General features: G+C 49.1%; 4 protein-coding genes across 10 annotated transcripts; 3 read left to right on the forward strand and 1 right to left on the reverse strand.

Moving 5' to 3' along the window:
* Positions 1 to 3,717: 3,717 nt before the first annotated feature.
* Positions 3,718 to 8,839, forward strand: PROCR (protein C receptor). Its single transcript, XM_048864983.2, is given in 6 exon segments — positions 3,718 to 3,981; positions 4,663 to 4,902; positions 6,798 to 7,079; positions 7,366 to 7,466; positions 7,468 to 7,511; positions 7,513 to 8,839. Coding segments are annotated over 6 exon segments (801 nt in total). The 5' UTR covers positions 3,718 to 3,926; the 3' UTR covers positions 7,592 to 8,839.
* An 11,353-nt stretch (positions 8,840 to 20,192) lies between these two features.
* DNAJB11 (DnaJ heat shock protein family (Hsp40) member B11) lies at positions 20,193 to 39,927 on the reverse strand. The gene is made up of 10 exons (XM_048862967.2): positions 39,678 to 39,927; positions 38,580 to 38,736; positions 33,066 to 33,163; positions 31,582 to 31,714; positions 29,709 to 29,851; positions 29,054 to 29,136; positions 27,114 to 27,171; positions 25,434 to 25,545; positions 24,877 to 25,036; positions 20,193 to 20,568 (listed from the first exon to the last, which is right to left on the reverse strand). The coding sequence occupies exons 1-10, from the start codon at positions 39,743 to 39,745 to the stop codon at positions 20,504 to 20,506; spliced, it is 1,077 nt and encodes a 358-aa protein (XP_048718924.1). The 5' UTR covers positions 39,746 to 39,927; the 3' UTR covers positions 20,193 to 20,503.
* A 311-nt stretch (positions 39,928 to 40,238) lies between these two features.
* On the forward strand, positions 40,239 to 67,144 carry TBCCD1 (TBCC domain containing 1). Of its 6 annotated transcripts, XR_012669921.1 has the most exons (9): positions 41,282 to 41,689; positions 43,983 to 44,138; positions 46,914 to 47,280; positions 48,517 to 48,703; positions 48,861 to 49,358; positions 52,922 to 53,082; positions 60,822 to 61,064; positions 64,170 to 64,891; positions 65,232 to 67,144. XR_012669921.1 is itself a non-coding variant. In XM_048862963.2 (8 exons), the coding sequence occupies exons 2-7, from the start codon at positions 41,354 to 41,356 to the stop codon at positions 53,049 to 53,051; spliced, it is 1,674 nt and encodes a 557-aa protein (XP_048718920.2). In that variant the 5' UTR covers positions 40,239 to 40,630; positions 41,300 to 41,353; the 3' UTR covers positions 53,052 to 53,082; positions 60,822 to 61,439. The 6 variants fall into 6 exon arrangements, 3 of the variants coding, with proteins under 3 accessions (XP_048718920.2, XP_048718922.2, XP_048718921.2); XM_048862963.2 differs by lacking the exons at positions 64,170 to 64,891; positions 65,232 to 67,144 and adding an exon at positions 40,239 to 40,630 and having other exon boundaries at positions 41,300 to 41,689; positions 60,822 to 61,439; XM_048862965.2 differs by lacking the exons at positions 64,170 to 64,891; positions 65,232 to 67,144 and adding an exon at positions 40,239 to 40,516 and having other exon boundaries at positions 41,300 to 41,689; positions 60,822 to 61,439.
* Positions 60,915 to 72,709, forward strand: CRYGS (crystallin gamma S). Of its 2 annotated transcripts, none has more exons than XM_075132292.1 (3): positions 60,915 to 61,064; positions 67,734 to 67,976; positions 72,346 to 72,709. In XM_075132292.1, the coding sequence occupies exons 1-3, from the start codon at positions 60,915 to 60,917 to the stop codon at positions 72,616 to 72,618; spliced, it is 666 nt and encodes a 221-aa protein (XP_074988393.1). In that variant the 3' UTR covers positions 72,619 to 72,709. The 2 variants fall into 2 exon arrangements, with proteins under 2 accessions (XP_074988393.1, XP_048718925.1); XM_048862968.2 differs by lacking the exon at positions 60,915 to 61,064 and adding an exon at positions 64,808 to 64,891.
* The last annotated feature ends 69,325 nt before the right edge of the window (positions 72,710 to 142,034 follow it).

Consider the following 142,034-nt stretch of genomic DNA (forward strand, 5'->3'; position numbering starts at 1 on the left):
GCGGGCCATGAATGCTCACAAAATTGGGGGTTGGCGTGCAGGGACTGAGGGGTCCAGCTGGGGGTGCAGGCTCTGGGGGGGGCAGGAATAAGGAGTTCAGGATGTGGGAGGGGGTTCCGGGCTGGGGTAAGGGGTTGGGGTGTGTGTGAGGCGGTGTGGGCTCTGGGGTGTGGGCTGGGGATGAGGGGTTTGGGGTGCAAGAAGGTGCTCTGGACTGGGACCGAGGGGTTCGGAGGCTGGGAGGGGGATCAGGGATGGGGCAGGGGACTGGGGTTCAGGAGGGGTTGAGGGCTCTGGCTGGGGTTGCAGGCTCTGTGCTGGGGCTGGGAATGAGGGGTTTAGGGTGCAGGAGGCTGCTCCAAGCTGGGGCAGGGGATTGGGGCATGGTGTGGGACTCAGGGGTACAGGCTCCGGGTGGCACTTACCTCAAGCAGCTCCCAGAAGCAGGAGCATGTCCCCACTCCGGCTCCTATGCGGAGGCGCCGCCAGGTGACTTTGTGTGCTGCCCCGTCCACAGGCGCCGCCCCTGCAGCTCCCATTGGCCATGGTTCCCGGCCAATGGGAGCTGTGGGGGCGGCATTTGGGGCTGGGGAAGTGTGAGGAGCCTCCTGGCTGCCTCTACGTGTAGGAGCCAGAGGGGGGGCATGCCAGTGCTTCCTGGAGCCACGTGGAAAGCCCCCAACCCCGCTGTCTGGCGGGAGCTCTTGGGCTGGATTAAAAGGTCTGATGGCCTGGATGTGGCCCGCAGCCCCTAGTTTGCCCACGTCTGCTTTAGTGGCTGGAACAGTCTGGGGTCTCCTGGTTTTTGAATGTTTGGGGTTGGTCATACTGCACCTACATGTCTGTCTGTTAGGGGTTCCCTTTGGTTGCTTTGTTTTGCCAGGATTCCTTCATACAGCTCTTCCTGCTGGGGCTCAGCACTGCTACATGGGGCTGGACCTGGTCTGAAAAAAGTGGAGGCGACTGCCATTTTCTACAGATATGAAAGAGGCAAAGAGTCCTGTGGCACCTTATAGACTAACAGACGAATTGGAGCATAAGCTTATGTGGGTGAATACCCATTTCGTCAGATGCATCCGACGAAGTGGGTATTCACCTACATAAGCTTATGCTCCATCTGTTAGTCTATAAGGTGCCACAGGACTCTTTGCCGCTTTTACAGATCCAGACTAACACGGTGACCCCTCTGATACTTGAGATATGAAAGAGACAGCACAGCTGTTCTGCCCCCACCCCCAGATCCCTGTCAGTTCTATACCCTCATCTGTCCTGCCCCCAGCTGCCTGTCAGTTCTGCACCCACATCTGTTCTGTCCCCCACCCCAGCAGTTTTGCACCCACATCTATTCTGCCCCCAACTCCCTGTCAGTTCTTCACCCACATCTGTGCCCCCCAGCCCCCCATCAATTCTGCACCCACATCTGTCCTACCTCCAGCTCCCTGTCAGTACTACACCCACATATGTCCTGCCCCTAGCTCCCTGTCAGTTCTACACCCACATCTGTCCTGCCCCAGTTCCCCATCAGTTCTGCTCCCACATCTGTCCTGCCTCCCAGCTCCATCAGTTCCACACCCACATCCATTCTGCCACCCAGCTCCCCATCAGTTCTGCTCCCATATCTGTCCTGCTCCAAGCTCCCCATCAATTCCGCACCCCCTGGCATCACCTCTACTCCTCCTGCCACTCCTGGCATTCTTCACCCCCCCACCTTGCAGGCCTGGGGGGTGGGTCTGTGGCAGGGTTTCCTCCCCCTTCCAGGTTGTGGGGGGGAGTGGGGAAAGCAGCCACTCAGAGGGTTGAAATGTGGCCCCTCAGCCGGCTGGAGTCGTTATTTGCAGGGTCTGTGTCCCCTGGGAGCCCAGAGAGTTTGAAGCCCCCTCGCAGAGGTAGTAGAACCTGTCCCAGACTCCCCCGTTCCCCAGCAGTGGAGACAGCTCTATTGCTAATCCCAGACGTTCCCAAAGCATGAGTCAGGCTTCAAAAATCATGAGACTGGCTTCAAAATAATACACGTTGTGTCCTTTCCCTTCGCCTTCTGGCTGCTGTCGAGGGGTGCGCAGGTCACATGCTCAGGCTCTTCTCCCAACTATGAGGGCGAGAAACTTAGCTTTTGTAACTGAAAGCTGAGGCTGGTTCCCCCTGACCTGCCAGTGCTGGGAGGTCTAGCCCCAGGCAAGGAAGGGGCTGCTGGAGTGGTGGGGCAGGCGGGGGGATCCCCATGGAGGTCACAGCTGAGTGGGAGCCAGGGAGAGCGAGGCCAGAAAACCAGTCATGCTGCAGGCCCAGCTGCAATGACACATCTCCGCAGAGCTGTGAGCAGGTGCTGCCAATGGCACGGCAGAGGGCAATGGGCCAGCCAGCAGCAGGGTCACCAGGGAGAGAGGCGAGCCCAGGGCAGAGCCCAGTCCTCACAGATCGCTCCCCTTCTTGAAGCCCACTGGGAGTGACGGGGCCCCTTGGAGAGGAGCAGGCCTGGGCTGTGGAGCAGTAGGGGTTAAAGACCTGTGGCCAGCAGCTGAGAGCAGTTTCCACAGCATCCTGCACTACAGCCTCAGCTCCCCTTGTATTGGGGGGCAGAGTGATCATGTGGGGAAGATCCCAATTGTCCCAGGCCAGGCAGGCCAGGGGGAGCCGGTGTCCACGCCCAGGGCTCAGCATAAATGACCCGGCTTGCTGTGCCTCAGTTTGTCTGGTCACCCCCCATGTGTGGCTAACTGTACGTGCCCAGGGCGGGAGTCAGTAGCCCCAGCCCTGCCCCTTGGGAACAGGACCACATCTGTTTGCTCTGCCCCCACAGGAGGGGCTGTGTTGTCCCTTCCGTGCCAGAGGGGCGAGCAGTGTAACGCCCAGCCCAGGCCAGAGAGGAGAGGGGGGCCTGCAGGGAGCTGAGCAGCTGTGCTGAGGGCCAGCCATTTCCTGACACAGGCAGGGAGGGGCTGGGCTGCTCCAGGGGGTGACTCCCGAGCCAGCCAGCTCCGTGGTGCGCCGCACAGAGCCAGAGCATGGCCAGGATTCAAGCACGGAGCAGGCTTCTCTGTCCTCTCTGGAGTAGGCCATCCAGGGATCACTGTGCAGTTCATAGCCAGCCTGCGCGTCCACCCCTGTGCCTCACGTCCCCTTGGAGGGTCCATAGCCATTCTACAAAGGAGAAAACTGAGGCACAGAGGTGAGTGACTTGCCCAAGATCACACAAGGAGTCCGTAGCAGTGGTAGGCATAGAACACAGGAGTCCTGCCTGCCAATCCCCCTGCTCTAACCCATTAGTCCACACTCCCCACCACAGCTTGGAGCAGAACCCAGGAGTCCTGCCTCTGTCCATCACTCCAACACTCCTCATGTGAGCCTGGGAGTGGAATCCAGGAGTCCTGACTCCCACCCCACTGTTCAGCCCATCAGAGCTCGGCCTGGCAGCTGGGGTTAACAAACACTCCCCCCTGGGGGGAAGTGCTGGGTGCGGGCCCTGGTACATCATGTTTGCTGGGGCCCCATTTCACGCATTATATATATTCAGGGGGGTCTCCAGAGCTCAGGGCCCCAGAATACTTCCTCCCCTCCTGCCATCAGCCCTGGGTGTGTGAGCTCCAGGGCCCAGCCCAGCTGCATTGTGGGGACAGCAGAGGGGAGCCAGGCCCTGGGCTGGCAGAGAAGGGGTGTCAGCAGCTGCGGAAATGGAACAGAGCTGCAATAACAGAGCTGGACTAACATTCCCGCCCTCTTCATCCCTGCCAGCCCCAGCTCCCTCCCACGGCCCTGATTGCTCCACAGCACTGCCCCTGCATTTATATCCTCTGCACAGCTCGGCACAGAGGCATGGGGCACGGGGTCCCTGCCATTGCTCTGCCGGGCTCCGGGACCTCCCACCTCCTCCACCAAGGGCACCAGGCTAGAACTGAGCAGTGACTGGGCCCCCCAGCCAGCCCGCGGGGATGCTGCTACTTCTGCTCCTTGTCGGTGCTCTCTGCCACCAGGGAGATGGGGCAGGTAAGAGGGGTCCCCAGCACCCCTAGTCAGGGCCCCATGCGGCTCTGATGGCTTGGCCATGGAGACAACCCCTCGCTCTGATCAGCCTAGCTGAGAGAGAGTGAGATTCCCAACGATGTGGCCGAGGGATGGGATGGGGGGTCTCAGGCCAGGCTTCCCCTGCAGACACTGTAACAGCCCCCATCCCCCTCCAGCCCCTGTGACAAGAGGAAGTGGCAGGGCATGTCCCAGCTTAAATGCTTTTCCTGCACTCAAAGCACCACAGGAAAGGCTGGGGCCAGCCAGTCTGAAACGGCTCCCGCAATGAGATACCAGCGGTGCTAGCATGACTGAGAGACTGGCAGTGCTGGGCCAGGGAGGGAACAGGATCCCTGAGAGGGGAGGTGGGCAGGGAGGCCCCACAATGAGTGAAGCAAGGCAGGGAAATCCCAGCATCTGCTGAGCCCTCCTGCAGGAATTCTGTGTGGGCTTCTTTTCCCATGCATGGCTGAGTGTGGGTGAGCCCGAGCAGCTGGCCAGTGCGCCAGCAGGGGAGGCTGGGGCCTTGTTGCAGTGATGGAGGAAGGCCCCCTGGGAGGGAGGGCTTTGTATGGCAGGAAGCCCAAAGTCAGCTGTTGGGGGGGATGTGCGTGGCCCAGCGCCTTCTGGCTCTCTGATTATCTGGGTGTCTGTTCCTCCCAGCCCTGCACACCTTCACCATGATTCAGCTCACCCACCTCCCAAACAGCAGCGCCATTGAATTTTGGGGGAACGCCACTCTGAACGGGGTACTGACCCACAGCCTGCAGGGCTTCAATGCCAGCCAGCTGCTCCCGCTGGAGCCCCTGCCGCAGTGGCAGGAGAGGGAGAACAGCCTGCAGACTTACTTACACTCCTTCCATGCCTTCGTGCAGGTGATCACCAAGGAGAGGGAGGTGCAGTGTAAGTACCAGAGCGGGAGTGGCGCTGGGGGCCATGGGCCCCTGTGACACCTGGAGCTGGTGATATGGCCGGGGGGGCGCAGCAAAGTGGACGAAACAGAGTTCGCATCAGCCAGATGGCACAGCGGGGGCATGTGTGGAGTTTGTCACCCATAGATGGGTCAGCCAGGCAGGGTGCTGCGCTGTTGTGTCTCCCCCCCCCCCGCACTGTGTGTATCGTGTGGGCAGGGAGGCACAGTGGGGGCATGGGTGTTATTCTTTCCCAGGATTCCCAGGTGAATGTTTTTCAAAGTAATTGGTTTTGGTTGAAAAATGCATTTTTGTGTCCAAAACCCAGGGCCGGCTCCAGGATTTTTGCCGCCCCAAGCAAAAAAACATTTTGGCCACCCCCACGTTTTTTCGTGCCCCCTGCCTCTGGCTCCACCCCTTCCCCAAATCCCGGCCTGCCTCCTCCCCCGAGCGTACTGCATTCCCCCTCCATTGCTTCCTGTGGCTCCCCGCTCCTGCAACAGCTCCCCTCCGCTCCGCCTGCTCCCCGAACACTCTGCTGCTCCACTTCTCCCGCCTCCCTCTCAGGCGAGGGAGAGGCAGCGCATTCAGGGGAGCAGGCGGAGCGGAGGGGAGCGCGGGAAGTAAATGGGGAGGGGGATAGAGGAACCACTTCCTGCCCCAGCTCGCCTCCGCTCCATCACCGCTGCCGCACGGCTTCTCCTCCCTCGCTCCCACGCTTGCCGCGCCAAACAGTGGTTTGGTGCGGGGCAAGCCTGGGAGGGAGGATGGGACGGGGGAGGAGTGGTGGTGGCAGGGTGCTCAGGGGAGCAGGCGGAGGCGAGCTGGGGCGGCGGGGGCACATTTCTAGGGGCGGCATGGCCGGCGCCGGAATGCCGCCCCTAGAAATGTGCAGCCCCAAGCACCTGCTTGTTTTGCTGGTGCCTAGAGCTGCCCCTGCCAAAACCTCAAATAATTTCGGCTTGAAATTTTGTGTTTCGTTCAGACTGAAATGTTACATCACCACTTTTCTACTCCCAACACCGTTTTGAGTTTAAATGTGGCCCGTTCAAAAAAAACAACCCCAAAACAAGGGTGAGAAACACTTGAACTGGCTGGCTCAAAACAAAACATTTGGGGGAAAATGGGTTTTGAGCCAACTCGATCCCTTTGAAACAACCTTTTCCCCTGCGTTGTTTGATTCCAGGAGCAAATTGGTTTTGGTTCAGATCCAACCGGATTTTTTGTCACATTTTTCAGTTTGGCCCCATTCCCTGCTCGGCCCCAAGAGCTGCCATAGCCTATCAACAGCAGTGACTTAGATCTTGGCCGAAAGGAAACAGCCAGGTGGCCAGAGTCACGTCTCTGTGAGCAAGCACTGTGTGAGTGTCTCCTGGCTCCAGGCTGCGCCCACCCGGTGAACAAAATGGCAGCTGCCACCCAGCTTTCCCGGGACTCTGAGCATGCCACGAAAGGGGAACAGAGACACATCAGTTACCTGGCAGTGTGTGGCACCCAGTGGGCTGGGCAGCATGCTGGAGATGGGGAAGCAGAGAAAGAAGGTGTGGGGGAGTGGGGGATGGCAAGGGAAGGAGGAGGGTAGAGGGATCAGGCCAAGGGAGAGAAAAGGGGTAAAGGAAAGCAAGTGGGGGATAGATCTGGGGAGCGCAAAAGGAGTGGGGGTGGGATCGGGGGAAAGAAGTGAGGGGACAGGGAGATGGGGCTGAGCCCAGGGAGCAGATAGCAGTGGGGAGGGTGCTGCTGAATGCCCCCAATCTGCCCGAGGGTTGCTCTGGCAAAACAAGGAGGCGTTGGGGTGCTCCCCCATGTCCCTTCCTTCTATGTGCCCTCCTGACCCCTGCATCTGGGCCATGCCAGCCTGACCCCTCTGGCTCTGCCCCCTCACAGACCCCCTGCACTTGCGCTGCAAGCTGGGCTGCCAGCTCTCCCCTGATGGCGCCTCCCACAGCTTCTACGAGGTGGCACTCAATGGAGACGATTTCCTGAGCTTCCGGGCGGCCAATGCCAGCTGGGCACTATTGGGGCACAAGGAGGGGGACAAGCTGGCCACATTCGCCCATGCCCAGGTGAGCCGGTACCCACAGACCACCTCCGAGCTGCAGTCCTTCCTGGAGACGACGTGTGTGGAGTTCATGAGGCAGCACAGCAAAATGGATGATGCCAGGACCGGTATGTGAAGGGTGGGACTGCTGGGCATGGTTTCCCAGGGGTTCTGCATAGGGAGGGTATTGCAGCCCAGCAATCCCTGCGGCAGCCCATGCCCTCTGCCCAACAGCAGGAATACGAACCCCCTATCACACTGGCAGTGGCTCCCTTCGGGCCCCCAGCCCAGGGGAAGTAGAGGAAACATGGGAATGGAACCTGGATCAGTCCCTTGCACCAGGCCCGGCCCCCACTGTGCGCAGCCCTTGAGAGCGAAGCCCAGCTCTGAGCCCATTCCTCTTGTGTCTTGCAGAAGGACAGCAGAGGCGTTCGCACGCCCCTCTGGTGCTGGGCATCACCTTGGGAGCCTTTGCCCTGGCAGCCTTGGCCGTAGGAGTCTTCCTCTGCACGGGAGGGCGAAGATAGCGGCACCAGAGGAGGCCACCCCCCACCCAGCCCTCGCGGTGCAGCGTGGCGGGGACTCGGCAGCTGTCGCCCCCAGCGAGGGGAAGGGAACGCTGCTCAGTCCCCACCGCTGATCAGCTCTGCGTGTGGATCACCTCCCCTAAAGTACTTGCTCCCCAGCTATGCACCTGGCTGGCACCTGACCAGATATGGGGCAGTACCCGTCCACTGCTCCCACGGCACCCTGTTCTTGTAGCCACCCCCGGCCCCCTGCCAGTAGCCATCCGGCTGCCCTCTCCCATTCCTCGCCTGTCCCTATGCGGAGCCCAGGGTCTCAAGCAGTGACTCAGACACCAAGTAGCCCTCCTGGAGCCACGGCAGGATTGGGCCCTTTGTCCGTCCTTGGGGAGCTTTGCCCAGCCCTGGTTTGGAGTACTCCCAGCAAGGGCCTCGGCCCTGCTGGGGTGGGTGATGTGGTTGGAGACGTGGCCAGGACCTTTGCATGGTCCGGGGTGAGGGTGGTTACATTGACACAGATTTCTGTGTGGGACGGGGCTGGGCCAGAAACTGGGAGGGTGGCGTGGCGTGGGGGCGTGTCAGCACCCAGGCTAGCTGACACTGATCTGCGAAGAAGCACGTCTGACCACGCCAGAGAGGAAGCCAACACACCCCCGGGGGCAAACCTGGCATCACCCAGCCAGGAGGGGCAAGCTCAGGCACTAGCGCTGGGCAAGGAGGGGGCAGCTGGACCACCAGCCAGCTCCTCCCCTTTGGTAGCGGTGGAGAGCCATGCCTGACTCATAGGCAAGGCCTCACAGACGCTCCCAGTGCTTCTCCTTTGACTGAGCGAGGGCACTGGTGGTTGTAACCAGTGGCACCGGGCGTGGCCATCTGGGTGCCTGGCACCGTTTACGCTCAGCCGGGTCAGGGATGGTTCAGTCTGTGCTCTATTAGCCTAAATCCGGTGTTGTACATCCAGAGTGGACTGTGTGAACAGCCAACAATTTCTTGGCACTGCCTCGGGGTGGCCCTGAATCAGCTCAGGAGCCACCTGCCTCCTTGCCAACCAGAGAGGGGCTCTGCAGTACAAAGAGAGGATTCAATCGTTTGGAGGAACGAGGTTGAGGCCATGCAGCTCAGTGAACCTGCTGGATGAAGACATGCAGGATCCCACACCCCCAGGGGTCAAAAAACAGTGTTGCCAACCCTTCAGGATTGGCCTGGACTCTCCAGGAGTGAAAAATTAATCTAATTAAAGATTACGTCATGTGAAGAAACATCCAAGAATACCTCCAACCAAAATTGGCAACCCTAAAAAGCATGAGTCAGGCTGCAAAAAAGGCACAGGATTTAAAACTCTAATAAATGCTGGGTTCGTTTGACTTGTCTCGTTTCTCTAAGGGGTGCATGCGGGGTCATGTTTTCAAGTGGGTCCCTGCAACCATGTGATCTTGAAACTTCCGTTTTTCAAATGAAAACTGGGTTCTCCCACAATCTCCGGATTCCAGGAGTGAAGAGGGTGGTTAGGAAAAACACCAGGTCTTGTGAGGCTACCGATAAAACCATAAAACTTGGCAACACAGGGGTTGTATGTTTGTTACACTGCAGTTACTTTAACTGTGATTCTAAAGGAGAGAGGAGTGACTCCTTTGGGAAATGTAAATATGCTGGCCAAGATTTAAAATACAATAGGAGCACCATGTCCCAGTTTGTTCTCAATTCATTGCCATTTGGATAATTCAGTTTCATGGGACTTGTTCATTCTTTCCACCTGCTTGAGGGTGGAAGGGGATGTGTAACGGTAGGGGAACACTGGCCCATGTACCCACTTTGGTACACCTGACCGATGAAAGCTGGTCCATTATCAGAGTCAATAGTGTGTGATAAACCCCATTTAGGAAAGATTTCTATTAACACTTTTGCAGCTGCCAGACTACTCTCTTTCCACCCATTTGCTGAAGCTGTCACAATTACAAACATAAATCTATTCTTCCTAGGTGTGGTGGGCAAGGGTCCCACAAAATCCATCTGCAAGCGCTGCAAGGGACCCTTTAAAGCCTGATGCATTAATTCTCCACACCTTTTCCTTCTAGCAGGGTCTTGTTTTGCACATGTTAAACAACTATCAATATGCACATCCAAATCCTCTTTCATTCCAGGCCACCAGCCCATCTTTTTAAGTTTTTCCAATGCCTCTTCTAATTTTGGGTGTCCCCCCACAACAGAACCATGTATCCACCCCAAAGGGAGGTGTTGCATTTGCTAAGACTGCTAAAACCCATTCATTGTCTGGTTTTGCCATAATTAAGCTTCGTTCTTTTTTCAATGGAATGCCCTGCCACTTTGAATGGCATTCTACAATCCATTGCTGAACCAACACAATTTTTGCCCGAAGGTCCTGTAATAATAGCAACCCTTCCTGGTTGTTTTCATCATTTTTTTGTTCTGGTTTTGCTTGTGCCCAGGTGGTTACTGTCACGAGCACAGCTTCCAATATTGTACCAGTGATTGCCACTTCATTTACAAGCTTATCTGCCTGTTCATTTCCCCATTGTAATGGACCTTTTGCTTTGTGTGATCTTATTTTAACCAGTCTGAACTTATTAAAATTGGCTGCCAATTCTTCCATTCGGTGCCAAAGGATCTTGTGATTAATTTCAGGTGCATCAGTTCCTGTAAAAGTCATAGTTTTCCACCATGGAAGATAAATGGTGGTATCTTTATAAACATAACCCAAATCAGTTCCAATAATTATTTCAGTTTGTTTTTCATTCTCTCCAAAACTTCTACAACTGCTGACACATCTGCAGACTGTGTTCCTCCTGTCTCTAGCTTGTATTGAAAGGATTTGCCTATTTCCTGTCACTGAATCCTGTAATTCACTTTCCTTCTTTATAATATAAGCTACCATCCACAAGCCAGATTGTTTTCCCAATTACCTGTTCAACCAGAGTTGTCATAAAGACAGGGTGTGCTTTAGATTCCTCCTGGGGCTCACAAACATATTTCTGACCAGTTAGGGTCAGACTCCATACAGATCAGGTTCTTTCAGGGTGAGCAACTGGACATTTTCTGTCCTGAGAGCAAAGACCCATTATATAGCCTTATCCACTCTCAAATGGATAAATTTTCCTGACTTAGGATAAATTTGGATACATTTTCCTGACTTAGTAGTTTTCCCAGAGCATGATGGCTTTTAACAATTACTTTACTTGCTCTGATAATTCCCTGGGCTTTCCGTAGTGTCCAGTAAGCAGCAAGAGCAGTTTGCTCACAGATTCCCAGTTTGCTTTCTGGAACCGTTAGTGCTCTGCTATAGAAAGCAACCAGTCTTTGTTGGGGGCAGCCAAAGCAGATGCTTCCATTAACCCCCTTTTCAAGCTTTCCCATGCACTAGTTGCTTCTTCTGTCCAGATCCATTGCAGCCTTTTAAGCACCTCATACAAGGGTCCTGCCTTTTCTGTATATCTCACCATAAATTCTCAGCAAAAGTTAGTGAGCCCCAAAAAAGACTGCAAGGATATAGTATCCACTAGCATCAGAAGGTTACACTTCACTCTGTCCTTATCTACTGATCTTCCCCCTGTGTGCAGAGTCTAATTCCCAGATACTGCACTTCTCTCTGTTTGATCTGGGATTTAGAAGGGTTACGTTTCAAGGTGTGTGCTTGGCAGCAACCCAGTAACTGGTGCACTAACCCTTCATGCTCTTTTTCTGTTTCACTTTCTACCAAGATATCATCCACCTACTGAACTATCTTTCCCCTTTGCAACAACCCTCCTTTTCCCCAATATATTCCTCTTAGCAGCATGGAATATCGTGGGTGCATCGCAGTATGTCATAGGCAAAACATTTCAGCAATACAGTATTGAGTACCCTGGAACACAATGTTGCACTGGGTGGGTAGCACTGGTGGCAGCAGAGGTGAAAGTAAGCCGGTACGCCCCAGCACTGGCAAGAGCCGGTGCACCGTACTGGGGCAGCCTGGCTTCCCCAGGGGGCAATTCAAAGGGCCTGGGGCTCCCAGCAGTGGCTGGAGCCCCAGGCTCTTTAAATTGCCTCCAGAGCCCCGCTGCTGAAGCCCTGGGGTAGCGGCTGCAGGGCTCCAGGGGCTATTTAAAGGGCTGGGGCAGTAGAAGCAGGGGAGCCCTGGGCCCTTTAAACAGCCCCCAGAGCCCTAGGGTAGGGTGTGGGGCTCCAGGGGCTAGTTAAAGGGCTGGGGCTCCAGCTGCCTCTACTGCTCTGGTCCTTTAAATAGCCGCTGGAGCCCCGCTGCTTCTCCAGGGCTCCGGGGGCTATTTAAACAGCCCGTGGCTCCCCTGCTTCTACCTGGGGAAGCGGCGGGGCTCCAGCGGCTATTTAAAGGACCGGAGCTGCAGAGGCAGCTGGAGCCCCCGCTACTCCAGGGGCTATTTAAAGGGCCAGGGCGGTAGAAGAGGGGAGCCCCGGGCCCTTTAAATAGCCCCTGGAGCCCCGGGCTGCTGCTGCTGCTACCCAGGTGGGGGCTTGGGGGGGTGCTTACATTTCAGGGTGGGCTGGGGCTGGCTCTGACCCCCTCAACCCTGCCCCTTCTGCCTTAGGCCCCACCCCTTCCAGGGGCCAGAGCTGGCCCCAGCGTACCAGTAAGTCACCCGACTTACTTTCACCCCCGGGTGGCAGAGATAAATTGCACATGGAAACAGGCTTCCCTGTAGGACAGTGAAAAATCCTGAGCTGAAATCTCTGTCAGAAATGGGTCTTATGTACTGTCCCTGACCCTGGGCAAAACCTGTCTGTCTTGAATGAGCAACCCTCACCATCCTCCAGGAAGAGGGATAACCGTTTCTGGCGAAATGAGGTTTGCACTGCCTGAGTCCAGTGGAAGGAGGGGCACCAGGATAGATGAAAGAGGGGGACTTAAATTTGTGGGAAGATTAACTCAGATCATGTTGCGAGCCCATTGTCTGATGTGGTATTTTTTTTAATATGGTTTGCCGCTTCCAGTGGAGGGGTTACACAGGAGAATTAGCGAGGTTGACAGGTCTCTGCATAGCTCCACCATTTGTCACTATATTGTGCACTGGACCACAGAGTGTGGCCAGCAACTCTTGCTGATGGCCACACTGACCCTTTTTCCTAAAATACTTAATTAACTTTAGGAAAACCAAATAAATATGCTCTTATACACATCCACAGCATTGTAATTATTTATGTAGTTTTTTTTTTTTGCAGACTCAATAATAAAAAATAATGCTCTGAAAAGGTGTATGTTCATTAATATCACTTTTCACAGCACACTTAGCCCTGGTCTACGCTAGGAGTTGAGGTCGAATTTAGCAGCGTTAAATCGATTTAACCCCACACGATGAAGCCCTTTTTTTCGACTTAAAGGGCTCTTAAAATCGATTTCCGTACTCCACCCCCGACAAGGGGATTAGCGCTTAAATTGGCCTTGCTGGGTCGAATTTGGGGTACTGTGGATGCAATTAGACGGTATTGGCCGGGAGCTATCCCAGAGTGCTCCATTGTGACTGCTCTGGACAGCACTCTCAACTCAGATGCACTGGCCAGGTAGACAGGAAAAGGCCCGCAAACTTTTGAATTTCAATTTCCTGTTTGCATGGTCACCTGCAGCTTGCCACGCTGGCCAGAGCTCATCAGCAGAGGTGACCATGATGGAGTCCCAGAATCGCAAAAGAGCTCCAGCATGGACCGAACGGGAGGTACGGGCTCTGATCGCTGTATGGGGAGAGGAATCCGTGCTATCAGAACTCGTTCCAGTTTTTGAAACGCCAAAACATTTGTCAAAATCTCCCAGGGCATGAAGGACAGAGGCCATAACAGGGACCCGAAGCAGTGCCACGTGAAACTTAAGGAGCTGAGGCAAGCCTACCAGAAAACCAGAGAGGCAAACGGCCGCTCTGGGTCAGAGCCCCAAACATGCCGCTTCTATGATGAGCTGCATGCCATTTTAGGGGGTTCAGCCACCACTACCCCAGCCGTGTTGTTTGACTCCTTCAATGGAGATGGAGGCAACACAGAAGCAGGTTTGGGGGATGAGGAAGATGATGATGATGAAGTTGTAGATAGCTCACAGCAAGCAAGCGGAGAAACTGGTTTTCCCTACAGCCAGGAACTGTTTCTCACCCTGGGACCTGGAGCCAGTACCCTCCGAACCCACCCAAGGCTGCCTCCTGGACACGCCAGGCAGAGAAGGGACCTCTGGTGAGTGTACCTTTTAAAATATTATACATGGTTTAAAAGCAAGCATGTTTAATGATTAATTTGCCCTGGCATTTGCGGCTCTCCTGGATGTACTCCCAAAGCCTTTGCAAAAGGTTTCTGGGGAGGGCAGCCTTATTCCGTCCAACATTCAGAGGTGCCTGTTCCTGCTGGGCTGTTTGCCTATGGCTGAACAGAAATGTTCCCTGCTGTTAGCCATGGGGAGGGGCTAGCTACGTGGTGAGGGGAGGCAAAATGCGACATTGGAATGAAAGCACATGTGCTGTGTATGTAATGTTAACAGCAAGGTTTACCGTGAAAGAGTGTAGCCATTGTTTTAGAAAATGTGTCTTTTTAAATACCACTGTCTCTTTTTTTTTTTTCCTTCACCAGCTGCATGTGTTTCAAGGATCACAGGATCTTCTCCTTCCCAGAGGCTAGTGAAGATTAGAAGGCAATAAAACCACACTTGTGATTAAATGTTCTCTGAGCTCAAGGAAAGGCAGCTGGAGCACAGACCGCCGCTACAGCCCTTCTGTAACCAACCACCCTCCTCCCCAAGTTCCATAGCCTCTTCACCCAGGCACCCAAGAACGCAGTGGGGGGACCTCTGGCCACCCAGCCACTCCACCCCAGAGGATTGCCCAAGCAACAGAAGGCTGGCATTCAATAAGTTTTAAAATTGTAAACTTTTAAAATGCTGTGTGGCCTTGTCCTTCCCTCCTCCACCACCCCTCCTGGTGCTTCTCTCCTCCACCACCCCCACCTGGGCTACCCTGGTAGTTATCCCCCTATTTGTGTGATGAATGAATAAAGAATACATAAATGTGAAGCAACAATGACTTTATTGCCTCTGCAAGTGGTGACTGAAGAGAGGTGGGGAGGGTGGTTAGCTTACAGGGAAGTAGTGTGAACCAAAGGGCAGGGGGTTTCATCAAGGAGAAACAAACAGAACTTTCATACTGTAGCCTGTCCAGTCATGAAAGTGGTTTTCAAAGCTTCTCTGATGCGCACTGCGCCCTCCTGTGCTCTTCTAACCGCCCTGGTGTCTGGCTGTGCAAAACCAGCAGCCAGGCTATTTGCCTCAACCTCCCACCCCACCATAAACGTCTCCCCCTTACTCTCACAGATATTGTGGAGCGCACAGCAAGCAGTAATAACAGTGGGAATAGTGGTTTCGCTGAGGTCTAACCAAGCCAGTAAACTGCGCCAGCGCGCTTTTAAACATCCAAATGCACATTCTACCACCAATCTGCACTTGCTCAGCCTGTAGTTGAACAGCTCCTGACTACTGTCCAGGCTGCCTGTGTATGGCTTCATGAGCCATGGCATTAAGGGGTAGGCTGGGTCCCCAAGGATAACTATAGGCATTTCAACATCCCCAACAGTTATTTTCTGGTCTGGGAATAAAGTTCCTTCCTGCAGCTTTTGAAACAGACCAGAGTTTCTGAAGATGCGAGCGTCATGTACCTTTCCCGGCCATCCCACGTTGATGTTGGTGAAACGTCCCTTGTGATCCACCAGTGCTTGCAGCACCATTGGAAAGTACCCCTTGCGGTTTATGTACTCGCCGGCTTGGTGCTCCGGTGCCAAGATAGGGATATGAGTTCCGTCTATGGCCCCACCACAGTTAGGGAATCCCATTGCAGCAAAGCCATCCACTATGACCTGCACATTTCCCAGGGTCACTACCTTTGACATCAGCAGATCTTTGATTGCGTTGGGTACTTGCATCACAGCAGCCCCCACAGCAGATTTGCCCACTCCAAATTGATTCCTGACTGACCAGTAGCTGTCTGGCGTTGCAAGCTTCCACAGGGCTATCGCCACTCGCTTCTCAACTGTGAGGGCTGCTCTCATCTTGGTATTCATGCGCTTCAGGGCAGGGGAAAGCAAGTCACAAAGTTCCATGAAAGTGCCCTTACGCATGTGAAAGTTTCGCAGCCACTGGGAATCGTCCCAGACCTGCAACACTATGCGGTCCCACCAGTCTGTGCTTGTTTCCCAGGCCCAGAATCGGCGTTCCATGGCATGAACCTGTCCCATTAGCACCCTGATGCCCACAATGGCAAGGCCCATGCTTTGAGAGAAGTCTGTGTCCATGTCCTCATCACTCACGTCACCGCGCTGACGTCGTCTCCTCGCCCGGTACCGCTTTGCCAGGTTCTGGTCCTGCATATACTGCTGGATAATGCGTGTGGTGTTTAATGTGCTCCTAATTGCCAAAGTGAGCTGAGCGGGCTCCATGCTTGCCATGGTATGGCATCCGCACAGAAAAAAGGCGCAGAACGATTGTCTACTCTTGCTCTCATGGAGGGAGGGGCGACTGACGACATGGCTTACAGGGTTGGCTTACAGGGAATTAAAATCAACAAAGGGGGTGGCTTTACATCAAGGAGTATTTCAGGCAGGACTTCACGGAGGGAGAGAGGGAGGGGGGAGCAAATGAGTACAAAACAAATCTGGTCTATTGCTTGTTTTGATCCACTCCATCTATCTTTTAGATCTTTGGCTGGCAGCAGACAGTGCAGAAGGACTGCAAGCCATACACATCTCTTGGCTGCTTGGCACAAGATGGTACAATAGGACTGCTAGCCATCCTCATCTCCTGCTTGCCTGGCAAAAGATGGTACAATAGGACTGCCTGCAGGACTAAAGAGAGTGACCTAGTCGACTCACTCTTAATGTAGTCCCTGCATCCATGTCTGCCCAGGCGCTCCTGGCTGACACAGCCAGGAGCACCTCGGACATGACGATGATGGCTACCAGTTCTATTGTACTGTCTGCTGCTACAAGGCAATGGGTTGCTACTGCTGTGTAGCAATGCAGTACCGCGTCTGCCAGCACCCAGGAGACATACGGTGACAGTGAGCTGAGCGCACTCCATGCTTGCCGTGGTATGGCGTCTGCACAGGTAACTCAGGAAAAAAGGCGCGAAACGATTGTCTGCCATTGCTTTCACAGAGGGAGGGAGGGAAGGAGGGCCTGATGACATGTATCCAGAACCACCCACAACAATGTTTTTTGTCCCATCAGGCATTGGGATCTCAACCCAGAATTCCAATGGGCAGCAGAGACTAAGGGAACTGTGGGATAGCTACCCACAGTGCAACACTCTGGAAGTCGACGCTAGCCTCGGTACTGTGGAAGCACTCCGCCGAGTTAATGCACTTAGAGCATTTTGTGTGGGGGGACACACAATCGACTATTTAAAAAGGATTTCTAAAAAACTGACTTCTATAAATTCGACCTAATTTTGTAGCGTAGACATACCCTTAGTAGCTAGCTGGGAGGCTGTGATAAGTGATACTAACAAACATACACATATCACTTATTACAGCTTCCCAGCCAGCTTGTAAGTCTGCTGGAAAAAGTGATACTTGTATGCTTGTTAATATCACTTTTCTCAGCGAGCCCCAGGACAAATTAAGCCCTGAAGGGGGGAGGGGGGGGAGAGGAGAAGGCAGTGGGAGCCCAGGACGATGTGAGGTGGGGTGGAGAACCTGCACGGCCAGCGCATGCTACTGTGTGGTCAGAGCCAGGGGCTGTGTAGCAGAAGTCAGGTGTTGGGAGCCCGCTGCTGCACAGCCAGCACCAGGGGTCGGCACCCAGGGCTGGCTCCCGTCACATAGCGGCAGGAGCCTGGGACCAGTGGACAGACCAAGGGGCCAGAGGGTGCCTGAAGTCCCACAGCCTGGCTCCCAAAGTCCCGCCGGTGGAGCTTGCCACCCAACCACCCCAGTGCTGAAGCCCAAGCCCCCCACCTCCAAGGTAGATTAGGGCGACCAGATTGCAAGAGTGAAATATCAGGACACATTGGGCGAGCGGCGCCGGGTGGGGGGGGGTGGGGGGGGATGAGAGGGGCGGTAAGAGACGGACACAGGTGCACAGCCCCGACCGGAGCCAGAGGCACATTGGTCCGCCTGGCCTTGTGCTACCAGCATGCCCCTTCCTGTTGGGGGTGGGCCCATGCTGCACCACACAGCTCCCCTGCCCAGCACCCCCTGGATCCACTATGCCCAGGGCCCCCCCTACAACCCTTACATCACAAATGCACAGTGCTGTGCACACACACACACACACCACCCAGCGCCCCCCTGCCAACAAACCCACCATAGCTGTCCAGCTCCCCACACAGAACCCCCCCACTCACTAGTTTCCCAATACACACAGATTTCCCCTCCCTCCCTCCCAGTGCCCTTCCCCACAGCCCCACCACAACTAAACAATGCCCCACACAGACCCCCACTGCCCTGACACACACATCTCCCCCACTTTCCAGCACCCCCCCAACAGGCCCCCACTGTCTAGCACCCCAAAACACACAAACCTCCCCCACTGCCTAACTCCCTCCACACACCTTCCAGACACTCATCATCAGACCCTGCCCCCTTCCTTGGCCGCACTCACCAGCCCTCCTGGGAGGTCTCTGGCTCCTAGGGTCAGAGCAGCTAGGGGAGACTCCAGACTCTCCACGTGCTGCGCCCGCCTCAACCATGAGCTCTCTGGCTCCCATTGGCTGGGAAAAGCACCGATGGGAGCTGCCGGAGCCACAGAGTGGGACTTGCAGGCGCTGGCATCATGGAGAGCCCCCCCCCACCCTAAGAGCCAGAGGGACCTGCCAGGGGGCGAGGTGGGGAGTCCTGGCGGTGCTTACCTGGGGCAGCTCCTGTCCCAGGAAGCATCTGGCTGGCAGGTCCCTCTGGCTCCTAGGGTCGGGTCGAGTGGGGGGTGCGGAGGGCTCTCTGCCTGCTCCCGGCGCCTGCAAGCTGTGGCCCTGCAGCATGCGGCAATCCTGCCGGCGGGCGGGTGCCAGGAGCTGCCCCAGGAAGTGGTGAGCAGTCCGGTCCGGAGGGTCCCGATATCGGAACAAAGGGTGTCCCGACTGATGAAGGTCGGGACATGGGACAAGTCCCCTAAAATCGGGACATTCCCAATAAAATCAGGACGTCTAGTCACCCTAAGGTAGATTGAGAGCTCACCTTGCTCCTGCAACATTGTGCTGCACCAGTCTCTAGAGTCACTGCAGGGCAGCGCATCCAGGAGCAATAGGGAGGGAGGAGGAGAGGCAGATACTTTGTCCCTGTTTCCCCCCCCATTACCGCCCAGGAAGCTGTTGTGGCCAAACAAAAAGCCTCTCGTGGCCGCATTTGAGAAATGCTGCACTAGAGAGAGCAAAAACAGAGGCGCCTCTATGATTGGAAGATAGTGAGGAAAAACCTAGTTGCAACAGATCCCAGAGCAGCAGATGGGAGAAACAGCATTTCCCCCTGCCATTGTCTAACACCACAGGGGATTGGGGAGCAGTAGGCCAGGGGAGAGAGGCACTGAGCTGTTCCCAAGCGCTTTATGTTTGTGCTACTCAGGATATATTTAAGAAAACTAAACTTGAATCTCAGCTCTTCTGCCTCGAGTAAAAAGGCCCCAAAGTCTCTCTTACAGGGCTACAGTGCAGAGAGAGGGGTGGAGAGTGTTGGCTTTTCAGGGGAGAGGAAAGCAGCACTGCAGAAGGGAGCATGTACATTCTACTCTGTGAGGGTCAGCACTAGCCCCGAGCAGAGCAGAGGAAAGGAGGTGGGATTAGCTGGCTGCCATTTCTCACCCTTTACCCGCATGGAATGAAGTGCCACACAGCCAGTTTCTCCATCTGTATGTGCTTCAAGGCTTTTTCAGCTATGGCTTCCCAGCATGCTGGAACACACAATGGCACACCGCCATGGGCAGCCAAACTAAGTGAGCAGAGCCTACTCTCCCTCACAAAGGACACCAGAAAGGGCCAGAGAAAACTCTCCCAACCCAGCAGCACAGCCCTCCTCTCCAGCTAAGAGGCTGCAGAGCTGTTGCATTTATTATCAATCAAACGTAGCACAGCTTGTAGGTCACACACCTATTTTCATTAGGGCAGAGCCTTCTTCAGAGACCAAATGCCTGCTGCTACAATAGAGCCAGTTCTACTTAGATGCATAGCTAGTCAATTGCCATTAAACTTTGAGCAGTTTTATTACAGTGCTCCCTGTTGCACCTGTTCTCTTGGAGGACTAAGTGCAGGGGATACCAAACTATTCCAACCAAGCCTTTGTGTGCAAGGAGATGGGGGAGTGGGAAGAATTCCTAACAGAGTTATAGTCTGGGCACAGGAAGAGACGGGTTTTTTTTTTTTTTTTTTAGAGCTCTATAAAGCAAAGAAAGGGCAAGGTGATTGCTGATATTTTCAAAGACCAGACTCAGTTCTGGCTTGAAACTTTGTGTGAATTTTGCAGGCAAGAGACTATTTTTGGCATTAAGAGAGTCAGAAGAGGACTGAAGAGGCCATCTTCACCACTGCCTTCAGAACTCCATCCAATGCCTCTGTAGCCGCTCCCAAGGCCCTCACTCAGTTCACTTCTAATAGAAACTGACCTCTTTCAGTGGAGTTGTGTGTTCTGAAAGAATACAGACCATTAGGCTCTGTGGGGAGGGACTGAGAGGAAATGTTAGGGGAAGATCAACATGAGAGACAAAGAGAAACGAGGAAAATACATTGAGAGGGTCAAGAAAAGTAACATCAAAATATATTTAAAAACCAGAATTTCCAATTTGCACTGAGTTTAACACCCCCCTGCCCCCATTTTCTTTGCTTAGGGGCTTTGCTCACTGCTCCAATACCGGGAACTCTATAGGCAGCACCAGTTATGCCCTGAAAAAGGAAATATTTTCCTTAAGCCATCTGACAACCTTCACCATTTGCAAAAATCTGCTTGAACCATCGCTCCATTTCCCTCCTTTTTGTTCTACAATGGGCAGAAGACTGCAAATAAATATCACTGATTTCACTTTTCATTTGCAATCAAGTCCAATTTGTTGTGTTAGTATCCCTGCAGTCCATTGTACACCTTCTGCACAGATGCTTGTTTCAACAGCTGTTTGAGACCTGCCATAGAAAAGGAACAGTTACCACACAGCATGAAAAACCCCGACAATATTTACATATCTGACTTGACACAGAAGCCACTTGGGCATCCCAGCTGGCACATCTAAGCAATGGAATACAAACATCTGGCAGTCCAACTATCTCACTGGACAGTTAAACAGAAGGGCAGTACAAGTCCATTCTCATAAGGAGAGGTGGCGCTAAGTGGATAATGCTGTTATATTAAAGCCTTCTTACACGTCCTCCCACAACACAGAATAGGCTGAAACACAAAAGGGCTGGGACCCAATGAGACAGTCACCTCTGCTACAAACTAAGCAAGGCAGCAGATGGGGGTGGGGTGGAGACAAAAGAGGCTGGAGGAGATGCTCAAGATTCTCACACACATACTAACACACCACCCCGAGATCCCAGCGGCATGGGAGAAAAGTCGAGCCCAGGATACATTCTCTGGCCTCCTGTGTTGCTAGAACAATCCACTTACCCAGTGAAATACTAGACTGTTTTCTTTACATATTAATATGGATACCACACTTAGTAAAGTCATGTTTAAGACTATTTCAATGGATTATTTTGAAGTTGTATTCTGATGTCCTGTCTATATCCACGTCTTGTCTGAAAGTGAGGGCTGGGATCTGATTGGCTGGCATGGGGTGTCAGATGCACTGGTTAGCACTCGCAACACAATATCCCACCTATGTGGGTCACTGTATTAAGGGAAAGACAGACAGACCTGCATCTCCTCCACCTAGTGGCCTAGACTGCAAGACATGGGTGGGAGCAGGGGAGATAGGAAAGAGTGTGTACAGCTCTGCTGGTCTGACGCTCTCTCTCCTGGATCTCAGCTTCCTGACATGAAAGCAGCAGAAATCCTACTTCACTTAGACTTTTAACCCTGTGGAGTGCTGCACGTTGCTTGCTCCCCTCTGAACAGTCCAGCCTGCTCCTTCAGCTGCACAGACGTTAAAGCTCCAAAAGAGTAATAAAGCCAATTCAAAGAGAAGCAATATAAGTATAGAGCTCAGGTGTAAGCATAGGAACCCTCTAGGAAGTAATCTCTGGCTGGCAGGTGGCAGAGAATCTGGTCAAAGGGACACCAGAGAAGCAGAATAAGGAGATAGTTTTCCCATCTTTAGGAGATGCCCTCCGGCAGGATTCTCACTGCTGGAGCAAAAGAAGCTCATGAGACGCCTCAAAAGAAGGTGCACTTAACATTACAAACAGAAGGGCCAGTGGCCAAGAATGAGAAAAGGAAGGAATTTTTCCCCTCGCTAGATAAACAGAAAAGTACAGGACTAAGTATTTCTTGAATATTTAGGCGCACAGCTGCCATTCAGACAGACAGTCAAGTTATGTTGTCGATCCCCTAATGCCTCCAGTAGCCCAGGGGAGACGTGGGTTGATCTTCTGACATCCTCCAGAGTGGTGTTCATCGTCAGTCAGCTGAGAACACATGAAGGCCCAGCCAGTGCAGTTACGCTTCAGCTACCTCCACATATCTTGCTCAACCCTGGAGCACTGACACCGGCCCAAGAGACACAACATTGGCAGCGCTGCTCCCTGCAACAAAGTATCCTCGAGAACTCTAGGGAAGTATCCTAGAGTTCCTATGAACAGAGAGATCCAGCCTGCACAGTCACCCACCCTCCCTGAAGGACAGGAGGAGTGCCACTGAGTGCTCTGTAGCAGCCTTGCATAGGACAGTGTCCAGGCAAGATTGCCAAGCACAGCTGGTAACCAAAAAGCACCATCACTCCCTCTGCTTCCAGTGCACTAATACAGGAGAGGGAAATCCAGGGCTCTTGATGGAGACCTAATGGCCCCTCCTGCCTTCGTTTCTTTAGTGAAGGCTCCACCTCCTTAGATGGGCTGGAATGCAATGCCACTGCCTTCAAGTGCTATACGTGAGATGGGGCTGACACTTGGAGGAGCTCTTTGCTTTGGGGGAGATGTGCCATGAATTCTAGATGGGAAACTACCCAACAAGACTTCGTGGCAGGCAACAGAGTGTGCACTAGTACCAAGTCTCAGTACACAGACTTCATTGACTCAGGATTTATTCTGCAGGGCATTTTGCACTAGCCTTGTGCCAAACCGACAGAATCTCTCTCTCCGGCATGGGTTGAATGGAATTCCCATCCCCATGCTTTTTAAGTGCGGAGTGACATTTGCAAGCATTCTTCATGCCCCTGCGCATTGTGACCCAATCCTAGTCAGGGACATCGCTCTGCTATGCTGGCAGAGCAGCCTTTCTTCCTCCTCTGACATATATGCCAAAGAGAAAGAGGGGCTCTGAAAGCCCAGCACAGATCAGAGCAAGCAACAATGCACTGGAGACAAGGCTCCTGGGGAAAACAGAAAAACACCTGGGAAGAGAGCCAAAGCTGCAGCACCCATCCAAAAAAGTGATGGAGAGCATGAGGCAGAGACCTCACACTTTTAAAATCAGCCACAGAATCAACAGGAGCAGGGAAAGGACTGAAAGGATGCTGGTGCTGCAGCTGTCAGGAGCTCCCTCACTGACTAGTCAAGAAGGAAGCGACTGGAATATTCTCAAGGCAGCATTTCTACACTCTGATGGTGGCACACGACACCACTAAGGGGCTGGCTTCCACTCTACAAACTCTGGGAGATGTAGTTCTGCCATTCTCACACTAGGAGGCAGATGCCCAGGAGGGAGACTCCTGGCAGACAGTATCTTCAGAAAAATGCGTGTGGTGGCCCTGAGCAAGCCCAAAGGTAGTCCAGATGCTTCCCTCTAAGCTGCTTTGGAAGTGGGAGAAAAGAGTCTCTCTTGGAGCATCCATACTTAACTGTGCAAGGATCCAATTCCTTCCCCTATTAGTGGCAGAACATGGTTTCCATCATCCCCACTGGAGGGATATGTGGAAGAGGAACTCCTCTCTGCTACTGCCTGGAGTACAGGAGCAACGCCTGCTGCAGGTGCGGGGATGGGGTGTGGGGAGAAGAAGGTTCTTCTAGCAGTATGACAGGTTTCAGAGTAGCAGCCATGTTAGTCTAAGCTTATGCTCAAATACATTTGTTAGTCTCTAAGGTGCCACAAGTACTCCTTTTCTTTCTGATAGCAGTGTTTCAGAAGCTGTGAAGAAGTGGGGGCTAAAGATGATCCTTCTCTGTCCTGCCCCCAACTTTATGAGAGCTACCTGGCCTGCCAATCTTCACCCTCAATTTAGCTCAGACATTCATCCTCTAAAGAGGATTAAGTTGCAGCAAACTAAGTCCACTTTACTCCTGTGTGAGAGCATCAGAGGGGTGGGGGTTAACAGGTTATAATTTATGCATGTCGATTTCATAGCGATAGCTGATTTTCCTCAGCATTCCTGCATAGACTTGGCCTATGTGCTTAGGGTAAAAAGAGGTGGGGAAAAAGCATTTATTTCCTGATGCAGCACAGCAGCTTCCACCTTAACGTCAGAGCAATACCCAACGCCAAAGAGAAGTGGAGGGAGATGCTGGGAAACTGTGCTGTTAAGTCTGAGATACCATTCTAACAAGGGTGAAGCCAGTGCAGGGCTAGGTCCAGTTCTAACCCATCTCCAACAAGGGTGCAATCTGTCCCTTGGATGGGAGCTTTGAAGCGGCTCCAGACTTGTCAATGCTATACAAATATCAGACCAGTGGTCCATCTAACCTAATCTGGTAGGCATCCAAGTACAGCAACTGAAACCAGATGCTTCAGAGGAAAGAAGAAATTGCCCACAGTGCACCTAGCCAATTACATTGTGCCAGGGTGGCCAACCTGAGCCTGAGAAGGAGCCAGAATTTACCAATGTACATTGCCAAAGAGCCACAGTAATACTTCAGCAGCCCCCACATCATCAGCTCCCCCTGTCCCAGTGCCTCCCACACACTGGCAGCCCCACTGATCAGCACCTCCCCCTCCCTTCCCGCACCTCCTGATCAGCTGTTTTGTGGCATGCAGGAGACTCTGGGGATAGGAGGAGGAGCGACGGCATGGCAGGATCAGGGGAGGGGGGTGGGAAGGGGTACAAGTGGGGGCAAAGCCAGGGGGTTGAACAGTGAACATCCCCTTGCCCATTGGAAAGCTGGCACCTGTAGCTCCAGCCCCGGAGTTGGTGCCTATACAAGGAGCTGCATATTAACTCTGAAGAGCCGCATGTGGCTCCGGAGTCGCAGGTTGGCCATCCCTGTATTATGCTGTATGCAGGGGTGGGGGGAGAGAATTCCTTCCTGATCCCTACAGGCGGTTATCTTAAATCGCATGACAAAGCTCTATCATTGTTCAGAAAATTCTGAGATGATGTGGTAGGTTTTTAAAGCACAAACCTTCCCGCTGTTCATCTGTCAGCTGCTCTTTGGGGAAATCCACATCAAAAGTAATTATCAGTGAGCCTTTGATGTTGTTGTTATCAAAGTTTGGAAGACCTTCTCCTTTTTTCCACAGTTTGGCCCCAGGTTTTGTGATTTTATCCCGGGCAACATGAACCTACAAAGCAAGGGAAAATTGAGAACAGTGTTAGTATCCGGTTATCCTAAATTTCCTTTATGGCAATATTAGACAGGCATGCTCAATACTGAATATGCCACAAAGCCAGTAATATTCAGTACCAGGACACGTAAGAGCACTGACACAGAGCTTAGGACAACATATGCCAGCACATGCCCTCTAGCCTGGAGGCTAACCAATGACTGTGCCCTCACTTGTAGCTTCTGGAGCAGACTCCAGATAGTCAAAATGGGTCTTTTTAAAATCTCTGGATGAGACAAGATTGTCTAGGGTCAACAGCTGCAACTAGAAGTGGACAAGTCCCTGTGGGGAACAGGGAATTCATTACTGAAATAATTTTGCTTGTAGAGAACATGAAAGAAAACTCTTGCCTCACCTTGTGCCCATCTAAATGGGCAATATCCATTTCAAAGCCTATCAGTGCCTCGACCAGCGAGATAGTGACGTTTGTATACAAATCATCCCCTCTTCTTTCAAAGACAGGGTGCCTGTGAACAGAGCATAGGAACTTGAACCGTTGACCTCTCACCTCACCTCTTCTGCAAAAGTCAGGACTAGAGCTGAGCGAAATTGTTTTGGGAAATAGTAAAGTCACAGAAATATGCATTTTTCATGGCACTGAAACAAAGAATGAGTTCAGGTTGAATTCAACGAACTGTTTTGGCTGAAAAAGAACGGAGAATAAAAGTGTCAAAGATGTTGTTTCAATTTGACATTTGAAATGTTTCATTTCAACCTGAACAAAGCTTTTCAATTTTTCATTTTGGCGAGAAAAATTCAGAATCGGTTCAAAAGGAACTGATTTTTTTTTTTTTTTTTTAAATATTTCCATTCAGGCACAGAACTGAAAAGTCAATTATTCAGGACCTCTAGGTTACTTGCTTCCCTCCATTTATGAAAAGGCTTGAAGAGTTCACATAAATCTCAGAAGAGTGGAGAAGACATTCATAAGCCTGATTCAGCTTCCTTTTCCTGTGCTAGGGGATGTGCATTACTAAGAATCTTGCCCTGTGAACTGAAAGGAGGGGAGAGGTGTGATAGGCACACTCTAGCCCCCGCATCCTCCAAGTGTCCCCCTGCAGTTTCCAGCCCCATCTCCATTGGACACTCACAGATTTACCAGGCCTGCTGGTCCCAAAGGAACAGTTCTGTGTTGCACCTTAGAACACAGCTCTGTGTAACATAAAACAGAGAAAGCAAGTGTAACCAAGGCTGGCGGAAGTCACAGTGGGGCTGTAGACAGGCTGCTGGGGTCAGAGCTGCTAACCCAGGGATGTCCAGCACATAGAAACTCAGGATGCGACCTGCATGCAAGTAGCTGCTTGTGAGCATCCCAGGCTGGAAGCTACAGCGGTAAAGCATTGTAAGGCAGCCATGGTTGCAGGGCAAGTGGTGACAAAACTCCTCACTGGTCTGGACTGCACTGCACACCATCACATACAGACCTCACTTCTCACATTTTCCATACATACATCTCACAATGGTTATAATGACCAGTGTGACACAGACTTTCATTAGAGACCTTCCATTACATTCTCTAGTGAACTACTATGTAGATCACAGATGAGAGGATCCCTGTAACCCTTATGCACCCCTGTAACCTTTGACAGCTGGCACAAAGAGGGACCTGGGACACGAGAGCTTTGTCAGGCAGTCCCACATGACTCATCCAGCAGCTTCCTTTTTCCTGTTCTAGCGACGTGTTCCATTTCCTGTTCCATTCACAGGGCAAGAAGTGGAGAGGAGTGTCAAAATACCATGTGATTCATCCAGGAGCTACCATCTAATCTTAGATTTTGGGCCAAACAAAACAAAAATCCTGTGAACAGCTGGCAATAATCTCAAAGTATTCTAACACCCTTAACATATGACACTCTCTGCAGAGTCCTGCCTCCAGCCCTCCATTAAAACCATCAGAGGATTGGCTTTCTTGCCTCACTGATGCTGCTGCTGGGTAACAGGTGCCATTTGAACTGCAAAACTGATACAAAAGACACTGGTAAGTTTTCTGTCTCGTAGCCAGGAGAGAAGTGGGTTAGCTAGGCAGGTTACTTACTTGAGAACTTTTATTCGGAAGCGTAAGTCACCTGGCTCCCCATCTACATGGGGTTCACCTGTGGAAGTAAGTTAGAAATGGTGTGTTACACTAAGTCATCAACTGGGGCTTCACCAGCAATTAGCCAGCTTGTCTGACATCAGAGAGACTCGGCTCACTAGATGGCTTGGTCTCGTATTCTTCTTCTAACCTGAAAAAACCCACACCATTTTTATGAAAGACTCCCTACCTACATGCAGCATTCTTAGATGGAAGACCCCAGACTTTTGGAGTCATGTCTCAATGAACACTGGAGCATGAAATTAGTGCAGAAGAGTCACCTACAGACTGTGTGCGTGACAGATATGGCAGTGTCCTGCCACACCCTTGGGATACTTTATTGAATAAAGTTTAAGTATCTTTGAGACCCATTGTGTTAAATGAATGGTTTATGTATTATTGTGGTTGTCAGTTGCAATTATATGTAACCTCTCTGGATGGAGGGGATGGGGGAAGAGAGCGGACAGATGTGAGACTTTGAAGTTCAAAGGACTATATTAAAAATGTGCCAGATGAATGGATTTGGAGGGACAATTAATATTAAGGGGATTTCCAGGGGAATACCTAGGGAGAGGTTGATGCAAATTCTTCCCCTCTGGCTATGTGAAAACCCAGCCTTCTGAAGCTACGCCCTGAGGAGCAGATCATTGTCTTCCGATTACCTGTTCCCAGAGATGAGATCAAAGGCCTGAACTGTACAAAACCAGCTGAACTGCTCAGCCTGGGTTCTGGTTCTGAATCTGAGAGTTATGAACTTGTAACCACAGAGAAAACCTAGTTGTGGGTATTGAAGGACTAACACCTACCAGAGCCAGACTCCTGGTAAGCTTTTTAGCATCTGGGTAGGTTCTTTTATTTTTTTTTTTTAATATGTTTTCTCTGTAATACTTTCACCTTAACAATAAATATGCTTGCTAAGAAAGAGCTATGTGGTAACTTATAACCGTGGGGAATAGACTAGTCATAACCTCTGGAGAGAAAGCAAAGCGCAGATCCTGGTCTTTTGGGCAGTCTGGCTTGCTGTTGACATCACAGTGTAGAACGGGAACTGCGCAGCCTTGAAGATCCCTCAGTCAGAACGGAGTGAGATGTGGGCCTCTGCCCTAGAGAGATGACTTTTTAGAAGCTGGAAACCTCTAAATGGGTGCTGTTGAGGGACCAAAGTGAAGGAGCACAGGAGCCACTGCCATGAACTGTGACAACGTGGATTATCCAAAACCTATACAGCTATAGTTGAGATACTGTGTAGCACTGCAGCTCACTTTGATGACTAAAGGCAACCAAGGGTTTATTGGGACATGAAGTCATATTAGTTAATTCTGTTAAATGGCTAGAAGAAAAATTTTTGCATAATGGAGACTTGCTGATAAAGCAGGTTCTAGGCAGAAACTGGGTCTGTTTCTGAAGCACGTACCTTTCAGCCCCCTTGGAACGTCAAGGGCGAGCTCAGGCATAGGGTGCAGTGATGTAGGATTTAGCATTCTGCTATGTTTTCCCTTTCGGCTTCCTGCTTTGACTCTGTCAGATCTGAACAAGTGATAATGGCGAAAGACTCCACATGCTTGGGCCAGGGGACTTGCATACACACTTCAAATAGAGCTGAGCATTATGGCAGACGTATGTCACAGGTCTTCTTTCTGATAGGAATGCTTTCCCTTCCTGTTTCCAGATGTCCAATATAAAAGCAAGGGGGCTGAACTCTTTGAGCAGAGCGTTACTAAAATTGACTGCAGGGTGCAGTCTCTAGATTGAGAGAATGCATAGGACAAACCAACGGCTTAAAAAGGGGCAAGTTCAAAACAATACCCCACAGCAAGCACTGAGATTCCTGAATGCTGCCCTCATCATAATCATCCTAGTGTTACCAGAGCTGATCTTTATGGCGGCAGCTAGTGCCATACCTTCCCCGATGAAGGGGTACTCCATGTCATCCCTCACGCCTGGCTCTATCTCTACCTCTAGTGTTCGCTCTTCATTCACAAGCCTGGGGAGATAAAGAGAAACAAAATAGAAGAGTGGATGCTGTGCTCAGCAAGAAGACAGGTTTTACTCATTTTATTGGACTAGCACAGGCTACTCCCACAGTGGCCTGCTGCTTCCATCATTTACTACCCACTACGCAGAGTGGAGGGCAAAAGGTGTCTCTTACTCTGTCTCCACTGGTCAACCATCAAAGACAGCAAAGAGCTAAGCTACTGAAACCATCCCATGATCCCATGTACACTACTACTTCAGCAGTCCCCACCTCCACATATCCCAATAGTACTCCTGTCCAACTTTAGCCTCTTTCACAGCAGTGCAGAATGGCCTCTTTAGATGGGTGTAAAGTCAAGGAGAGTGGAGCTAAAAAATGCAAATTAGAAAAATCATCTACCTAATCCGGTTTCTCATTCCTGCCACAACTGCAAAGTATACGATAAAACCAGCTGCTGTTTCCCAATAAGCCACCCCGCCACATGGGTCATACTGGTCACACATGCATGTCCTTCCCCCATCTAGTGGCCAGTTGTGATTAGCTATCCATATCACAGTATAGGGCAGAAACACAACACTCACTTGACATTGGGACACTCATCACAGACAACTTCTTGAGTCATCTGGAAACGCCCAGGGCCTAGCTGGGTGGTCCTCATCTCCTGCCGGCAGTTGCATTTCCGTTTGCCAGGAGCCTGCCTGGCCACTGGCTTGTTCCTAACAACCTGCAAGAAACACATACAGCAGTTTCATATCAAGCAGTCACACTGTATAATGATCTCGAGGCTTTGCAAATAGCTGAGTTCCTTCAAGCAACATTCTAGACAACAAGCCCCATGATATCTGTGCTGTACCCAAAACAATTGCCTTTGATCTTGGAAATGCCTTCCTGAATACAGTCTTCAGTTCACTACCTGAAAACCCACTGTGTCCCTGTTATAGTCATGTTCCTTTTAAGCCTGCTTCCCAATGCTTATCCACCTTTCTAAATAAAAATGGTAACAGACTGAAACATCTGATGCCTTCAATGAATTATTTTGGGAACCTGGCTAAAATTCCATTCATTTTACAGTGACTAGGAAAGTTTTTTCTGTAAAGATATTTTTAGAATTTTTTTTTTTCTTCCATATTCACATCTCTGAACAAGCTTGATTTAAATCCGGCTGAGGCACTTGTCACTGAAGACAACACCTGAAGACTGCAAGCTGTGCAAGTGCAGTACTTGATGATTCTTCTTTTTAACAGTATGCCACAGTGCTAAGCTCCTGGCTTTATTTCAAAGCATACCTTTATAACTGTTTTTTACTGGGTTTGAGGTCTAACAGGATTTCTATGTCCAGATGCAAGTACTTCTGATGTGCATGTGTGTCCATTTCCATATTATTTGGATGGGAAAACAAATAATTTTTTACATTGAAGAACCCAAGGAAATGAAACGTGAAAACTGTGTTAATCAATGTTGAGATTCAGGAAATTAAGTTATAGTTCCTAAATCTACCACGATTTGGTCATACTTTATATATTAAGGTATACAGTTCATATACAATATTGTATATTGCTGTTTACACACACTGGGCATATATACACTGCAGCTGGGAGGTGTGATCACAGCATGTGTAATCTAGGTAGATCAAAGGTAGCTCCAGTAACATTAGCAGTGAAGATAACCATATCCACCCAGGGCATACTTCAATGGCTAGCTTGTTGCAACATGTGATGCAATCACACCTGACTGCAGTGTAGATACACAAACCCCTTAAGTTAATGGTTAATTACCTTGGGAACCGTAATTTTGAGTTGCCTGATTTACATACTTGAACCCTCAACTCTAATGCTCGATTAATATAGCTTTTTTGCATTTAATTCTGTACTGGGGATTGCCAGCATCAGAGACATAACTAGTTAAATGAAAGAAAAGGAGTACCTGTGGCACCTTAGAGACAAACAAATTTAAATGAAATCATCGTATATTTGCTAACCACAGAATGTTAGATGTCTGTTGTGACAGAGATGCTTGGCCATGTAAAAATTAAGTTAGATTAATAGTGTGGCAACTACTTTGTTGAAAGAGGCAGGATTTGATATGAGAGGACCTGACTTCAAGAGACTAAATAAGCTTACATCTCGTTTAATGTTTCATCTCTTTGCTGCAGCTTTCCATTGGGTTTCAAAGTGACCTACCTGGGAACTTCCCTTTCCCCACAGTGCTTTTGGTTCCAAGAACAGTACCAGGTTACTTGGCAGCAACAGGAGGATGCAGAGCATAAGAAATCCCAGCATTGCCTCTCACCCATGTCTGTGTTGTACCTCACCTCTCCTCAGACACACTGTTAGGAAGTAACCCATTTCCATTTCTTTCTAAGAATGCACTATTCCCACCAACAGTTAAGCCAGCAGTCACCAGCAAGCTCAAGGGTTGAACGGGGAGGCCGCAGAAATAGACTGTTACACTTACTTCCACAAAGTTTCCTGAATACACTTCCTCCAGTGTAACTTCCAGGTCCACAATGATGTCACTTCCTCGTGGAATATTCCTGTCTTGCTGACGAGGACTTCCTCCAAACATGAAACCAAAGTCCCCAAAAAAGCTACAGAGTAATGGACATTCATTAATTCAGGAAGAAGTTTAAGTTCACTCCAGCTATGTGGCTTTACAAACAGGATCTCTGTTAGAACACAGAGATCAAATGCAGCAATAGGCTCCCTTGAAGACTTTTCTCACCACCACATAAGATGCACTGTTAAGCAAATTGACCATTGGCTGATATTCCTTCAAACACAAGTCGCGTGCTTTCAAAAACGAACAGAAATCAGTTATTTCAGAAGAGATTGCCTCAAAGTCATCACAGCTGGGAATAAATTTTTGGCACCACATCTAAGGTACTTATATGGCCCCAGTAACCCTAGTATCGGAGTGCTTCACAGTCTAACATATTTATCTCCTGTAAAGCAGGAAGTGCTATAAACCTCATATACAGATGGGGACTGAAGCACTGAGAGGCTAAGTGACTTGCATCCTCACAAAGAAAGCCTGAGGTGAAGTAGGAAATTGAACCCAGGTCTCCGAAATCCTAGGCTAGAGCCCTAACCACTGGGACATCCTTCTATGCAGTACCGAAGTTCAGACAAGGGCAATATTTGAGGGTGGACACTGAGGGGTCTTCAAAAGTGCATTAACTGCCTTTAGGGGAATCCAGCCCTAGCTGGCAGAGTGTTTAGTGGAGGAAGAGACAGAAACCAAGCATGGCCTTTCTTTTTATTCAGTCAAACTAGTCAATAGGGGCTGCTCTCATCCTTCAAGCAGACCACACCAGCAGATACTGGCACCCTAAAGGACAACTATAGCAAAGATATCTCTATTAGAAATGAATAATCCACAGGTTTACCCTGAAGCCAGAGGTGCTGTTGGAAGTGTGAGTGAATGAAGAGGTCAGATTTTGCTGTATTTAAACCAGTAAAAACCAGGAAAAGATGCTGTACAGTTTTCCTTAAAAACAACCAACCCCCCACCCATTATCTGTGCCAGTGTAATTAACTGCCAGAGGATACAAGAAAGATTCTGCATATTTAATACAATTACAAATCTATTATATCTCACTCACACTCGCAAATCTGCCAAGTGAGTAATGCTGGTTTGTGGGGGGAGAGAGAACAAACATGGTCTTCATGCTCATTACTCAGTGGAAGAAGGGGTGGCATGTGTGTGAAAGCAGCAGCTAGGATATGAGTGTTGAATACACCTCTCAGATTACCCTCTGTCATTAGCTGTCAGTGCTGATTCATTTATCTTTTGACCAGGGAAAAATGAGAAGATCCAGGCTACTAATAACAAAGCATCTGGTCAGTGCTGGAGTCTGTGAAGTAGTATTGGTGTCCTTATATTATGGACAAAATTAGTCTTCCCTGCCTGCAGAGCAGTTTGCCAGGATGAAAGCTTACTGTGAGAAGATGTCTCCATGGGAACCCTGGTGACCATCCTTCAGTCCCTCCTCGCCATATGTGTCGTACTGCTTTCTCTTCTCCTCGTCTGAGAGCACCTGGAAGGGCAGAGGATGTGGGACACTAAACATTAGTGCGTAAGCGAACTAGGTTATTTAGACAAGGCTTTTGAAATGAACCCTGCCGTTATTCCGAAATGAGGAACAAGACAGATTGTCATGACTCCATAATTACCTTTAAGGCAGAAGTTTTCAGTATAGCAAGAGCTATAAACCTTTATTTTGCATTCATCTAATTGAAACAGCAAAAACCAAGACACAATATAATTCAAAACTATTTCAATTTTTCATGGTGGTCCAATGGAAGACGAATTGGTAGAACAGTAAGAGTCCAAAAATACAGCCCTTTTGGCAGTCTTTCACAGAAGTGTGTCACCCTTCTTTGTAAACCACATTGCTGCTGCTCCTCCTGCTCCTTGCTCTAATATCAGTGATACAGAAGGAGCATTTGTCTCGAGAACATTTTATAAACTTTAGACAAAATCTCAAGTCTGAGCACTGATGTGAAGCCACTAAATATGACGATAAATCTGCCATGGCACAAACATTGGCACTCACTTCCGGGACAACATGGGGTGAGGGAGGGGAGGGAAGAGAGCAAGAGAGAACATGAAAGCAGTGACCTCAGCTGCATTAAGGTGGAATAACTTTCCAAATGCATGGAATGTGTGACAATCAGATGTACTGATCCATTGATCCAAAAGCATATGAGGAGGCTGTTAAAAGTTTTGCATCAGAGTGGGAGTTTGATGAAGCTGGGATACATACAGCTTTTGGATATCTGTTGGAGATGGAAGCAAAAGCCTTATGGAGTACTGGAGTGTGTTATTGACAGTGTTATAATCAATATTAAGGTGAAAAGGAAGGCACAAGTATTTCCTTTTAACTTCATATTTCCATGCTTTTCAGGTTTCAAGAGGGTAGCATACATCCTGATGCAACCTTAACTGCCACTAAATATAGCTTTTGTTTGCTAATTTATCTTGGTATTAGAAAAATTACCAGCAGCAATAGCTATAGCTAGGCTCTTAAACAGATAAATATTTACTACATCTGTTGGGGCACGTTCATAACTTTCCAAAATAACGAGGCGTCCGGTAGCACCTTAAAGACTAAGATTTATTTGGGCATAAGCTTTTGTGGGTAAAAAACCCCAATTCTTCAGAGGCATGGAATGAAAATTATAGATCCAGGCATAAATATACTGGTACATGAAGAGAAGGGAGTTACTTTACAAGTGGAGAACCATTGTTGACAAGGCCAATTCAGTCAGGGTGGATGTGGTCCACTCCCAATAATTGATGAAGAAGTGTCAATACCAAAAGAGGGAAAATTGTTTTTGTAGTGAGCCAGCCACTCCCACTCCCTATTCAAGCCCAAATTAACGGTGTTAAGTTTGCAAATGAATTGTAGCTCTGCAGTTTCTCTTTGAAGTCTGTTTTTGAAGTTTTTTTGTTGAAGGATGGCTACTTTTAAATCTGTTATTGAATGTCCAGGGAAATTGAAGCATTCTCCTATTGGCTTTTGTATGTTACCATTCCTGATATCTGATTTGTGTCCATTTATTCTTTTACATAGAGACTGTCCAGTTTGGCAAATGTACATGGCAGAGGGGCATTGCTGGCACTTGATGGCATAAATCACATTAGTTGATAAGCAGGTGAATGAGCCCAATGGTGTAGCTGATGTGGTTGGGTCCTCTGATGGTGTCGCCAGAGTAGATATGGGGACAGAGTAGACAATGGGGTTTGTTACAGGGATTGGCTCCTGGGTTAGTGTTTCTGTGGTGCGTAGTTGCTGGTTTCTGTGGTGCGTATTTGCTTCAGGTTGGGGGGATGTCTGTAAGTGAGGACTGGCTTCCCTCCCAAGGTCTGTGAGAGTGATGGATTGTTTTTGTGGATACAGACAAACATGGTTACCCCTCTGATACTTTCCAAAATAGAAACCTTCCATACTGGAGTGTTCCATGCTTGGTCTGCCCAGAGCTGAAGTGCTTTGTAAAGTTGGAATACTACTGGTTAAACGGTTTTAAATTAGGGGGAGGAGGCAAGAACCAGACCTTTCCTCCAATTTTATTTTTTTTAAGACCTCACTATAGTAAAAATGGCAGATACATGAAACGGCCATACTTTTCAATGAGGGCTACTGCTTTGTGTGATTTTGTTTTAATTAAACAGGAGATTTGCAGATGGTCCTTATTCTACATGTACAGTGAGGGAAGATGGGCCGTGCATACATGCACAGCTAACAAATATACACTGCTTGGTTGAAGGCACTTACAACAAGGTCCGATGTGAGTGAGTTTGTAAATTCTGTATGCCACTCAGACGTTCCCACATCACCTTTTGTAAACACACACAAGAAACACTGCATTGATGCAATACGAAGATTGCACAGTCAGGAAGTGCAAGAACTAAAGAGCCCAACAGCAACATTAAATCTGCTGCATTGCACATATCATATTTTCTAATTTTATTTCTGCAAAATATTTAAGAACACAATGGACATGTAAGAGTCAATATTGGTGATGTTACCTGAATTTTTATGTTTCCTTAATGGGATTTAGTTGTGCCACCATGGTGCCTTAAAGAGATTAAATTTCAAGTTGACCATGTCAACTTAAAAAAGAAATTAATGAGTTTAATGTTTCAAAGACTACACGTGCCCGAGTCTCCCTGCTGATTTTTGTGAATTTACAATCATACTTTTCCCATTTTTCTAAAGCTATTATTGTGTCTGAGACGCACAGAAAGATGGAAACCTGATTATACAGGGAAAACAGTAAAATTAACTGTACGAAATGGAGTCAAAAGTGTCAGGACCCACATGCTGCAAAGACTTACACATGCTAGTAGCCCCATTGATTTTAAATGGGACTAGTCATCAATGTAAAGCTAAGCATGTGTGTAATTCTTCAGAGATCTGGAACTTTAAGTTTGAAAGAAAATAGGTAAATATTTTTCACATTGAAGAAGTGGTGAATTTCATGATTTTCTGTTTGCAAGAGACACAGAAAAAAACCCACTTCCCAGGATAATTTAAGAATTTCCATTCAAAGTGACCAAATAGTTTGCTTTAAAAAGAGGTCAAACTCAGCAAGACCAGTAGAAAACTTCCCCATATTGTCTAACTGAAAACTAGATCTTCTCCTTTCATGCACTCATGACTATGTACCTGTGCAACAGTGCTTCTACAGTGAGGAAAGCACCAGATGTGCAATGGCTACAGTTGCGGATCTTAGTCAGTTGCACAGCATTAGGGCCACCATTAAACCACTGCAGAAGCATAAGCGTGATCCGTATCTGTTCTCCAGCACAGTATCTACTCCAGAAGTTTTACAGACATACATACACCAAATAAATAGATTCTTACACCTAAATAATGTGCTGGCCCAGGACAGCTGCTCACTCCTCCTCTACCTGAAAATTACTGTCAGTTCCTCCTCAGGGACCTCTCTCTGCTCCCTTGAGGCTTGAATGGAAAGGGATAGAGAAACAGCCCCAACCACAGGAGCACAGGAGGAAGAGGAAGGGCAGCAGCTGGTTAGTCACCTAAGATAGGAGGATCCAGCCTGCAATAATTTGAGGTGTGTCCAATATTAAACATGGGGGGTAGTATGAATATGAGGGTTGCATAAAGTGCATTTGGGATGGCAGGGCTCACCTCTCCTTCTGCCTGGCATTCCACAAAAAGCCCAGGCAGCTAGCACCTCACTAAATTCTTCAGTTGACTGGGTAGGGGCCCCCGACTTCAATTCCTTTTCCTGGGCCACAAACAGCCGAAAAGAGGAATACCTGTGCTGTTGCACCATAAGTGACAGACAATAGTTTTTAAGGATGTTCTCTCACTCTGTGAATTAAATACAGATTGCAAAATGGGTTTAATAGATGTGAAAGCCAGAAGGGACCATTACAATCATCTAGTCTGACCTCCTGCGTACCACAGGCCACAGAATTTCAGCCAGTAATTAAGCCTGAATCAAGCCCGTATCTTGTGGCTGAAGTGAAACACATTTTTAGAAGGACATTCAGTCAATGTAAAGGCTTTAAGTGAGAAAGCACCATATTTGTTGATAATTAACCATTGAAACATCTTGCCTTCACTATTAGTTTGATTCTATGTCTAACCTGAGTTAATCTAATTTTAAATTTCAGCCAGGGGATTTTGTCAATACCTTTGTCTCCCAGATCAGGGAGAGAAGATGTTTCTAACTAGGTACTTATATACACCACAATCAAATAATCTCTTAATTGATTTAAGAAGTATAAAGAGAACATTAACTCACATAGTGAGAACACCCTTAAACCAGCTTAAGACTGAAAACATTAATTGTGCCATAAGCAACAGACGATAAAAGCCAGGTATCACAGAGTTTGATCATTTGTCACATATTCTGACAATTTCCATTACACATTGACAGGTTTGAAGACTTAGAAGCATGCTTCAGCTCCAAACTTAAGGACAACCAGGAATCAAATTTCAAACCTGTATCCTAGTAGCCTAGAGACAAATGCTAGGGATGGAATAGGGCAGAGGAACTACAAATAATTTTAAATGATCTATTTCAGGTACAACTATGAAATCCCAGAATAGCATATCCTGTCTGAAGATTCCAAAAGAATGGATCGAGATGTCCATTTTATTAATCATGCACTAGTTTCCCTTCCTCAGCGAGAGAACTAACTTTACACCAAAGTTTTGGTGCTCTGAAAGAATAAGATATTGTTTTCTAGAGAAGAAAATTTAGCCACCTGTCCTCGTAAATCCTGAGCATCCACAGCAATCAAGCTGCCTTTGGTCCCAGAAAATCAACTACTGCAACATCTCCTGCAAAATGAAACAAGATGTCCAGATCCCTATATGGGAATTTGCAAACTCCTTCAAAGGAAACATTCCTTCTCTCCTACAACATGCAAGAGAGGATAACTTAACTCTGAAAATTAGAATCCAAAAGTTGGCCTCTGACCACTGCTAGAAATCTCAGCGACAGCAATCAGGTTAACACACACCAGGCTCTTTATGATTTTTCACCTCCACTGCAGTTTCTGGTCAATAAACCTGTCTTTTCACTTTTGTTGCAACAATTCGTTACCAATACTGCAATGTAATCATTGCTGACTCCTCCTGATTTGGGGGAGAGATAGCTCAGTGGTTTGAGTATTGACCTGCTAAACCCAGGGTTGTGAGTTCAATTCTTGAGGGGGCCATTTAGGGATGTGGGCCAAAAATTGGGGATTGGCCCTGCTTTGAGCAGGGGGTTGGACTAGATGACCTCCTGAGATCCCTTCCAACCCTGATATTCTATGATTCTATGAATGCCAGCTCCAAGGATGTCACTGGGAAAGAGCACTTGTTCCACTCTCCCGCAAACGATGAGATTGGCAGAGATGCCAACAATACAGGAAAACCATGTTTGTGTTAGTACTGGGAGCAGATACCTGATTAACTCACTGACCTCATAGGCAGCACCCAGATCCTGGAACTTTTCTTGTGCTCGTGGATCATCAGGGTTTCGGTCCGGATGAAGCTGCAAAGCCAGTTTCCGATAGGCCTTTTTAATGTCTTTTACTGATGCACTGCGGGACACTCCCAGAATCTTATAGAAATCCCTCCTGAGAAATACAGAGCAAAATAAGCATCTAGTTGTGGCCTCTGCCACATAGAACTATTCCATATGTGCAGCACATCTATCACTCATATAACACCACCACCACTGTAGCATCCAAACAACTCAACCAATAATGAATGCATCCTCCTGGCACACCTGGGAGTTTGAATCAGTGCTATTAGCACCCTTTTACAGAGGAGGAATTGAAGCACAGAGACATTCAGTGACTGGCTAAAGACAGAGCGTGTGTGTGTGCGGTGGCGACACTGACTGTGGGCGTAGGTGTGCGTGTGTAACGGGATAGTCAGAGGCTGTGTGTGGGGGATGGATGGTGTGCTGGGATTTTAAGGGGCTGTGTGTGGGGGATGGGCAGGGGCCAAGTTTGGAAGATGGGAGGACCAAGATAGTCAGAAGCTGTGTATGAAGAATGGACAGGGGCCAGGTGAGGGGTCGGGATTGTCAGGGACCGGGGGGGGGGGGGAGGGCTGGGTAGGGGCCAGGTGTGGGAGTGGGGGGCTGGGATTGTCAGGGGATGTGTGTAGGGGATGGATGGGGAACCAGGTGTGGGAGCAGGGGGCCAGAATAGTTGGGGGCTGGGGAGGGGCCAGGATAGTCGGGGCGGTGTTGGGGGGCAGGGAGATAGGCAGAGGCCAGGTGTAAGGAATGGGGGCCCGAGATAGTCGGGGGCTGTGGGGGGGAGGAGGGGATGGGTGGAGGTTGGTCGCTGCTTGGGGTGGGCGGGGCGAGAGTGGGAGGAGAAGGAGGGGAATGGTGTGGGCGGAGACCGGGGAGGCCCGCGAAGGGTGGGGGCTAGTCGGTGCCTGAAGGGCCGGAGGCGGGGGCTCGGAGTCGGCCTAAGGGATCGCGCCCCCTTACGAGGAGCGGACCTAGGCCCCCACAGGCCCCGCTCCCCCGGAATCCCCGCCCGCCCGCGGCCGCACTCACCCGGCGCTGGCCTCCCCGAGGAGGTAGAGCAGCAGCAGGCAGAGAAGGCCGAGGCAGCTGGGGGCCATGACGACGGCGAGGCCTCGCTCCCCGCCGAGGCTGCACGCGGCTCACTTCGTCTGGGGGTAGCGCGGGGGAATTCGGCCGGGTCCCGCAGCGGCGACGACGACTCAGTCACCGGTAACCATAGATATGAACCAGAACCCGGCGACGAGAGCGGTCCAATCAGACTGCGGCACAGACCGCGGCCCTAGTCACACCTTGCCAATCACAGTCGCACACTTCAACAATCGCCCGGCCGTACTGGCCAATAACATCAGTCTACGTCAGCAGTGAGCCTCCTGACCAATCGTGACTATTTGCGTCACCTACCCTAGTGTCCAATCAGAACGCCAGGAAGGACAGTGACATCACTATCAGAAACCAACTAAAAGTGACTGCTCAGAGAGTGCCGCTCCGGGTGATAGCCAATCACAGGCTGCCCGTGCCTCCCGGCCAATCACGGAGCGAACAATACTCTCGCCTCCACGCTCCTCAAACGCACCAATCAGAACCTCGCTACTCTGAAGGCTAGCGCAGGCGCTTAAGTTCCAGCAAAAGACCAGTCTGTGCTGCAGGCTATGTCCTGGGGAGCTTGTGTAAACCGCCCTCTCTTCCTCCCCCCGCAGTGCTCTGGTACTGGGGTCATGCCAATCACTGATAACGGTCATATGTAAATCAGGGGGCGGAGCAGCGCGAGAGGCCAGGCTGGCTGCAGCTCGGTCGGACGTTTATCGTACGGGGCCTCTGAGCCGTTACTTTGCCTGCAGCAGCGGCCAGCCCATGAGGAAGAATAGAAGGCACGTGCGGCTTAGGGGTCTATGGGATGGAGCCTGTCCTGCCGGTGGTCCGGAAGGGGCCTGGGCGGGGCACGTCTAGCCAATGGCTCGATGGTGTAGGTGGGATCTGCCTAGGTAACGTCTCGCTGGTCTGCCAACCGCGGCAGCTCAGTGCGCACGCGTGGTTGCTACGTGCGGCTGGGGCGGGAGCGGAGCACCCTGGCCCTGCTTAGGGGCAGGCGCGGCCCGCGCAGGTGAACGCGGGCTCGGGGCGCGGTGGCCGGGGTTGGTGTCGGCCCTGGGGCAGGCGGTCCTGGAGCTCGCCCGGCCAGCTACCGCCCCCAGTGCAGCCCCTCCTGGGGCTCGCAGGCCGGCCGCGCCCAGGCTTCCTGCCGCGGGGTGCAGGGAGCCTTCTCACCCGGGCCGGCTTCCCGGGGGGGCGGGGGACTCATTCTCGCCTCAGACCCGCCTCTGGGCGCCGGGGGCGGCCTGGCCTTCCTTTGTAGCGCTCATGGCTCCCCCCAGCAGGCCGGAGCTCCTGGGTCTGTAGGAGTGGGTTATGAAACACGTGCTATGTCGGGTTGCCCCTTGTAGCAGAGGCTTTCCAAGCATGGTTCCGCTGTTGGTCGTTTGTGGTCTGGTTGGGCTTGTGAGTCCCAAGCCTGGCCCAGGCCCCCTGCACTAGGTGCTGTACAAACCAGGGGCAAAATGCTGGCCCTTGCCCCAAAGAGCTCACTCTGGCCTTGGCGCAAATGAAGCTGAGTGTTTTCGGATCAATGTCTGGTGTTTTGTTTTGTTTGTCAGATCTGCAGGGAAGGCAGTTCAACCCTAGATGTGGAGTTCCCAGAGCTGGTTAAAATGGATCAGTCTATGGTGCACCTCTGGGTGAAAACAGAACCCTTCATAGTGGGGGCTTTGCAGATCCCCCCTCCATCCAAGTTCAGCATGCACTATCTCCGGAAGATGTCCACGTATGTCCGGACGCGGGCCAGTGAGGGCTGTTATCCACGCCTTTTCTGGCCTATGTGGCGGCACATTGCCTGTGGGAAGCTGCAGTTAGCCAAGGATTTGGCCTGGCTCTACTTTGAGATATTTGGCAGTCTAGTGGAACGGACTCCAGAGGAACATCTGGAATGGGCAGAGGTGGTGTCCAGCTGCAAGTCAGAAGAGGAATTAGAGAAGCAGAGGAATAAGGCATGAAATATAATGTTGTAATCTTTCTCTGGTGAACAGTTTTAGGCATTAGAGCATGGGCTGTGCCAGTCAAGGTTGTATGATTAGGTCCTTTTGCTACTCATGCACAGTCATTTGGGATCACGTCCAGCCTTTTGATCTAAAGTGTTGTACAACCACATTTCCAGCAGCCTTTTTCTCACACTCTTCATGGCAGTGAAGCCCTAATCATTCTGCTAACTGTGCCTGTGAATGCAGATCACGCTACCATTCAAGTTGTTAGTTGTTGTTTTCTGTTTGACTGGGGTAAATACCAGTAATCAGATCTGCCCTTCAGAGTCACATTGCTACTTTTCCACTTTAAAAGACAAGGTAGCATTACAGGTAGCATTAGGACCTGCTTTGAGCAGGGGCTTGAACTAGATGACCTCCTGAGGGCCCTTCCAACCCTGATATTCTATGATTCTATGATTACAGAACAAATGCTGTTCAGCAAGATTACATATGGTTGGTATAATCAATAGACACTTTTCTAAAGTAAAACATTTGACATAAAAAATAACAGGGTCTTGCTTAAACCCTCAAAAGCAGAGAAATCCCAAGTCTGGTTTGTTCCTAACATCCTACTGTTTTTCTACACAACATGGGAAGAGGTGCACAAAGGAGACTTCTGTAAAGGTGACCTGCAGACAATTTAAATTAGACTAGTCCTTTTTTGCTGGTTTATGATGTATAAAATAGATTTGAACATCTACATTTTTTTCTCTGTTTCACTTTATCAGGATTTTCAGCTATTTTTCCCCTGGTTTTGCTGGCTGACTTGTAGGGAAAAGGGGGAAGAAAAAAAAGGTCTCAGAATGTATGTTCCGCCACAAAGGGTGGGACCATTCAGAAAAGTTATCCTTTAACGTGTTAGTTGGTCATATCAGAAACGAGATTTAAACAGTCTAATTAAAAATCCACTCCTCTTTTTCTTGCCTCTTGCAATGTCATTTTGCTTATTCTCTAATCATTGTAATACTAGACAGGACCTGAATTTGTAATGGGGCATGGCGGAAAGCAGAAGAAAGCTTTTGTCCTCCTTTGGATACAAAAAGTTTGGGCTGTTTTTTCTTTTTTAAAGAAGGTCCCGTCCCCTCTCTCTCCCCATCCCCTGAGGCACAAGTCCAATAGTTTTCCTTTGCATGTCACTGTTAAATAACTCTTTCCACACTTTTTGATAAACTTTAAACACTTTCAGCATTTATTGATTGTGGCCCTGGTGGAAGGGTCTGGATCAAGGCTCGTTCTTGTGGGAGGAACCTGACCTCACTTCCTCTGGTCTGTACTGGAAAAGCCAGTGGTCTTCTGAAATTGAGTTTGTCAGAGAACAGCATTACGTGTGTGGTGCAAAGAGGCATGCTAAGGAGTGCACATATAAAAGATCCATGTGATAGTCCTGAAATCAATTGAGCTTAAACAGCAAGCTCCCTAGTCCATGAGTAGCTGTCCATTCATTATTTGCACTGGCCCTCTCCGTCTTGTGTTCATTCACAAAGTCTATGTGCTATTATCTAGTGGACCTTTGGTAGCACTTGCTGTAGTCAAGATTGCAAAACAGGTTTGTTATAACCATGTTTTTGCACACTGATCTTTGAAATGTACAGCATTTAGGGGGCACGATTTGAACACAGATCAGCCATTTGAGCTAGAGGGTGAAAAACTATATCCATTTGAAAACCATTCTAACACTCATTAAAGACTACACTTAATTGTGTGTGTGTGTGTTTTTTTTTTTAATTTGACACTTGATAATGGCCATTTTTTGTTGGAGGGCCTAGTGCTTTTGTTTGATGGTGTCCCAAACTATGCATATTGAGCCTAAGGAGAAGTGTTTTTAGGAAATTGTGGGAAAGTGGAAAAAAGGTTTGAGAATGAGGGTCTTCCCAAGGTTACCAATGGCATGTGCAGTGGCAAATATTGTGATGTAGACAGTGAGAGAGGCTGAGCTTTTTGCATTCCTGTAATGTGGTTAAGGAGGGGTGTATAATTAAAAACAAGGAAATGGAAACAGAAACCATGTAGAAACCAAGCAAGCACTTGTCAAGCCCATAAACCTAATTTCTGGGTGTGTCTGTAAACTACAGCTTTCTTGAGGATTGTTAATAGCTGATAGTAACAGCACATACCTATTTGTGAAGGGGAGCCACAATCAGTTATGATATTGTAGATACCCTGTTGTCTACGTTCTAAAAGAATAGGCTCTTTGGTTGAATTATTGCATGCATTGGTCATGTTCTGGTATGTGTTAATATTGTGTTCCCCTCTCGGCCAGCTGTCAGTAGACTCTCTGCAGTTCCTGCTGTTCTTGTACATTCAGCAGCTAAACAAGGTTTCCTTGCGGACATCTCTGATTGGAGAAGAGTGGCCAAGTCCCACGGACAAATCTCAGTCTGCCAACCTGACTGGAAAATCCACCTGTCAAAATAAGGTATTGTTTGTAACCCTGTCCCCACAGAGGTTACTGTGAGGGAGGGGCTGCAAAACCTTCACCTTAAAGTGGGGTGGGGAGCAGATCTGCTTTGTGGGGGAAGTGAACTCCTGCCCAAGACTTATGTATGCACCTAGGGTGCACTTAGTCAATTGAGCTAAGTAATGAATTAGATGGTCACTGTAACATTAATTTTGAAAAATCTAACTTGCCCATAAAAACTTGCAGCAGACTGAACTTTCACATCCAGTCTCAATCTGTGATATTTTTTAAAATTTCCCCCCAAAATCTTTGCCCTTTAAATTAGAGGAGTGTAACAAAGCAGAAAATGTTCATTTATTTCAGAGGCTGCTCCTCCATAATTACATGTTCAGGCTTCTAGGGTAACCATTCTTAGAGCAATTTCTGAATAAGTTACACAAAGCTGGGAGTCAGAGAAATAGATTAGTTAACCACCTACATTTGATTATATTTGACTAAGTCTTGTATCTCACATTCAGAAGTATCTGAAGTTAGCCAGGTAAGCCAGGCCTGCTGCACTACCATGTTCGAAAGTGAATTACAAACTGACAGCAGCACAATAGAGACACTGAGCTGACCCACACCTTGAAAAAAGGCCAGTTGCCAGGGTCAGCAGGATTTTGTCAGGGGTGTGACATCAATACCATGCATGTTGTAGTGTCACATGGAACAACAACTGTCTAGTTGGCAGCCGGTATCAAGTGGAGTGCCCCAAGGGTCGGTCCTGGGGCCGGTTTTGTTCAATATCTTCATAAATGATCTGGAGGATGGTGTGGATTGCACTCTCAGCAAATTTGTGGATGATACTAAACTGGGAGGAGTGGTAGATACGCTGGAGGGGAGGGATAGGATATAGAAGGACCTAGACAAATTGGAGGATTGGGCCAAAAGAAATCTGATGAGGTTCAATAAGGATAAGTGCAGGGTCCTGCACTTAGGATGGAAGAATCCAATGCACCGCTACAGACTAGGGACCGAATGGCTAGGCAGCAGTTCTGCGGAAAAGGACCTAGGGGTGACAGTGGACAAGAAGCTGGATATGAGTCAGCAGTGTGCCCTTGTTGCCAAGAAGGCCAATGGCAATTTGGGATGTATAAGTAGGGGCACAGCGAGCAGATCGAGGGACGTGATCGTTCCCCTCTATTCGACATTGGTGAGGCCTCATCTGGAGTACTGTGTCCAGTTTTGGGCTCCACACTACAAGAAGGATGTGGATAAATTGGAGAGAGTCCAGCGAAGGGCAACAAAAATGATTAGGGGTCTAGAACACATGACTTATGAGGAGAGGCTGAGGGAGCTGGGATTGTTTAGCCTGCAGAAGAGAAGAATGAGGGGGGATTTGATAGCTGCTTTCAACTACCTGAAAGGGGGTTCCAAAGAGGATGGCTCTAGACTGTTCTCAATGGTAGCAGATGACAGAACGAGGAGTAATGGTCTCAAGTTACAGTGGGGGAGGTTTAGATTGGATATTAGGAAAAACTTTTTCACTAAGAGGGTGGTGAAACACTGGAATGCGTTACCTAGGGAGGTGGTAGAATCTCCTTCCTTAGAGGTTTTTAAGGTCAGGCTTGACAAAGCCCTGGCTGGGATGATTTAACTGGGAATTGGTCCTGCTTCAAGCAGGGGGTTGGACTAGATGACCTTCTGGGGTCCCTTCCAACCCTGTTATTCTATGATTCTATAAGAACTGTTGAACTGCAACTTAAGAGCATCTGAAACTAAAAATAGGGGTTAGTGGACTTTAAACACAAAGACTTATAATAGACAAGAGGGGGAAGTGCTTATCCAGGGCTTTGTGCTGAATGCTTCTCTTTACACATACTGTTCAGGGCATTCAGCATCATTCTATAGCGGATGATTTTTGTTAACTGCAGTTCAAGTTCAAAACTAGACTGGCCCATCTTGTGTAACTTCATGAGTAGATAATGGATCTGCCATATCTATTTCAGAAGCTTCATTCCCCCGCAGGGTGGGGGATTATAGTCCTTGGGGTTATCCTTTTGTAAACCATTGAGGAAATGCACCTACTTGCCGCTAACTTTCTAGGTATCTGGAATGGGCACTCCAGGTGACTGTACCTCTTTGGTGTGGTCCAGTGAGGCCTGTCCAGCATAAGCTGATGTCTGTTAGAGTTTTCATCATTGGCTGTCTCATATTCTGGTCTTCCCTTGCTATGGAGACCATCAGCACTTGAACTATAATGATCCTTTGAGATGAATATTTAATGAGATTTTTCCTCATAATGGACTATCTGAGGTTTTTCCCACAACTCCTGAGTTAGTACTTGATTGCATCTATTCTGAGCATCCAGGTTCAATAGGAACCATAATTGCCTTCATGGAGGCTTAGACTGTCAGGTGTTTGTTACAGTTCATTCCAGCCCTCGTTTCCAAGCACCTATGTGCTGAACCTTTTCATGAAGAGTGGAGTGGGAATCCATTTCCTTCTCTCACTCTAACTAATACAGTGACAGGTTGGTCATGGCCACAGCAAGTAGAACTACTGAACCTCTTCCACTCTGAAGGTGGCTAGTGGATCCAATGTCCTTTATTTGCTGGGGGAGTCTGTTGTGGGGGTAAGAGAAGGCCTGCAGAATCAATGGGGTTTGGGGGAAGGAGTGTATTCTGCGTCTACTGCTTTCTCCTTTTAGAGCTGCTGTGGGTGGGATCTGAGCAGGATGCAATGGATAGTGCATTAGGAAAGTGTCTCAGCCTGGTAAGAGCTCCTCTGTTTGTTTTTGTTTTGATTTCTAAGAACTGGAATGATTACACCCACCAAGCGTTTGTGCAGAACCACCTGTTGGATCTGCTGGAACTGCTACTGGACCCGGACCAGCTCACGGCCTCTTCCCATTCCACTCACAGTAGCTTGGTCTCCCCTGAAGCTGTTCGAGCTCTCAGCTTTCTCATTGAGGGGACCGTGAACAAAACCAGGACTGTCCATCCTCTTCATGAGCTTGCTCTCTGGCAGCCCTTGCATGCGAAGAACGGCTACTCGAAGATTTCCAAAGCCTTCTCTTTCCCCAAGCTAGAGGCCTGGCTGAGGGCCTGCCTGACTGGGAGCCCATTTGGGACGTCTGCCTGCCTCAAGTCTGGGAAGAAACTTGCATGGGCGCAACAAGGTATTTGAAAGCCTTGGCTTTGCTCTTTAGTTTTAGGATCAACTTTCCACTCTCCTCTGTTCCGGTGGATCAGGAGTCTGGTTTGTGGGCATTGGTGCTCTTTTGCCTGTCCTCTTCTTTACAGGAGAGAAGGGGGAGTTCACAGCTGAAAGAGCTGTTCATGCAAAATGCCTTATCCTTCTGTTTCCAAACTCTCCTATTTAACACTCATTATTCCTTCTGTGTTCTCTAGCTTGCATGTGTCCCCCTTCCCCACTTCAAGTTGATATCCAGATCCTGTGTGGTGTATATTGGCTGTTGCTAGCAGGCTTTCTTATTCTTAAAGACTCATTTGTTTGGAAGGTGCATTCTCCTGCATAGTGAATGTTAATGCCCAAGAAAGCAAATGATTGATTGCACAGGCTAAACCCAGGGTTAGGTGGAATTGCTGTATCGGCTGCTCCATATAGCTCTGTCAATGTAATTCAGACCTGACTAGTGTTACTACTTTTCTGTTCCTAAGTGGGGATTAACAGATAAATGGGGTGGCTCTCTAGCTGTTCAGGTACTTCCATGGCCTCAGTCACTGTTGTATCTGAGTGCCTCACAAACATTAATGGATTTACTTTTAAACATCCCTCTGAGGTGGGTCAGTATTATTACTCCCATTTGACAGATGGGAATTGAGGCACAGTGTAGATTAAGTGACTTGCCCAAGGTCGCAGAAGGCAGTCTGTGGAAGTATTTGCACTGCAGCTGCAAGGTGTGACCGCAGCATATGTTGATGTACCTAAACTATCTATGAACTTCTGTCTGTGGGAGTCAGAATGAAGACTCCTGATCTCATTTAACATGCAATTATAGGTTTTCAGAGGGAGAGAAAACTAGTCTTAATCCATTCCATCAGTAAGAATGGAAGAACATCCTGTGGTAACAAGTGCCCTGAGGGCTGTATACCTACAGGGAGCACACCACTTGGTAAGAATACATTGGAACAGACATGCTCCTATTTCATCAGCACAGTGGTGAAAATCTGCAAACTGCTGTAAATCTCAGTTTGGCAGAAAGAGCCCTGATGTTCAGGAGGAATTTTACAAAGAGAGTTGGGATCTAAATCCCAAGCATCAGGATGACTTTGTTTTTTTGATAGGATATTTACTCTGTGGCTGCCTGGTGAAATGTGATGTCATGGTCCGCCTGCTTAGGAAATATGTTCAGACTTTTTTTGTGCTAATGTGTGTAACTTTTGCCTTGCAGTTGAAGGAACAACCAAGAGAGCAAAGATTGCGTGCAATGCCCATGTGGTCCCTGAGGTTCACCGCATGGTGGTAATGAGCCAAGTCTACAAACAGACGCTGGCCAAGAGCTCGGATACCCTGGTGGGTGCTCATGTGAAGATCCATCGCTGCAATGAGTCCTTCATATATCTGCTCTCTCCTTTACGGTGAGTTTACATTCTCCTGGAATTCAGTGAAACCTCTTCGGGTGGGTTGCATTGGTATTTCCTGGTTCCCATTAGACATGGCAACCCCACTTGAACAGTGTATGGCCTTGTCCTGTTCTTGGGGATCCTGGCTTACTGCAACCTTTCTCTCTTTCAGATCTGTGACCATTGAGAAGTGCAGGAATAGCACTTTTGTCCTGGGCCCTGTGCAGACAGCCATTCACCTCCACAGCTGTGATAATGTCAAAGTCATTGGCATCTGCCACCGTTTGTCTATCTCATCTACGACAGGCTGCACCTTCAACATTCTCACGCCTACACACCCTCTCATTCTCTTGGGTAACCAAGCAGTAACTTTTGCCCCTTATCACACCCATTACCCAATGCTTGAGGACCACATGGCCCGGATGGGCCTGGCTACAGTGCCTAACTACTGGGACAGTCCAATGCTGGTGTGCAAAGAGAACAGTGATGCCAGTGTCTTCCGACTCTTACCCCCCAATGAGTTTTATACATTTGTCATTCCTTTTGAGATGGAAGGAGACACGACAGAAACACCTGGGGGGCTGCCACATGCATACCAGAAGGCACTGAGTCAACGAGAGCAGAAGATACAGGTTTGGCAAAAAACTGTGAAAGAGGCAGGGCTAACAAAGTGAGTAATTGGCTTCCTCCAGAAGGGGAGGAATGTGTATTTAATGCTCTGAAACTCAACTTGTCCATACAAGTACAAATCTCTTTGACCTGACATCACTGAACAAAAATGCCCTTGCATGAGGTCTGTTTATCTAGTCCAGTGGTCTCCAACCTTTTTATACCCAAGATGACTTTTTGAATGTGAGGGCAACCCAGGATCTACCCTGCCCATTCCCTGAGTCCCTGCCCCTTTTCCAAAGCCTTGCCCTGCTCACTCCACCCTTTGATCGCTCTCCCCCACCCTCAGTCACTTTCACCAGGCTGGGTGGTTGGGGTTTGAGAGGGTGTGCGGGCTGGAGCCGAGGGGTTTGCAGTGTTGGAGGGGGCTCCAGGCTGAGCCTGGGGCAGGGGGTTGGGGTGCAGGAGGGGATGAGGGGTTCAAGCTATGGGAGGGAGTTTGGGTGTAGGAGGGTCCTCCGGCCTGGGGCAGAGTGTTGAGGGGCAGGAGTGGGTGTGGGGTGCTGGCTCTGGGAGGGGGGTTGGGATGTGGGCTCCCACCAGGCGGCACTCACCTCGGGCAGCTCCCGGTCTGCGGTGCAGTGGGCTAAGGCAGGCTCCCTGCCTGCCACGGTCCCATGCCGCTCCTGGAAGGGGCCAACGCGCCCCTGCGGCCCGGGATGTGGGGGAAGGGAGGGTCACGTGGCTCTGCACGCTGCCCCTCTCTGCCAGCACCTCCTCCTCCGATCCCATTGGCGGTAGTGCCCCATTACCGGCCATTGGGAGCTGTGGGGGCAGTGCTTGTGGGAGCAGCGTGCGGAGACTCCTGGGTGTGCTGACCTCTTCCGAGAGTGGTGTGGGGCCGGGGCAGGCAGGGGGCCTGCCTCAGTGGCAGCCCCACTACACCACCCGACTTCTAGCCATCGTGATATACTGGGAGAGTCTCCAGGATCGACTAGTCAATTGCAATCGACTGGGTGGTGACCACTGATCTAGTCTGTGCTTTATTCATGAGTGCACTGGGGGTTTGAGGAGCTGGCAGCATTTGGTATCCTGCTTTTGTATTGAAAACTCTAGCCACCTTATTCTGTTTGAAGGAAATCTGGTGTGTGTGTATGTGTGTGGGAGTTACAAGCTCATAAAATACAGGAAAAATGTGCAAAGATCTTATGAAATGAAAGCACATGTGTACTGTGTGTGTTAACTCCTCAAACACAAAATGAGAAGCTTGTAGGTAAAACATATTAACACACTCAAGTCTCCAGTCTACTAATTAGGCCTTACTTTGCTTTTGTAGCTTATCTTGCATAGTAATCTACCCTTTTAGCAATTTACTGCTTTTTCAGCACCTAGGCTGTTAAGAAGTTTTAAATAAGTTAAAACATGTTCTTTTGATGCCAATTGGCTGGATAGGAGTGCAGGACACCAGATATTGACAGTTCTGACTTTAGCTGGTCCTGTCTTCAGGATTTTACTCTTGGTATCATTTTGATGCAAACAAACTGTCTCCCAATGTTGATAAATGCAAAGTAAAGCACATTGGAAAACATAATCTCAACTATACATATAAAATGAGGTCTAAATTAGCTGTTTCCACTCAAGAAAGAGATCTTGGAGTCATTTTGGATAGTTCTCTGAAAACATCCACTCAATGTGCAGCGGCAGTCAAAAACAAACAGAACGTTGGGAATCATTAAGAAAGGGATAGATAATAAGACAAAAATATCATATTGCCTCTATATAAATCTGTGGTATGCTCACATCTTGAATACTGCATGCAGATATGGTTGCCCCATCTCGAAAAAGATGTATTGGACTTGGAAAAGGTTCAGAAAAGGACAACAAAAATGATTAAGGGTATAGAACAGCTTCCATATGAGGAGAGATTAATTATGAGACTGGGACTTTTCAGCTTGGGAAAGAGATAACTAAGGGAGGATATGATAGAAGTCTATAAAATCATGACTGGTGTGGAGAAAGTAAATAAGGAAGTGTTATTTACTCCTCATAATGCAAGAACTAGGGGCCACCAAATGAAATGAGTAGGCAGCAGGTTTAAAACAAACAAAAGGAAGTATTTCTTCACAGAGCATGCAGTCAACCTGTGGAACTCTTTTTGCCAGAGGATGTTGTGAAGGCGAAGACTATAAAAGGGTTTAAAAAAGAACTAGATAAGTTCAGGGAGGATAGGTCCAGCAATAGCTATTAGCCAGGATGGGCAGGGATGCAAAACCATACTGTGAAGTGTCCCTAGCCTCTGTTTGCAAGAAGCTGGGAATGAACAACAAGGGATGGATCACTTGATGATTACCTGTTCTGTTCATTCCCTCTGGGGCACCTGGCATAGGCCACTGTCAGAAGACAGGATACTGGGCTAGATGGACCTTTGGTCTGACCCAGTATGGCTGTTCTTATGTTATTACCTCCTTCACAAACCCACAGTGCGAGTAGAACTCTGGATCTTCAATTTTAAAGGCTAGAAGAGAAGGAAGCAACAATAGCTTGTGTTTCAGCTGGTTTTTGTTTCCCTGATCTGGGCTCAGCCTGTGGCTTCTAGATTTGGAGTCAGTAAGCCAAGTCATGGAGAGAGTCCCTAGCTTCTCTGAATTGTTTAATTTTGGATGGTCTCAGTCCTCAGTTTGGAACCCTGGCTTCATCTAACTAATGAAACTGAGTGGTATCATTGGTCTGTGATTTGTCAAGTCGTCCTTTTGTTTAGTGCATGAAGAGTCCCTTGTCATGAATACTACATTTGATCAAGGTGCTCTTTGCACTCGGTGCAGACTTCAAGACTTGCATAGATTGGAGAATAGCGTTGGTATCTGACAGTCTTTGATTCAGAGTTTATATTGCGCTACATTACATCTGTCTATTCTTGAATCCTGACTCCTCCAGTGCCTGTGTGTGTGTGTCTTGTTGAGTAAAGGCAGAACTTCAGACGTGAGTGATTTAATACCATTGACGTTAGGGGTTGGGTAAGTAGCATAGGGGTTAATGTGTCACTCACTTCTCTGGCAATACTATTTACATTTTGCCTGGGTTACAAATGGCAGACATGTATAGACTTAAGTTTTATGTGATGTAGGTATTTTTAGTAAAAGTCACAGGATGTGGGCAATGAATAGTAAATCACGGAAACCGGAGCTCCGCCACCTGGGGCTGAAATCGCAGAGGTCACACAAAATCACCGAATCCCTAACCTTTGTGACAGACTCATGGCCTTAGGTATAATTTCCTGTTTGTGCTCTGAGAATCCTAGGGCAGAAGTCCTACAGGTCAGAGGTACAGTAACAGCAGTGTGGGGAAGTCTGCGTGGCTTATTTCAACGCCAGCAGTCTCTCTTTCAGAGGTATTCTAACTTATAGTTTTTATTAGGTGAATTCAGTCTTCCCCAGGTGGGCAGTATGGGAAACAAATCCAATGGCTTTGTTAGGCGTGGTAAGTGTAGATCTGTTGCTTATTTTCAGTGAGGATGGAAAAGGCTACTCATTTGAGTACCCAAGGAGAGATGTTTGGAAGTGTGGTGTGAATGCTTACAAGACTGTACTTCGCTTGCTACGTTGCTGATGTTCTGGTGGGTTTCAGGGATCAGAGGAAGCAGTTCCAGGTGCTGGTGGAGAACAAATTCTATGAATGGCTAATTCACACAGGACATCGTCAGCAGCTGGACAGCCTCGTGCCTCCTGCAGCAGGCGCCAAGCAAGCGGCAGGATAGGATGCTCTCCTTTAACAGAAGGAAAGGAAGGGTGAGTACTGGGACAGTTTCTCTCCTGCTACATGATAGAGAAATTGTCATACTACTTTACATACATTTGTGTGCACATGGTATCCAGATGGGAACAATGAGTGTGAAATTGTCCGTGGGCCTCCTCCCAACAGCCTGAGATCTGGCTTTGGTTTTCAGTTAGGAGCCAAAACCTCCTCTGAGCTTCTATCTGCTCCCTTGTTTACTCCAATTCTTCCTTCCGTCCCCATGGCCCTTCTGGCTGAAGAGCTCTTTATGGGTCTCTGATTTCAGTTTCTGACAGAATAATCTTGAAATGAGGTTGAAGTACTTCACTTATGCCTCTGGTCTGTGTATAGTATCTGTCTCTGACAGACCAGCCTGCATGTGTCTGCATAGACAAGATACGTGCTTCAGGTATAGTCTGAGACCAGATCAGTTAGAACAGCCTAATTGTTCTGATGCCCTTACTTGCCCCTCATCTCCTGCTGCTCACCAGGTACCTGAGGGCTTGTCTACATGGGGGTTTCATCCACAGTAGCTCAAGTCAGACTGGTGTGAAAATGCCTGTGCACTCACGATGCAATTCCTTAGAGCGCAGTTATACCACAAACTCTGGAATCCTCTTTCAAAGTGTGTTATGTTCGATTGAGTTAGTGCAGTTGGTTGTATGCACGCAGTGCTGTCATGCGCTACTTTGGCAGTTATTCAGCTGGTATCCCACGTTGCTGTGCGTGTGTCCATTATTGATCTGTCTGTTTACCTGTGCGCCCTCCACTGCTCTGGGGTGAAGTTGACTGGATGTTCCTTTCCCTGTTTAAAAATTGCCATGGGAACAGAGTTTTCCCATTTGCTCCTGGATTCAGATATATCGGCATTCCTTCACACTCCAGCAGCCTTTACAACATGCCTTGAGCACCCACTTGGAGCCTTGCTGTGCCTCAGATCTCATCGCCACCTGGGGATCAGTGCAGCAAGTTCTTGTGGCCAGCCACCAGATAAAGGATCTCTTTGTGGACATTGCTAAGTAGAGGTCCATGAGGGGCCATAACCAGGATGCTGACCAGTGTGGGATAAAGAGCAAACAGCTCAGGAAGACTTATATTAAAGCCAGGGGTGCCAGGAAAAGATCCAGCAGTGGAATTGTATTCTGCCTATTTCTTGAGGAACTGGATGGGCTTTTGATCAATTACATCGTTACCAAGCCCAAGGAGCTGTGGACCCTGATGCTCTCCCTGTAGACTGCAGACAAGTGGCAAAAGTCATCAGAGGAGGAACATGAGGAGGGCAGTGAGGGGCTCTCCCCAGAAAGTCAGGATCTCGTCAGGAATCAGGACCCTAATTCTGGCTATGTGGGTGAGCCAGAAACCAGGTTGAGACTGAGAGGCAGATTACATGCCCTCCATAGGATCTACCTTTACAATGTATTATTGTTATATGACACCACTGTGCTAGCTTCTGATCCAAGTGTCCCATGGCTACAGTCTTTTTTGGCGGGTGGGAGCTGGGAGCCTTTCCAAATCTCCAGTACTTGCCTCCCTTTCTTATCCCACGTTTTCAAAATGGTGTCTACTCCAGCCGAGCAATTGGCTTCTGTCTCAGGTGAAAACTTTTCTTTTTTCTTTTCTTTCTTTTCTCCTGTCTGTCCTGTCTGGCAAATACGAGCTCCCCCCTCACCCCCAAAACCCCTGTCCATCTGCTCAAAATAGTGGCTGGCAGCATGGCACAGCTGCAGTCTTTACTCCATCTCTCACTCCCTAGCTCCCCTCCTGCAGCATATTGGAATAATGAAAACACTCGTACAACTTTGAACCATTTGGGACAATGGCTCGGGGCAAAGGGGTTTGGTTAGTATTCTCAGATGACATGGGCATTGCATACCTGTAAAGCACTACTCCTACAGCTCCCTGCTGAGGCATAAACACGCATTTGTACAGGAAAGAGGTCCACCTTACGGATAGCATACAGCTTTTAATGTCTTTCCACAGGCTTATATAGAGAGAGGATTGGAGCAGTTCGTGCTTCGGACAGTCAGTGCAGAGCCTGATGTTTTTCTCTACACTTTCAGCATGTCTGCAGGGGTGATAAAGTAGAACCAGAGAAATTGCTTGACTTCCACCCCCACCCCCTATCTGCACTTTACCTGGGATAGATGCACAGTCATTGCCCTGGCATTCCCTCCACTCTGGCCACACTTCTGGGGGACCAGCTTGGTGAAGAACTTCACAGTGATGTCACTAGTGTGCCTTTGCCATTGTGAATAAGGCTGTTCTCTGTCGCCTAGTCACCTGCTTCAGTGTAACATCACTGAGAGTCAGGCCACGGATTACTATCCCGCTCGTTCCATATGCTCCCCACTAACTCCTTGGACGCCATAGAAACAACTCCAAGGTGCAGCCAAATTGCAAAACCAGAGTGGGAACATAATTCCCAATCCCACCCTCAGCTTCCGAGGCACAGCTGCAACTCAAGCCAATCTAGCCCTGCTATGCACACACGGCCTGCTGGCTACGAGGGGCCCACCAAGACCAGAAGAATCTTGGGGGTGGTGGGGTGGGAATGAGAGAGACGTGTTAAAGAGGCTAGTCTAGCCTGTCCAGAATCCCACTAACATCTGCTTGGCTCAGTTTTTTCACTACCCCCTCAGCAATGGCACCTGCAGTGGCCAGACCTTCAAGGACAGGGCCTTTATCCATGGCTGGTAGGGAAGAAACAGAGAACTTGGGATGAAATATCCAGCTTTCATTGTAGACTCCCCTCCCCACAAATAAAAAGAAACCGGTGAAGAGCTGGTGATTGTATTTGATGTCAGAGAGGGAAGAAGACCAGGAGCTATTGAACAAGAGGGTTGAAGTGGCTGGAAACAGTGTCACCGTGGCTAGGGACAGCGTTGCTATGGCAAAAGGCACTGTGGAGGAAGACAGAGAAATGCGGAGGCAACTCGGGGAGGTTGTTCAAGCTCAGAATGCTCTGCTGCAGTGCATGCTGTGAGTGGGCACACTGACAATCCAGTGCCCTCAGCCAGGACCCAGCCATGTTATTCTTTGAGTGATTGCTCATATTGATTCCAGTTAGGTGTGTGCAGTCGTCAGAAAGTTTTTCCCTTAGCAGCACCCATCAGGTTGGCTGTGGAGCCCCTTGGAGCGGCGCCTTCATGGTGCTCAATATATGACCCTGCCGACCTGGCACCTCCTCTGTTCCTTCTTACAGCCAGTGATGGTCTTTGGAAATGTGGCATCTTGCCTGGCAAGTTCTACCACATTTCCCTGACTTTGTTTGTTTGTTCTCTATACATATTAGTTAGTTTAATTGTTTGTTAGTATTAGTAGTTAGCAGTTGGGCTGGGGGGTTATCCTCTGTCCCGACTGCTTTTTCTTGGGAGGGCTGCCATGTCCAAGTCCCAGGGGTTCAAGTCCTGCAACAAGCCCATGCCAATGGGCGACTCCCGTGACGGTTGTTTAAAGTGTCCGGGGGAGGCTCACCAAGCCAATTGGTGCAGGATTTGTAAGGGGTTTTGCCCCAGAACCAAAAAGCAGCGAGACTTTTGCCTTATGGAGGTGGCACTTAGACCTCAGCCTCTGCCGGTGCGGCAGGACCTGGCGCTGATCTCATGTGGTGCGTGGTGACGGCAGCAGTGGTGGAAGTAGCACCACGGGTGGACTCTGGCAGAGACCTGTGGCACCGCCGCTCCCCAGCACCGAAACTGGCAGGACCCAGCATCGCTTCCACTCTCTGGTGCAGAAGCGGCACCGGAAGCAAGGGAGGAGCAGCTCTCCGTCCCAGAGGTCCACCCCTCTGGAGCCGGCCAACGGGGCACGTCCTCGTTAGGAGCACCCAGTGCCGAAGTCTGCAGAGACAGCACCGTCGACTTTGGCCCCGCAAGGGGGACCGTTGAGTCTGGTGCCGTTGGACTCTCCGGTCCAGGTCATCGAGGAAGTGGAGCTGGCCATCCGCCCCGGACACCTTTGAGGCTGCAAGGGACCTCACTGCATTGACAGCGCCCAGGTCACCCACTCTTTGCTCCAAGCTTCTGATACCACATCGTACGGCACCGTCTCGAGGCAAACCAGTGATGCTCCAGCCGTTGGCACTGCTGATAAAGTCTCGGCGCCACTCTAGGTTGCACCAGCGCTCCCGCTCGCAGCGCCGATCCCCACGTCGATCCCCATCATGCAACAGGTTCCTGTCCCAATGCCGCTTAGCGACCCCGCGCAGCTCCAGGTTGCGGCATCGCTGCAGGTCGCAGCACTGCTCTCCAGCCCTCGACATGAAGAACATGTATTTCCATATAGCAATTCGTCCCGCACATTGGCACTTCCTATTCTTTGTGGTCAACCGCAAACATTACCAATTCGCTGTCCTACCATTAGGCTTCTCAACAGCCTCCCAAGTGTTCACCAAGTGCATGCTGGTCGTGGCTGCTTTCCTCCGTTGACAACAGGTGCAGATATACCCCTATCTCGACGACTGGCTGCTCAGGGGCCGCACCAAGGGATAGGTGCAATCCCAAATCTGTTTGCTCAGGTGCACATTTGTTCGACAGGGTCTCCTCCTCAACTTGGGGAAGTCGACCTTGGAATCGACCCAAAGAATAGAATTCATTTGGGCAGTGTTAGACTTGTATCAGGCACAGGCCCTTCTACTGGAGTCCCGATTCTGAGCCATCACAGACATAATTCAAAGCCTCCAACAATTCCCAGCCACAACAGCAAAGGGTTGCCCGAGTCGCCTCGGCCACGTGGCTGCCTGCACTTACGTGACCCAGTATGCCAGGCTGTGGCTTAGACTTTTGCAGGCATGGCTTGCTTCGGCCTACTACCTGGGGCGCAACAGCTTGAATTCAGTGGTCACGGTGCCAGGGCAGGTCCTGACATCCCTCCATTCTTAACACACACTGCCCAAGGGTGGAGCGTGAAGGAATCCCCTTCCACAACCCTCAACCTTCCTTGTCCCTTGACACGGACACGTCGGCTCTGGGATGGGGGTGCATCTGGGAGACCTCCAGACGCAGGGCCTGTGGTCCCAGGACGAGCTCTCCCTACATAGCAACATCAGGGAGCTGAGGGTGGTGCACCTAGCCTGCCAGGCCTTTCAGGCCTGAGTACAAGGCCAGTGCGTAGCAGTTACCACCATGTTTTACATCAACAAGCAAGGGGAAGCCCGTTCCTCTCCCCTATGCCAGGAGGCCTTCCAGCTGTGGGAGTTCTGCATAACCCAGTCCATTCACCTGGAAGTGTCCTTTCTCCTAGGAATTCAGAACACGCTGGCGGACTGCCTCAGCAGGTCCTTCTGCACACACGAGTGGTCCATCTGGCCGGATGTCATACACCTCATTTTCCAAAGGTGGGGGTTTCCCCAGGTCAACCTGTTTGCCACCCAACGCAACAGGAAATGCCCACTGTTCTGCTTCTTCCAGGGTCACAGCCCAGGCTCCCTCACGGACACATTCTTGCTATCCTGGAGAGGTCGCCTGCTCTATGCCTTTTCCCCCATTCCCTCTCATGCTCAAGGCCCACAGGCGTGGCCTCGACAACCCTGGTACAGTACTCTACTGGAGCGGTCACTGGGCGCACCGGTCACGTTACCTCTCCTCCCTGACCCAAGCTCAGGGCAGCGAGAGCAATTGCACCTGGGAACGTAGCTCTTTTGAGTCATCCAGTGCCCCTGATAACTTCGAGCCCTGCCACTCAACACCAGACACCCCAAGAACAAGAGGCAACAAGGAGGCGTGTACTCACCCCTTGTTGTAGTCTGCCGTCCACTGCACTGTCACTTTAAAGCTTTGTTTCATTGTTTAATTAAAGCTTCATTTCTGCTGGTTTAAAAATCCATTCAGAAAGAGTCAGCGATGCACTTTATACAGGCAGTCCATTCATTTTGACTAAGTCAGAGGTTTTTACAAAAGGGTAAAGGCACAGACAAGATAAAATAAGGATTGCCACATCTACCACCTATCAAAGAAACAGCACAGTTCACAATCCATTCCCTTTGGGATAACAGCTGGATGTATAGCTGCACATTTTCAGGCCTGAAACTCCAGGAGCCATAGCCTGCATTGACTGTTTCCATTTTCCGTTGGGCATTTTGCTGGCTGCTCAGACCCCTGAGCAAGTGTCTTCACCTCAGCCTCCCACCCATTGGAAAGCCTCCCACCCTCTCACTTACTATCTCAATTATTGCGCAAAATATAACCTGCAGCATGGGGTTTTTCTTTCTCCAGCTTCTAACCTATTCCACAAACAGTGCCACCTTCCTTGCAGGTGGCCAAGTACACACTCTGCTGTCATTCTGCAGCTACTGAGGTGATAGGGTCATGAACCAGGGCAGCAGCAGCAGAGTCTCCCACGATAACTGGAGCAATTCCCACACCATTAATATCCAGAACTATGCTGGGGGCAAATTCTCCTTTATTCCCTCAGATAATTAGAGCTGAGTGTTGAAAGAGCCTAGCATTGTGGGACTTTCCAGACCACCCTATGTTTGTGAACCTGCCACAGTGATCAACCAGCCCTTGGAACACCATAAAGAAATATCCCTCTGGTCATACACTCTGAGCCATGGTGTGGGGGACAAGCAGTTGGCATGTAGATCCCATCAGTTGCCCCAATGCTGTTTGGGAACCCCACACTTGAAAAGCCATCAACTTTCTCCTGAATACTACAAATTGGCTGGTTATGGACCAGTAGCATTTGGAGGTGGCCAGCTTGCACATGGCATTGGTGACCAGCATGTCTATGGGTTTGGGCACCACATGTTGGTATGCTGCCGCTGCAGCTCTGGGGCTAGCTCAGTGCAGATATCAAAAAAGATAGTCCTCGCCATCCTGAAATTCTCTCATCACTGCTGGTCATCCCAGGTCTAGGGAACGATCCTTTCCTACCAATCCCCACTGGTTTCCCAATCCCTGAAAAGGTGTTGCACAGTGTTCCTGCTCCAGGAACAGCTCCAGTAGTAGCAGTTGCTCTGTGTCATCCTTGTCTTCGTCCTTGTTCCTCCACCACTGCCCGAGCTGCTGCTGGAGCCGCCACATCTGCTCAGTAGTGCAGTGGGTGAAGTCCAAAGACAAAGCCAAGTCACTCAGCTCGAGAGCTGAACTACATTCCAAACAGCCTCTACCTGTATGCAGTTGCCAGCATAGTGGTGTGGAGCATTGCTGGGTCCATGCTGGCTGACAGCAATTTGCAAATGGCACTCGCCTCTCCAGAAAGAGGGGAATGATGGGCTGGAGAGAGCTGACGCATGGGATGTTTTTGAATTTACTCCAAGTCCTGGAATTCCACTGCCGCCTTCTATGCATCCCACTGCATGCAGTGAGAACATCCCCAGCATGCACACTGCTTAGTGTTGAAGCAAAGGACCGTGAGATACCCTCCGAGAATGCCAAGCGCTTAGTGCACAGGAAGCCCCTGCCATGTGGACACACAGATGCAAACTGAAAGAAGGCACAGCCAGCCCATGTGCACACTATTAGTGCAGCTTGCATATTGTGCATTAATTCTGCAGATTAATCGCTCTGTAGACAAGCCCTTAGTGGCCACTTCCATGATGCTTCAAAGAATGCTTTCCCTTATAATCTCTTGAATTTCTTAGTGGTGATGCACAAGGAGCCAGACACTTGCCCATGGTATGGATACAATCACCACGCATTTGAAATAGTTTGCTAAATGAAACTGATCATGCTCTGGGTTTTTCTCCAGCAAGCTGTTGGCCTGGGGAGGGGAAGTCACTGAATTGTTGGAGTGAACTCGTGTTTTGTTACAGAGTTGTGAGGATGGATGGTGACAAGCTGACGGTGGTTTCCAGTGAATACTTTGAGGCCATGCTGGTTAGACATTCCCATGGTGTTGCAAATTAATGAGGATATCTGGACCTCTGCATCAGCATGAGCTGGACACTTTTTTTTGCCCTGTTCAAGACATCACTGCATCACCTTGCTCCTTTCCAGGACCTGGGGTACATCAACTCCAGCTGGCTTCAGGAGGAAACCAGATGAAGGATTGCGTGGTAAGGAACGGTGATGCAAAGACAAGCCTGCGGTTTGCTGTGGGCCTCTTAGGCAGGGTGGGTGCCTAGTTAAAATTCTGGGCATGTACGTGTCTTGCGAAGGCACTCACCTTGGTGTGACACTGGCCGCAGGGACATGAGGCTGTTGTGTGCACCTGTCTGGGGAAGAGCTTGTTACTCCCTTTCATAAATGATAATCAAATGTTTGATTTATTTTTTTCCCCTCTCTCCAGTGTGTAAAATGAACTCGAGGTATTTTTCTATGTGGAGATGGCGTTAGCACTTAAAGGATGAAGTTTCATGAAATTGCCTAGGTCTTTTTCTTTGCCTCCTCCTTGCTTCTGTGAAATGTCAATAAATGGAATTTTAAGCCAAGTCAGGCATGTTTCCTACGAAAAGATTTCTCAGTAATGAGGTGGCCAAGGATTGAGGGGGCTCAGCCCCCCAGATCTGAGCAACCCTAGCCCAGCTCAGTGGGTGAAGCTCTGCCTCTGGCAGTTCCAAGCTGGCTTGGCACGGAGCTGCCTGCCTGCCAAGTAGCAGGACAAGCAGGAAAGTCGCTAGAGGCAGCAGCAAGAAGGGTGTGCCAGGTCCCCGCGTGGTGCAGAGTCCTTCCTGAGTGCAGCCATGCCCAGTGCTGGTGTGGTGGGGGCAAGGCCCTCTCAGCTGTTGCCTGGGTGCAGAACTGGCTCTGGAGTTGGTGCCAGGCAGGGCAGGAGTGAGCAAGAGGGAAGGGGCTGCAGAGAAAGGAGCCAGACACAGCCATCCAGCTCCCAAATAACCCCCCACCCAACGTTGTCCTCCTGCCCCAAATAAACTCAAGCCTCACAAAACCTCCTCCTGTTACAGCCCCCCCACTCATCCCCCTCCCATTTAGAAGAGCCTGCCACAGCAAATCTGTGAATCCTGAGAGTCAACAGGCCAGAGTGGAGAGCTAGGCTCAGCCCTGTGCGTGTGAGGGGGCCTCACTCTCCTATTGCTCCCCAGCCCTCCCCTGCACACAGGCTGGGATGGAGAGAGCAACCTGCACACATGCACTGGAGAGCAGCATCTGACTGTTTTGACTCATTTCTTCCCACCACAAAGAATATTTTCACTAGCCACCTACGGTTCTAGCTCCTGTGATGCTCTAATAACATATAAACGTGGTCATATTTCATGTGGGGGGGGGAACGTTAATTCCCTTAGCAACAGTGGGTGAGACATCTCAATCCTGGAGGTCAGTGAGTATAGTATCAGCCATGGCATCCCTGACATGACAGTAGTTTGATCTGAGCAGCGTTTCTTGTCATCAATATTTCAGCTTCCCACAGTTGAAAATCAGCAGGAGTGGGTCTCCCCCTCATTTCCTGCTCTCAAGACAACCAGTCTCCAAGTGTATGTCCACATGGGGATAAAAACTAACCCACGGCTGGCCTGAGTCAGCTTGGCATTTGGGCTTAGGCTCCAGCCTGAGCTTGAAGTCTACGCTGCAATTTTTAGCCCCTCAGCGAATGCCCCTCACTTTCGAGTCAGCTGACCCAGGGGCTTGTGGGGTATGTCTGAGTGACCAGGTCACAATTAGTGAGGCAAACGAGGTAAGCTGCTGCGTGATTGATTGCATGCAACATAGTGAGATGTTTATCTGAACCACCCAACTGACAAATGTGAAACAGAGAAACCAAATGTGTGGAGCACAAGGAAAATAAAAGGATCTGATGTGCTAGCCTCGATGACATCTGGAACTATGCATGCATAAGTCAGCATTTCCAGAAGGCTCCTGGAGCCAGTAAGTGGGAGGGAGAAGGGGGTTGAGGTATGGTCTGAGGAGAGACAGTGGGGCCACATGTTCAGCTGGTGCAAATTGGTATAGCTCCGTTGACTTCAGTGTAGGAGTGATGTCTGATTGACAGCAGCTGGTGATCTAGCCTTCTGGTGTTCAGCCAAAACTCTCCTAGCCATCAGTGGGCATTTGTTTTGCCTGAGTAACAAGTGAAGGTAAGACTTGGACGTGGCTCTTAGAGGTGTGGGACAAACCCAGCTACACCCTCAGGTTACTATCCAATCCAAAGTGGTGATGATGATTAAAATCTAATTTGGCAACAGACTCTCATAGCTTTGTAATGTCACAATTTTGCCCCCCACAGGACAACTTACTCAAGCAAACTCCCTTTCCCCCATCCCTTGCCCTCCCCCCACCCCCTCCCCAAGTGGAAGTCTGTCCTAGGCCCAGGGAAGAAATGGAGGTGTTGGCTCTGATGTGCACCTACTCAGCATTTAAATGGGGGACGTGGGATAGCAAAAGGGAATCCAGTTCTGGGATTAATATACCGAGCCACTGTAGCTCCCTTCAGTGGAAGCTGGGTCCTAGGCTGGATGCTGGAATCTTCATAAACAGCTCTTGGATTAATGGTGGTGAGTGGCCTCACATGCTAGCAGAAAACCAGTGTGTGTAAGCCACAGACCCTGATACTTAAAGGATTAGGCAGGAAGGAGAATGGAATGCCATTGGGCAGATATCTAGTTCAACCTATTGGCCCCAGGGTGCCTCTGGAGTTGGCAGGGTTTAAAGGTGTGCTGGTTTAGACAGCAGCGTGTGGAATCAAAGGGATGAAATGGATCCGTTCTGACAGACTTGAAATAACAGCGGAATGGTTCAGGCGCTGCTTGCCAAATTCATCTGCTGTCTTTGTCTCTCTAAGCCTTTGGAGTGGTGCCAGCAATAGCTGGAGAGGTGTTTATAGTTATAACAGAGTGACTTCTGGGGGCACAGACATCTGCACCCCTGTGTTCCATGCTTTGTACCCCGCTCTGATTGTGGTAAGTATTTACCTAGCCCAGTGCATCGCGTCAGTGTAAGGGTGTCCCTAAGGAGGATGTACCTGACTCTGACATGTCCTTCCTGTAGGACTGTGGACACCTCACTTAATCCCTCTGTGCTTCACGTTCCTCATCGTAAAATGGGGATAAAAATCCCTCCTTCGGGTATGTCTGTTAATGTTCTTAACAGCAGTTTGAGCCCCTCAAATGGAGGGTGCTATAGAAATAATGCCCTAGGTCTTATCTAGAGATCCCTAGATCTCAAAGCACTCTACACAGGTCAGTATTTCTTTCCCCATTTTATAGATGGAGAAACTGAGGCACAGAGAGACGTGACTGGCCCAAGGTCACCCAGCAGACTACCGGCAGAGCCAGGTATAGAATGAGTCCCAGTCCAATGCTCTATCCACTAGGCCACGCTGCCCCAGTTCAGTGTTATCACTGCTGCACAGACGTTCCTGTTACTTGCTTTCAGATAGTGTCCTCTAAGCAGAGGCCATTCTCTCCAGCTCTCTTCCCACCTTTCAGCTGAGCATGTGTTTATGATCTCCCCACTGCACCTTGCAACAGTTAGAAAATGTCCTCTCACAAGGCTTGGTTCCTTTTTACAGAGGGACGTAGGACCTCGGAACCTTGGATCCTAGTCGGTGGTGATCTTTTATTGGAATGTTCAAAGCAGAGAGAGCAGCCAAACTGTGTCATCCCCCTAGGCTTCTTAGTTGGACTGTTTTGGTGTTCTGACTCAGCAGACCATTCTGCCCTGATGATGCAATAGCAAAAAAATAAAGCGTACAATGAAGCCTCCCTTTATTCCCTAATCCTGTTTGCTTTTCTAGAAACAATCCCTAGCCCTAGCATCACTGACTTAATTCTTGGATCCCATTTTCATGACAAAGCGAATGTCTGGTACAAAAGGAGCCTTATGAAAAGGGCCTCCCAGATTCTGGCCCTTCGCAGTTGCTTCTGGAATTCCTGCAGCAATTGGGGTGTAGTGTCTAGAACGGAAAATGTCCAAAACAGGAACCAGGGTAAGTTTGTTTGTGTATCCTTCTGAGGGGACAAGATGCAACTTAGGAAGTTGCTCTTGTTTACAAACATGGCAGAAATGTAGCAGGAGCTTAGGGTAATAGAGCAGAATTTAGCACAGTGGTAGAATAGTCTGTTAATTCTCTGAAAGAAGATCAATGAATAAAAAGCAAGTGATTCAAAAATGTACGTGGCTTTTCCACTGGGGACAGGAGCTTTTCAAACCGAAAGCTCGCTCAGAGAGATAAAATGACTATTTAAAATACAGGGCTGTATTTTGAGTGACAAAGATGGTCTTTCCTCCCTTTTTCTTCACACTGGATATTTCTCTTTCTACTACAGTACATCAGGAGAGCGGAGGTGGGAGGCGAATGCTGTGGCTGTTGGGGAGACTTTCAAATGTGCCCCAGTGCTTCATGCTCTCCTCGGTGTCTTACTGGGGAGAGCTGCTGTGCCGTGAAGAGAGTGGCAAGCTTGCGGGAAGATGCCCTGAGTGTCTGCAAAGCATCTGAGTTCCAAAGCTAGCAGCCAGCACCAGTGTATGCTCCATAGTCAGGCTGTCGAGAAGGAAGTACAGCATGGCTGCTGGGATGCTGATGCCTGACTCTGATCACAGGCGGGGGGAGACCAGTTGTGTGAAATGTGTAATACTGCCAAAGAGGGCACTGCCCAGACACTTGAGCTTCTTCAGGGTATGTTTAGAGTGAGCCTCCCAGCCCTGGGTGACAGACTTGGGCTAGCAGGGCTTGTGCCAGCACTTGTGCAGACAGTGCTTTGAAGGAGCCACTAGGGCTCTGAAGCCCACACCCTTCCCTAGCCGAGCTGCGGCTTCAAAGTGCTGTCTGCACCATTATTTCTAGAGCACTAGCGTGAGCCCGGCAAGCCCAAGTCTGATGCTCCAAAATGCTGGGTAGACCTACCCTCAGACTACAGTACTGAACCCAGGGATGTTGAGAGCAGCTTTCCCTCTGACTTCAGTGTGGGTGGGAGCAGGCCCTCCACTTTGGACTCCTAGCAGGTTTAAACCAGACAGGGATGTAGCTCACAACCCTACGTTCTGCCTAGGGATCAAAGTGCATGAGACTGAGAGCCTGGGTGCTGGTTCCCAGTTGTGTGCTGCCTCGCTGAGTGACCCTGGGCATACAGCCAAAATCTGAACTTCTTGCTCCCACTGGGGGACACGCTGGAGTGACCCTTCATTGCTCTGTGTGCCCGTATGTAAAACGGGCACAATGACACTGCACAGGCATGCTGTGCAATAATATTCTTGTCATCTGCTCCTGTCTCTGAGTCCCATCGCAGCATGAGAATGGGGCACTGCAGGCAGGCAGAGATCTGCCCCGGTATCAGGTGGGCAAAAGAATTTGCTCATGTAGAACTTACTTCACCTCTGGAACCTAAGCTCTTCTAAGCAGGGGGAAAGGTGCTTTGTCTGACAGCTGGTGGTGTTGGGGCTGAGCCTGCTGGCGGACAGTAACTGACTAAAGATCAAGGACAAAGGTTCACTCACTGCTTTGCTAATGTAACTTAAACTCTGTGGAGCAGGAGACTCTAGTGTCCTCTGAGAGGCGGGATGGCTCAGTGGTTAGGGCACTTGCCTAGGACTCGGGAGACCTGAGTTCAATTCCCTGCTGTGCCACTTCCCTGCTGGTTAGAGCTGAGACGTCTCACTTGAACTAATGATCTGTGCCCACCTGCAGTGAAGGAGCTTAGTAGAGGGCTCGTGGGGAGGAGCGTGTTCCTTACAAATTCCTATGAGCTCTTTCACTAAGACTAAACATACTGATGTTTATTGTTAGTCCAATCTTTGCCCTGTGGACATAAACTTCAGGGGTTCTCAGTTCTCTTTGTGATCATGTTTGAAGGGGGATGGGAAACAGCTTGCAAACAGGAGCAGTGAATTGTTCTCTCTGACTACAAAACTTTGATTAGGGAAGTCAAATGTATCTTACAAATTTCACTTCTGAAACTTTGTTTCAGTGGCAAAAAAAAAGATGGCCAGGTTATGGCACTATAGCATAGGATGTGGAAACAGGCTGCTGTGTGTTATACATAGAGACTGTGAGAACTATGAAAGGGAAAATCATGCAGTTAATAGATAAGGCCCGATTATGCAAACATGCACGTGCTTAGCTTTAAAGCACACGAGTAGCCCTTTCACACAGTATTTGGAGGACTGGAGCCTAAATGTCTTTACCTCTGTTACTAACCATCCCTGAAATAATTAAAATGACAATTGATGTGAACCAAACTAACTTTTTCCCTCTCGATGGTTTGTTTACTTTTTGCATTTCCCTTAGCGTGGCCAATGAAAACAGACTGTTTCATTCTTCAAAATTAGAATAGGACTGTGGCGTTTGGGTTGCAAACAGCGGTGCCAACCCTGCAGTTCTTGTTACAAAAGCTAGCCTTCCCTTGGGCTACTCGCTCTTCTAGGGACTATTGGTGGGCATGAGGCGTCACAGGATTGGGCCCACAGCACGCAATTTAAACCAAAGCAACACTTCCCTCTCCACCCACCCCAATTTTTTTTATTGCATCTTTCTTTGAATGTCATTCAAACCATTCTAATAATATTAAGCTTTGTCATTTCTTCCCAGGGCAGTCCCCTTTAACTGCTCATGGTTAATGATGCGCCTTTATGTTAAAGGCAGTAGCTAAGGAGTCAGCCTTGTTCAAATGGTGCAGTTTCAACTAACACATGCTTGCTTCAGTGACAGCACTTGCAGTTCTCACCCCCTCTGGCTGACTCTTCGCTGCTTTTGCCCAAGAGCCATCGACTGAGCCGTCACCATCTGTTTGGGAGAAGGAACCTCCCCTCTCTCTGCTTTGCTTGTGTTTCAGATCACTTTCTACGAAGAAAAGCATTTCCAGGGCCGTCGCTATGAGTGTGACAGTGACTGCCCTGATTTTCACACCTACCTAAGCCGCTGCAACTCCATCCGAGTGGAGGGGGGTGCCTGGGTTGTCTATGAGCGGCCTAACTTTGCAGGGAACATGTTCGTTCTGACCCACGGCGAGTACCCCGAGTACCAGCGCTGGATGGGCCTTAATGACCGCCTCAGCTCATGCAAAGCCATTCACTTAGTAAGTCTGACCTTCCCTTCCTCTCCCCAGTCTCCCCCAAAGCACATGTGTTGCTGCTGCTCCTCCTCCATAACACACGGGTGGGATATTCCTAGATATACTTGAGAACGAGGTAACAGAATCCCAACAGGTCACATGGGACAATTTCTGCATCATCAGAAGGTTGCAATCTTAGGGGCAAGTGAACAAACCATAACCCTGGGAAGGCCTGGAGAGTAAGAAAACCTTCCCAGGAAAGCTGCAGTGTTTTCATGTAGTACGTAGCTGAAGTTCTATTGAAATGCTGCTGCAGCTCAGTCTAATCCATAACAGAGGGAAATGCTCTGAGCTTCCACATGGCCCTGTGAAGTGGGGCAAAGAAATTTGATGTCAACAGATAAAGAGAAACTCCCCCACTGATTTCAGTGAGAACAGCAGTTTGCTTTGGGCAGGTTGTAGGTAAGTTTCAGTGGATACCTCTAACAATTGAGGTGTCGGTGTAATTTTGTTTGGAAATAACATTGCTGCAGTTTGCTTCTAGGCAGCTGGGGTTTGGAATTTATACAGGGGAGGTGGTTACTCTGTACCCTGCTTTCTTGAGTTTGCTCCTCTACTCTCCTTGCTCCTTTTCCCTGCAGATGCAGCTTGCAGCAGCTGGTGTGTACACAGGGTGACATTTCCCTAAGCACCTATGTCAGTTAGGGGCACAAGCCCCCTGGGAATTTCCATCCCTGGGATTTGTGCTCTCCACTCAGTTGCTTTAGAGAATCTCCGCTGTACGGCCTGTGCCAGCCTGCGTTTGTCTGAACCTCTGTAGCTTGTTTCCCACTCCGCTCCCTGCTAGAACCGATCTCCTGGTCGTTCAGTTTCAGTGCGACTGGCACTAGAGAGAGGAGTTGGCTGGCAGGCAGTAGCTCAGTCCCCCACCCCCACAGGTGGGGTGTAGGTAAGGGGATGGTTCCCCAAGGAGCATTCTGCTGGTGAGGGCTTGCAGGTGCCTGCCTGTGCACAAATCCCCCACCCCATCTGCCTAGTTAAAGTTGATTGAAAACAAAACCTCTTGCCCCCTCTTCCTAGGGATTCAAAGTATGTTTGGAGATACGAGACAGCATGCTGCCTGCTTTCCCCATTGACTCAGTTGGACACAGGCTCCATCCCTTTCACTCAGTCAAACTTCCAGCTGCTTCATGACGTGTGTGTGGCCTGCATGGATGGAGCTCGCTGTCTGTAGCAGGGGCTGGGAAGGACAGCGAGGATGTTAAATAAAGCCAATTGCGTTTTGATACAAGACTTTCAGTAGAGGGCAGCGTCCCCTACTCGTGGAGGGCAAAGTCCCCTTTGCCCCATGCTAGAGGCAGAAGGGAGCAATGAAGTGGGTGGAAATGGCTCCTAAGAACAGCTCCAGCTCACAGAGGGCTGTTCTTGCTTCTCAGGAACTTTAGCAGAGCATGGGGAGCAGTCCCTCAACTGCCCAAGCCTAGAGAGTACAAAAGGGGAATTTTAAGCACAGTCTCACCTCAGGCACCTGTACTAAATGCAGGAACATTGGATCTAAGATTTCTCATTCTACCCTGGTTGCAAATTGCTCCATCCAAGCATTTAAGTAGCTCCTGCTAGCACTCGCAGAGCATAGGGCCTGGCCTTTGGGATACTGGCAGTGCCCCTGCTTCACTGAGGAATCCATGCTTACCCGCTCTTACACAGGAGTGGAAGTGAGCTCTATCCTGCAGCTTGTGCTGACACCAGCTCACCTTGTGGGCAACCTGCTGAGTCAGCAAGGGGCAGAGAATGCTCAATAGTGGTGCGAAAGAAACAGCTGACACAAGGTGGACGGGAAGGCTGGTTCCCTTCCAGAAGTTTAGAGGAAGGGAATGTGGGGTAGCCTGGCACTTAGGCTGGCAGGGTGTGACAGGGTAATTAAGGTGTCTACCCCGAGTACAGGGCAATGGGACCCTAAGTGAAGTGCGGGCAGTTTTCCCAGGGCATCCCCGTTCCTCAGTCTATACTGAAAGCTCCCATGGCTATCAAAGGAGAGCACAGAGCTTGGCTGGCTTTTTTGCCCTTCTTTTAAAGGAAGGCTTTGCCACTTATGCTCTGCCTGCTGGCATGAGGAACCCATTGCCATGACTAGCCTGTGAAGAGCAGGGAAGCTTTCATCTGCTGCTGGCATTTATGTTACCCTCTCCACTGGCAGGGAATAAAAGCCAGGAGCATCAAAAGTACAGGCCAAAGCTGATTTTGAAAGGGACGCAGCTCAGCAGTGTTTCACTGATGGTATAGAGCACCCCTTTGTATCGTCCTGCATGTTTTGGTTGGAAATGTTTTTATCTGATCAAATGCTGCTTTGTAGCTCTATAGTTCAGCTGCCCTATGAACTATTAAGTATGGAATAAAGAACATCCCTAAAAACGCAGGTCATGGAGCAGGTGCGGGGGCCATGTCTCAGCGTAATGCTGCAGGCAATCGGTGTGCTTAACAATGATACCCTGTAGCAACCAATAACTGTAAACTAAGAGATGATAAACCAGTGTCCAGCCAGCTAGTGTCCAGAGCATTGCCCCTGCCAGAGGAGGGAAATCTAACCCATTAAATACTGCATGCCTCCATCTTCCAGAGGCAGGACTGGGGCATGAGCAGCTGCTCCAGCATTCTCTAGCCAGAGCATACCTTCTTCTAAGGGGCTCTGGAACAGCTGGGTGGGCCCCTGAGGACAGCACCTCCCCTACCACTGGTCTCAAAGAGCTGCCCCTTCCCGCTTGCTTTAACAGTGGTGGAGCCCTGCTGATATTCTATAATTAAACACTGGGTGGAAGTATTTAACTTGTAATTCTGACTATTAACCCAGTCAGCTGCGACCTGGTTTAGAGTCTTTGGCCTCCCGTGCTGCCTTCACCAATGCCAAGGCCTCGTAGCGGTATGTGACTGCCTTCAACTGTGATCAGTGCTTGAAAGAGCCAGCTGATGGGGGCACTCAGCTAGGGGGGCATTAGATGAGTGTGAGCAATAGGAAACTTCGCCACGTGGGCATGGGACTCCAGTGCATCCAAGGCAGCAGTGAAGCGTTCCTTTCCGGTGGGGAGGGCAAGAGGAACAGGCTGCCCTGAGGAGAGGCAATTCATCACCCCTGTGGGAAATGGTGGCATTCAGGCTGGTGCTGGTAACAGACCAGGGAGGGAGGGATGAGGTGGGCCAGGCTGCACAGGAAGCTGGAAATTAACACTCTTGTAGCGCTTAAGGCTATTCAGTGCTTGAAATCTCAGCAAATATAATGCCTTGTACACGTGAAATGCGAGTACAGGCTGTCACCATCTCATTGACTCCTTACTGCCCTGGGCCACACTGCAGCTCCAGTTCTGAAACCTGCAGCACCGGAAGGATTAAATCAGTCAACCTCCTCCACAGAGGGAATCAGTTTAAAACACTGAAGTGCAGCTGGTGCCAGCCAAAGTGCATCTCTTATCCATCACCAGCAGTGCCCTGGCTCTGCCCCCTTGAGCCTGGGTCTGCCCTGCCCGGCCCCTCATCCAGTCTCTTCCACCCGGGGATCCTAACGCTGGCATAGCAGGATAGCAGCATCTGGCACTGTCTGCAGATGGGCCAGTGACTACATGAGGTGTAAAGCAGGGGAGAATCAGACCCTCTGAGCCTGCAGGGCCATGCTTACGTGTTAATGCCTCTGGGCAGTGGAGGAGCTGGTACTGGCACAGCAATAAACTCCAGACGGGTTGGGGGAGCCCAAGGGCACCTTCAGGAGCAATAAACTAACTCAGGTGAACTGGAAAGCCAGTTGATTGTTTTGGTCAGGCCTGTATTTTATACGCCTGGGAGCTACCTCTTCCCCCTCCCCCTATCCTCTCCTAGTCACTACGTTCCCATCAGTGCATTCCCCGAAGTTGGGGGGAGAGGGGAAGAAGGGAGGTTTCTTGCCTCTCAAGCATAATGAGGCCCCTTTAATTGTCCACCTTTGATGCTCATAAACAGCACAGTCCCATGCAAAGCCAGGGTCTCCATGGCCAGCAGCATCGTGCAGCCTCCATCCAAAGCCACTGGGACATGAAGAAGGAGCTTGCACAGGAGTGCAATGAGCAAGGGGGTTGTGGTATAACAGCTGATGCTACTCGGAGTTCTGGGAGGGAAACAGAACCTCCTGCTCTACTGTGTAAATCAATCCCTAGCTACCAGGGATTAGGACAAAACCTTGGGAGGTAGATTACCCTACATCCGCCTGTTGTGGAGTCCTTTACCCTTCTCTGGAGCATCTGGCAATTGCCAGAGGCAGGATGCTGGACTCCGGTCTGATTCAGCCTGGCAGTTTCTATAGCGAGTGGAGAATGAGCTTGAACTGTGCTGCTGTGCCCAGCAACGTGTGACTCTCTATCTCCTGTTTCAGTCCAGTGGAGGCCAGCACCGTATTCAGATCTTTGAGAAGGGGGACTTTGGTGGCCAGATGTATGAATCCACAGAGGACTGCTCTTCGGTCTTGGACGAGTTCCGCATCCGGGAAATCAACGCCTGCAAAGTGCTGGAGGGGGCCTGGGTATTCTATGAGCATCCCAACTTCCGGGGCAGGCAGTACCTCTTGGAGAAGGGGGAGTACCGCAAGCCCGTTGATTGGGGGGCTGTGTCCCCCACTGTCCAGTCCTTCCGCTGCATTGTAGAGTGAGGGGTGGGGCAGCTCCCCGGCGGGGGCTGACACCCCTGCTTTGCCAGGGAAACTGAGTGGAGTCTGTGAATAAAGCTAGTGGCTGATGCAATGCTCCCTGTCCTGCTTATTTCCAATCAGTGTGGCTCTGGTGGTCAGGCCCTGGTTGGGTGCATCCTGCAGCCACCCCTCACTCCTGCTAGGGGCTAGACCTTTGCTACCATTCTCCCCTCCCTGACCTGTGCCAGCCTCTTCCCTCCTGCACCCCAAATCCCTCATCCTTGGCCCCACCCCAGAGCCTACACCCCCAGACAGAGCCCACACCCCAACCCCCTGCCCCAGCCCAGTGAAAGTGATTGAGGATGGGGGAGAGCAAGCGATGGAGGGAGGGGGGCTGAAGGGTGGGGCCTCAGAGAAGGGGCAGGGCAGGGGCTTTGGGGCAGCGCAAGGGTGTTTGGTTTTGTGCAGTTAGAAAGTTGGCAACCCTACACCCTGTGCCAGCCTCTCCCCTCCCCATGGCACCAGTGCTCCCCTCCCTGCCCTGTGCCAGCCCCTGCCTGGCTAGTCCTGCTGGGAGCCTTGGCTCCCAGTGCCCCAGGCCTGATTCTCCATGGCCATGCAACTTGGGGTGGCCTTTGGGGGCCTGTGTATTCAGTTCCTGGCCTCAGTCACCTGCCCTGCTTCCAAAGAGGGCCCCTGTCACTCGCTCCAATGGCTGCAGCTACAGTTGGTCCCTCACCTGGAGGCAGGCACATGCAGCCCAAGGATTGGGCTGTGAGTGGCAGGAGCAGCTGGCCACAGGGATATGGAACTGGGGGACTGGCACTAGCTGTGTGAATGAATGGTGACTGGCCACCTACCAAAGGTGATAGCATGTGGGGCTTTGTGCCTGTCGTGCCAGCCTCCTCCAGCGCTGTGCACCCGTCCCACCAGCAGGATTGAGCCCTCATCACAACACCAGCCATGCTAAAGCAGAGAGCTGCCCACAGGGGACAGATTTGTGGAGGAACTAGGAGGGGGAAGTCGAGACGAACCCGAGAAAGCGAGAGCAAGAGGGGAAGGATCCCAATAAGGGATAGAGAGCTGCCGCCCCATTTTCTGCGGGGGCAGCCAGGGAGTTTTGGTAGCTCAGCCTCTTTGTGACCAAGACACCTTGTGCCTGCGTGGCGGGAGGAAGGGAGACTCAGCTGAGAGACAGGATCCAGGGAGAGCCAGACAGAGGTGGGGTTGGGGAAAGAGGAAGAAAAGGGAGATGAAGGTGAGAGAGCAAACAGGTGAGAGAAATGAATGACGTGGGAAGAGGAAGGAAGGAAGAAATGGGGGGACAGCAGAAAAGGATATAGCTCAGGTGGAAGCAGGGCCCTGCCCATGCAGAGCCTGTGGTGGGAAATTATTCGTATGGCTCATGGTTAACTATTCGTGTTCCAACGGTGTAGAGAGGCCCTAAAGGAAATCAGGGCCCCATCCTGCTGGGAGCTGCACGTATGCACACTGAGAGAGTCTCACCCCCCAGTAAGCGTACAGCGAAGGCCCTGCCTCTGCCGATTGCCGGAGCGCCTACCTCTGATCTCCAGGGGTGCCCCGGACCAAATGGGCCTGCTCGTGTCATTAAAGCTGACCGCATGCTGTCCATCTCTGGAAGCCTGGGGCCATGTACTTACATTGCAGCCTGTGCGGCTGGAGCCACTCGCATTCGCTTATCAGCATTTTGTCTTTCTACCCTTTGGGTGGCACAGAAATATTCTTGGCCTAGAGCAGGCATGCAGGTAAGGCCGACCCCGGTGAATACCTCCACGAGGGAAAGAGTGAACTGTTCCTTGGAAGGTAGATAAACCCCCTAACCCACAAGGGACCATTCTCAGATGCAGCAGGTTTTCCCCGCCAGAGGGTCCAGCTGCCCTGGTTCCTGGTCTGGGCCTTTCTCCTGAAGAGGTGTGTTTCCTCACTGTACCACGAGGTGTCAGGCTGGCTCTGCTGGGCCCACCGCCACTGATATAATCATTCACATTTCCTGGGCGATGCATCGGCATGCAGAACATGACAAATGTCCATTTTGCGGGGCATTTTCTCCGCACGGGACTCTGGGGAGCCAGCGAGTTTTTTGCATATCAAGCAAGGGGATCGGGGACTTTGGATAATGACATTTGCTGCTTAAAGAGAGCCCCTCCCAGCAATGGCCCTGCAGTCTCGTCCAGGTTGATAGATGAGGTTATTACGTGGCAGTGAGGCAGGTTAAGTGATGCTTGTCAGGCGCTGCAAGGATACGGCCCCCTGTGAGTACATTAGTAATTGGGGGTGGGGCACGTGGGGAAGAGTCCTGCTCCAGAGGAGAGGGGGTCTGCTACAGCACAGAGAGGGAGGCAGGGGGTGGGCCTGCATGCCCTGGTTATTGGCAGGCAGTAGCATCTGATTGCTTTCCGGGCTGCTGTAAGGGAAGGGCCTGGTGGGCAAGTTCAACTGGGGAAGGGGGCCTGTGGCACAGCACCGGTCATGGGCACAATGTGTTTAGAGAGGTGGCTGTGGGGAGAAGCTTCTGCAGCTGGAAAAGCAATCAGCTGCCCAAAGCAGTAACAGCCTCTTCCCCCACCTGGACAGCAAGGGAGTGGAAAAAAACCCTCCTCCCCGTCCTGGAGCAGGAGTGCACAGGGCTTCCTCCGGCTCACATGTCCCGCCCAGCTAGGCCCAAGCCGCGCAATCACTGCCCTTAGTCTTAACCCAGAGTGCTGGACGCAGAGAGGGCCCAGTGGCTGCTGAGCTCTGTGGGCTGATCCTTGCCAGCTGTCTGGACAATTCCTGCTGGTCGCTCCCAGGGAAGCGTGGCACATTGCCCGTCCCTCTGGCACGGTCCTTTGCTGCTTTCCTCCTTTGCACTCAGCTTTTCCAGTGTGTTCCTATTCACTCTCAATTCTCCTCCTCTCTCCATTTCTCTGTCCCCTTCTCCCTGTGTTGTCTCTCCTTCCACGCCATCAGCCCTTCAGTCTACTCTTCCCCATCAACCCTCCCTCTTCTCTCCCCTTTCATTCTCTCCCCTGTCCAGTACTCTGCTTTCACCCTCCTCCATCGCTACTGCCTGCCCTCAGGCCTCCATGGGTCACTGCCATGGCATAGGCAGTGCGCATTCTTCCCTTGGGGCCAGCAATCTCTCTCACAGGGCAAGAAACACAGCTAGAGCAGCCCCGGACCCTTGGCTTCTCTGCCCAGCCACTCTCATGGCTCTTTGCAGGTGGTGATGGAGCACTGTCTTGTGCAGAGAGGGGGAGCATTGTGTGGGGCACACCTTCCTCTTCACTAACACCCCAGGACAAGCGGGGCTTGCAGGTCCAGACAGGCAGCGTGGCCCTGCAGTGGAGCACTGTGCTGCCCCCTGTATGCACGCTCACCCTCTAGGTACAGGATGCCCTGCCATGCACACAGTGCGATCCCCTTGCCATGCATTCAGCAGGGTCCGGCCTGTACACACGCTGTCTCCTCAACACACACATTACAGTGCAGCTCGCTTCCTGTGCACACAGATGGCACCTTTCAATACCTTTATTGGGGCTCCCCCTCCCAGGGTGTTCCCACAACCTGATGTCCCTCACCCTTGCACAACAGTGACCACTGAGGCAGATTTGAGGATATTTTAGGGATGATTAGATCATCTAGTCTGACCTCCTGCACATCAGAGGCCATTGCATTCCACCCCAAACAACTCTGGGTTGAGCCCAATGATTGAGTTTGACTGTAGCAAGGAGTGTGGCCTTCCTTGGAGATTGACAGGTGGGAACAGCCGGACGCCCCCTGGTGGGTGGAACCTGGAAGGCCTTGTCCACCCTGCTGAAAGCAGAAGGGCAGGACAGGAACCGGAAATACAAAAGGTGGGCCCTGCAGCTCAGTTGAGGTAGAGCTGCTGAGGGAGACAGATGCTTCCAACCTGCTGCTAGAGCAGGAGCCTGCAGAAGACCTCTGCTGTTCTGAGGACTCACCAGAGCTGCCAAACATGCCTGATGCTGAGGAGCTGCTGGGATTGCCACTGGCAGTGTACCCCAGGGAGATGGAGAATGACCCTGGGACTCAGGTACACCCCCAGGGGAGGGGAGGAAGTAGGTCAGGGATGGCTGACTCTAGTCTGGCTGTATTGCTACCTGAATGCAGGTCAGCATGTTGTGGCTGGATTCCCTGCTGACCCAGTGGTGGAATTCTCTGCCCTGAGCTAGGACCTGGTGGAGTCGGGTGGGCCTGGGTCCCCCTAACCTCTGCCACCCCACCCCTGAGGTGGCAGCTTCCTCACCATAGGCCAGGAGGCATGTGTTAGTCTACCGTCTACCAGAGCTAGGATGCTAGACCATTTACGGCTCTGCCCTTCCTAAGGGCCTGGGCCCTGATGGCAGATTAATGCTTGGCCCTGCCAAGAGAGCCTGAGTTCTAGAGACAGCTACTTTCCCCCTTTTACAGATTACTGTTCTGAGTGTATGACCGTGAGGAGGCGTGGCCTCCCTTGGAGATTGACAGGGAGGGATGGTCACACACACCTACTTTGACTAAAGCATTTCAGTCCTCAGGAGGCTAAAGTGTGCACCGCAGGCAAATAGCTTTTGAGTTTGCAAATCAACAGAAATATATATTTTTAAAAGTGGTGTGTCCTCTCTTTTTCCCCCTTTGTCTTAATGAGAGTGTGAGATTACTGAGGGAAAGACCTATCTTTTTAGATTTGTCAATCACCTACCATGCTTGGGGGGCACAATTCGAATAGAGCTGGGCAAAAGATTATAGAATCAGAAATCTGTACTGAAATTTTGAAATTGGAAAAAAAAGAAAATACTTGGCAAAGTTTGCACAGATTTTCCCCTCTCCTTTCATATTTCCACCAGTTGTTGAGCTGGTCAAAATTTTGATTTCCCATTTCAAAATTGAAAAGGGGAAAAAAAATGGCAATCCTCCTCCCTGTTTCAAACAGCAGGCCTAATCCAATGACCATAATCAATAACAGAGCATTATTAGACACATTTTTCATATGAAGCAACTAAAGAAAAGTTCAATGAACTGGCTGAGAGGTAGTGTTGTCTAGTAGGTTAAGCACTGGCTGTCTGACCCACAGACCTGCAGTCAGCTCTCAGATCTGGCTCTTATTTGGTGTAGATTTGTTTGCATCTTTTTTAGCATCTCTGACCAGTGTTCATAGTGATGGTGCTGAACGCTGTGCAGGGCACATCGATAGGGTTGCCAGTTTTGTTTGGACATATTCCTGGAGGCTTCATCACATGACTTCATCTTAATTCCTGGAGACTCCAGGACAATCCTGGGGGTTGGCAGCCCTACACGTGGGAGTGGCACACTTAGGTCTGTGCAAGTGGCTTATTCTTCCTGGGCCTGGGTCACTCTGTGTCTGAAAAGAGGCCAGCCAGCCATTCTCGCCTCCATAGAGCATTGGAGCATGTACAAATGAACAAGTGCAAAGTAGCACGCTTAAGCCCGTTTCACAGAAAGAGAACTGGGAACCAGGAGAGCTGAGAGAGGTGGCTGGGTGGATTTGAGTGTAACCCTTCTGCCAGGTGCTAAGGCCAGTCACAAGGGCTGGTTTGAAATGTGTAGGGGTCTTTCCTGAAAAATAAATAAAACATCTCACATAGAGCTGTCAATTAATTGCAGTTAACTCACACAATTAACTAAAAAAAATAATAATTGTGATTTAAAAATGTAATCTCTGTTAATCACAGTTTTAATAGCACTGTTAAACAATAGAATACCAATTGAAATTTATTAAATATTTTTGGATGTTTTTCTGCATTTAAGTATATTGATTTCAATTACAACACAGTATACAAAGTAGACTGCTCACTTTATATTTATAGATACTAAGATCAGAAGGGACCATTATGATCATCTAGTCCAACCTCCTGTACAATGCAGTCCCCAGAATCTCACCCACCCACTCCTGCGAAAAACCTCCCACCTATGTCTGAGCTATTGAAGTCCTCAAATCGTGGTTTAAAGACTTCAAGGAGCAGAGAATTCTCCAGCAAGTGACCCGTGCCCCATGCTACAGAGGAAGGCGAAAAACCTCCAGGGCCTCTTCCAATCTGCCCTGGAGGAAAATTCCTTCCTGACCCCAAATATGGCGATCAGCTAAACCCTGAGCATATGGGCAAGATTCACCAGCCAGATACCCAGGAAAGAATTTTCTGTAGTAACTCAGATCCCACCCCATCTAACATCCCATCACAGGCCATTGGGCCTATTTACCATGAATATTTAAAGATCAATTAATTACCAAAATCATGTTATCCTATCATACCATCTCCTCCATAAACTTATTGAGTTTAATCTTAAAACCAGATAGATCTTTTGCCCCCACTACTTCCCTTGGAAGGCTATTCCAAAACTTCACTCCTCTGATGGTTAGAAACCTTCATCTAATTTCAAGTCTAAACTTCCCAATGACCAGTTTATATCCATTTGTCCTTGTGTCCACGTTGGTACTGAGCTTACATAATTCCTCTCCGGTATTTATCCCTCTGATATATTTATAGAGAGCAATCATATCTCCCCTCAACCTTCTTTTAGTTAGGCTACACAAGCCAAGCTCCTTGAGTCTCCTTTCATAAGACAAGTTTTCCATTTCTTGGATCATCCCAGTAGCCCTTCTCTATACCTGTTCCAGTTTGAATTCATGCTTCTTAAATATGGGAGACCAGAACTGCACACAGTATTCCAGGTGAGGTCTCACCAGTGCCTTGTATAACAGTACCAAAACCTCCTTATCTCTACTGGAAATACCTCGCCTGATGCATCCCAAGACCGCATTAGCTTTTTTCACGGCCATATCACATTGGCGGCTCATAGTCATCCTATGATCAACCAATACTCCAAGGTCCTTCTCCTCCTCCATTACTTCTAATTTATGCATCCCCAGTTTATAACTAAAATTCTTGTTATTAATCCCTAAATGCATAACCTTACACTTCTCACTATTAAATTTCATCCTATTACTATTACTCCAGTTTACAAGGTCATCCAGATCCTCCTGTATGATATCCCGGTCCTTCTCTAAATTGGCAACACCTCCCAGCTTTGTATCATCCACAAACTTTGTTAGCACACTCCCACTTTTTGTGTTGAGGTCAGTAATAAAAAGATTAAATAAGATTGGTCCCAAAACTGATCCCTGAGGAACTCCACTGGTAACCTCCCTCCAGCTTGACAGTTCACCTTTCAGTAGGACCTGCTGTAGTCTCCCTGTTAACCAATTCCTTATCCACCTTTCAGTTTTCATATTGATCCCCATCTTTTCCAATTTAACTAATAATTCCCTATGTGGCATGGTATCAAACGCCTTACTGAAATCTAGGTAAATTAGATCCACTGTTTCCTTTGTCTAAAAAAATCTGTTACTTTCTCAAAGAAGGAGATCAGGTTGGTTTGGCACAATCTACCTTTTGTAAAACCATGTTGTATTTTGTCCCATTTACCATTGACTTCAGGGTCCTTAACTACTTTCTCCTTCAAAATTTTTTCTAAGACCTTGCATACTACAGATGTCAAACTAACAGGCCTTTAGTTACCTGGATCACTTTTTTTCCTTTCTTAAAAATAGGAACTATGTTAGCAATTCTCCAATCATATGGTACAACCCCATAATTTACAGATTCATTAAAAATTCTTGCTAATGGGCTTGCAATTTCGTGTGTCAATTCCTTTAATATTCTTGGATGAAGATTATCTGGGCCCCCCGATTTAGTCCGATTAAACTGTTTGAATTTCGCTTCTACCTCAGATATGGTAATATCTACCTCCATATCCTCATTCCCATTTGTCATGCTACCATTAACCCCAAGATCCTCTTTAGCCTTATTAAAGACTGAGGCAAAGTATTTGTTTAGATATTGGGCCATGCCTAGATTATCCTTGACCGCCACTCCATCCTCAGTGTTTAGCGATCCCACTTCTTTGTTTTCTTCTTATTTATATGGCTATAGAACCTTTTACTATTGGTTTTAATTCCCTTTGCAAGGTCCAACTCTACTTGACTTTTAGCCTGTCTCACTTTATCCCTACATGTTCTGACCTCAATAAGGTAGCTTTCCTTGCTGATCCCTCTCATCTTCCACTCCCTGTATGCTTTCTGCTTTTTCTTAATCACCTCTCTGAGATGCTTGCTCATCCACCTTGGTCTACAACTCCTGCCTATGAATTTTTTCCCCTTGCTTGGGATGCAGGCTTCCGATAGCTTCTACAGCTTTGATTTAAAGTAATCCCAGGACTCCTCTGCCTTTAGATCCATAAGTTCTTCAGTCCAATCCCGTTCCCTAACTAATTTCCTTAATTTTTGAAAGTCAACCCTTTTGAAATCAAAAACCCTAGTTGCAGATTTATTTTTGTTAATCCTTCCGTTCAGTTTGAACTGAATTAGCTCATGATCACTTGAACCAAGATTATCCCCTACAACCATTTCTTCTATGAGGTCCTCACTACTCACCAAAACCAAATCTAAAATGGCATCCCCTCTAGTCAGTTCAGCAACTACTTGATGAAAGAATCCATCAGCTATTGCATCTAGGAAAATCTGAGCCCTATTATTATTACTAGCACTCGTCCTCCAGTCTATATCTGGGAAGTTAAAGTCTCCCATGATCATGCAGTTTCCATTAGTATTTACTTCATTAAAAAGGGCTCTATCCATATCCAAATTAGATCCCAGCGGTCTATAGCACACCCCAAGCACTATCCCAGGGGAGGCTCTAATAGTTTTCTTCTGCAATGTAATTTTTGCCCAGACGGACTCTGTCTTATCCATTCCATCGCTTCTTATTTCTTTACATTCTACCTCATCATTGATATACAGTGCTACTCCACCACCTTTACTTCGGTCTTTCCTAAACAGCACATACCCTTCAATACCTGTAGTCCAGTCATGACTACTATTCCACCATGTTTCTGTTATCCATATAATATCTGGTTTCACTTCCTGCACCAGTAGCTCTAGTTCCTCCATTTTGTTACCTAGGCTCCTCGCATTGGTGAACAAACATCTTAATTTTTGCTGTTTGGCCTCACTCACATTCTGTACCCTATTAGGCACGGTCATTCTACAGCCAGTATAACCTATTAGACTGGTATCCACACTGCCCTTCCTCCTTATATACATTCTCCTACCCACGGCTGTATCCTTTCTTACTTCGTGTTCTTCCCTCTCAATGCTAAAATCCGGCGTGGAGATTACCTGGGCATCTCCCAACCATCTCCCCCAAATTCCTAGTTTAAAACTCTCTTAATCAGTTTTGCTAGCCTCCATCCTAGAAGTCGATTTCCTTCCCTACTCAGATGAAGTCCATCCCAAGAGAACTGTCCTCTGTCCATGAATGCCTCCCAGTGGCCATACATCCCAAAGCCCTCCTTATAGCACCACTGCCTAAGCCATCTGTTGATAGTCATAATCTTGTCACACCTTTATGCCCTTCTCTAGGAAGAGGCAGAATCCCACTAAAGATCACCCGAGCCTCGATTTCCTTAGGCATCTTCCCCAGCCTAGCATAGTCTCCCTTAATGCTTTCCAGCGAGAATCTAGCCGTATCATTTGTTCCCACATGAAGGATAATTAGGGGATTCTTTCCTGCTCCCTTTAGGATCCTTTTCAACCTCAGGTCTACATCCCGTATCTTAGCACCTGGAAGACAGCATACCCTTCTATTCTCTGGATCAGCTCTGGTTATAGGCCTGTCTATTCTTCTCAGTAAAGAGTCCCCAATCACATAGACCTGCCTTTTCCTGGTGACGGTGCTATTCTCCAGTCTATCCCCTGTTCCCTCTGGCTGCAAGTTCTTTCCATTCCTATTCTCCCTTGTAATCATCTTCAACCCATCCTGTATCCTCCTGGGGCTCATATTTGGTGTAGTCTCTATTGACTCTTCCCCTTTTCCTGTAGGGCTAGCCGCTCTTCTTCCTTGCCCTTCCACCTTCAGTGACTACCTGCTGAGCCCCTTCTTCATTTTCAAACTCTGCAAACCTGTTCTTGAGCTCTTTCTCCTTCACTAGCCCGTCTTTTCCTTTGCCTGGTTCTTTTATTCACATGCTTCCACTGACCACTTTCCTCACCCAGTCTCCTCTCAGAATTCCTCAGTCCTGCTTCCATCTGCAAGTCTGAGCTTTTCCCTTGATTAGTTTTGATTAAATATTTGCACTGTAAAAATGGCAAACGAAAGAAACAGCATTTTTCAGTTCACCTCATACAAGTACTGTAGTGCAATCTCTTTATCGTGAAAGTGCAACTTACAAATGTAGATTTGTTTTGTTACATAACTGCACTCAAAAACAAAATAGTGTAAAACTTTAAAGCCTACAAGTCCACTCAGTCCTACTTCTTGTTCAACCAATTGCTAAGACAAACAAGTTTGTTTACATTTACAGGAGATAATGCTGCCTGCTTCTTGTTTACAATGGCGCCTGAAAATGAGAGCAGGCATTTGCACGGCACTTTTGTTGCCAGCATTGCAAGGTCTTTACATGCTGAATATGCTAAACATTCGTATGCCCCTTCATGCTTCGGCCACCATTCCAGAGGACATATTTCCATGCTGATGATGCTAGTTAAATAATGCATTAAGTACATTTGTGACTAAATTCCTTGGGGGAGAACTGTATGTCTCCTGCTCTGTTTTACCTGCATTCTGCCATATAGTTTATGTTCTAGCAGTCTCGGATGATGACCCAGCACATGTTTCTTTTAAGAACACTTTCACTGCAGATTTGACAAAATGCAAAGAAGGTACCAGTGTGAGATAGCTACAGCACTTGAGCCAAGGTTTAAGAGTCTGAAGTGCCGTCCAAAATCAGAGGGACAAGGTATGGAGCATGCTTTCAGAAGTCTTAGAAGAGCAACACTCTGATGCGGAAACTACCAAACCACCAAAAAAGAAAAATCAACCTTCTGCTTGTGGCATCTGACTGACTCAGAGGATGAGAATGAACATGCATCGGTCCATACTATTTTGGATGGTTATCGAGCAGAACCCGTTATCAGCATGGACGCACGTCCTCTCGAGTGGTGGTTGAAGCATGCAGGGATACGTGAATCTTTAGTGCATCTGGCACATAAATATCTTGTGATATTGTAAACAAGAAGCGGGCAGCATTATCTCCTGCAAATTGTAACCAAACTTGTTTGTCTGAGCAATTGGGTAAACAAGAAGTAGGACTGAGTGGACTTGTAGGCTGTAAAGTTTAACATTGTTTTATTTTTGAATTCAGTTTTTTTAATACATAGTTGAACTTACAAATGAAGAATTGTCATGATAAAGAGATTGCACTACAATACGTGTATGAGGTGAATTGAAAAATGCTATTTTTACAGTGCATATACTTAAAATATAAAGTGAGCACTGTACACTTTGTATTCTGTGTTGTAATTGAAATAACTATATTTGAAATGTAGAAAACATCCAAGACTATTTAGATAAATGGTATTCTATTGTTTAACAGTGTGATTAATCACGATTCATTTTTTAAAAAATCACTTGACAGCCCTAATCTCATGCTGTCTCACTGGCTTTGGGGAATAAAAATACAACTTTCCTGGTCACCTCTGCCGGCGGTTCCTTCCCCCAACACCTTGCAAGCATCAAAGTCTTTTGGGCACATGGCACACAGGAATATGCTTTATGTTTAGGGAAAAAGGTGAACACTCCAAAGAAATGTGGGGGAAACCCTTTTTATATAGGTATGAAATTGATCAACTTAAATGTCACAATTTAATAAAGCTTGAGAGAGAGATCTTGAAGTTAAAAAAAAAAACTGAAAAAATGGGACAGGGGCTAATAGGTGCCTATATAAGAAAAAGTCCCCAAAACCAGGACTGTCCCTATAAAACAGGACATCTGGTCACCCTACTCCAGGAGGGGTTTGGTCATTGCCACCGGTTTCAAGTGCTAACTGTCCAGAATGCTCTCTCACCACAAACTCCCCCCTGCCCAATCAAAAGCCCTAACCACTGACCCAGTCAGTCTGCCCAGGTAGGCAAGGGGCATCTCTGGTCTGCCCCGGTCCAGACAGAATGGCTCCTCCAGGGCCTACTCCGAGGTGCAGCCGGCTGGGATTTCAGCAGTCCAAAGCGCTGGAAAGCTGGCTCAGTATCGCAACAGCCAGGTCTGCTCCGTCCTGCCAGCCCCACTAGGCCTGTATGATGGCCACTCTCATCAAGTCGAACTTCGCCATAGAGATCTTCATATCATGCATAGTACAGGGTTTTCACCTGGGGGAGCAAGAACCAGCTCCTTGACCCCCAAGTCAAAGGCCTTTTCCTTCACTGAGCCCAAACTTTGTTAGCCAGCCAAAGTCCGTTTCTTGTAAGCTCAGGATGATCACTCCCCTCACCCAGCACACATCCTGCACAACTGCTATACGTTGGGCCAGAGGGAGACTGGGCCCACGAGAGAGAGAGCAACTTTCAGGGCACTCAGCTGGGATGGGAGAGAACCGGTATCAACTCCTTGCTCCAATATGAAGTTATCTTTGCAAAGTGGATGAGCACCAACAGGAGAGATTGAGGGTGTCCTTCTCCTTAGCGGAGCCAGTAGCTTGGTGGTCGGGCACTCTCACCGCCAGACTGGCACCTCTTCCTGCTCATTCTGGGGATAAGCTAGAGGCTGACATCCCCCATCTGCAGCTTGCACACCATCACTGCATCTCTGCCATCCACCTGCAGCCCCTCTCACAGCCTCAGGAACCATGTAACTGTCCGTATCCCCCCTTCCAGGGGAGTTTAGCTCCTAGTCCTGCCACTTCCCCAGTGGTGACTGTAGTCAATTATCCTGCTACTTGCCCAGTGGTGAGTGTAAGAGGATCCAGGCCCATCCACTACTCCAAGTCCCAGCCCGGGACCCTGTGGATAGCAGCCTCCTGCTGCACCTAAAATTCATCTGAACATTGTTATGTCTCCTTGGGCCACTTCCCCATGGCTCCAGCACCTTCTTCACCCTTCCTCAGGGCCTATAACTACCCATTTCCAGCAGCCAGCCAGGAACTCCTCTTGCTCCCCTGGTCTCTACCTGCAGTAGCTCTGTCCAAGCTGCCACAGGTCTCTTAGCCTTCTAGAGACACAGTCCTCACTTCTTGAACTCCAGGCAGTGACTGACTGAGTCTGGCCCTGCAGCTCTTTTTATACGGGCCTGCTGGGTCCTGACTGGTTGCTCCTCACAGCCCCTCTCCTATTGGCTGCTTTCTGCGCAGTCTCCCTAGGGCTCTATTAACCTCTTCTCTGCCAGTGGGGGGTGGATGCCCCATCACTTGAAGGAGCACCCCCTTCTGGCCAAGATAGGAATCAATGCGGTAGCTGTTGGCAGCCTTCTTGTGCTGGAGGATTGCTGCAGCTGGAGGTGGGGGAGGGGGAAGGGCTTTATACAAATCTAGTGGGATGTCTCGTCTTTTCTCCATGTTTGGGAGCCCTTCCCAGAGGCTGGGAGCAGAGATGTGGATGTTAAATGCCCCTAGATGGAACCCCACGCTCAGGAGAGAGAACGTTCCAAGGGTGTTGCTCTACACGGCAAACAAGTCAGCTTGAGCCACTCCATGGTTCTGCTGATCAGGGCAGAGCAGCCAGGTCTGTGACAATCTGTTCCAACGGGCTAGCAGCAGCCTGTAACAAGCCACCCCTGTAACACCCAAGAGCTGCTCCCTGCCACACTCACCAAACGATCTGAGATTCTCGCATGGCTGAGTGGGAATGTGGTGAGTCTGATTCCAGTGTGCAAACCATTTGCTTGCCTGATCCATTTGCCCTTACGTTAACATTTTCTTTTATTGGAGCACTTGGTCTGCCCACCACCAAAATGCAATTATCAGAACGCCTTTTTTTCCCCTCCCCTGAATGGCTCTTGCCGTCTGGTGAATTTTGCATTGTGCCCCAAATGTTGGCAACTCATACCAAGAACAATAAAATGTGCTCAGGTTTTTTTTTTGTTATTATTTTATTTTAGATTACTTTTTCCACTGGGGGCTCCCTTGTCAAGGCTGCCCACAGAACGGAGTGCATATGTATATGAGCCACAGACTGAGGGAAAGAAAGTGAGCAGGCAATCCAAACCCGGGCTGCTGATGCCTTCGCTTGACAGCTAATTTCCATTTTTCAGTATCAGGGGGTCTGTTCCAATAATTGGCATGCAGATTGTGTCTGACGGGCCTGTTATACAGAAGAAAGGAATCTGCTAGTTAGAATAAGCCAACCCCAGGCTGATGGATGGGGCATAAGGAGGTCATTTCAAAAGAGAATATATATATATATGTGTGTGCATACATACACACACACACACACACACACATATATTTCACATTTCATACCCTCCCCCCTCTCCTACTATCTTTATCCTGCAAACTCTAATCTAGCATATTTCATTGAGATGACTCCTTCTCCATTTCTCTCTCTCTTTCCCTTTTTTCCCTTTAAGGGATATTTTTGACAGCACCCACTCTTGGCTTTAATAATAAGATGGTGGGGCGTTGCAGAAATTTAAAGTGGTGCCATGGTTCATTAACAGCTTGGGATCATCCAGAACTGGCCCACATGTTAATTACACTTCCGGAATTAATTGGCGTGAGGCATTTCTCTCTTCCATCATCCTTAATCCACTGGGCATGCGAGACGTTCTGATAGCCTGGCAGAAATCATAACACATCTTTGCTGCCTCTGTTTGGTCTAAATTGTTATTATTCCTGTGTGTTCTTAAATGATAATTCTCATTGGCTTAGGTCATGTATATGTCAGTCACAGGCATCAACTCTTTTCCCCTTGGAATGCCCCCTCCCACCCCGGGCTATCCATATATGCAATAGCCAGATACTAGAACAAACCGAGACATTTCATGGAGGCTCCATGCAGTGCGTGTGTGTGTGTGTGTGTGTGCAGTGTGCACATTACCACAGCTAAAATTCACACTAGGATGCTGATGATCTCCAGCTACACCATCACATCCATAAAGGGTTAAGTTGATCTCAGGAGTTGCTAGGAAACAACATCTTGTCTTCGGGATCACTGATCAGCCAGTGAAACTTGTTCTGACGGTTTGATCTTGCGTGCCATTAGCTGAGTGAGTTGTCACTTAGTATCCCCTTGGAGGGCAGAGAACTTTGAGAAGTGAGAGTAGACTTTGTTTCCATCGCTCAGCTAAATAGGAATTGTTAAGCCCTGGGTTCCAACCTGGGGCTCCAGCGTCTACACTGCATTATGTGGGATTGAGTCCAACTACACATATCCCAGACTTCCTACTGCCCTCCCAAAAAGTGGCCACTCTAGCCCTTTGTTTATGGTGCAGTGTGGGAAAGCTTGACTAACCACCAAACTGGACTAACCAGTGGAAAAAGAAAGTCGGCCTGAGGGATTATGGGATACTTTTAGTGGACTCCCAGAGCATGAATCCAGTGGGGCTGCGTCTACACTGCAAAGCAATAGGGCTTGAACCCTGGGTCCTGGCTTGACCCAGGCTTGGACCCTTGTGGGGTCCTGGGACACTGGGTCCAAGCCCTGGGTTAGAGTGATTTGTGTGTAGATGGAAGGTAGGTTAGGCTTGAACCTGTGTTCAAATCCTGGGCTTACATTGCAGTGTAGGCGTGCCCTGGTCAGTGACTAAATTGGTTATTTTGAAAGCTGCCTAACCTTTGTGAAAGCAAAGGTAGTCAGTCCACTGGACAATTCAGCACACTGTACACCTCCGGTTTCTCAGGAGCACACACCAAAGCACAACCTGAACCTGGCCCTCTGACATTTAGGAGAACAATAACAGACTTGTCAAGTACACGTCTGTCTGCCGGTAATATGCCGTACCCTTGGCGGCGGGGAAGGTTTTCATGGCATGATCAGGATTAATTGCATTACCTATGTATGAGTGACAAAAGTCCCGCAATCAAATCTTGTGAAATAAGTGTCAGTAAAACCATTCCACCCTGCCCCATCATCCTGCCATTCTGTCCAGGCCAGGCATTTTACAGTACATTTGACATGATGGGGATTCTTAAATTGAGACTGGCCCTCTTTCTAAAACTGCTTCATTTACATGGCAGAGAAGAATAATTCCCGTCATTGCAGTCACCTCTGGGTGAAGTTCTCTGCCGTGTGCTATGCAGGAAGTCAGGCTGGATGGTCATAATAGGCCCTTATGATCTTCACATGGGATAGCATACCGGTACTTCTCATTTCTCCATCTGTAAGGTTAGATTACCTTAATACCTAACTGCTCTGTTCTGCAAAAGGACCAACTATAATTACATTGCAGATCGCCTGACATAGCTGTTTTGTACACAAGCTGTTCTATGCCTAATCCTCGGCTTCACGGCTTAAGTCAATCTCTCTGGCTATTCGAGATCAGGATGGGACCTAATGTGGGAGGAAGACTGTCCCATTTCTGCCATCGCAGGGTTCCTACACCTTCCTTGGACACATCTGGTCCTGGCCACTCTCAGAGATGAGAGACTGGGTTAGATAAACATCAGATCCGGTCCATTATGGCAACTCCTATGGTCCTAAGAACACTGTGATGTCTTTTAATCAAGCAGGGCTACAAACATGTTTTTACCATTAAAAGGGATGCTGGGGGCTCCTGCCTTCCCAGGTCCCGTTTCTAGTCCTGATTGTCAGATCCCAGCCTTGAAACCTGTCACTGCTCCAGGACTGACTACTGCCTGTCCTAAATCTTAGGCCAATGTAATGTGTGTGTGTGTGAAATTTATACTGCCATAAAGAGCAGATGCCCATCTCCCCCTGGAACACATAGCATTACTTCTTGCTCTGAAAGGTTGGAGACAGCAGCCCTTAGAATTGTGACATTTTCAGAACAGAGAAAAGCTATTTTACATCACTCTCAGACATGGTTATGGCTCCGGCTTAGCCCTGTGCAGTTGGACTCATTGTAACGAAAGGAGCCTGAATATACAGGTGGTGAGATACCAAAAATAGTCATCGTAATGCGTTTAAAAACTCCAAACCCCCTGTGGATTTTTTTGTGGACCACAGGCAGTACATACAGTGTGTAAGGTGTTGGGAGCGTGGAGTAGAAGTGTGATGGATTCTCATTCGGGACAATTAGCATAACTGAGAAGATGGCTAATCCCAGACTCAGGACAAAGTGCTTGTCCCGCACCTCCCCTTCTCATGGTTATATACAGAAGTGGCATTCATGTGTCAAACTGCAGCGCCGTGGGATAAATGAGCATTTGAACTTCTGGCCACCTCATCTGCCCTGCCTGCTAATCTGCCTCCACCGGGACTACGGATCGCCTTCTAAATATCTCAACAGCCACAAAGAGCTGCCGTTTAAACAAAGTAGTCTCACAAAATAGTTCCTTTTTGCTCCCAAATCTGGAATTTCTCTATAAACCACACATTGATCTCAGTCCCAGCATGGGTGGTATTCAGTCCTGGACCAGGGACAGTTTTGTGGTCGGCAGGAGGTCAAACTAGGCCACTGGAGTGGTTCTAGCCTGTACAATTGTGAATCTCAGTGGTGACCTGCCAGATTTAGAAATGTCAGCTGAGCTGGGGAGAGTCCCAGCTTCCTCATGGGACCCACAGTACGTCCTGCTATTCCCATTTATACTGTGACCTTGTTATGCATGTAAGCACTCTTGGACGTCAGCTGTAGTGGTTTTTATGGCTCCCTCTAAGCCCTGTGTGGTGGGACTCATGGTAAGGAAGACCCCGATCCTACAAGCTACTCCCTGTGGGCAGAACCCTATACCATGCAGAGCCTCACTGACATCCAGGGGCCTCCATGTCACCACAGGGTTCTGCCTGTGCAGAGCAGCTTGTGGGATTCGGGGCCAAAAACTCCTGTCATTCTAATGCCAGGTGATCCCAAACCTATTTTTGTTAGAACCTTTGTGAATGGTTCTAACATGTGAAACATGTGGGGCCCAGGCAGGAGGAAACATGTGGGGCCCAGGCAGGAGGAAACGGGCTGGTGTATAGAGGTATGATCAGCCCTTGTGATTACCTCTGTCAAACAGCAATAACGAAGCAAAGAAATCCTGTTTCTGAGACTACAATAAATCGTTGCCATTGTGTTCTCCCAGTTCCTAAAATAAACTGGTCTCCACTCACTCCTCTTCCCCCTCCCCTGTCTCACCTTGGATTCAGCACTAAAAAACTGTAAAAGATGTTAATAAGACAGCAGACGCTTTATGCCAGAGGGTATGAGTGATACGGTTGGAAATGAAGAATATTCTTATGAATGTTGTCAATTTGTTACTTCTCATGGCTGGTGGCAGCTCAGCAAGGGGCATGGTTATCTCTGAGCCAGAGCATCATAGCTCTGGGTTTCTGCCTGGACTCTTAGATATTGCTTCATGGCCTCAGTGGGACATTCACAATTTCTTTTTCCTTTAGAACCGTTAAACGGCTATCAGGTCCTAGCTGCCTGCCTGCACGATGGGGCAGCTACCAGATGGCACCGGTCAGTAGCGTAGTGCTCGTGAGAATGATTTGAACACCTGGCCTACACCGTGTGGTACAGGTAAGCACATGGCCAATAGTGCCAGAACATGGGCACGCTCCAGGGGATGAGCGGCTGGATTGTCTGCTCCCTGGACAGCTCTCTGACCCCTGGAGTTGGTCGCCCTATTAATTAGATTCCTCTGAAATCTCCGGGGAGGGGGAATCTTTCCACAGCTAAGGCTTGTTTAGGCTCCTTGAGACCTCAGCTATTTAGGGCGATTAGGTACAGAACTCTCCCTTTTAGGGGTCTGTCCCCAACCTTCTCCTGGCTGGACAGGACCGCTCAGTTCCTTCATGGCACCAGCAAGGAGAGGCCTTTCTCAACCCGTTTTCCCTTCTCCTTACCCTTTCAGGGTGCATGCTGTTAGCAATAGCATAGTTAGGTTTGCTGTTCTATTGTCTTCCTCCACCGGGCAGTTGCAGATGTCGGGGCCTTGCTGGTTGGTGTCTTGTTGGAGGAGAAATCATTGATGTGGAATCTGGATATTTACTTTGTGCAACTTGTATATTTGTCACTGTACCCACCAGTCCTTGAACAGAGGTGGTCACAAGCAGCATGCAGATAAACCCCTGTCACTGACATCTCCACTCACACACTGCCTTGAGAACTGACTCTAAGAAGAAATTAAGGCAGATAGCAAGCTCTCTGGTTACTTGCCACAGCTCCCCCTAGGATCCCAGAGCCCAGGCTCCACACCGAGCCCAGAAGTCTACACAGCACTGAAACAGCCCTGGAGCCCAAGCCCTGCGAGCCCAAGTCTGTTGGCACAGGCCTGTTGTGGGTTTTTTTTCTCTGCTGTGTAGACATACCCCTAGTCAATGCAGATTTGGATGCAGAGTTAGTGAAGAGACTTGGAAAAGGTTGTGATGTGGTCAGAGCAGCAGGCAAGGAAGGTAAGTTTGCCTTGTGGTGTGCATTTTGGACAGACTGGAAGGTTGTGAGGCAGGTGACTGAAAAGCCAAAGAAAATGTCCTAGAAAGCAGATGCTTGCCAGATGCGGGTCTACACAGATGTGGAGAGGTCAGGCAGAGAGGTAGATTAGGGAGGCAGTGGCTAAGGATTTGGGATAATAGTGCGCATATTTCCTGGGCTTTGCTAGTGCTGAGAATTTCAGGATTCCATACCCCCGCCCCCCTGCCATCTTCTAGTGTGAAGGGAGCCCCCAGCTCCAGCAGGGCTCCTCAGATCACCATTGGGTGGGTGAGAAAATCCAAGTATTTGTCCCATGGCCTCAGTGCAAGGAGGGTGCCAGGGCCATGCACAAGCTCAAGACCTGGAAGTATTCAAGAAATTAAGAATTAGGGCTAACAGGTGCCTGGAGAATTCGTAATTTTCAGGGTTATACTTTCTTCTATAGCACATTGACAGCACAGTTAAAAAAAAGCTGTTTCTCATCCCCGTTACTGATGCGACCATTAGGTTTGCTGGTGTCTGATTTTCGACTGGAACGCCTGGTCGAAAAAGGACCCTGGTGGCTCTGGTCAGCACTGCTGATTGGGCCATTAAAAGTCTGGTTGGTGCTGGGCTGTCCACATCTTTCCTGAAATGTGGCACCAGAACTGGACACAGTTGAGACCTAATCAGCACGGAGTAGAGCAGAAGAATTACTTCTCATATCATAGAATCATAGAATATCAGGGTTGGAAGGGACCTCAGGAGGTCATCTAGTCCAACCCCCTGCTCAAAACAGGACCGATCCCCAATTAAATCATCCCAGCCAGGGCTTTGTCAAGCCTGACATTAAAAACTTCTAAGGAAGGAGATTCCACCACCTCCCTAGGTAACGCAGTCCAGTGTTTCACCACCCTCCTAGTGAAAAAGCTTTTCCTAATATCCAACCTAAATCTCCCCCACTGCAACTTGAGACCATTACTCCTCGTTCTGTCATCTGCTACCACTGAGAATAGTCTAGATCCATCCTCTTTGGAACCCTCTTTCAGGTAGTTGAAAGCAGCTATCAAATCCCCCCTCATTCTTCTCTTGCTTACAACACTGGGCTAATACATCCCAGAATGATGTTTGTTTTTTCCCAACAGTTACATTGTTGACTCATATTTAGCTTGTGATCTACTGTGCTCCCCAGATTCCTTTCCGCAGTACTCCTTCCTAGGCAGTCATTTCCCATTTTGTATGTGTGCAACTGACAGTTCCATCCTAAGTGGACTACTTTGCATTTGTCCTGATTGAATTTCATCCTATTTACTTCAGACCATTTCTCCAGTTTGTCCAGATCATATTGAATTTTAATCCTATCCTCCAAAGCCCATGCAAAAAGTCCCTCTGCTTGTCCTCTGGAAGAGCTCTAGAATAATCAGCCCATACTTTCCAAGTTATCAGCAGAGGGCACTGAAGGCAAACGTATCTTTATTATTCTCCCCTGGCAGATGCACCTGTGTGTGTGTGTGTGAGCTCTAATTCGCTGCTAGCCCAGATACTGAATAAAGAGCTATCTTGGTAGGGCATTGACTCCAAAGCCCATTTTTCTGGGGTATGTTTTCAGGTGTTGGCCTTCTGAAACCTGGAAATGCATGTTGTGAAGTAGGGGCATTGTCTGTCATGGACCCTTTGGTCCCTTTCTTTTATGTGGTGTGCTGTTAAGTGGTGTCACATAACGCGGCATTTGAATGTCCGACTCCCAGTGGAAATGTGCTGGGGTGGGTGAGCAGGTGGGCTTCTTCTTGAAACCCACCTTTCCTTGCATTGGTCCCCAAGACACAGGAGCAAAGACTATCTACTCATGCATACAGGACTGCAAGTGCAGCAAGCAGTTCGCTGACCCAAGCTTCGTGTCCCTGCTCTTGTAGAAACGTGGCACAGTTATGATGAGTGCATGTGGCCAGATCGAGCTGTTTGCAACTGTCTATCTGTCTATCCATCACCAGGCAATCTGAGCATTTAAACAGGTTTCAGAGTAGCAGCCGTGTTAGTCTATATCTGCAAAAAGAAAAGGAGTACTTGTGGCACCTTAGAGACTAACCAATTTATCTGAGCATGAGCTTTCGTGAGCTACAGCTGTAGTAGCTCATGCTCAAATAAATTGGTTAGTCTCTAAGGTGCCACAAGTCCTCCTTTTCTTTGAGCATTTAAAATGTATTAGGATGGACAAACTGGCAGAGTCTCTCTCTCTGCCCCCTGCCTTTGTCAGGGGAAGTTCAGTGCTTTGCTATGAAATCCACCTACACTTCGGTGGGAATGCAAAGCGGCTGATAAAGTTCTTTCTCCAATGTGTAAGAGTCTCCCCCTACTGGTCAACAGGTTAATTGTTCCTGTGTAGCCTCAATTGGTGTGGAAGGTCCTGGCCGCTGGGTGGGGGGTAGGGAGGGGATGATCTCTCCAGCAGCTTGGGCCAGTCCCATGGAGAATGGGACCTTAACTATGACTCCCTTTTCAGTGGGAGCCAGTGCAGAGGCCTGGGGAACTGTGGCCTATGTTGTTAAGCAGACAGTACCAGAAATGATGCAAAACTTGGCAGCTTTGCGGATTGGATTAAAAGCTGTTTGGATTGAAGACAATGTGGTATTGTCTCCCCCCCACCCACTCGGATTCGCCAATGCTACACTATTTAACTCCAATGCTTAATAAATACATGGGAGAAAGAAAGTCTTTGGTAAACATTCAGTACTTTCAATGCAGCAGCGACGGGCCTGTCTAGATCTTATCTGAGGCCCCCAACAAGTCTTCCAGCAAAATCTAAGGAGACTAGATTTGATATTCCTGAAAGTCCAAAGGAGGCGGATAGCATTACTTAACGAAAACCAACCAACCCAAACTAACAACCTTACCCGCAAACCTCCAACCATCAATACTGTCTACACCATACAGGAGCAGTGCTCTCTATAACCTATACGATAAAGCTCTGCCTTATCTACATGAGGGCTCTGAGATGCTGGACCTTATGGGAGTGCCAAAGGTGCCATGTGTCACTACTAGCCAGGCACTTTTGTCCCAGGCCCACACTTGTGCTTTACGCCACAGCTGCCATTTCACTACCCTCTGAGTAACTAGCCCATGGTATGTGGCACCCCTCCCTGAAGCCATGTCTTGGGGACATTTCAAAAGGCCTTCTGGGAGCCCGGGGGGCTTTTGGGAGAAGAGGTCAAAATTCCCATAAAACCCTGGATGGGATGGGCATCATTTCCCAGTCCTTCGCTCAACATGGAGGCCAGGGGGACTGTTCAACTCTTGTTCCCTGTTGGCACGGTTACTGCTGGTGCTTTGGAAAAGCAGCTGCATCTGATGCTAATGCAGGGGGCAGAGGAGGGTATTTTGGCATAGTCAGTGAGGAGCCAGAGACCGAGAGCAGAGAGGTTTCTTGTTGCAATGGTTGAACGCCTTTGCAGCCCCAGGAGTGCCAGATCCATGCTGTACTTCGGCACCTGGCTCACTAGGTGGAGAACTGCGTTGGGCCCAGACCTGCGATCCCTGGTGGTGGGACCAAATCATTCTCCAGGCTGCTGGGTCACCTTGGGCAAGTCACATCTCTTTCTGTGCACGTGTGAACCGAGGCTAATGGTGCTGCCCTCCTTTGCGAAGCATGGTGAGATCCGCTGATGAACCATGCTCGGCGAGAGTTCGGCGTAGATTGTTCAGTCCAGAACCAGGAAGGAGATGCTTCTGTACCTCTGCAGGGACCTCACCCTGCCACTGCAGTACCAGGCCACTCAGCTGGCACAGAGAGTGGCAGTTATTGGGGGGGACTCTGGCTACCCTGGTAACCAGTCAGTTAGGCACCAGTTTGGGGGTGAGGCATCTGGGGGAAGCTGCTGTTGTGAGTTCCCGGCATTACCTTGAGATTTACACCATGTATGTGTTTAGATGTATACAAGAGCTAAAAAGGGCCATATCATTGCTGAGCCAGTGCTTTATGTCTAAGAAGTGACAAAGTCCTAGCAAGGAGAGAGAGAGGGAGATGCTTCACATCTCACAATGTGATGGCCGGAAATTGGAATCTCTTTCCTACAGCCGGGGCAGATCCTAAGGAACCCTTGGGGTACTGCAGTTAAAGTTATGGCTCCTTCACAGGACTGAAACATTCACAATGGCTGCCTGGATACCTCTGACAGAGCAAGCCAGAGCATTACACTAAAAGAGGGTTGCCAACTTTCTAATTTCTGAGACCCGGACACTATAGCAGGAGTGCTGGAAGCTCCCCCTGCTCTGCCTCTTCCCCCAAGGCCCTGCCCCTGCTCTGCCTCTTCATAGAATCATAGAAGATTAGGGTTGGAAGAGACCTCAGGAGGTCATCTAGTCCAACCCCCTGCTCACAGCAGGACCAACCCAAACTAAATCACCCCAGCCAGGGCTTTGTCAAACTGGGCCTTAAAAACCTCTAAGGATAGAGATTCCACCACCTCCCTATGTAACCCATTCCAGTGCTTCACCACCCTCCTAGTGAAATAGTTTTTCCTAATATCCAACCTAGACCTCCCCCACTGCAACTTGAGACCATTGCTTCTTGTTCTGTCATCTGCCACCACTGAGAACAGCTTAACTCCATCCTCTTTGGAACCCTCTTTCAGGTAGTTGAAGGCTGCTATCAAATCTCCCCTCACTCTTCTCTTCTGCAGACTAAATAATCCCAGTTCTCTCAGCCTCTCCTCATAAGTCACGTGCCTCAGCCCCCTAATAATTTTTGTTGCCCTCCCCGGACTCTCTCCAATTAGTCGACATCATTTCTGTAGTGGGGGGACCAAAACTGGACACAATACTCTAGGTGTGGCCTCACCAGTGCTGAATAGAGGGGAATAATCACTTCCCTCAATCTGTTGGCAATGATCCTATTAATGCAGCCCAATCTAACGTTAGCCTTCTTGGCAACAAGGGCACACTGTTGACTCTCATCCAGCTTCTCATTCACTGTAATCCCCAGGTTCGTTTCTGCAGACTGCCGTTTAGCCAGTCAGTCCCCAGCCTGTAGCAGTGCATGGGATTCTTCCTTCCTAAATGCAGGACTCTGCAGTTGTCCATGTTGAACCTCATCAGATTTGGCCCAATCCTCCAATTTGTCTTGGTCACTCTGGACCCTATCCCTACCCTCCAGCTTATCTACCTCTTCCCCCCAGCTTAATGTCATCCACAAATTTGCTGAGGGTGCAATCCATCTCATCATCCAGATCATAAATGAAGATGTTGAACAAAGGTGGCCCCAGGACCGACCCCTGGGGCACTCCGCTTGATACCGGCTGCCAACTAGACATCGAGCTATTGATCACTACTTGTTGAGCCCAATGACCTAGCCAGCTTTCTAACCACCTTATAGCATAGGCATCTACTCCGTGGGTCCTCTGGGGCTGGAGTACCCATAGGGAAAAATTAATGGGTGTTCTGCACCCGCCGGCAGTCAAGCTCTCCTCCCCTCCTACCCCATCTCCTTCTCCCCTGAGCGCACCGCATCCCCGCTCCTCCACCTACCTCCCAGCGTTTCCCACTCAGCCGCCACCAAACAGCTGTTTGGCAGCATTAGCATGCTCCGGGGTTGGGGGGGAGGAGCGGGAACATGGCATGCTCAGGGGAGAAGGCGGGGAAGAGGTGGAGCCAGGGCAGGGATTTGGGGAAGGGGTTGTAATATTGGCAGGGAGGGGGTGGAGTTGGGGTGGGAACTTTGGGGAAGGGGTTGGAATGGGGGCAGGGAAGGAGTAGGAAGAGGTGGGGCAGGAGCGGGGCCTCATGGAAGGGGTGGTGTGGGGGCAGGGCCAGGGGCAGATGTGGGGTCGAGCAACCACGAGAAAGAGGGGAAGTTGATGCCTATGCCTTATAGTTCATTCATCCAATCCATACTTCTTTAACTTACTGGCAAGAATACTGTGGGAGATTGTATCAAAAGCTTTGCCTTAGCCCTGAGAAGATGACAAGGCTCCTTTAGAAGTCCAAGAGAAGGGCTGGATTTAAAGGACCCAGAGCTGGGGCTGAAGACCCTGGTGAGGGCAGACAATTTGGTGATCTCTTTGCTACTCTGGCAGGGGTCCATATTGACTGAGTGACCTATCCGGAGGGCTGAGCTACTGAAAACCTGCCTATTCAGGCTGGCAACCTACAGAAGGTGCCAGGAGCAGGAAAAAGATTGCAATAACACACCCAGCTGCTAGGAGGCACTTAAAGTGTGTGCCACCCTGTCACAATCCACCACAACCTCCAAATCTTTGCCAGAGTCACTGCTTCCCAAGATAGTCCCCCAGCCTATAAATACTTTTGTTCCTAGATATACACACGTATATTTAGCTGTATTAAAACACATATCTTGCTTGAACTGTTTCGACTCAGAGAAAGACCTAAGACAGGAATAGGGTGTAGAAGTGACTCATGCAAGCAGAGAAAAGCAGGCAAAACCCAACTTTCCCTTCAAGAATGTTGCCGCTTGCCCAGAATTGCTGAGGTAGCTAAATTAGGGGGAGCATTAGGGTGAAGAGGGTTTAAGATTGTGCTTTGGTAAATGTTATGTTTCCTGGAGTACACATGGGAGTTAGATAAAAACATAAATACTCTAGCTAAAAGTTTGCACTCTAATGCTACTTTAATTTCTAGAATTCAGAATGATAACACACAAGAACCCCAAAACAGAGGGAGACAAAGCAGGCTGCTCCCTAAGGCAGAGGCAGCACTCATTCCACCTGACTGTAGGCTGGCTCTCTGAAGACTGCTGGTAGGCCCTTATTACAAGGCTTGCCCATTTTCCTTGGATGTATTCCTGGAGGTTTCATTACATGATGTAATCTTTAATTAATTATTAATCTTTCATTCCTGGAGACTCCAGGACAATCCTGGAGACTTGGCAACCCTAGTTATTGCACAATTGCCTACAAAGCACTCAGCCTGCAGACAGAACCAGGAAGCGTCCCTGAAGTTTAAAGTGACAACACAGTTTTCAATACACCACAGCAAACCTTTCCACCTTCTGTAGCAGAAAGTGGGCAGTTCCACAGGTAGTTACTCTTTGCTTGCTGTCCTTTTGTGTGGCAGTGAAAGAAGAGTCTCTCTCCTCTTCTGTTCCATTCATTCTTTCACTACTGTTTTTTAAAGCGAAGCTTGCAAAGGAAGACCCCCGCACGAGAGGTTGAAATTGCTCCTAGCAACTGCATTTCACATGTCCTGCTACCTTTTATCACATTTGCCACCACATTCGACTAGGCTTTGTGAGTAGCCCTATGTCACGCTGGCTCAGATCCCACTTCATAAAGTCTAGCACAGTAGTATGCTCCATTCAGAGATGAGACTCAGTGGGCAGCTAGGTTGGTTGGGCACCAACTCCTATTTCAGTTGCCATTCCTGCCTCTCCTGGTCCTCCTCCTTCTTCAATTGCTGTTCTATCTGCCACTGAATCTGTGGGTCCAGGTTCTTGTGGACACCTGGCCCCCTCCAATCAGGACTCAGATGAAGATTTCTGTGTGATCTGTGGATAATCTGCAATTGGTTGGATGAGTCTTGGGCTTTTTTGAGACTAGCAGTTTCTGGGGTTTCCCTGTAGCCCAATGTGAGGCTGTGAGCAATGGCTACGGATCTGAGTCCCCACCCAGGTTCCCTGTAAGCCGTGCGGCCACATGGCCGTAAAGCTCCCTATTAAGCCCCATTCAGGGGTTAAGGGCTGCAGCGGGGAGAGATGGAGAGGGATGAGTTTGATGGGATCTTAATCAAACATAATTCAATACTGATCAGTGTTTGAATTTCAGTCCAGGAATCCAAATAAATTCCTGGCAGGCTCTTACTCTGTCTTTGCATAGAATTCCAAATGACTTAAAATAATTGAAAAGGCCTTTGGCTTTTGAAGATTTCCATGGCACGATCCGTGAATCACCATTTGTCTTTTAAATTCATCTCCTCAGGTCCCCTGCCTGCCTGCTTTTCCATGGCGAGCTCTGGGCCATGGAATGGCTCACCAGCCCAGAAGATGATGGAGATATATTTTTCCAGAGTTAACCTTTACAGGGAGTAAAACTGAGGTGTTATTAGGCAATTTCCAAAAGAAGAGGTGATGGAGCAACTTGGGGAAACTATCCTGTAATAAATCAGTTGGGGGTGAACCAGGAAGCAGTGAGGGAAAGTCAGAAGGAAGGACCAGCCAGGCACTTTGGTTTTGTTGCAGCTCTACAGAAGAACCATTTTTTGGCTGCTCGAGTTGCGTCCTGCTGGGCTGTAGTTGTATGTCGTGGTGTTATTCAGCAGGGCTCCACTTGGTGGCACTGCTGCCCTTCTTCTCCCCCGGCAAAGATGCAGCCAGAACAGGTCATATGTTAGGAGAACAGTAAAGCTAACTTGTGGGTAATAATTAAATCTGTGCAAACATTAGTTTGAATAATATTGAATCACTTAGATTTAAAACCCTCTTCTTGCCTGGATTGGCAAAGCTTGGGCACGCTGGTGGAGATAGTGCCAGGGTGGGCATGAGGACCAACTGTAGTGTGGGTTTCCAGTGAAGTTTGGCAGGTAGGTGGTTGTGAGATGCTGCATTGACATCTGGCAACTGAATTCCTGTCTCACGTGGCAGATCTCCACAGAGCATTCGGTCGCCTGCGTCACCTTCTCCACTTGCCAGGTTCTTCACAGCTGACTCATGCCTAGCAGCTTCACACTGGGGAGATGCTCTGGTTGCAGCCGCTGGCAGCCAGCCTTTGGACTCGCTGTACCTGGAGACACCCCCAGAGTAGACAAGTAAATCTGACATGAGCTGTGATTAGCACTCATGCAGTATGGCTTGGTGTCAAGCAAGGCTAAGTGCTACGGGTACCTATTCCTGTCTACACTAGATGGTAGCACCAGTTTAGCCACACCAATGGCAGAGAATCAGTGGCTGAAAGCCCCAGAAAAGACAAGGCCTTAGATATTCCCACAGATCCTTCTCCAAGTCCAAGCAGCAGAGGTGCAAATTAATACAGCTTTTTATGCAATTAAATGTGTGTATATTTTTTTCCCTTTTTTGGTGGGGGGACACCCACTTTATATCATTACAGTCATGTCTGTTGTTTTTTAAGAACACTATTTCCTATGGAATCTATACTAAAATATCCTTTTAATTTTTATTTTTCCATTCTTTCTTTTGGAACATCATTTCACTAACAGAGTTCTTCATTACAGCAATTTGTATGACTCTCCATCAGAAAATGCACAGGGATTGCAGACAGGGTCAGACCTGAGGTCCCTCTAGTGCAGTAGCGTAGCTCAGACAGTGGCTAATACCAGATGCTTCAGAAGGAGATGAAAGAAACCCAGTACTGGATAATGCTAGAATAACCCACCCAGTGGGGAAGGTTTCTCTTAAGTCCAGGCAGTTGTTAGTTGATTTATGCCCTGAAGCATGAAGGTTTACATCCTTTATAAATGTTTTATCTCATCTAATGTAATGGTCAGTGATTTATATAAATGTCAAATCCAAACTAGCTCTTGGCCACAGTAATGTCATGCGGCAATGAGTTCCTCTGGCTAGCTATGCATTGTGGAAGAACTATTTCCTTTTATCAGTTTCAACAGCATCACCTTCCAGTTTAATTGATTGTCTCCCTTTGGTTTTCTGAGAAAGCGTAAACAGTTATGTTCTCTACACCATTCTTTATTTTATACATCTCCTGTATAAGCTGAAGGGTCCTAATCTTCCTCTCTCCTTCTGGAAGGGGGTCTTCCCATGCCTTGCGTCATTTTATTGGACTTTTTCAGGACCTCTGCTCTTTCTGCTAGACCCATTTGGAGATGGAGGCAACTAGAATTGAAGACAGTATTTCAGGCGAGGGAGTACCATTTATTTCTATAATGTCAGGGCTATTGTCTAGTCCATGCTTTATGCAGCCTCCTCTCTTTGTTTGTTGCATTACACAGAAGTTTTCATTGAGATGCTCAGATCTCTTTCCTGAGTTGATGCTGTAGTTTTAGAATCCATTAAGTTGTAGAATCCATCCACTGAATATGTGTAAAAGTGGTTGTATCTAGTAAGTATACATAGAGATAGATGAGCCTGACCCCACTGAAGTCAGAGGAGATACATCAACTTACACTGGCTGAGGATGGATCTGACATTACATATTGAATGGGGGGGGCGGAGTCAGAGGGCTAGTGGGACATTTAAGGACCTACAATGAGTCCACCTGCGTCCTGGGCCTTTGACATCCTGCCTCATGGGTGCAGCAGGTTCTCTAGAGACCAGATCTCTGTGGTGTCTTGACCCTTGCACTCCTCAGCCCTGTTGCCCGCGCTGGCTCCCTTATTCCACAGTCCCCTGCCCTGTTGCTCTCCTATCAAACACTTGCTACCTCCTTAGAAACGACAACAAAGGGATGGAGAGGAGTGAATGTGGCGCAGAAGTTAAGCACTGGGGGGGACAAGGTGGATGTGACCAGGATGGAGTCCAGAGTGTGGAAGGGCATGTGTGGAGGAGGCTCGGGGGTGGCACATGGGGAGTATGAGGGAGGTGTAGACAGACTGCAGAGGAAGAGCAGGGATGAAGACATGGGAGTACAGGGGACAGGTGCTCCCATTTAATGCCAACTACCATCAGGGAAAGTCCCATCCACCGTCTCCACATCCAGTTCTCAGAGTCAGACTTGAACCCTCACCCTTACCTCCAGCCCTGGGCCCAGTTACAGTAGTCGGCGATCAGCACTTCTGCACTGAAACCACAGAGACCATCTCTGCTGAAGTCCATGGATCTCCAGATTTCCAGCAGCTGGGGATCTGGGTCCAGAGGGCATCCCTGTAAGAGCCACCCCTGTCGACATTACCACGCTGCTCTCTCCCCATCTCTGGGCTCTTGTCCTCTTCTTTACTCTTTCCTACAGCCAGCTCCAGACGCTCCTTTTCTCTGTGCACCTTACCTAGAGACAAACTGCATCTTTCTGTTCTACTGGAAACAGCGATTACTGGCTGCTTCCTGTTGGAGACTTCCTAGGAGTTCTCTCTTGCTCCTCTTTGCTAGCTGTAGCTTAAAAACAACATGTCTCAAAGTCAGTTGGATTTCCAAGAACTGGGAGTTTGGCTGGGTTGCCGTGGAGGCTGGGTGGCGGGTGGGTTGGTGTACACTGGTACTGGCAGGGCATGCTGTGCGGTGACCCTTAGCTTAGGAACATACTTGTGGAGATAAGTAGTGTGTCCAGACCCGCCTGTTGCAAGCAGAAGGAGGGCTGGACACAGTGCAGCTGAGCAGCCGGATGGGGAGTAAATCAAAATACACTAACAAACTGACACACCAATCTGCCCATTTTGCAAAGCACATAGCTAGCAGTGCACCCCCAATGTGTACGCAGAGGCTGGAATGCCCCCTTAGCTGTCCCCACCCAGCCATGCTTACTGCAAATGCCAGGGGCCAGTGTGCAGGATTCCCAGTGCATACAACTGGCAGTTAATTTCTGGCTGTCTGTGTGTCTTTCACTGCACCTTTCCTAGCCATGGATTCTCAGAACCCAGCCCCAGCCACCATCCTGCCCCCTCACAGTGTCTTTCAGCAGCCATGGAGTCAGGGCCAAAATCACCTTGCCCAGGGAGAGCATCAGGACAGTGGCAGTAACACTGGGGCCACTGTCCCACCTTGCCGAATCTGCAGGAGTCCCTGCCCTGAGAATGGAGCTGTCGGCTGCCCTCCTGCCTGTGTGCCATCATCCCCCAGGAGAGCACATTGCCACCCCCTTCCCAGGCAGTGCAAATCCTTCCCGGCAGGTAGGAGCAAATCCAGTGATGGCAGGGTGACCACTGGAGAGTGGTGGAGGATAAGCCCTGAGGGGGACGTGGGATGGGGTGCAAGTGAGCAGGAGGGCACGGAGGGAGTACGACAGACGGAGGCAAGGAGGTTGCAGGGGAGGGGAGGACTAGAGGAGCGCATGGAGGGGCATGACCAGGAAAAGGACCATGACCTGCTATAGGCTGTGCAGGCCTTAGAAGAGTTAAGAGGGGCGCACCGACGGGCTGGTCACGAGCTGGATCGTTCTATCCAGAAGCTGGCTTAGGCCTTGTAAGTGCGCCCCGACAGCCTGATGTCTGTGACAGACGCCCCTATGTCTGCTCTTACCCTGAATCTAGCACAGCAGGCTGTCTCCAGCGTCACCCCAGGGATGCTGGGTGAGCGGAGACCCCTCGTGAGTCCCGAACTAGAGCAGCTCTCTTAGAAAAACACCTGATCAGGATTTACAAATTGCCAGTGATGGAGAATCTTCCTCCCCCGCCCCTTGTGACCCTAGGTAAATTATTCCAATGGTTAATTACTGTCACTGTTAAAAATGTACACCTTTTCTCCAGTCAGATCTGTCTAACTTCACCTTCCAGCCATTGGATCTTACACCCTTTTCTGCTAGCTTGAAGGGCCCATTATCAAACATTTGTTCCCCATGTAGCTACTGATAGACTATAATAACGTCACTCCTTGACCTGCTCTTTATTCAGCTGAATGGATTGTGCTCTTTGAGCCTTATCATTAGAAGGCATGTATTCTCATCCTGTAGCCATTCTCCTGGCTCTCCTCGGGACCCGCTCCCATCTATCAGCATCCTGCCTGAGCTGTGGGCACCAGAACTGGACACAGGACTCCAGCAATCGTAGCATCAGGGCCAAACATGGAGGTACAATTACCTCTCTAGTCCTACTCAAGATTCCCTTGTTTATGCATCCAAGGATCACATTAATATGAGTGTTCAATAGTGTACGGGGCGGGGGACAGTAAAAATGGCCAATGCAGTTCTGGACTCTGTATGGAGACCCCCACACCAGGGGACAAGGCCCTTTCAAAGTACCCTTTGGGATTGCATTCTGTTTCAGGTCCCTCCACGCCAGGAAATTGGAGGGAGCAGTTCAGAGAAGATGAAGGGGCTGGTGGGGCTCATTGAGGGGGAAAAGGAAAAGAACAAAAATATCTCTGGCCTGGTTAACCGCTGAGTGCAGGCCACATGATAGCGGTCTGCTGGGCACGGGGGCGGGGGTGAGCGCCAAGGAAGCAGACGGATCATTAAGGGTGCTCTGGAGGGAAGGGGAATAATGGAACGAAAGGGAGCAAAGGGAAATGTGCTCTTAATGCAGCCCACATTCCCATTTATTCTATAACATTATCAATTACATTTGGATTATTATTACTTATCCAACCCATGGAGCGGCACGGCCAGCTAGTTCCTAATGGGGAACCGTTACAGGCAACTTATTAACGAACAATGCGTCATTAAGGGGGGAGAGCTTCAAAGACTCATAAATGCATTTCAAAGGACACAATATGCATAGAGCCTGCAATTGTATATCTGGGGGACATGGCAAAATTCGTAACGAGGAATAGACTGGGTTCAGTGTAATTAACTAATTCTTGATCAAAGGGGTTTAAGAACGGAATGGTTAGGGAATTCAGTTGTGGATTTCCTAACGAACTGGTGTATGCCCGAGCTGTTGGGCATATTTTCTTATGGAAAAAACAGAGCAGCGGGTCGTGCCTGTAGTTTCTAGGGAGGTGTAAAGAGCTAAGCCCAGGGAGAGAGCACCCCAAACAGCATGTGGCCCTCAAGAAGCATGGAGCCACATGCTGTTTGGGAGAGAGAGGGCCTGATCTTGGCGAGACATGTAGCCTTATCTATATTTCTGGTTAGAGCTACCTCACGAGTGTCAGCCTAAGGTAGAGACAGGGCCATGGCAGGTGATTTCTGCTTACATACACCTGTTCTCAGAGGTGTTCAGTTCAGTGTGGCGAACGTTGTTGGAAAAGTAGTGGTAGCGTCCTGTACCATGTCAGTCTTGATTACCTGTGTGTCAAATCCTCCACCAAGCAGCTGTCTCTTGAGGCGCTGGTACAGTTCCCAGTGCAATGAGGCCTGCATTCAGCTGGGGCACCCAGGCACAATCAAAATACAAACAGTCAAAGAGAGCATGTGGGCTGAGATCACAGAGTCCCTGAGATCACAGAGTCCCTGAGGGAAAAGGCTTGAATTGTTCCCTCCTGAATACAGTAGGTTTAATTAACAGCAGAAGCCACCAGGGCCAGTCTACACTATTGTAAAGAGCTCACAGTCTATAGGTATGTGGGGCAGGAGGGGATGCAGGCACAGAGGTGAGGTGACTGGGAGGTGAATTGGAGGATTGGGCCAAAAGAAATCTGATGAGGTTCAACAAGGACAAGTGCAGAATCCTGCACTGAGGACTGAAGAATCCCATGCACTGCTACAGGCTGGGGACCGACTGGCTAAGCAGCAGTTCTGCAGAAAAGGACCTGGGGATTACAGTGGATGAGAAGCTGGATATGAGTCAGCCGTGTGCCCTTGTTGTCAAGAAGGCTAACGGCATTTTAGGCTGCATTAGTAGGAGCAGATCGAAGGAAGTGATTATTCCCCTCTATTCAGCACTGGCGAGGCCACATCTGGAGTATTGCGTCTAGTTTTGGGCCCCCCACTACAGAAAGGATGTGGACAAATTGGAGCGAATCCAGCGGAGGGCAACAAAAATGATTAGGGGGCTGGGGCACATGACTTATGAGGAGAGGCTGAGGGAACTGGGCTTGTTTAGTCTGCAGAAGAGAAGAGTGAGGGGAGATTTGATAGCAGCCTTCCCCTACCTGAAGGGAGGTTCCAAAGAGGATGGAGCTCAGCTGTTCTCAGTGGTAGCAGATGACAGAACAAGAAGCAATGGTCTCAAGTTGCAGTTGGGGAGGTCTAGGTTGGATATTAGGAAACACTATTTCACTAGGAGGGTGGTGAAGCACTGGAATGGGTTACCTAGGGAGGTGGTGGAATCTCCCTCCTTAGAGGTTTTTAAGACCCGGCTAGACAAAGCCCTGGCTGGGATGATTTAGTTGATGTTGGTCCTGCTTTGAGCAGGGGGTTGGACTAGATGACCTTCTAGTGGTCTCTTCCAACCCTAATCTTCTATGATTCTATGACTTGTTCAAGGTCCAACAGCCGGACTGAGGCAGAACCAGGAACAGACCCTCTGCCTCCACATCTTCGCCTTTTGTTATGTGGGGAGGAAAGTCTTGAACGAATATACCTCCCTTCCCTTGTAATTCCCCCCACTCGCAGCTCTGCCATGCTGCTAGGACAGTCCCAGAGCTGACAGGATGTGGAGACACAGTATATTAGCTCTTCTTACGCTGGGGGCTGGCCAGGTCCTTGGCTGCCTCAGAACGCAGGGAGTAAAAGGTGGCTTTAAGAAACCTAGTAGTTCAGACCCATCAGGTAACTCTGCCCTGTTGCACACCTGTACTAGCCCTATTTATATGTTAAAACACCACATCACCATTCACTCTGTGCTGGTATACACAATATGGAGGATGCGCAATGTGGCCCTGGGTAATGTTATTATGGTGCAAGAATTTGAATTGCATGACCTTTGAAGGTGGAATTTCTGTTGCATTCCCATTTGTTCCTGGAGGTGATACATATTCATTATTAAAAAAACTACATTAACAGACTATTAAGATTGTGTATAAAAGTCAGGAAATGCCCGAGTTAAGGTCTGGATTATGGTTTACTCTAATTACATGATCACGTATATTTCTCAAATAGTACAGTTTACATCATACCATCGTCTTCTACCCACCTTAGCCCATCTTGTAATATTTTACACTCCTGTCTTGCACTAATTTTAATGCTCATGACACTCCACTATCTGACACAGACCTTTTTATGTTGTTACCTTCGCTCTAATTGCTCCTTCAAGGTGCTAAGCAGTCTGGCCAGGATCCAGCAAAGCACTTACGTACAGGAATAGCCTCTCTGAAATCAGTGATCCCAGAGGTTAAGGGCAATGGAGAATCAGGCCCACTTGCTTTAGCTTTATGTAGTCAGCATTGTGCCTGGCTTCTTCTGCCATCTCCCACTGGAATATTCATACAGATTTGTGCAAAATCTTGCCCCAAGAAAAGACTATATTGCTGTCAGGTCTTATCCTGAACTCACAAGCAGTCAGAATTGGGTTTTTAGTTAAAAATATAATTGTTCTTAGTCTATGAAGGGGGCATTTTCTAGTCCTGCAGTAGTTTCTTTTATTGCAGAAAGTTGGTTTGCTCACTTTACAAAGGAAATGTATTATGAATTTTCCCTTCATTCCTCTCCTTTTTTTCTCCACGTTTAACAACTGATTTGTGTGTTGCATGAAAGTTACACAGTTCTTTAGATGCATTTGCTATTTTATTTTCTTTCATTCAAAAATATGGCAGTAATCTTTTTGTTAACATGAAAGATAAAGGATTAGTAATGCAAGATGCAGTTTTCTTGTAACCTTCTTGAAAGCAGACTATAGTTTCTTATCTGGCGCTAACATTCATTTTCCTGAAATGAAAAAAAAAAAAAGACTTCTTAAAACGAAATAAACTATATTCGATTCAGACAAGCATTGCTAGCAGAGAAATTTATTGCAGCTAGCAGAATTGAGAAGCTAAACAGAAGTCCTTCTTTTCCAGCAGTGGATAATTTTTAAACAAAATATATATACAAAATTTTGCACATAAAATACAATTGCAAAAAGAAAAGGACCGTGACCAAGTCCTGCATTGATCATAAACTAAATATTACAAGACATGACTGTCCAGTTAATTCCACCAACCACATGAGTCCAACAAAGCATGTGAAAAATAAAAACCACAATGAGATATGACTCTGCTTGGCTGGTGAGTCTGAAATAGCACTGCAACAGGGAGATCCAGAACCTAGACCAACTAACTAGGCTGGGACAGGCTGGAAGACTAGGAGGCAATGGAGAAATTATCCTGGATGTAACTCCACTGATTTCATTAGACTGACATCAAGGATGAATTCAACCGAACAGATTCATCTCTAGGGGAATGACATATTTCATTAACCCCTTGTATGCACTGTGGAGGTTCTACCTACTGCATAGTGTAGCATCCTATGGAAGATCAAGTGGTACATTATATGAATTCTTTTAAACTAGGCATATCAAACCCCCCCATCCCCCAAAAGCAACATTTCTGATTTCCCCACCACCACTGAGAACCATGGCCCAGCTCCTCAAATGTGCCTAAATACCTTTTGAGGAACTGGGCCTACTTGTTCAATAAAAGCCTTCTGCTATGCTGATGGGAAAGTGACCGTTACGTGCCTGTTCTTTTCATCTTTGAATGGGTCACAATTTATATTAAGGTTCCATTTTTAAATGGTTTAAAAGCGTTCTTTTATTAATAGATGTTTTCATAAATGATTAGTCGATTGTTCTAGGTTGTCCTAGAGTCCAACAGGTAGTTGGTAGTTAGGGTTTACAACCATCTGAAACACCTTTTGACCGATGCGCATATAACTATAACACATACTATCCATCTCTGTAACATGCTTATAACATCTATTAACCTGTATAAACCATATATAAATGGAACTGAATCTAAAGCGTGACCTTAGTTTGTCTAGGCCAAATTCTCAGTATAAATTGTATTGACTTTCTTTTCATAATGAAGATGTTTTTATAGTTTAAGTATTTAAAAAGTCTGCTGGGAGGAGAGGGAGCTGGAATGAAGGTCTGGAACTGGAGGAGCTAGGGGGCAGTGTACCATGGCCCCAGAAGGACTGCAGGACCTGGTAGGACCAGGGGAAAGTGCAGAGTGTAGGCGCTCTGAGCAGAGGGGAATCCTGGGAACACAGGGTAACTGGAAGGTGACATGGATCCCTGGGGCTCGGGGATGACAGTCCAGCTGCCTGTGCCAGCTTCTCACAATTCCCCTGTACGCATGGTGGCACATTGCAGTGGGGCTTACGGAGGTGAGGTTGATGGAAGCCTCTGCCTTTGAAGTACTACTACAGCCTCCACGTTCTGCAGTCTCTGAGAGGAGGACATCACTGGAACATGGCTGAAGCCAAGAGGAGGGTGAAGCCTGCTGACAGCCCCCTGCGCAAGCTGCTATTCCCACTGTTCTGTTTGTGTACAAGTCCTCTAACAATGAGAAAGTCTTGAGCCGTAGATGGTCTCCTTTGCTCCACTCATACATTTCAATCTTTAGAATTGCAGCACACCATTCAACTGAAGAAGAACGGAGATGATTGGTTGAATTACCATTAATGTCACTAAGACACTACAATGCTTCAGAATGTCCCGACTCTGATTATGGTCAGATCAGTGAGATGCAAAGATCACTATTAATTTTGCTTAAATACAAATCTCATTTCTTCAAAAGGAGCTTATTTACAAGTAGCAATGAAAATGTATGTGAGAGAGAATTTTTGGCTCTAGGAATTTTGGATAGGTAGCTAGAAGGTCCCCTGAACGGTTATAATCTCAGGTTAAATCCATTGAAAAAAGGGAGTTATTCAAAAATGTTTCTTTTGCAAAAATTATTACGGTTTTAATCAGTAGAATCTTATAGAAAATTCAGTCAGCCCAAATGTGCTAAAATTGGAGCTTACATTCTAAATGTAAAATGAGTGTAAAATCAGGGACTACTGTAATTTCAAATCTCTATACATCTTAAAGAGCACACCATTTGGGAGCCTTCATAATTGAGTCATCCTTAGAGGACTGTGACCACTACAGCTATTTTATTCAGAATTTGCTTGACTAGTTTGTACAAACCTATGCTAGCATTTTGAGTTTTTCACAAACTGTTACAAATATTAATTCAAGTATTTGATATTTCAGAATTTGCAGTTCAAGTGGTATGATTGGTCAGCTCATTCACATGGTATTGTGTCTATTCCCTGATTGGATGACCTAACCTTTCTATAAACTCTACTTGAACGAAATTTCATTGAGTTGTGAAACCAATGTAATTGCTTGATCAAAGAAGGATCTGAGCTCCTTCAAACTCAGTTCTTAGGCTAGTACTAATAACTCACTGGTAGTCTATACACCAAGGCAAAAAAAACAGTTGGTTCCAGAAAAGATGGAGCATTCTCATACAGGAAAAGTTGATATTAAAAGAGCCCATTTGCAGAGTTACCTTGAAATCAGGCAATCTTTTTTTGAATTTGCAATGGAAGACCAAGCAGCTAACACCCCCTCCTCCATTTGTCTCATTTTGGCCTACTGTATTCAGAAATCCTCTTCATCATAGATTTCATGTAGTTTTCCTGAATATGCACACACAGATGCCATTTCCCATATTCCTTCAATCTGACCCTGGTTAGAACTGGTGCAAACTCCAAAGAACACAAGGTGTGATCTAGTGACAAAGGGCCCAGGACCCAAAGGACATTGGTTCTAGTCCTAGCTCTTCCTGCTTGATGTGAGATTTTGTGCAAGTTGCTTCCTCCCTTTGCTTATCTTGTCTATTCGAGGTCTGGCCTGTTTCAGCAGCCCTTAGAGCAGTGATAGAATGTGCGTATAGGAGGAGTAAACAGAGATCAAAGTGGGGGAAATGGAAAAAGAAAAGCTAGGGGGCCCAAGAGAGAAGAAAGGAGCAGGAAGTGAAGCAGGACTGGGAGTGGGGGCTATGAGTGTTAGTGCAATGGCCACCATAACTGTGAGCTTCTCCCAGGGTCTTTTAGGCACTATCAGTCTAAAGTAAACAACTTACATTTCATGGAGGCTTAATTCTCTTTGTAGGCAAGATGGAATTAAAACAAACATTGACAGTGAGCCCAGAGTAGTCCTCATGGCAATGTGGCTCCTCCTGGCTAAAAGCAGACTCAAGAATAAACAAAAAAGGAAGCCATTCATCCTGAAAGAGGTCAGCTATTCCTGTCCTTCTGCACCGAATGCCAAGAAACCCTATTGCCTCAATTTCAACTCTCTGTATGAGCAAGGAGAGAGCGGTCATTGTGGACTTAATTACTTGTTTTTAAAAAATGTGATGGCTTTTAAAGGGTTAAACGGGACTTACATAAAAAGGACTGGGTTTAAATAGCAATTAACTAATGGGTCCTCAAGATGCAGAACAAGGTGCTTTTCCCCCAGCAGGTGAATTTGGCTAATGCTGATTTAGCATAATAAGGAGCTAGCATTCTCATCTTTGTTTATAATCTAATTTGCTGTGGATACTTTGTTTTGCTCCTGAGAAATTTGATATTTTCTGTTATCCAGAGAAAGAATAATTTCCTTGGATTGCATTCTGCTCTGTCCTCTGGACTGGATAATTTAAATGAGATTCTAGTTTTTCAGGCTGAAATCTGCCTATGGACTTTAATGGGTCTCCTTGTCCTCTGCTAACAGATGTGTGATTGCATTTAAGGAAAAGTATGTTTTCATCTCAAAGAAAAATCCCCCAAACCCAATCTCCCCTCTCCCCACTCTCCACGCGGGCACACATGCGATTTTAATATTTTATATATTTCATAAGCTTTTATGCCTCTAAAAGAGAAGTGAATTTGTAGAGCATTGAGCTGTACTTCAGAGGTAGGAAGTAATTCAGGGTGAAGCCTGTATTAATCTCAGGTGAGAGAGATATTTAAATTCAGGCAACCAGTGAGAATATCAAATGGGGAACTCTTTACAAAAATTTCAAATTGTAATATGCAAAGCTTACAGAAAAGAAACCCCAAGGGAACAGCTTTCCTCTCGAACATTTTGTTCCCAACATCTTTTTGCCATTACTTTTTTTTATTTCAAAAACCCTCCCTTTGCCATTTTATATTTTTAAATTAAATCTTTCCATTTTTAAAACGAAATTCTTTATGGCTGCGGGACTGCAAGGGGGGAGGGGGAGGGGATGCAGGCGCTGGGGTGGGGAGAACGGCACCCAGGTCAGAACTTTAGCTAGCACAGAAGTAATAGGCAGCACTGGGGAAACAAAGAATAATTGCTGCTGCCAGGGGCTGCCCCAGCCTGTCTTCTGAGCATAGGCCAACAGGGATGCAAATGGCAAGCTGGAGATAGCAAGGGCCACCCAATCTGTTCCAGGAACCAGCCTCACTAAGCTGTCTGTCAGGACCTGACTGGCTGGCTTTGACCCAAAGCCACTAAAACATGCCACCTCAGTCCAGTCCCCGGCATCACCACCCCCAGTTACCAAGCACACTGTTCACTGATGGGCCCGTACATTGCATTTTTCTTTCCTTCTGATCATCCTTTCAGATCAGAGTCAGGCTGCCAGTAGCCCTGTGGACACCTGAGCTGCCGGAGCTGCTTACTGACACCCTCAATTAGCTTGTGAGTGGCATGCACAGAGTCACTGAGTGAAATCTCCTGCCACTTTAACAGCACCACCATAAAGAGAAGGGCAGCAGCCAAGCAAGGGGGCTTAGATTTACCCCAGCTCATGGGACCCAGAGCGGTTGAACACCCTGGGAATAGCTCACATTGCTCAACCACCTGGCACATAGGACAGAGCCCTATGGCTGTGAATTGTGGGGTGGGTGAGCATAGGATGGATGTTACGGCCCACATGCCATGCTGAAGTATGGGCAGAGGCCAGTGGGGTTCAGGAGCTGCCAGGTCAGGCCACTTTGGGTGGAGCAAGCACCTGGATCACAACAGCAGGTTGTGGAAGGAGGAGAGAAAAGGTGGGCGACTGAAACTGGAGCCAACAGGCTGGCTCCCTCCCACTGGGGCATGGGAGAGGGAAGCAGACCATGGTGCTGGTCACAGAAGCAGAGACTGCTGGAGACCCTTCAGTGTCAGGGGCTCCCCTGCTGGCTGCAGAGCCTCTAGGCTGTTCCCCTGCAGCCAAAGCAACAACCCCCCCACTGTGCCTGCCCTCCCATGGGACAGATTGCTGGGGAGTACTCCCAGAGGCACCCTCCTTGGTGTTCAGCTCTTATCTTCATTTAAAGAATCCTTATTGGGGTTACAGGAACAAACCATCCCGATGTGTAGAAAGAATAGTAAATATGGCAGGCGAGCAGCTTGGCTTAACAGTGAAATCCTTGCTGATCTTAAACACAAAAAAGAGGCTTACAAGAAGTGGAAGATTGGACAGATGACCAGGGATGAGTATAAAAATATTGCTCGGGCATGTAGGAGTGAAATCCGGAAGGCTAAATCACATCTGGAGTTGCAGCTAGCGAGAGATGTTAAGAGTAACAAGAAGGGTTTCTTCAGGTATGTTGGCAACAAGAAGAAAGCCAAGGAAAGTGTGGGCCCCTTACTGAATGAGGGAGGCAACCTAGTGACAGAGAATGTGGAAAAAGCTAATGTACTCAATGCTTTTTTTGCCTCTGTCTTCACGAACAAGCTCCCAAACTACTGCACTGGGCAGCACAGCATGGGGAGGAGGTGGCCAGCCCTCTGTGAAGGAAGAAGTGGTTCGGGACTATTTAGAAAAGCTGGACATGCACAAGTCCATGGGGCTGGATGCGTTGCAACTGAGAGTGCTAAAGGAATTGGCGGATGTGATTGCAGAGCCATTGGCCATTATCTTTGAAAACTCATGGTGATCCGGGGAAGTCCCAGAAGACTGGAAAAAGGCTAATGTAGTGCCAATCTTTAAAAAAGGGAAGAAGGAGGATCCTGGGAACTACAGGCCAGTCAGCCTCACCTCAGTCCCCGGAAAAATCATGGAGCAGGTCCGCAAGGAATCAATTCTGAAGCACTTAGATGACAGGAAAGTGATGAGGAACAGTCAGCATGGATTCACCAAGGGAAAGTCATGTCTGACTAATCTAATTGCCTTTTATGATGAGATAACTGGTTCTATGGATGAAGGGAAAGCAGTGGACATGTTATTCCTTGACTTTAGCAAAGCTTTTGACATGGTCTCCCACAGTATTCTTGTCAGCAAGTTAAAGAAATATGGGCTGGATGGATGCACTACAAGGTGGGTAGAAAATTGGCTAGATTGTCGGGCTCAACGGGTAGTGAACAATGGCTCCATCTCTAGTTGGCAGCTGGTATCTAACGGAGTGCCCCAAGGGTCGGTCCTGGGGCTGGTTTTGTTCAATATCTTCATTAATGATTTGGAGGATGGTGTGGATTGCACCCTCAGCAAGTTTGCAGATGACACTAAACTGGGAGGAGTGGTAGATACGCTGCAGGGTAGGGATAGGATACAGAGGGACCTAGACAAATTGGAGGATTGGGCCAAAAGAAATCTGATGAGGTTCAACAAGGACAAGTGCAGAGTCCTGCACTTTGGACGGAAGAATCCAATGCACCGCTACAGACTAGGGACCGAATGGCTAGGCAGCAGTTCTGCAGAGAAGGACCTAGGGGTGACAGTGGACGAGAAGCTGGATATGAGTCATAGAATCATAGAATCATAGAATATAAGGGTTGGAAGGGACCCCAGAAGGTCATCTAGTCCAACCCCCTGCTCGAAGCAGGACCAATTCCCAGTTAAATCATCCCAGCCAGGGCTTTGTCAAGCCTGACCTTAAAAACCTCTAAGGAAGGAGATTCTACCACCTCCCTAGGTAACGCATTCCAGTGTTTCACCACCCTCTTAGTGAAAAAGTTTTTCCTAATATCCAATCTAAACCTCCCCCACTGCAGCTTGAGACCATTACTCCTCGTTCTGTCATCTGCTACCATTGAGAACAGTCTAGAGCCATCCTCTTTGGAACCCCCTTTCAGGTAGTTGAAAGCAGCTATCAAATCCCCCCTCATTCTTCTCTTCTGCAGGCTAAACAATCCTAGCTCCCTCAGCCTCTCCTCATAACTCATGTGTTCCAGACCCCTAATCATTTTTGTTGCCCTTCGCTGGACTCTCTCCAATTTATCCACATCCTTCTTGAAGTGTGGGGCCCAAAACTGGACACAGTACTCCAGATGAGGCCTCACCAATGTCGAATAGAGGGGAACGATCACGTCCCTCGATCTGCTCGCTATGCCCCTACTTATACATCCCAAAATGCCATTGGCCTTCTTGGCAACAAGGGCACACTGCTGACTCATATCCAGCTTCTCGTCCACTGTCACCCCTAGGTCCTTTTCCGCAGAACTGCTGCCTAGCCATTCGGTCAACAGTGTGCCCTTGTTGCCAAGAAGGCCAATGGCATTTTGGGATGTATAAGTAGGGGCATTGCCAGCAGATCGAGGGACGTGATCGTTCCCCTCTATTCGACATTGGTGAGGCCTCATCTGGAGTACTGTGTCCAGTTTTGGGCCCCACACTACAAGAAGAATGTGGAAAAATTGGAGAGAGTCCAGCGAAGGGCAACAAAAATGATTAGGGGTCTGGAACACATGAGTTATGAGGAGAGGCTGAGGGAACTGGGATTGTTTAGGCTACAGAAGAAAAGAATGAGGGGGGATTTGATAGCTGCTTTTAACTACCTGAAAGGTGGATCCAAAGAGGATGGATCTAGACTATTCTCAGTGATAGCAGATGACAGGACAAGGAGTAATGGTCTCAAGTTGCAGTGGGGGAGGTTTAGGTTGGATGTTAGGAAAAACTTTTTCACTAGGAGGGTGGTGAAACACTGGAATGCGTTACCTAGGGAGGTGGTGGAATCCCCTTCCTTAGAAGTTTTTAAGGTCAGGCTTGACAAAGCCCTGGCTGGGATGATTTAGTTGGGGATTGGTCCTGCTCTGGGCAGGGGGTTGGACTAGATGATCTCCAGAGGTCCCTTCCAGCTCTGATATTCTATGATTCTATGATTCATTGGCTACCTCTCCACTGGGTGACAAACAGCCAAAATAGGGAACAACGGGCTTGGAAGTGGAACTGTCTCCATCTTACAGAGTTGTAGACACATCAGGCTGGAAGGGACTTCAAGACGTCATCCAGTCCAGCCCCCTGCGCAGCAGCAGGTCCAAATAAACCTAGACTAGCCCTGGCCGGTGAAGATGGGAATTCAACAGTGGGGCCTTGTCCAACAGCAGGGACTGAAACAGGGACCTCTAGAGCTGAGAGCAGGAGTCGCTACAAAGCCAGGTGTTCTAGCTGGGAGTTGTAACAGTCATATCCTATGTGGACCTGCTGAGCCTGTAACTCATGCTGGCTGGTAGGTTACAGCAGCACTGACAGATTGGATGGCGGGTAACCGCAGAGCTGGTTGTTAAGGACAGTTTCTCACCAGCTGGAGTAAATGAACCAGCCTTGCAATTTGAGAAGAGGTGCAGAGCTGTGACCGGCGGCAGTGCTGCTGCGGGCAGGGCCAGTGCCTGGGAACAGACCCGCACTGAGCAAAGCCAGTCTGTAACCACATTTCGCAACAGTGTGACAAAATCCAAGGAAACGCCCCCTATGGCCAAACTGGGTATAAATCAGAGGGCTGTAAATATGCAAACCCCTCAGTTCGGGGTGGTTGGGGAAATTATTGAGACAGTGTTTGTGTGGTAGTGCAAGAAGAACAGAAATGTTTTGGTTGCAAGCTATGACAACTCCATCAGGTAATGCTGCCAGATAGAGGGGGTACAGGAGTACACAGAGCAAATGTGGCATTCTGGAATTTGGGAGCCTGAGAGTAATTGCACCCCCCCCCCCCGCCCCAAAGGAGCATTTTGCACTGTGCTTTGGAAGTTAACAAGAAAGGTTCCTCTCCTTTGCAAATGGGTTACCTTGGTGTGCAAACAGGGGAACAAAGATGGTGGGTTTAATAGAAGCTCCTTCCCCTTCTGGCATGGACACATTCTTACTGTTCTCCACTCAGTTATTGGTCATTGTAGCAGACAAAACCCGTAAGCCACATACCTTTAATTCTGTTTCCCAGAATCCGCGATGAGACCAGCGCTGGCTGATCCTGAACCTGCTGCACCTGAACAATTTATTCTTATGCTGACAGTGCTCCAGAAGCAGCATTCAGACTCTGATGCATGCATTCATCCACCTTTTGCCCAGCCCTGTGCCCAAGCTAGGGTAGAGGCTGGCCGGGCAGGAGCAATTGCTCTAGCCCACTGCAGGAGCAATCCTCTGGCGTGTTCGTGCACCTGTGTGGGACCTGGGGCTTTGTACCCTCTCTCAGATTCCTGTCCGTCTGGAATAAGCAGACACCTCGAGTGTCGTCTGGAGATGGCGGTAGCAACAGTGTGATTTCCTCTGGGTCCATGCATCCATCCATTCCCTGAGGCTCTATGCAGGGGTTCTGGCTGGCTTGGGTCAGGCCCCCCAGATCCTGATTGGCTAGTGTGTAGCCAGACTGCTTCAGCCATGCTTGTCTGGCTTGCGGGAAAATAGCTGGCCCTCAGAGTCCTTGCAAGGCAGCTGGGCTGGGGTGTCCCATGGTGAGGTTGCCATGGGTGGTTTGAGGTACAGCATGTTTGTATTGGCTGCTGTGCTTGCAGCTGGGTGGGCCCCATTCATATTTCCAAGGAGGGCATTTTTCTGGGTCGTCCCTCTCACTTTGCCAGGCCCAGCGGCCTCGGGCCCAGGTTGTAGTCTCCTTTTAATGTCATGTCCACGCAGCATGTGGCTTTATGGGTGCAGTCAGAGGTGAGCCTTGAGCCGTGAAGCTCAGCTGTGAGGCCAGGTTGACAGTGGCATGCCCCAGTGCTCAACTGTGGCTGGCGGCTATGCAGGGGCTGAGGGAATTGAGGCATGCCCTGCCTGACCACATTAGACCTTTGCTTGTGGCTCTGGATGGTGGACAGTCCTGGCTGCTGGCCTGATGCTCAGATTTTGACGTAGGTTGGAAGGGGTGAAGCCACTAAACCCCTATAAAAAGAACAGGAGTACTTGTGGCACCTTAGAGACTAACAAATTTATTTGAGCATAAGCTTTCATGAGCTACAGCTCACTTCATTGGATGCATTCAGTGGAAAATACAGTGGGGAGATTTATATAGACAGAGAACATGAAACAATGGGTGTTACCATACACATTGTAATGAGAGTGATCAGGTAAGGTGAGCTATTACTAGCAGGAGAGCGGGGGCGGGGGGGGGGGAAGGGGGGAAGAACCTTTTGTAGTGATAATCAAGGTGGGCCATTTCCAGCAGTTGACAAGAACATTTGAGGAACAGTGGGGGGCGGGGGGAATAAACATGGGGAAATAGTTTTGCTTTGTGTAATGACCATCCACTCCCAGTCTTTATTCAAGTCAAAGTTAATTGTATCCAGTTTGCAAATTAATTCCAATTCAGCAGTCTCTCGTTGGAGTCTGGTTTTGAAGTTTTTTTGTTGAAGAATTGCCACTTTTAGGTTTGTAATCGAGTGACCAAAGAGATTGAAGTGTTCTCCAACTGGTTTTTGAATGTTATACTTCTTGACGTCTGATTTGTGTCCATTTATTCTTTGGACACTACAGTGCTTATGCTCAAATAAATTTGTTAGTCTCTAAGGTGCCACAGGTACGCCTTTTTTTTTTGCGGATACAGACTGACACGGCTGCTACTCTAAACCCCTGTGTGGACACACTGATTCAGATTTAAAGTGGCCTTAATTTGATTTAGTTTAATTCCTTTCCAAAGTCTCCCACCCTGTTCTTAAAAGGACAGATCCCATTAACCAGATACAAATAATAACAATGCAACAGTGCAACAAATATTAGCACAACATCCAAATAGTCTTCTAAATACACTGGGTTGCAATACAGTGCACTGCCAACAGGGTCCTCCCTGTAGACTTTATACCTAGGTGTATACTTTTTATTGACTTCCACAGGGGCTAGCAGCAGGGTTTGAACCCCACTTTTCAGCGCCACAGGACAGACTTTTCCCTGTATTAGCTACAGGCGTAACAGACGTGGATGTGACTGTGATTGTTGACAAAGCCCAGAGTTGGCTACATTCCTGAGGCATTGATGCCCCTCACACAGGTCAGGATGTGGGAGGGGATGGGATGGCAGGCCAGCTGGGTGAGCCAATACCGGAGGATTGATCTATAGTCCTTGCAGCTGGTATTAGCCATGGGAAATAGGTTCCCAAGCTTTCTGTGGGAGCTCTAGGGTTGCCTGATTGGAGCTGAGAGATGCTATATGTGACGGGTTCAGTCACAGAGACCCCCTTGGAACTGTCACCTGACATGCTGAAATTACCTCTGAGCCCATTTTCCCTGCCAGCTTGGGACTCCAGAACCCTGCCTTGTTGAGCCAGACACGCTACTCCACTGCAACACAGAGCCAGGGTCTGGGCCACGCCCCCAAAGCTGCAGACTTTAACTGAAAACTACTCAGCAGGTATTCCTGTCTCCAGCACCCAGCTCCCAATGGGATCCAAATCCCAAATAAATCAGTTTTACTCTGTATAAAGCTTATACAGGGTAAACTCATGAATTGCTCCCCCAGGTATTAATCACTTACTCTGGGTTTAATAATAAACAAAAGTGATTATATTAAGAATAAAAAGTAGGATTTAAGTGGTGTGACAGGGTCGGGCCAGATGGCTACACGAGAGTAATTTTTTTTTTTTAAGCAGAAAAGAATTTTATTTGTGTAACACTTACAAGGAAATCACCAAAAAGGATCAAGCAAAACTATGCAACAAAACAAAGGCAAATGCAGGGTATAACACAGCAGCCTTCAGGAGGGAGAAGTATTCAGGCTAGCCTGGGCCCAGAGCCGGGGGGCTTCCTCGACACTCATGGTCTTCCACCCCCTCGAGTTACCTAGTGCCACGCCCAGTGTCACCGATTATTCCTCTCCTGAGAGTGCCCGACAAGATGGGCATGGCTGCAGGGTGGGCGGTTTGTGGGTGGGGGAGACGTACACCCACGTGTGATAGGACCCCTCCTAGGTGACAGTGATGATGGTATCCACAGCGGCAACGGCTGTGGCTGGGGTCTCTCGCTCTTCCCCTCAATCAAAAGGTCAGACGGAGGGAACCGGACGGGGTCACCAAGCAGAGAACCCCGGACAGCGCCCACCGCTCCTCGAAGGTGTCAAGGGAGTCGGTGGACGCCGCCCAGAGGAACTCCGCCTGGATACGTGAACGCACTGAGGATTGGAAAACAGCCCTACTGTTGCAGGACGCTTCATTGGCCAGCCTCCCCTCTCTGGTTTTACAAATGGCTGTTTTAGCTAGGGCTAGGAGGAGGTTAACCAGGAGATCCTGCGACTTTGTGGGGCCACGGATGGGGAGTGTGTAAATAAAAAGGTGAGGGGAAAAGTGTAGCCAAAAGCGTAATAAAATATTCGTGAGGAGCCGGAAAAGGGGCTGCAGCCTGGCACACTCTAAATATACATGTGCCAGGGTTTCCCTCACATTGCAAAAAGGGCAAGTATCCGGGATGGGGGTGAACCGTGTCAAAAACATGCCCGTGCTCACAGCTCCATGAAGGAGCCGCCAACTAATGTCCCCGACGGGCCTCGGGACCAAGGTGGAATACAGGCTGGCCCACTGGGGCTGCTCACCCTCCAAAGGTGGCAGGAGGTCCCGCCACTTTGTATCGGGGTGGGACACCAGGGTGTGGGCGTGAATGGTGTGAAGCGTGAGTGTAGATAGATGTTTCCTTGGTACGGTTTGGAAGCTGACCGGCTGCAGTTCGTGCAGCCGGCTCACAGTGAAAGGGTGAGGGGTTTGTTGGGACCTACGGGGTTGGGGCACAATTGAAAGGTCCGGCGGACTTGGGGTAGAGGGTGGGCGGGGTGCGCCCTCGCGCAGGGCTCAGTTGAGATAAGTCTGAGCAGCGGGTGTCAAGGCAGCCTTCACCTCCTGAAGTACGCGCTGGGGGGTATGAGGTCTGGAGAGCCCCATGCGCCGAGCGAGCATCAGGGGATCCAGCCAGTCTCCCCGGTCGTAGTCCAGGAGGTCTCCGACTCTCGTGACTTCCTCCAGGACCAAACTCTGGCGCACCGAGCGGGACTCCGCCACCTGCACACGGAGCTGGGGGTTGTGTAGCAGGGGCTCCGCGAGGAGATCTGCTCCCACGGTGACCGCCACGGACCTGGTCGAATGCCTTCTCCTGATCGAGAGACAGGAGGGCGAACGACAGACCTTCTTTATGCCCGAGTTCCAAAAGGTCTCGGACTAGAAATAGGTTGTCAAAAATGCTGCGACCCGGGACAGTATAGGTCTGGTCTGGGTGGATCACGTCCGCCATCACGGACCCTAGCCGCAGCGAGATTGCTTTCGCTACGATTTTGTAGTCCGTGCTAAGAAGTGAGACGGGACGCCAGTTTCGTAAATTGCGGAGGTCCCCCTTCTTCGGCAACAAGGCGAGCACTGCTCGCCTGCACGAAAGAGGAAGGACCCTGCCCTGCAAAGACTCGGCCCAGACAGTGGCTAGGTCTGGGCCAAGGATGTCCCAGAACGCGCGGTAGAACTCCACGGTCAGCCCATCCATGCCTGGAGATTTATTGGTGGGCATGCGACGGAGGGCTTCCGAGAACTCGGCCAGGGTGAGAGGCAGCTCTAGTCGGTCTCGGTCGCCCATGCTGACCGTGGGGAGTTCCTCCCAGAGCACCCTGCAAGCACCAGGATCGGTTGGATCCGGGGAGAAAAGGCTTGTGTAGAAGTCACGGGCCCTCCCACACATCTCCACCGGATCCGTGAGGGGGACGCCGTCTTCTGCTAGAAGGCAGGTGACGTGTTTCTTGGCCCCCCCTTGTTTTCTCCAGGGCGTAGAAGAAACGAGAGCCGCGATCCATCTCCCGAAGGAGGCAGATGTGGGATCGAACAAAGGCACCTCGGGCCCGATGGTCCTCGAGGGCCCCGAGCTCCTCCCGCTTCTCTCCGCAGAAGAACGGGTCCTCGGGGCTGGCGGCCAGACGCCTCTCCATCCCTAAGACCTCCCGTTCCAACTACTCTATCGCTGCATTTCTCCGTTGGCTGGTGCCCCGGGTGTAGTCACGGCAGAAGAACTTGGCCCGCACCTTCCCTAGATCCCACCATCACCGCACCGAGGGAAAGGCACGCCGCTGCTCTCGCCAGGCCAGCCAAAACTCCCGGAAGGGCGTCACGAAGCCCTCATCCTCCAACAGGCTGTTGTTAAAGTGCCAATAGGCCGGCCCCGGCCTCTCTGCACGGAGGGAGGCTGTTATAGTGGCTAGATGATGGTCGGAAAAAGGGGCTGGCCGAATGTTGGAGGAGTGGGCCTGTGAAAGATGGAAACGGGATAAATAAATACGGTCCAAACGAGAGTGGTGTGACCGATGGGCCTCCACCCTAACAAAGGTGAACGTGGAAGTGTCATCTGGGTGGTGGTCACGCCAGACGTCTACTAGGGAATGATATTCAACTATTTCTCGGAGAATGTTCGCAGCGGCCGGGCTCAGCTCGGCCCCTGAGCGGTCCCGTTCCTTGAGGGTGGTGTTAAAGTCCCCTCCCAGGACTAGGCACTCGTGAGAATCTAGGGTGCCGAGGAAGTCGGACACCCGCTGATAGAATTGTGGCCGTTTCGGGCTCGTAGTCGGGGCATAGATATTAACAAAGTTGACCACGAGCCCCTCCATACGGACTCGGAGATGCAGCAAGTGGCCCGGCACGGCCTCAGTGACCCCTAGCACCTCGGGCCCGTAGGTTGGGGGAGAACAGGGTCGCCACTCCAGCTTGCCACATCGTGAAGTGGCTAAAGTAGACCCCGTCCCCCCACTTCAGCCGCCAGCTGTCCTCGGCAGTCGGATCCGTATGGGTCTCCTGCAGGAAAACTACAGAGTACCCCCCTTCCCGAAGGTAAGAGAGCACCTGGGACCTACGGAGAGCCATCCTACAGCCCCTGGTATTCAAAGTTGCGATAATGAGAGGTGTCATGCGGAGGGCTGGGGGTTCCTTATTGGCGGGGGTGTTCGCGGCCCCGGCGGGTCGCACAGCAATCCGTGACCCATCCCGTAAGTTAGTAAATCATTACAGAAGCCACAGGCCCGCCCGTAGGCTGCAGCACTGTGCCTTCCTTGCCCTCTACCCTCCTTTATAAGGGCCCTTGTGGCCTGGAGGATTTGATCAAAGTCCCCCCATAGCTGGAGAGCCAGCTGTACCCTGTTGCGGGCGCCATGGATGTTTTCTAAAAACTCCCGCAATGCATTTCGCAGCTTGTGGGGGGAGGGGGGGGTTGCGATTTCCGGGTTGTTCTCTGGTGGGGCTCTTGATGCAGCCTCGTGGTCCGCTGAGGCAGGCAGACAGGGTGCGGACCACCGACGGGGCGTCTGACAGGCTAAAGTTATTAGGTCCATCTCACGCCTTGGGGTAGAAGGGGATGGCGGAGGGAAAACTGCAGCTCCTAATGGGTCGTGGCAGGAAAATGCAAAGGCTGCTCCCTGGGGGAAATCCGCAAAAAAGGGAAAAGAAATAACCCCAGGGGTGGCAATAGCATTGCAGGAGGAGGTGGATTGGGCAGGGACAGGGGTGGGGGCGGGGGCAGAGGCAAGGCTCTGGGCTTCGGGAGGCAAGCAGCTGAAAGGTGGTGCCTCCTGAGCAGATTCGAGGGTTGAGGGGTGGGGGAGGGGGCTCCCAGTGATGCTGGGCGCAGGCTCTGTGGTGGATTTGGTGGCCATGGCATCAGGTGGTGGACCACCTTCTGCAGGGTGCTCTCCCGGGAAGGCGGTTAGGGGGAGGGAGCATGGGGAAAAGGGGACTGGGGTGAGGTTGCCCAGATCGAGGCCAGCCGGCAGTACATTATCCTCTCCCTGGGTGACCGGAGTCAAACCTAGGGCCTCAATCTCCTCATACATGGAGGAGAGGTCGTCTTCAGCTACCCCGGGGGCCTCTCCTCTGGGGCCCGCCTCGACGGTCGCTTTGGGGTTCGTGGGGGGTTCAGGTGGTATCCGGGTAGAAGGGGCTTCCTCAGGGGTCTCGGAGGGGAGGGTCTCCCGTGGAGGGGAGATTCTACCTTCCAATGCCATTCTGTCTTCCCCTCCCGACACCGGCGGATGGATCTGATTCGTGGGCATAGCGGAAGGCTCAGTATCAGTGCCTCCCTTCCTGGTCTTCCGGGGGGCCTCCGCATCGGATGGGTGCAGCGGAGCTCGAGCCTTCCGCTTGCCTCGCTTCCCCTGGACTAGGGTCCAGCCCTCCATAGCGTCATCTGGGGGTTGGTTAGCAGGGGTCGTGTCGGGGGGCAGAGGCGATAGTTCAGGGGTTCGGGGGGGTAACAGTGAGGCAGCATGAGAGGCAGGGGGTTCTCCTTGGGGCGGGCCCTCTCCTATACCTTTGCTGCACCCTCCTCCATAGGCTCTGCTGGATTGTTAATAGCAAGGGTGGGATTCCCTTGCTCGTCTGGGCGTTGCAAGGGAGGTGTCTCTTGGGCCCAGACGGGAGCAGCGGTGGATCGAGCAGGAGGAGAGGTGGTTTCAGGTGCCGGGCGGCCAGGGGCGTCGGCAAAGACGGAGCCCATGTCCTGCTGGGTCTCGGGGGTCTCGGGTGCCCCTCCCCGCTGGGTCAAAGGGCAGTCTCTTCGGACATGCCCCGCTGAGCGGCAGAGGTAGCACCGGGCCTTTCCCGTGGAGTAAAAGACCCGATAGCGGGCTCCCTGGTAGGGGACTAGGAAGGACCCCTCGAGCGCCTCTCCGTCACGCGCTGCCGGCAGCGGTAGAAGCTGCACTTGCCGGCGGAACGAGAGGACGTGACAGAGGGTGGGGTCCTTGCTGCCCAACGGGAGAGGGCTGATGACAGAAACAAGTTTCCCCAGGGTGGAGAGAGCGGGTAACAGGGTGGCATTGGGTAGAAAGGGAGGGACGGAGGTGAGGACTAGGCGAACGTCCAGGTCCTCTAGCAGCTCCAGGGGGACAAACACCCCCCCACCGCCAGGCCCTTCTCCACCGCCTCCTGGGCGGCAGCCTCCGATGCTAAGAAAAAGACGACCTTCCCATACATTTTGGAGGCCGCCACGATAGCCGTGGGTCCTACCACCCTCGCCAACGCCTGCACGTATGTCTCCACGTGGGGCGAGGTGGGGACCAGGAGGCAACGGACGCCGTGCTTCCTGGTCATGGTGGGAAAGGGGCCCCGGCCGCTATTGATGGTAGCGGAGGTGGTGGGTGGGCGAGATGACGAGGCGGCAGGCGGGGGGGGGGTGGTGCCACCGCCCGGGCATACGTCCTGGGGGCCGGGGGAGGGACGCTCGCAGAGCTGGTGGAGGGAACAGTGGGGAGGGACGCCATGGTCGATGACGAGGCCACAGCGGTGGGGGCAGCCCCTGCCATGGAGGGCCTGGTGGTTTTAGCGGGGCCCTTTCCTGTCTTTGCACCCTGGCCTTTCCGGCCAACTGGGGGGGGTTTCCTAGAATCTGGGGGGGCGGTGGACGTTGCAGTGGCAGTAATTGCCCGGGTGCCTCCTGCTGCCGATGCCCCAGTGGGAGCTGGGGCAGATGTTTTGACAGCAGTGGTAGGGGGGAGGGCTGGGGGGGTTGAGCGGGGGGGTGGGGGAGGGGCAACTGAGGTTGTGAGAGGGGCCTCACCCCTCTCATTCCCCGCCATTGTGAGCAGGGAGAGACGGGAGACACCAGAAGGAGGAGGGGAGAGGGGGAAGCAGATTAACCACTCCTCCCTGCTGGGCTGCAGGCTGGGGGGGTGCCAAATGGGTCGGACTGGACGGAGGAGGAAGACAGGAGTTGGGGTCTGGTAATAGGGGCAATCTGCAGGGTAAACAGTCCCGGGGGGGGGGGGGGGGACACATGGACCCACACACGTTTGTCCAAAGAGTCTCGTTTGGTCGGCTGTTGTATCCGGTCCGAACGGCAAAATTCAAAGCAAACAGCTGAATCCAAAGGCAGATGGGAAGTTGCCAGCAGGGACGGACGGCGGGGGGGCCGTGATGGTCGTAGTAGTGTTGGGGGGGGCACCGATGGATCGGGGGGCAGCTCCGTGCCACACCCCCGTGCCCCTACAAAGGCAATTAAAACACAGTCAAACTCCCTCCACACGAGAGTACAATTCAAAAGTTACTCAGTCTTACGGCCCCCTCCATGATGGTTCGTAGCTTCCCTGGGTGATTTTTTTCTGTCGGCTATCTTCTCTTCTGGCTTTGTAATGAGGCTTTCAGCAGGCCAAGAATGTTGCAGAGATAAGAAGAATCTTCCTAGCTCGGTACGGGTTTAGAAATAACAGCAAAACGGCTGGGTCTGGGGGCTTCCACTCTCCTCCTCCAGGTAGGGGGTCGGCAGTCCTCCCCCGCCCCTCCGGGGGTTTCAGCTGGAGCAAATAGCAGTGTCCGAGAGCAGGCGTGGGGGGGGGGGGGGGGGGGCTGGCAGCAAGCTGGCAACCGACCAGCACTCGAACGGCAGCAGAAAAACAGCAAAAAAAAAACCAAAACGAAGAAAAAGCGTCTGGCCCGGTCTGGGGGGGGGGAACTAAAGCAGGGTCAAAAAGTAAGAAAAATCCAGGCCAGGGGGCTTTAGGAGAGCATAGAAAGCAAATAGAGCAGCAGCAAGCGAAGGAGGTCCCTTTTCCTTGGGTAAGGGAGCAGGGAACGTTCCCGAACAATCAGGAACCTTCTGGAGACAATTAAGACAGGCTGATTAGAACAGCTGCAGTCAATCAATAAGCTGCTAGAATCAATTAAGGAAGGCTAATCAGGGCACCTGGGTTTTAAAAAAGAGCTCACTTCAGTTTGTGGTGTGCGTGTGAGGAGCTGGGAGCGAGAGGCACTAGGAGCTGAGAGTGAGAACGCGGACTGTTGGAGGACTGAGGAGTACCAGCATTATCAGACACCAGGAGGAAGGTCCTGTGGTGAGGATAAAGAAGGTGTTGGGAGGAGGCCATGGGGAAGTAGCCCAGGGAGTTGTAGCTGTCACACAGCTGTTCCAGGAGGCACTCTAGACAGCTGCATTCCACAGGGCCATGGGCTGGAACCCGGAGTAGAGGGTGGGCCCGGGTTCCCCCCAAATCCTCCGAACTCCTGGTCAGACACAGGAGGAGTCAACCTGGACTGTGGGTTCAGAAAAACGGCCAAGCTGAGGGCTGCCGTGAAGCTCCGAGGCGAGCAAATCCGCCAATAAGTGCAAGACCCACCAAGGTAGAGCAGGAACGTTGTCACAGTGGTTTCAAGTAATAACAGATAGAACAAAGTAAGTTACCAAGCAAAATAAAACAAAACACGCGAGTCTAAGCCTAATACATTAAGAAACTGAATACGGGTAAATCTCACCCTCAGAGATGTTCCAATAAGCTTCTTTCACTGACTAGACTGCTTCCTAGTCTCGGCCCAATCCTTTCTCCTGGTACAGTTCTTGTTAATTCCAGCTCAGATGGTAACTAGGAGCTTTCTCATGACCACAGCCCCCTTTGTTCTGTTCTACCCCCTTTTATAGCTTTGCCCCAAGGCAGGGATCCTTTGTCTCTCTGGGTTCCCACCCCTCCTTCTAAATGGAAAAGCATCAGGTTTAAGATGGATTCCAGTATCAGGTGACATTCTTCATTACCCACAGGCTGGCCCCCATGTCCACAAGAAGGCTTGCAGGTAAATACACCGTCTACAGCCAATTGTCCTAGTCAATGGTGCCATCAAGATTCTAAACCACCATTAATGGCCCACACTTTGCATAATTACAATAGGACCTCAGAGTTAACTTCATATTTCTAGTTTCAGAGTAAGAGCCGTGTTAGTCTGTCTTTGCAAAAAGAAAAGGAGTACTTGTGGCACCTTAGAGACTAACCAATTTATTTGAGCATGAGCTTTCGTGAGCTACAGCTCACTTCATCGGATGCATACCGTGGAAACTGCAGTAGACATTATATACACACAGAGACCATGAAACAATACCCCCTCCCACCCCACTGTCCTGCTGGTAATAGCTTATCTAAAGTGATCATCAAGTTGGGCCACCTTGATTATCATACACATTGTGAAGAGAGTGGTCACTTTGGATGGGCTATTACCAGCAGGAGAGTGAGTTTGTGTGTGTGTGTGGGGGCGGAGGGTGAGAAAACCTGGATTTGTGCTGGAAATGGCCCAACCTGATGATCACTTTAGATAAGCTATTACCAGCAGGACAGTGGGGTGGGAGGGGGTATTGTTTCATGGTCTCTGTGTGTATATAATGTCTACTGCAGTTTCCACGGTATGCATCCGATGAAGTGAGCTGTAGCTCACGAAAGCTCATGCTCAAATAAATTGGTTAGTCTCTAAGGTGCCACAAGTACTCCTTTTCTCTTTTCATATTTCTAGTTTTAGATACAAGAATGATACATACATACAAATATGATGACCATACTCAGCAGCTTATAAGCTTTGTAATGATACCTTACAAGAGACCTTTTGCATAAAGGATATTCCAGTTACATTATATTCACATTCCAAGCATATTTTCATAAAGCATACGAAGTGCAACGTCACACTATGTTCCAAATGTTTATGAAACTGATCAAGTCAGAAAACCTTGTCCATTTTGTGAGTAATTTTCTGAGCTTTTCACTCTGACTTCTGGGGCTAGGTGAGCTTCTGCTAAGCCAGGAAACTTTGATGTTTACTTGTCACTACTTTTTTCATTTTCCGAGACCTAGCTTCATTGTTTTGTTTCTCTCCTGCAACAGTTTGGCATCCTTCACACATACTGCAGTACCATGAATTCACTTATCTCGATGCTGGTTAAGAATATGCCATCAGTTACAGCAACAGAAACAAAAGTCTGGCCTCAGGTCCTGATAGGCAAATAAAGGAGGAACATATAATGAGGATTCATATGTTGTTTCTTTAAATCAGCAGTGGGAAGTCAGAGCAGAGTGGATCCAAGCAAGGCTCTACAAAATTCTTCAGTGACAGAGAGGGAGAGACAGAGTTACTTTAGTGATGAAGCTGTTTCCTTATTCTAATGAAGTACCTTATTCAGTGTTACTAGAAAGCATCTCTTTCTGTGATTCTTTATCATGGCATGTTTTTCAGCTATTTTGTACTTTGAAGTCGTTAAATAGGCTCTGTTATTGATTTGAGATTTAAACAGCTTGTTAATTTATTGCTGAGGGTGTGGGAAATCAACTTAATAAATGTGCATGATATGTTATGTATTATAACACACCCACACAGGGTAGCATTTATTTGTATGTGAGCCCCATATTGATATCAATCCTCAAGCTGAAAACCAGCTCCCAGGTCAGTGAACATGGTGACAGATGACATGCTATTTTCAGCTCTGTCAATTAATTAAATGATACATTATGCTTATGAGGATGAAATAGAGAGACACTCTAGATTAAGTGTCTCAATTAAGTCTTTAATTTGGATTTAATAAGTGAGTTATAATATGTTAATAAAAGATCAATTAGTTGTTGAAAGAGCATTGATCCAGGTACAATAAATACATCAGGGAGACATCAAGTTGACATTGAAGTAACTGGAGATTGCATGCACAACACATGTACAATTAGGCTTTTAATACAGTAAAACTGGAATGAAGCTGACACATTTCACTGACATTAACTCGAGAGTGTAGGAAAATTGTGATGTCTCTTACGACATGTCCACATAACAGTTCACATTTCTGAGGTGGATTCAAGTCTTCCCACCTGGAAAGCAATAGATCTCGCAGACATATTTTGGTGAAGTTGTGGCAAATATGTGCGACAGAACTTAAAATGTTTGTAATGATAAAACTTGACCTATATATACCTTTCACTATATATCAAATATATGTGATGGCCCTAGTTTGAAATATATTTGAAATGAATGACATCAGCAGTTGTAAATCAGCATAGTTCCATTGACCTTAAAATTTTTTCCCAGTGGTCCCATAACCGCCTTCCTCTGGGATTCTTGAACCTTCTTTATCTGAATCAGCTGAGACTGGAATTCTTAGAGACAGGAGACTGGGCTAAATGGGAGCTTGGTCTGATCTAATATGGTAATTTCTGTACTCTTATGGAGCTGCACTACGTTATACCAGCTGAGGATCTGGCCCTATATTTCACAGAAGCATAAATGTGAAATGTCAAAAAAACCAGATAATTTTGTAATATTTTAAATATATTTATAGATTTCATCGATCACTCACACATCTGTCTGAGTACAATTTTAACTTAGCTTGGCGTGAATCTATAGGAAATGTTTGTGCTCTCTGTAGGTAAACCTAGCTCAGTAATTCTTGTAACCCTAGAAGATATTGGGGAGGGTAGTCCGTTTTTCTTTTATTAGGGACATTTTTCGGGAAAATTGCAAGTCATAAATGGCATCTGAGCCTCCAACTCACGTTCTCCCATATACACGTAAGCATTCCTCTGCAGTGAATCCAGCTGAATATGGATGACATCATTATGTAGAGCTGTCCTTTCAAGAACAGACAACTGGGTTTTTAAAGTGGCGACCTACAGCATACAAACGATGGGTTTCAAGGAAATAAAGAAGATGATTTGAATAGCATACATTTATAGAATAGAAGATTCCCCTCCCCACTTCTCCATTTCTAATATCTTTCCAAGGGGCAGGTGTTGAGTTGAAATGAGCAGGAACCACAGATAATATAAGAAAGAGACGGAGGAAAAATAATAAAACCACAAGAGGGAAAATACCAAGAGATTGAAAAAGAAAAGGAAAACCCCTTTTTATTTGTTGTTTCATTAGGTTGAATCTGATTTTATAGTCTCTAAAAGAGGCTAAAATATAATCTCCTTTGGTGTAATGTGTGTGTGAAGAAAATGTGTCATCAGCAATTCTTCTATACTCTACAGCAGCATTAAAAAAAATTAGCAGGGATATTCATGCAGAGCAGCAAAGGGAAACAAACAGGCCCATGTTTCAAGCCTGGGTTCTCATTTAAGATTTGGTGTTTTTAAACTTTTTATTAACATTTTTAGGGCCCCATTGCACTACATGATAAGATGCACTGTAGAGGCTCAAAGTTAGCACACCAAGCCCACTTCTACTTTTACATTCAAAAGGAAGGTGAGGAAATCAAGACTAAACAAGAGGAAGAAAGTCTTGGAATATGTATCTATCAGTCTGTCTAGCTTAGGGTTTTCTAGATTAGTAGGACTTCATGATTTGAGGACTTCAATAGCTCAGACATAGGTGAGAGGTTTATTGCAGGAGTGGGTGAGTGAGATTCGGTGGCCTGCATTGTACAGGAGGTCAGACTAGATGATCATAATGGTCCCTTCTGACCTTAATATCTATGAGTCTATGAGTATATTATGTACTGCACTAGCGCCTAGAGGCCCCAACTGAGCCCAGGGCCCATTGTGATAGGCACTGTACAGACACATGGCAAGAGACAGTCCCTGCCCCAAATTGCTTACAGTCTGAAAAGACCACACAGACAACTGGGTGAGTGGGAAAAAAGGCATATTAGCCCCATTTCACCCATGGGAAACTGAGTCAGAGACAGCATGACCTTGTTTGCCCAGATTTTGACCATCAATGTAGCTACATGGTACAAATGTCCAATGTAGGCAGGCTAAACCTCTATAAATACAATTTACGCCAGTGCAGCCTGCCCTGGTTTCAACCAGGGGTGAACTCCACTGCTGCAAAACGGCTGGGAACTGATGGCTGTACCCAGGGCAAATCCTCAGCAGAGACAAGGCTAGAGTATCTATGCATTGTCCAGCTAATCAGATCTTCATTTGCCATGGGAGTGTTCCTTGTACAATCAGGTGTCAAGTTACCAGCATGGGTGTGACTATGTAAATGAGTTGGTGTAAAGTTAGCATGGGAGTAGGTATGTAAATAAGTTTGGGTAAAGGTGTGCATGCGGCCATGTAATGAGATGATGCTGGATGGGCATATTTATGTAAATGAGCTGATGTAATGTTGCTATGGGTGACGCTATGTAAATGAGATCTATTGATATGGGGGGAGGGATAGCTCAGTGGTTTGAGCATTGGCCTGCTAAACCCAGGGTTGTGAGTTCAATCCTTGAGGGGGCCATTTGGGATCTGGGGCAAAAATTGGGGATTGGTCCTGCTTTGAGCAGGGGGTTGGACTAGATGACCTCCTGAGGTCCCTTCCAACCCCGGTATTCTATGATTCTATGATACCAGTATGGGAGTAGCTATGTAAATGAGATGATATGACGTTGGTAAGGGAGTGGATATAACAGAGTCTATTTCAAGCTCACACCTGACAATCTTCCGACAGAAAAAGTAGAATTAAAGTGTACTTACATTCTAGTAGCTGGATATTTCCCTCTGTCTTTTTGACAGCACATGTTCCTGGAGGTGAGTGCCTTTATTTTTGGGTGCTCAAACTGAGACACCCTAACGGGTCCTGATTCTCAGAGGGCAGGTGTCAGCACTGTCTGTTAACCAGTCTCCTTTACGTTGTCTCTGATTGGGCACCCAAAAATGGTGCCCCTCCCACCTGACCCACGAGTCACTTTTGAAAATCTTGGCAGTGTTTGGTGTGGCACTTTAGAGATGTGTAGGTGTTAGACAGCCGGGCAAGCTCTCTGCTCATCTGGTTACAGGAGAGAAACGTCCCTTTCTGGCGTGCAAACGTGGTGCATTACAATGGATCTGTGTGGTACCAGGAGAACAGCTCAGCCCCTGACTGAGTTCCGATCAAGGAGTTAGTTTGGCCTAGAAAAACATAAGCCACTGTTACATGGAGCAGGTTTGGATTCAGTGGCCCAGGAAGAAAACACTTGGATGGGGTAGAGGAGAAAACAGGAGCCTTCAGTGAGTTTAGAGAGACACAATAGGGATTTCCCATAGGAGCCCTTGCCTGAGCACTAAGGCCATAAGGGGAATCCACACTTGTACTCAAACCAGGCCATTATTATCCTGTGTTATTTACCTTCTAGCAGTTATAACAGGAGACTGGACTCTCCTCGGCTGTCTTAACAGCCAGGATGAGACACTGGAAGCAGCTGACCTAATGACAGAACCAGTCTGTGAGAGCCTCGGTCACTGAGTTTGTCCCGCCCTGTTTTAGAAAATGAGTCTCGGCGGCTGATGATGACGATTTACACCAGCGTCAGAGCAGAATCAGGCCCTTTATTTCTTGTTTCTGGGATGGCCTGTGCCTCACTTCCCTGGGTCTAGTCAGGAGGTGGAACACTGCCGGCCGAGCATTGCTCACTGGAACCAGCTGCCTGGGGCTTGAGTCCCGAGGGGACGGCCTGTCTCCTGAGACCAGGGGAAGTCAAGGTCTAAAGCCACCTTCGCTCTTGCGGAGAGCTGCACATCACCAGGGGTTTCCTTGTCGCAGTTCTTCTCTCAACAATTAATGGTCCTCTGCCATGCAAAGCACATGGCTGGGGCGGGAATTCCTGTGCTGAGAGATTCTGTGCTCTTCTGCCTAGTGCATGATTCATTTCTCTGATCATGTGTCTCAGGCACAGCGACAAACCGCACGGCACCCAGGGACTGAAACGTACAGAACGTGGCATGCCCCCAGCTACCCAATAGGGTGGGGCAGGCCCGAGGGTCCAGCCTTTGAGTTCAATGGTGAAATTCTACTTGGGTTCACTGGGACAGGATCTGATCCCAAGGGAGTAGGATGGAAGGGGGTGATGGGCAAGAGCAGTGAGAAATAAGGACTCCATCCAATTCCCATTGAAGTCAATGGGCCCTTCCAGCAGCTTCCAGCTTCCATTGATTTCCACTGGAGCTGTGGTTGCTCAGTGCTTCTCAAATTCAGGCCACAGGCCAAGATAATGGGAATTGTTAAAGAAGAACTTAGAAGTGTATAAATAGCAAACTGTTTGGGCCGGGGACTTTCACTGGGTGTGTACAGTGCCTAGCACAACAGGGCCATGTTCCCTGATTGGGGTCATTAGGCACAAGCGTGATTTAAATATTATTATTAATTATTATTAATCATGTTTCTTAAGGTAATGTCTGTGGGGGGGCTAGCCAGGAACGGGGCTCCGCAGTGCTAGGCGCTGTACAGACACAGAGTAGCACATGGTCCCTGCCATGAGAGGTAGATAGATCAGATAGACGCAAGAGGGGGAAGCGGTGGAAGTCACCAGCAGAGCGAACAATGGGATGGCAGCAAACAGCAGGCTAGTGTTGTGATGTTGTTTAATTTATTGGATTTTGCAGGTTGGGCCCCCCAAAAGTGATGCGCCTCCACTGTTGACAATACTGACCATGTTGGCCCACTACTTCCGTGCTTCCTTCGCCTTCCATGCCAAGCATCCCAACCCAAGCTGCTAGCAGATAACATCTCCTCCCTCCAACTAAGATGTTTGGCTGGTTTTTATCTGTCTGTCTCTGTGGTGTCTCTCTGGGGACTTTTTATAGCAGGGATTGATTGATTTAATTGATGACTAGCTTTGTATGTAGAAAAGGAGTACTTGTGGCACCTTAGAGACTAACCAATTTATTTGAGCATAAGCTTTCGTGAGCTACAGCATGCATCCGATGAAGTGAGCTGTAGCTCACAAAAGCTTATGCTCAAATAAATTGGTTAGTCTCTAAGGTGCCACAAGTACTCCTTTTCTTTTTGCGAATACAGACTAACACGGCTGTTACTCTGAAACCTAGCTTTGTATGTGAGGATTTTACAATCCTTGCTATTTATTTTTGGAATAATTGCTACTGTTTGTCACGATTTCAAGGAAACCATAAAAATAAAGCAACTAGAGAACAAAACCCAGGGTAACTTGATCTGCTAGCTGTTTCCCTCTGTGTGCTACTAAGGGTGACAGCTGATGGTGGAATCTCCGGGAGCCGTGGATGTTGGGGAGGGCTGGACAGGCCTGGAAAGCAATTCAGAAACAGGTCACCCAAGGTCCATGCAAATTGCTCAAGGCTTCTGGGCTGGCCCCTGATTCATGCACAGACCTCCATGGATCAGGGCATTCTGGGGGCCAAGCAATGCATGGCAGGCTGGCTGGGGAGGGGGTTTGCTGACCCACCCCGCATAATACAAAGAGAAGTCTCCACTCCAATGTGTGGGAATAGCCTGCCCAGGGGACCATACGGGGTTCAGATTGCTATGGGGTTCAGATTGTTCTTTCAGCTACTGCAGTTAGATAATTCGCTGTGTGCTGGAATATTCACTGATAGCAAGCACTAAGGTATGGCATGGTGAATCTTGTGGACTGGCTGCCCAGGCGTGTCCGTCATGACAGAAATTCTCCCCACGGAGCACCAGCTTGCACTGTGAGCAAGTTGGTGTATGAAGCAAAACACATGGTAGGAGAGAAAGCGGGCCAGCTGCTTGGCTCTGGGTACTCGAGGGAGAGCAGGGTTGTGCCCTGGGAGCAGCTGGGCAGGGGTGGGTTGCGCTGTGGCTTCCCCAGAGCTGGCCGCTCAGGCATGCGGCATCCCATAAAGGACTGTGCAAACTGCTGCCCTCCCCCCATACAAGCAGGGAGTCCCAGGAAGAAGGGTGGCTCAGAGCCCAGCGTAAGGGGCAGGGCAGCTTCACACTGCCCGAGCAGCGCCAGAGCCCCAGAATGCCCCTCACAGCTTCCCCAGCATCCCGAGGGATTTGCTGTGGGGCCAGCACTCTTGCCTCCCCATGGGGCTGCTGGCAGGGAGAGTGCAGCCCCGTGTAGCTCTGCCTGCTCACTGGAGCGTACCCGCAAGGGGTGAAGGCATGCACACACACAGCTAAGGGCCAGGCAGCACGGGACTCCTGAGGGCTACTAGATCAGCTGCTGCAATTAGAAGAGCTGCTCAAGGGCTAGGGGCTTGGCCCTCAGTATGATGAGTCTAGAGTGACCCGATGTCCCGATTCGATCGGGACAGTCCCAGTATTTGGGGCTTTTTCTTATATAGGTGCCTGTTACCCCCCCCACCCCAATCCCCATCCCGATTTTTCACACTTGCTATCTGGTCACCCTTGATGAATCACATAACTGCACCATCCCAGGAAGGCACAGTGCCTCAGAAAACCCCCTCCTGTAAGGCACAATTTCTTGGAGCTCCTGTTTGTGTGTGGAGAGTGGTGGGGAGGGGAATATGCTGTGCCAACCCGTTACATGTCACCATACTCCCCCCTTGCAACTCATGGTGTGCTCCTTCTACTCCTTAGCCCTTGATCACAGAGCTGGTGGGGTATTGGATACGCTACCCCATCCCTGCCTGGACCAAACAGCTGGGTAGGGGTTGTTGGCTGCGTGCAAAGGCCGAGGACTGAGGGTGTGAGTTCTGATAAACATTTTCCAGTGTGTCTCCTGGGGGCCTGATCTGGCCACCCGTGGTAGCAGTCGGTCATGTAAGTAATCCTGGAAACTCACTGGGCAAAAGTGAGTGATGCAGGGCCAGCCCCTGAACTTGCATGTGAAGAGCAGGGCTTCCTATTTATCATGGGAGGCCACCTGGATGGACCTGCTGAGCAGCTTTCAGACCCAACAGCACAAGGTGGGGGGTTGAGGATGCTACAGACCAGATCAGGCCGTTAAACCTCTTGAAGGATCAGGTCCATTAAGGAGTCCCTCTAGCCTTGACCCGGTGCCCACTGCAGCCTGTTGAGACTGACATGGCATTCTAACTGATGCCAGCCTTAACTTACAGCTGGAGATACCGGTGAGATAGGGGCCTAAGTCCCATTTTACAGTTAAATAAAGCACCAGAGAGAAACCCTCTAGATTCTGAGGAGGGCAGAGGTCCAGGTTAAGCGATCTTAAGCATGCGTTAATAATCCCATGATTCATTACAACATGTTCAAACAAAATCAACTTCCACATCTGGATGTGAAAGCTGGAAACCCAGCACAGGTGCAGATGGGCATCTCAATGCCATCCAAAGCAACCCCCTCTGGAAACTGCTAGGTATCAAATAGAACGAACAGACAATAAGTGCTGAGATTCACCAGAGAGTGCCACAGCCCCTTCTCTTCGATGTGATCCAGAAAAGAAGATGGAAATATCTGGGACATGGGCTGAGACTGAAGCCAGAGCATCCTCCATGGCAGGCATGCTATTGGGCAGCTGGAGGAACCCACAACTGGGGCTGACTGAAAGAATTCTTCATTGAACCGTACTCCTAGAGGAAGAACCTTTGGATGTAACAACACGGAGGATACGCAGAGAGCAGCCCAGGATAGACCGGCCTAGCAGAGCTTGCTTCTGCTCCCAGCGATGTCTGATCAAGGGAAGGATCCGGGCTCTGATTGAGAACAGTCCAGCCCAGGTTTAAGATCCACAGTGATAGTGTTTACCCTGCTATGAGCTGCCTTTCACAGCCATTTAAAAGGTAAGCGGGCACTGGACATGCTGTTCAATGTCGTCAGATAATTAACAACCCTAATTGCTATTTCACCCTCTAATTGCCCACACTTTGAGCTAATCAGAGAGGATGCCATTACACACCACACTCCCAAAATTATCCTCAGAAAGGAATTCTGAATCGTTTCTAGGAAGGCTGTATCAGACAAACCCCAGTTTTCATGGATTCCCAGTCTCTGATTCATAGATTTAAGCCAGACGGGACCACTAGAATCATCAAGTCTGACCTCCTCCATCGCAGCAGCGTTTCTTGTACAAAGACATCTGTGATAGATATGGCAATTTCCTGCAATGTCTTTGGAAGCTCTTATTGTATTAAATGTATGTATCGGGGATGTGGGCCAGGGATTGTATGTAATTCCATGGGGAGGGTGACCGCCGTCCACCCAGGTCAGGAGCTAAGAACAGTGGGGCAAATTCATTCAAGTTGTATCCCCTCCAAAGAGGCACCATCTCCTGGGAAGGCTCACATATACTGGTTCAAGCTGGATTCTCTAGCCATCATCAAACACAGCAAGGACTTTTGGATAAATAGCCTGAGTTTAAACTGACTCAGGGCTGGCTTTCTGACCCAGTAAACAGACAGACCCTTCTGTCCAAGGGCGGCCCAATCCTTCCTGGGAAGGGTTGGAAGGACTGACACCAACCAGAGTCCTCGTGGAGATGGGTTGGGACAGGTGATCCGTGGGAAGCATCTTAGCACGCATGTAGGATCTTTTATTATTTTTAATATGTTTTCTCTGTAAAGCTTTCACCTTAAGAACCAATGGGCTTGCCTAGAAAGAGTTGTGCCATGACTTGTCAGCGTGGGCAGTTAGGCTGTGTATCACCTCTGAGGAGGAAGCAAAGCAGGCCAGCTTAGGCAGTCTGATGTGCTGGGGAACTCAGTGTTGGCAGGGAACTGTACAGTCTGGAAAAACCCTGGTCAGGAGGGAGGGAGACGCAGGTCTCTGCTCCAAAGAGGTGACAGCTGGGGAGCCGGGAGCCTAGAATGGGTGGCCTGTCTGGACCATGGATGGGAGAATATAGGTGCAGTGGCCTTGAGCTGTAACAAAATCTAGTCTGGATTTAAAGACTTCAGGCACTGGGAAATCCATCACATTTTTGGGAAAGTTGTTCCATCCTCAGTGTTTAAAATTTGCACCTTATTTCCAGTGTGAAATTGTCAATCTTCAACTTGCAGCCACTAGATGAGCGATTTCACTGGTACAGAATAATGAGTAAACTTTTGTCTCAGCTCCCCATAATATAAACAGCAACGATCTTGTGCTACCACCAGGAGTAAACTGAAAACACCCAGTGAAGCCCAGGCGTCCATGTTTTTGCATTTGTACCCTCCATTTATCCTGTTCGTGGAATGCAATCCCCAATAAGAACTCCACTGGGATGGGTGCAAGCAACCCTATTTCCACATGCTGCTTTGCCAAAGCATAAGTAGCTGGAAACGGATCCAGAGTTACTACAATCTCCCTGCTGCCCGCTAGGGGCTGCTGCTGCATTTGCAGAGTTGCCAGCAGCTGCCTATATCCCTGTGCTCCGCACTCGCAGACCAGGAGAGCCCTGCACCAGTAGCCAGGAGAGAACTGGGTGGGCTGGGCTGGCTTCACATGCCAGCCTCCTCTCCGCATCCCTGCCAGAGGAGGGACAGCAGCAATGCAGAAAAAGCAGCTTCCCTTGAAGGATGGAGCTTGGTGGCATGGGGCTGCTGGAGTATGCTGTGTGGGAAAGGAGGGGGAACAACCTCCCTCCCCCTCCCGAGCAATTCCCCATCTTTACGATCCCACATTTTCAAATGCCTGGCAGAACAGATGAGCCTTGGGGGAAGGCCTGAAGGTGATCAGATTTGGACTGGGGGGTGGGAAGTGAATTCCAAACAAAGAAAGGTGACGGTTAACCTGTGCCCGGGGCAGATGAAGGTTGCATGGCACAGACGATTACAGGTTCTTGCTGTTGTCTGCGTAAGAGCCATTCAAGAGCTGCTATTTCTGAGCAGTTGTTATACCAGCCTCAGAGCTTCAGAAATGAAGAAGGCTTCCACATAGGCAAAGAAAGCCATTTGGCTCCAAGCTCAGCACAGAGGAAACAGTTTCTGAGGCTTGGAAAGGCCTACTTTTACCCCTGCCAGCCCTAACTAGGTATCCGCATTGAAAAACACACACATCTCTCTGAAACCATTCTCAGTAGGGCAGTCCCAGAGCACAAGTATCAATGAATCAATGTACCACCACTGGTCCTCACCTTCTTTTATGCTTGCCTTAAATAAACATGGTGGGAATCTATTGCATTTTACGGTTTTTTCCCCTCTAATGACCATAATGAAAGATTGGTGGAGGACAGTTTAATATTATGGCCAATGTTAATGCCACTGGGATACAGGAAGAGTGTTCCCCACTCAGTTTTCCATGAGGAATGCAAGTTATCTAGGCTGTTGTCCTTACGGGTAACATTGTAAGAGAGGGCCTGTCAGATTCACCAGTGTTTTCCAGGAGTTATCACAGATATGGTGATTCCAGAACAATCAAAGCATTAAGATCAAACTGCTGGTCCAGTAAATGGTTTATCTGTAGATGCTACCAAGAGCATGAATCCTGGAGATAGGACCCCAATATTTCAAGTGTGTCTGTTTGACAATTAGGGGAACATTTCCAAAAGCCCCTAAGTGACTTAGACACCCAAGTCGCACTGAAATAACCGGAATCCAAGCATCTAAGTCACTTAGGGGCTTTTGAAAATTTTATCCTTCAGCATTTAGGCCCAGACCCTCAAAACGATTTAGGTGCCTCAATTCCATTGGTTTCATAGGATGTAGGTACCTAAATACCTTTAGGCTCTGGCTCTTAAGGACTGATCCTATGCATGCTGAAATCAATGACAAAGCTCTCAGTTTCATGGAGGAGGATCAGACCCTGAAGGGGTATTTGCCAGGACAAATAGTAAATAGAACAAGAGGTCTTGTCCAAAGGAACATATAACATGCTAATTCTCCTGCAGTTACAGAGGGCATCTTCTTGTGACTGATCAGGGATTACAGACTTCTTGTAAGAGATCGGTGCCTGTTTGGTCCAAGGGAAGAATTTACACAATTCCTAAATGTTATAACTAAATTCCATCTATTCCCAAATGTTCGTCTCTCAGCAAATACTCCAGCCCTTGCAGCCTGATGTAGTGTGACCAGTGAATAAGTCCTTGGAATGGGTAACCTACCCCACTGCCTCAGGCAAACCCACCCAGAGATGTCTGATCTTAATATCATTATACAGAGAAACCATTAGGGAGTAAAACATATCTGGCTCCTCCAGAAGGGCGCTGGTTATATATAGCCCGCAAAGCTAGAACTACAACTATTGCTTCTACGATGGACTGCATTTCCCAGCATGCCATGCTCCCTTCAATCACAAATTGAGGGCTGCAGGGAAGTAACAAGATCCAGACTTGTCCCTTATGACTGACCAGGGAGAGGTGTTCCAGCCCACTGGGCTCACGGATCCCCAGTTTTGGGCCCTAAGCATGGCACTATTTATACACCACAGGCCTTCCCTGAATCCATCTCCCCCACTCAGTGCAACGGCTACCTCTTCCCCTCACAGCTCCCTGCCCTGGGGACAGGGGAGACAGACAGTGTTAGGGTGACCAGACAGCAAGTGTGAAAAATCAGGACAAGTGGTGGGGGGTAATAGGAGCCTATATAAGAAAAAGACCCAAAAATCAGGACTGTTCCTATAAAATCGGGACATCTGGTCACCCTAGACAGAGTCCCTGCCTCTCCATAGTGCTCTGCTCGCTGCCCTGAGGGGGCAGCTAGGCTGAGCCCCCTCTCCATTGGGTGCCGTTCCCTGCCCTGAGGGGGTAGATATGTAATCAGTGTCTGAATGAGACCTCCCCTGACATCTAGTGATAAGTTGGGGGAGGGGGAGAAAGACTTTAGGAGCACACTGTGTTTGCATAGATACGCCTACTCTGCTTAGGTGTGCAGCAGATCGAGCTGCTTTGCCCAAATGATCATTTGTGGCTGGTTTTGGGTTACAGATCACTCTAGTAGCACCCCTTGATAATCTGAACCTTATTCCCTGATAACCAGAAACTTCTATGCTTAAACTCTGTACCGTTTTCTTTTTACTTCAACATTATCTTAATAAAATTATTAAATTTGAAAGCAGGAGTAATGAAACATTGTTATCCTGACTGTATGAGTAAAGGGCAGCAGTACTGTGTTTAGTATGCCCTGACTGAGGAAGTCACCCTAAACAGCATCTTGCGTTAGGGGGTAGGGATGCCAAAGCTTATTGATTATGAGTACGGGGTGGTCTAGCTGGTATTTGAGCTGTCCCCTTCTGATGTTTAGCATCATCTGAGAGTCCTTGTTTCTGC

The sequence above is a fragment of the Caretta caretta genome, chromosome 9 (assembly GCF_965140235.1).
Source record: "Caretta caretta isolate rCarCar2 chromosome 9, rCarCar1.hap1, whole genome shotgun sequence".
Taxonomy (NCBI): domain Eukaryota; kingdom Metazoa; phylum Chordata; order Testudines; family Cheloniidae; genus Caretta; species Caretta caretta.

Excerpts from the sequence above, each read along its gene's own strand:
- DNAJB11 (XM_048862967.2), bottom strand. The coding sequence starts at position 39,745 with ATGGCCCCCAGCTGCCTCGGCCTTCTCTGCCTGCTGCTGCTCTACCTC. Across the intron at positions 33,164-38,579 it reads ATCTGGGTGCTGCCTATGAG|GTGCTCTCAGACGAGGAGAA; the intron begins GTCAGTGAGTTA and ends CTGCCCTTCCAG. Across the intron at positions 31,715-33,065 it reads CATGGAGACATCTTCTCACA|CTTTTTTGGGGACTTTGGTT; the intron begins GTAAGCTTTCAT and ends ATTACTCTGTAG.
- TBCCD1 (XM_048862963.2), top strand. The coding sequence starts at position 41,354 with ATGGATCAGTCTATGGTGCACCTCTGGGTGAAAACAGAACCCTTCATA. Across the intron at positions 41,690-43,982 it reads TAGAGAAGCAGAGGAATAAG|CTGTCAGTAGACTCTCTGCA; the intron begins GCATGAAATATA and ends CCTCTCGGCCAG. Across the intron at positions 44,139-46,913 it reads AATCCACCTGTCAAAATAAG|AACTGGAATGATTACACCCA; the intron begins GTATTGTTTGTA and ends TTGATTTCTAAG.
- CRYGS (XM_075132292.1), top strand. The coding sequence starts at position 60,915 with ATGAGGATATCTGGACCTCTGCATCAGCATGAGCTGGACACTTTTTTT. Across the intron at positions 61,065-67,733 it reads ACCAGATGAAGGATTGCGTG|ATCACTTTCTACGAAGAAAA; the intron begins GTAAGGAACGGT and ends CTTGTGTTTCAG. Across the intron at positions 67,977-72,345 it reads CATGCAAAGCCATTCACTTA|TCCAGTGGAGGCCAGCACCG; the intron begins GTAAGTCTGACC and ends CTCCTGTTTCAG.